General features: G+C 40.8%; 8 protein-coding genes across 13 annotated transcripts; 3 read left to right on the top strand and 5 right to left on the bottom strand.

Moving 5' to 3' along the window:
* Window positions 1–9,456: 9,456 nt before the first annotated feature.
* arrdc2 (arrestin domain containing 2) lies at window positions 9,457–19,242 on the bottom strand. 3 transcript variants are annotated; one of them, XM_085433044.1, is made up of 8 exons: window positions 19,169–19,242; window positions 18,093–18,347; window positions 12,387–12,604; window positions 12,186–12,288; window positions 11,848–12,104; window positions 11,596–11,758; window positions 11,100–11,260; window positions 9,457–10,829 (listed from the first exon to the last, which is right to left on the bottom strand). In XM_085433044.1, exons 2-8 carry the CDS (start codon window positions 18,343–18,345, stop codon window positions 10,776–10,778), a joined length of 1,209 nt encoding a protein of 402 aa, XP_085289170.1. In that variant the 5' UTR covers window positions 18,346–18,347; window positions 19,169–19,242; the 3' UTR covers window positions 9,457–10,775. The 3 variants fall into 3 exon arrangements, with proteins under 3 accessions (XP_085289170.1, XP_085289169.1, XP_085289168.1); XM_085433043.1 differs by lacking the exons at window positions 18,093–18,347; window positions 19,169–19,242 and adding an exon at window positions 13,962–14,398; XM_085433042.1 differs by lacking the exons at window positions 18,093–18,347; window positions 19,169–19,242 and adding an exon at window positions 13,953–14,398.
* A 1,852-nt stretch (window positions 19,243–21,094) lies between these two features.
* On the bottom strand, window positions 21,095–24,603 carry LOC146692830 (uncharacterized). The gene is given in 9 exon segments (XM_085433512.1): window positions 21,095–21,445; window positions 21,645–21,745; window positions 22,683–22,741; window positions 23,025–23,092; window positions 23,095–23,118; window positions 23,726–23,834; window positions 24,033–24,052; window positions 24,191–24,451; window positions 24,487–24,603. Coding segments are annotated over 9 exon segments (873 nt in total). The 3' UTR covers window positions 21,095–21,331.
* A 1,151-nt stretch (window positions 24,604–25,754) lies between these two features.
* Window positions 25,755–27,743, top strand: uba52 (ubiquitin A-52 residue ribosomal protein fusion product 1). Its single transcript, XM_085433046.1, has 5 exons — window positions 25,755–25,837; window positions 26,266–26,377; window positions 26,767–26,853; window positions 27,161–27,263; window positions 27,586–27,743. Exons 2-5 carry the CDS (start codon window positions 26,275–26,277, stop codon window positions 27,677–27,679), a joined length of 387 nt encoding a protein of 128 aa, XP_085289172.1. The 5' UTR covers window positions 25,755–25,837; window positions 26,266–26,274; the 3' UTR covers window positions 27,680–27,743.
* Window positions 27,744–28,275: 532 nt separating this feature from the next.
* On the bottom strand, window positions 28,276–82,002 carry homer3b (homer scaffold protein 3b). Its single transcript, XM_085433047.1, has 11 exons — window positions 81,589–82,002; window positions 77,658–77,703; window positions 53,741–53,897; window positions 51,411–51,542; window positions 50,845–50,952; window positions 44,791–44,799; window positions 41,978–42,114; window positions 39,327–39,483; window positions 35,115–35,225; window positions 34,121–34,201; window positions 28,276–32,783 (listed from the first exon to the last, which is right to left on the bottom strand). Exons 2-11 carry the CDS (start codon window positions 77,678–77,680, stop codon window positions 32,598–32,600), a joined length of 1,101 nt encoding a protein of 366 aa, XP_085289173.1. The 5' UTR covers window positions 77,681–77,703; window positions 81,589–82,002; the 3' UTR covers window positions 28,276–32,597.
* Window positions 82,003–84,228: 2,226 nt separating this feature from the next.
* ddx49 (DEAD (Asp-Glu-Ala-Asp) box polypeptide 49) lies at window positions 84,229–90,918 on the top strand. Its single transcript, XM_085433053.1, has 13 exons — window positions 84,229–84,471; window positions 84,655–84,778; window positions 85,728–85,813; window positions 86,186–86,307; window positions 86,543–86,730; window positions 87,185–87,325; window positions 87,583–87,658; window positions 87,958–88,034; window positions 88,220–88,317; window positions 88,406–88,480; window positions 88,865–88,953; window positions 89,138–89,209; window positions 90,670–90,918. Exons 1-13 carry the CDS (start codon window positions 84,357–84,359, stop codon window positions 90,838–90,840), a joined length of 1,434 nt encoding a protein of 477 aa, XP_085289179.1. The 5' UTR covers window positions 84,229–84,356; the 3' UTR covers window positions 90,841–90,918.
* A 6-nt stretch (window positions 90,919–90,924) lies between these two features.
* On the bottom strand, window positions 90,925–105,028 carry LOC146692834 (regulator of nonsense transcripts 1). 4 transcript variants are annotated; one of them, XM_085433050.1, is made up of 24 exons: window positions 104,637–105,028; window positions 104,119–104,261; window positions 103,370–103,459; window positions 102,824–102,991; window positions 101,209–101,389; window positions 100,960–101,121; window positions 100,419–100,512; window positions 100,146–100,244; window positions 99,866–99,974; window positions 99,483–99,642; window positions 99,107–99,225; window positions 98,840–99,004; window positions 98,610–98,724; window positions 98,032–98,175; window positions 97,562–97,775; window positions 97,320–97,437; window positions 96,958–97,114; window positions 96,531–96,673; window positions 96,136–96,310; window positions 95,338–95,416; window positions 95,092–95,256; window positions 94,493–94,713; window positions 93,751–93,873; window positions 90,925–93,450 (listed from the first exon to the last, which is right to left on the bottom strand). In XM_085433050.1, exons 1-23 carry the CDS (start codon window positions 104,805–104,807, stop codon window positions 93,754–93,756), a joined length of 3,312 nt encoding a protein of 1,103 aa, XP_085289176.1. In that variant the 5' UTR covers window positions 104,808–105,028; the 3' UTR covers window positions 90,925–93,450; window positions 93,751–93,753. The 4 variants fall into 4 exon arrangements, with proteins under 4 accessions (XP_085289176.1, XP_085289178.1, XP_085289175.1 ...); XM_085433052.1 differs by lacking the exon at window positions 100,419–100,512 and adding an exon at window positions 100,545–100,629; XM_085433049.1 differs by having other exon boundaries at window positions 100,419–100,629.
* A 1,768-nt stretch (window positions 105,029–106,796) lies between these two features.
* LOC146692835 (pyroglutamyl-peptidase 1-like) lies at window positions 106,797–115,383 on the bottom strand. The gene is made up of 5 exons (XM_085433054.1): window positions 115,224–115,383; window positions 113,457–113,509; window positions 112,383–112,499; window positions 111,553–111,785; window positions 106,797–110,693 (listed from the first exon to the last, which is right to left on the bottom strand). The coding sequence occupies exons 1-5, from the start codon at window positions 115,255–115,257 to the stop codon at window positions 110,498–110,500; spliced, it is 633 nt and encodes a 210-aa protein (XP_085289180.1). The 5' UTR covers window positions 115,258–115,383; the 3' UTR covers window positions 106,797–110,497.
* Window positions 115,384–116,673: 1,290 nt separating this feature from the next.
* Window positions 116,674–120,382, top strand: lsm4 (LSM4 homolog, U6 small nuclear RNA and mRNA degradation associated). Its single transcript, XM_085433055.1, has 5 exons — window positions 116,674–116,802; window positions 117,328–117,369; window positions 117,730–117,828; window positions 118,306–118,486; window positions 119,485–120,382. The coding sequence occupies exons 1-5, from the start codon at window positions 116,800–116,802 to the stop codon at window positions 119,592–119,594; spliced, it is 435 nt and encodes a 144-aa protein (XP_085289181.1). The 5' UTR covers window positions 116,674–116,799; the 3' UTR covers window positions 119,595–120,382.
* Window positions 120,383–121,896: the final 1,514 nt, after the last annotated feature.

The raw sequence follows: 121,896 nt of genomic DNA on the forward strand, positions 1-121,896 counted from the left end.
TTTATCACAGCTATACTCTCACCCATCAGGATGTTACCCTGATACTTAAATGCCTTTGCTCATATATTATTTTTAACATTCCTTTTTATAGCTTGCTTATATAATTGGGAATGAGTAAACAGAAGTGACTCTGCATCAATAATCTCACTGACCTAATGACCTAAAGCAAATAATGTGGCCAATAAACAATGAAGCAGTTCTGTTTCTACACACTCACTCAAAATTGTTTCTAATGTTTTGCTTTTCTCCCCATCAGCTCTTGTTGACCACAGAAAGGTCAGCTTAACATCGACCCCTAAAGTGTCAACCAACCACAGCCTGCCTCCTTCCCCTGCAGGGAGTTACACCTCCTCTCAGCAGATCAAATCTCTCCAAACAAGGAATCTCTCCTGGCGCTCCAACAATAAGTCCGAGACAGGGCAAACCAAATTACTCCCACAATAACATTTACTTCTCAGGCATTTGAAACCTTTATCCAGCTATTGGCTCCGTGCAGCAGTACACGTTCTACTGCAAAGCATCACAACAGGAAACGAGAAGTAATGAGGTCAAGAGTTAGAAAGATAGTGACCTGGTAAAACTAATGACAAAAGACAAAGCATTGTGGTAATTAGTGAACGGACAGCAGAGGAGAAAAACAAAAGAAAACATAATCAACAAAACTAATCTTTTAAACCTCCCTTAAAAGTTACTTGTAAACTGTGGAACTCATTTTTACTGCCTCAAAAACAGTTGAATTATTTACTAATCATATTTTAGAAAAGTATTTTCATTAAATGTATTTGAAATTTGAAAGAGCCAATCATGCCATGAAGTATTGACAATCAAGGCAATCCATCCATTCTCTTCTGCTTTTCCTTTTCATGAGGGGGGGCTTGAGCCTATCCCAGCTGCCGTAGGCACTCAGGAAGGATACACCGGGACAGTCTGTTGCAGGGCTAACACATAAAGGCAGACAACCACTCACACCCATAATGAGCTGCCAGTTACCCTAATAACCCCACTAAGTGCATGTCTTTGAAATTTGGGAGTACCCAGAAACCCACATGCAAACTCCACACAGAAAGACCCTGGGCCAACATTGGAATTGAACTCAGGACCTATTTGCTGTGAGGCAGCAGTGCTAACCTCCATGCTGCCGAAGCAAAGTGAACGCATTGAGTGATACTATATGAGGCTGATTTAAACAGCTGCAGCTGTTGGACGTTAAAATATTTTAATTACTTTGAGTAGCAATACAATTTTTACATACTGCTCATTGTCTAAATTTATCACTGATTGATAGAGATAATAAAGAGAAAACAGAGGAAAACCCCAACAGTGACTCCCTATGAGCAAGTGGTTTGGCGAAGGTGAGAAGGAAAATCTCCCTTTTAACAGGAAGAAACCTCCAGCAGAACCAGGCCATCTGCCTGGGGGTAAGTAGTTGAAGACAGGACAAAGACATGCTTTGGATGAAAGTTAAAAAGACTTCTTATTCCTAATCTTGTGGCAGCTGAACTTAATCCTTGTTTTAGAGAAGAGGGATGATTACCTGCCATATTTACCTTAGCTTGAAAGTATTCAAATGATTGATGCCAAGATACTTCTGATCTCTTCTTGGAGAATAGTCCTGACCCTACAGAGCTGTCCAAACAACAGCCTCAGGGCCACCTTCATCAAATAAACCACTTGCATTTTATTTGCATGTTATCTGCTGTCCTGACTACGGGGGCTGGGGAAACCGGTTTTATATCCACATTAACTTGAATGCACATAAAGTTATGTCCTACATTGCTTCCACCAGTGCACACGAGAGGTTGTTTTATGGCTTCGCTTAAGTGTCGACAGCTGTTTAGTTTTCAGTTTTTGTTTTTGCATGCATGGCTTTCATATTTTCTGTTTGCAGCATCCTGTTTTACTGCATGGATAGCTTTCACGCCTTTCCTCAACCTTCCTTTTGGTGTCGTCATCGATCTATACATCTGGAAATGCGTCCTATATGTGATCAGCTCAACAGAAACTTTAAGTACTTACTATATTCATACTAGAAGAAATAATATGCACCCAGGAAGTGTGTATTGTGGTTCCATCTCTGAATAGAAACTTGAACTGTGAAGAAGTACATCACTTTTGTTTTTAGGACCTTAAATCCACTTGAACCCTTTAACAAATGTTCTTGTTTTTGTGCCGTGTTCAACAGCAGACACGGGCTAAAGTCACATGGGGTCTGATTTCAGTTCATAATCTTTTATTCACATGACCGAGCTGACAGTTATGTTAAAAACAACCTCTTCCCTCTGGTGTAAACTAGTTTAAATGCTTTGTTCAGTGTCTCAGCTGCACGGTATCAGAAGATTTGATTTACTTTGATAGAATTAAACTATTCAGTTGTGTTTATGTATAATCCTTCATATCAAATTGTCCAGGAAGAAAAACCCTCAACTGGATTCAGCCTTAAATATTTCAAATAAATGCTGTGTACGTTTGAACCCTGTAACAGCAGAGAAGTGACTGCAGTTGAAAACCTGTGTTTACCACAAGTCTCCTCCTCCTTCTATACATTTCAAAAACATCCAGGATATCTGACACTAAGCTCCGCCACACCTCCTTTTTCTTGGTGTTTTGCACTTGTGGGACATAATGTTCTTTTGGCCCTGAAAAGCAAGACGATTGGGCAACACTTTAAAGTCAAACTCACAAGTAACCAGCTCACAGTGACCGTTGTTTTCCTACTCTGCAGCTCTGAAGAGCTACATCATGTGCTAATCTTTTGCTCATTCCTGAGCTCTGCTTTCATGTTCGTTACATTATAGGGACCTGGCAGACAACCAACTCTACCAGCCAAACAACCGAGCCACGTGCACTGTAGTACAGGACGGGACAGGATGGGGGGAAACATGCATACGTCTGTGTGTATAACATGCAGGGAATGGATTCAGGAACAGCCTGAGCCGATTGCTTTGAAGTGGTCCAAAATATGACACACACACACACAAAAATGAGCTTTGATTTTATCACCTATTTACCTAAAATTCTAAATTTCAATTCATGTTCGATGAAAATGTAAATACAGTGGACTAAAAAGGCACCATCACAAAGCCTAAAACAGAGCAGCTGTTACAACACGCTTCCTCACAATAATAATAATAATGATGTACTATTATTTATTTAGGACCCTTGTTGCATTTTATTCATTTATCATGCATTATCTTTTTTTAATATAAAGATATATTTACACATTACTGTGTGAATGTGTAAATATAATCCTGGGGTGAAATGAGTCTCAGTCTTTTGAGAACAGAAAGCTAAATAAAAACATATTTATGTGGTTCCAGTGATAAGTGGAGAAACTAATGTAGTGCTGCCACAGGTGCTGATCGTCATCCTCAGATCATCACCTTTTCCTCTACATTTGATAAGAATCCAGCTGTGGCTTGTGGTGATGGCACTTGCAGGTACTGCAGATTGATTTAATTATTTGTTAAAATTCATCACGTCAGGCATTTTGGACTCTGTGTGCAGCCTCCATTGTCCAGGCAGAGATTCCCCAACAAAGAGCATCACAGAGTACCAAAACAAAGGGAGATAGATCATAAGCACTACAAAGCAACAAATAGATTTCATGGAACTCTGGGTTACAGCTGGAGGCGGGGTGAGCAGAAACAAAGCTGTCCTTATTGCTCAATGTCTGGGGATGTTGTTTGTTCCTACTCTGTATTTTTCCCCTTCTAGAATATTTTGGGGAGCCGCTTGGCATGCAGCCTCTGCTGTCTGCTCTCTGACCCCTCTGAAGTTACATTGATTTCCGTGAAGTCAGGGGAGCTGCAAGGTGATCTTCTCCTCTGCTCACGGTCAACAAAGTGCTGATCTGAACCAGCCCTGACGTCCTGATGTCAAATCGCCTGGATCCAAATCATCCACATCATGGCATTCATTGCACGCAGTTCAGTTAGCACAGGACAGAACTGGTATGGTAGTCAAGAATGGTAAATGGACTGGCACTTAAAGCACACAAACACCTTTTTCTTTGCTCTTTCCATGTAAGTGCTTTCTATGTAACCTTTACACACATTCATACTTTGATTAATGCACTGGAGAGCAACTTGGGGTCAGTATCTTGCACAAGGAAAAGCCAACAAAAAGTTTAAAACCCTGGAGCTTCTGTGCGTGAGGCAGCATAGAAACCCAACCATATCAAGTATAATTTTAATGAGGTTTCATTGTTGTAAAAAGGCATCTGTCTAGCAAGCGGGATGATAGTTTAACTAATGAACTCGGTTGAACTTGGTTGGACTTTGATTTTGTTCTGTATCATTGTATCAGTTGGACAGACATAAATTCAGATGGCAAAATGATCACCCAGACTTTGTGCTGTAGTCACTGTTTACAGATACATTTGACTATCCCTCTTGAACTTGCTATAGTGCATAATTACACTCCTGTGAAGCACGAGATTACTGTTAATAATCTCAGTGGCACCTAAAAAGCTGTAGCCTAATTTTCTAGCCAGAGTTGGCCTATTGTACTATTGTAGATCACAGATTTGGTCTTTTCAGTGTTATAGCTGATAGAAACCAAGGCAACATGATGTCTTCCTATTTAATCTTTCCTCCTGAAAAAAAACAAACCTCTGTGATACTTCAGCCAACATTATCGCAAGACTTTTTCCAGACTTTAGCTGGTTCGTTTCCTCTTTGGTGTTATGTCGGCAGAGCTGTAGACTCTTTTGGTGTTGTTGTTTTTAGTAAGGAGATTTTTGCTCTTAGCCTTGCGAGAGCAAACTCAAATCTTTCTAAATAGCAAAACGCTAAAGACAAAACACACTTTATTACTTTGCCCTGAACAAACCTCAACACTCAAACACCCAGCAACTTCCCTGTAGTCAGCAAAAAGCCAAGCCTGAGGATGTCCTCTAAAACAACCTGATGATGTGTCCTCCCCCTTGAAATGCCCGGGCGTTGGAGGAAAAACAGCTCTAGCTTGTTTTGGTTTGTCTGCCACCGTTTCATCTGGAGTTGCTGTGATCTCTTTGGAATGTGAAGTGGGCCAATGCTGATTTTAAACGTAGCAGAAACAAACCAGGATGACTGACTTCCTCCCAGCAACCTTGAAGAAGAACCTCGTTCTCAGCTCAAACGTTTTCCAACAGGATACTTTTTGTTTTCCTTGTTTATCTGCAGAAGAGACATGTGACAGTGAGTCTAAATGTGTCCAGATAAGGCTCACTGATGTCAGCACGAGATCTCAGACAGGTTGGATACAAGAAGGCCCGAAAGAGGAAGTTTGTTATGGAGAGTCCTTGGTCTGTTGACTGTTTGCCAACCAGTGTCTCAAAATGACTCAAAATTATAAACTTAAAAAGAAGTATATAAAAGAAAAGCACAGATAAAAACTGCACAGCTCAGCTAAGTAATTATGTTTTTTCTTCAATTTCTTTAGTTAGGTATTTATTGCTAAATGTCGCAGTTGTTCCATCTGGCACATGCCCTGGGAGCTGCCATATTTTCAGGATTATTATCTGAACGAGGCCTTGTCTTTGTAGCTGTGAATTTAAGAAGTATTTAAAGCCTAGAATCAGTCAGTGAGTGAGTTCGCTGTTTGACACATCCACTATGGATGAATGGTAACATGTTAAATGTTAGCTGGACTGAAAAGAATGAGCAAAAACTCTTAAAATGTGATGACAGCTGTGTTTAGAAGGTCAGGAGCTCAATGTGTAACGGTTTACCCCCAAAACACTTGCTTCACTTTAATAATCCCCAATGTGTTGAAGGGAAGTTCATCAGCAGCAGAAATTTGAGACGACTTGTCCTAAAAAGAGGAACCGTTTGACATCTTTGACATCATTGTGTCAGTTTAACTTCATTCACGCAAAAATCCCATTTTCTTTGTGACTCATTGTTACCATTCATTGTGTCATATCAGCACATCTGGCTTTTAAACAAAGATGTTTTTTTTCTATTATTGATAGATTTTTAACTCAGTCCGAAACTGAATATGTAGTTATTAAGTGTAAACCTTATCAGCTAAAACGTCCTCTACAATTAAAATAAATATAGTTTGCATCCTGCATGCTTATTGGCCAGCGTAGGTGAGGTGAGTTAATATGTGCTTATGGATTGGTGAGTTTGCTGAGGCAGGGAGTGTTTCTGATGAGTCAACTGCTCGTGTGTGTCTGGAAGTACGATCTGCAAAGGCATTCAGCAGCCGCTCAACAGTGTCTGGACAACAACTGTGACAGTTCACAGCGACTTAGACACAGAAAATATATACTCATGTAGTAACTAGATGACATAATGACATTTTGGAAATAAAAGCACATTTTAACTGATAAATTGACACATTTATAATTTACATACTTGTATATTAAACATGTTGTTCACTGGATAATACTTTAAAAGAATGTGAAATGGCTGTTTTTTACATACTGAGTAAATCCCTTTGGTCCTTGTTGTGATGTAAATCTTAATGCTATGGCATACAGCAGTGTTTTAGTGCTTCTATATATCACACACAACGAAAAGACTACTCGGTTTACTCCGTTTTTAAGTGGAGGAACTTGTTGTCCCTGCACACAGTCCTGTTCTTGTGGCTAAATTATATTCCAGAAACTTTTGACCAGAAAATATGTTTTCCAGGGAAGAGGCACCTCGGCGTTCCCAAAGTGGCACTGCTGTTTTTACACTCGTGTGATGTTATGCGTGTAAAACAACAAGCTTACATGACATCCTGACAGACGTTTTGGCTCCGTGGAGTTAATTGAAAGTCCAGCACAAACTAAAGCAATCGTTTTCCTCAGGCAAGTCACATAAACACACTCGTGGGTTTGTTTGTTTACCACTTGCAGCATGTGTTCCAGAACATTACTGCCTAGAAATCCAAAATGTAATTAGTGATCAGGAATGTGATGCTGACAACCTGTCCCGACTATGGACAACATCTTTGTTTCCATATGGAGCGTTGTCATTATATTAACCTGTTTAGGGCTTAACAAAGACGTCAGAGGGAACGATCACTTAGTGGTCAAAGGCCTATTTTGTTATTCAGCTTTTTTCCTCCAACTTTGAAAGTGGGAGGAATAAAGGGTATGCACAGATCTCTTGGAATGCTTTGCTGACCAAATTATCCTTCAGAAATTCCTGGATTTACTTGTTAATGACGCACTCAAAGCACGACAGCGGGCACGTGGTTAGGGTTAACGTTTACATCATCTTTCTGCATCTGTCATTCTCTTTGTCCTTTAGAAGAAATAGCCAAGTTTTTTCTTAATGTTTGCCATTGGTTGTTTTCTGCATCCCTAAGAAGATTTACAATTTTAAGTAAAATTCTCTCCAGAGTTTTGCAGGTAGACTCTTTAATTCAGTCAGCTCAGCAATGTACAAAAAGATCTGCAGGGCATGTTTTGGGGGTTTTTCGGCCTTTTGAGTCCCATTAAACTGGGGCCACACAACAGCCAGGGGCATGACTTCTAACCTGCATGGAGGCATGCAGGTTAACATATGTGACTCCACAGTGAGTGCTTCCTTCCAAACATTTTTGAAGACATGACAGGTAACTCAGAACACATTCAAAGTCACGGAATAAGTAAAATTGTACTTGCACATAATACAAATAACATAATATCTGAACTATGATCGGCACACTCTGAACCAGATGAGCTGGTTTGATACAGCAGGTGCTGAAAATACTTTTAGTGACTCATCGAGACAAATGAGAACATTGACTCACCTGAAACGATTTCAGGAAAACAGCGGACGGCACTTCTGTTTTCTGTGTGGAAGAGTTTGTTTAAAAAAACACGCGGGATCACCAAGAGGTCACTGCAGAACATCAGGAAGACATCTGCATGTCACATGCTTCAAATCATTTCAACCTCAAATACAAAAGGTCATTCTAACTTTTAATTTAAACTGTGTTTCTCTTCTGTTCTGCTTTACATTCTCCATGGATTCATATTTTAAAAGCCATTTCTGAATAAGTCCATCGAAATTAAGGTGAAAACATGGCTGAACTTATCTGTTTACAAGAATGAGATTTAAGTTTCCTCATGCTGGAAAAGGTTAAACAGTTAAATTCACAACATTTCGGAAACACCCTGTTTATATTCAGTCGTGTGTATTACAAGACTTCTGCTAGTAACTTCTTTCATTTACAGCTAGAAGATGTATGCGGCCAGTGCATCTTCTTTTCATCTTTCTTCTTTTTTTCCCAGCACAAAGTAAACTTGGTCTCTGGATTAACTCTAGGCCTTCAAACATGTGTGGTGACGTATTGGGAGAGCTGAAATACATGTTATGCTTACAGCCTCAACTCTTATTTAAGTGAGTGAAATATAATTAAAGACAGGTGTCCAAGCAAAACATATCTGTGTACACAAGCTCGCTCAAACAGAACAAGCATTGTCTGTGCACACAACTATATTAATATTGCTGCTGTCACGAATCCTGCCTGTCTGGACTTTGAGCATGTGGTGCAAACATGAGAGGGGTATTTTTGTTTAAACTACTGCTTTATCTTCTGCTTTTTCATTAGGATTAGTGCTGAACGTAATCTTTGCATCCACTTGTAAGGTTGGTCTGATGTTTTGGTAAACTCGCGATTAGAAAATGGTTTTACTTTAATTCTACTCATTTGAAAAGTGTGAAGCTTTTCAGCCGCACTACTATCCTGCATCCACACCCATCTGACGTCCCTCTGTCCTTAATTGCTGTTTGCAGAAGAAACCCTTGAGAATTTCCTCTGATTTGGCTTTTAGCCATGATTATAGCTATGCTCGTTCGCTCCAATGTGTTACATGTTTATGTGGTGGAAAAAACAAACCAAAAAAAATAAAGCAAGAACTAATTATTTGTAAACAAATTACAAAGTGAAATCCGCAGTGTGGTGTGATTCCATTTTTATTTTGTGGAGCTCCAAAGGCACCGAGAAAAGTTCGATTGCATAAGTGCGCAATAGAATAAATGTCACTGGCTGAACTTCAGTCTGTAATTATCAATTTGAATCACTGAGCCTAGCTTGTTTCTCCACTGAACCCTGCCCTTGGCAGTAATATAGCTTTGACTCATGGTGTTGGAGATGCTTTTCCAATTCACTGGCACGCAACATTGCTAAACAGAGACTCTCTATTATTTTCTTTAAAAGAAGAAGAAAGAAGAAAAAAAGCGGGCGTCCTAGCACACGTACCAGTCAAGGCAGTCGTAGCGCCTAAGCTGTGGAATAATTTACCCCTACACATCAGACAGGCTCACACTGTCAATCCTTTTTAAATCTTATCTTAAAACGCATTTTTATTTATTGGCTTTTAATACAGCATGAGAGTTATTTGTTAGTTCATATTTGGTGTTTGCTTTTAATACTCTAAGTTGTTTTATTATGTATGTTGTATTCTTGTACAGCACTTTGGTCAACGCTCCTGTTGTAATTAAATGTGCTATATAAATAATTAAACTATTAAGGAAACACTGAAGACAAACATCTGTTCAAAAATTGTTTATTAGAAAAAACAATTACAAAAATTTGGGCAATACTGTGAATCAACAATTGCACTTGTATAAAAAAATAATACATTCGTCGACTTCAGCCATTGTCACACAGCTGAACCTGAAGACTTCTGAAACTCCTTTTTTTTTGGAAGTTGAGGAGAAACATAATCCTTGAGAAGGTTTTTTTTTTTTGGAATGTTCTTTGTCCCTATGTTTCAGTGGTATCTCCACCTAAAGGCTTGACCCACAGCACCGAGGCATCTGGCTCCCACCGAAAGATTCAGTCCACACAGCTCGGAGGTCTCCACTCCTCCTGTCCTTTTGTTTAGCAGCTGGGAGAGCTAATCTACGAGCCTTGTGCAGTTTTATAAGCAAACTGGAACCCCCTATTTTATTACCACTGCATTATAACACCATAGCCATCTAACACTTCAGTGCCTTGAGCCTTGTGTTAACACAACAAGGCTCTTGGAATACATCTACATACATGCTGACTGCTTCTTTTTTGTTCTAAGTTCTTGCAGGATACATTCAGCTCTATCCAGCTCTGTCCGAGAGAACAGCTCCCTGAAACTCTCATGCAAACTTCAACTGCAGATAATTAAGGCACACATATTTTTTTCCCTTTTACATATTGTTACCTGCATGCATAAAATACGTCTACATCTTCTTTTCTGACTTTTCTGCTCCACCGTCACACCTACAGATACAGTATGCGTTCGAGTAACAGAAATCACCGTAGGCACACAATGCATAGTGATGTGTGTTTTAAAAATCTCAGGCATAGGGAAAGTTGGAAACTGAGGGAAATAATTGCACTTCTCTCTTTACGCCACTCAAAGATGACAGTCGGCCATCTTATCAAGAGCGCCTTTTTCAGACATCTGAATGCCAGGTTCAGTTCCAACTTTCCGCCTGGTGAATATCAAGTGATCTCAACCCTTCCCAAAATGTCCCAAATTCCTTGAAAACACAAAAAAATATATAGATATCTTCACGTTAGGGAATCGTTGATTGGGAGGTATTTGTAGCTCACCACGCAGGGAACCAAAAGTCACTTGGGAAGAACAGGAACCAAAGCAGAGAAGTTGCTTTCCTTTCAGCCAGAACAGGAAAGCATCCACTTTACTGGACTGGAAACAAAGTGGCACCTCCTCCACTAACATCCAGTTCCTGTGAGCTCCGTCTCCTGGCGCTCCAGTCAATCTGTTAGCAAGTGCTATTAATCAGAGAGACATAATCCGGGAGAAGACAAATCTCTTGATTTGTTTCGTTAATGAGGCTGCTTGAAGCTCAGGCAGGGCTCTTGGTTCAACATGTCATGCAGCGAGGTCTCATGTTGATGGGCTGAGGGTTGGGGTCAATCTGCAGGAAAGAAAAGAAAATCAAAATGCATCAGATGAAGGTTGGGCAAGCAGATAATCCAGTGTTTGAATAAAACACTCTTCAATTATGCTCAACCTACACTCTGCTTACACCCACAGATTTGTTTCCATTTAGCTATTGTTACACAACACAGCTGAGATCTCAAGGTTTTGGTAAGCAGGGAATAAAAGGCCTTTATATGTAAGCTTTTATATGTGCCACTCAATCGCAGTAAACAACAGGAGTCGCTTCCAGCCAATGGTGACTCACCTCGCTGTACATTGGCGGAGGTCTGAAGCGAAACTCTTGGACAAAAGCCATTAGGGGTCGCTCCAGGATCCCGCTCAGGTCTTCAGCCTGTTGCGAGGCCACGGCGTTGTGGCGCTGCTCGGCCTCCTCCTCGGTTACCACAGAGCTGTAATCCGGAGGAGCTGCAGGGAAAAAAACACAGGCAGGATGAGTCCACTCGCGTGACACGACGGAACAGCACAGGTCCAAACATCGAGCTGCTGACTCATGACTTCATTTTGAAAGCCCACGTAACATTAAGCGCCTTTGGCAGTAACAAACACTGATCTGATCCAACATGAGTTTCTGTGGAACCAAAACCTTTGTTTGTACATCTGACTCATGCAGTATTTTGGCTTTCTTGTCAAAGAAAAAAGTGGCATGCTCTAAAAATAATACTGGCAAAAAGAAAGAAAAACTTGTTTGCCATATGGGGAGTTTTTCCTTTTCTTCCCATAAAGCAGTACGGGACACTTACGCTCTGGCTGCTCGGGGATGGCCATGCGCAGCCACTCCAGGTTGACGCTGTACTGGCTGCTGACGCTGGATGTTCGGCTGCCGAAGGGATGGAGGGGTATGGTGCCTATGACCAGAGGCAGCTCGAGACACAGCTTGGATGTTCCGGGTACATCAACACAAACCTGACGGGAGGAAAGAGAGTTTATAATGCTACCTGGACTGAGTGAGGACTCAGAACTGCAGCAGCGCCAATGTTAGGCCGGCAGCTTACCTTCAGCATGTACTCCACTTTGATGATGCGGCACTGCAGGATGGACGGACCTACAGGTGGGATTTTGATGGCGCGGCCGTGCCAGGTTTCCCGACGTTTGGCACCGACGATGTCACCACAAAGCGTGGCCACGACGGAGCGCTTCTGCTTCATGGTGCCGCGGGCGATGAACGTCTGCGTCTGAATGATAAAAGCTTTGGGGACAACAGATCTGGAGGTAGAGTTGTCGAACTCGGCAAAGACCGGTATCACCTCGCCTGTGGAGAGAGAAAAAGCACGCTTAGAAAGATGAGACACTACAAAAGTTTGAGCACATGGGAAAAGCAGAATGTGCGTACCTGGTGTGTAGCCTTTGCGGTCAATCTTTGCAGTTACCGACACCTGCCCAAAGCTGCGGTACCACGCCCGCGCCATTTTATCCTTCGTACCCGCCTGTGGTGCCTGGAGATTATAAAAACCAGTGAGCAAATTCCATAAAACCCTCAAAATGCATAAATAAATAGATCCCAGCGATTAAAGGTGAAGTCTGAGGCACTTACCAGTAAGGCTGGTGTGTTAATGTCGATGGGCTCGATGACTGTAAATTCCTTCTTGATTTTCCTGACTGTGGCCCACGGCCTGTGTAGCTTAACTTTGACCCAGTAACGGATGCTGCCATGTTTTCCCTCGAAGGAGGTGACCAGAGTTTCTTCTGGCAGCTGGAAGCTGAATGGAAACTCGTGTTTGCCAGCAGGTAGGACTGTCACTTCACCGTTATCTGAAAGAAAGAGGGGGAAAAAATTCTAAGTCAGTCACCTGTTCTTTCATTTTTTTGTTAATTTCCCAAAACAATTTCTATAACAGAGGCGCAGAGACTCGCTCTGTGGTAGGAGGAAATTTTACAGCGCAGACGATCATGTAGCGCAGACTTTGTTTTATTTGATGATTTAATGGTATGTATAATGTATACTTCATATAACCTGCATCAGCTTTGCTTGACTGTGGAAATAAATCTCAACTTGACAGTAGAATGCGCTCTGATTACCTGAAAGCTTATTTATTTGGCAGCAAATACCCACTTTTAAAATTATGCATCACAACAGACACAAAAGTATTCTACATGAATAACGCTTGTTTCATAGGAACAGTCCCGTAAGCCTGTGTTTCTCTGCAATCACATGGTTGCTTTGCTTGCTCAGAGGGGCGGTTCCTTCTCTATTGTGCTGACTGAGAACATGTTTTCCTCGAGCGATATCACACAGCTCGTCTCAACTCTCCTGGGTTCTCTTCACTCTTGCAGCACAAATCCGGGGACTGGTGTTTTGGTTTTGGTGAACCTTTGTTAGATGAATACTCCGATTTCATTTAAACAACACCAACAACATGTCAACTTCACGGGTCAAGTAGGCTGCAACAAGAAAGCCTTTCTCGTGCTCATCAGCAAAATCCCCCAAAGCAGATTCAGCTGATATGTGCTGCATGATGTGTTTTCTCATTGCTGGCTGCAGGTTTTCACACAACATGCAGCCGAGCATAGAGGCTAAACTCGGCAGGAAAACAACAGAAAAATCGACAAAGCCCTTGGCTGCCCATTTCCTGCCTGTACTTTAAACCAAAAACAGCTCTGTGTCCAAATGAATGAAGCCAGAAACCTGAGGCAAAGTCAGCATGCAGAAAAGAAGGAAAAACAAGTCTGGATTTGCTTTCAATTTGGAAAAGCCAGTCTTACTTCTTTTATTTTTCCCCACAGACGTTTTGGGGGTGAGGAAGCAGCTGCTGCTCTATGTTCTTTATGTACATGCTCACGTATTCTTCTTCAAGGAAGTAAAAGAAATGAACCTGAATGGTTTTCTTTTTCATTGCCAGCGTTTACACGAGTTGCTGTTCTAGTTTACAAGTTTATAAATCATTCGTAACCAATGCAAAGTCTCCGATCTAAGGTTAACTACAGAAGTGGGGGCAGTTAGACTTTAACTCATCCCAGTCACCATCTACGCAAACATCCTGAAACACACTATTTTAAGTCTGCAGACAATCTGTCCCCACACAGATAAGCTGTTTTCACAGTTGTCTAGACCGCTCGATCACAGAGAGGACACTTTGGCTGCTTGAGTTGACAGACTTACTGGACTGACCTGCCTGCAGCAGCACCTCTCTGCGGTTCAGGTACTCCACTTCGTCGCCGTAGTTCTGGGTGTACGCGGTGCTGGAGCCCGCCGATCGGGACTCGGTCCAGTGCACTTTTGCAAAACCCTCAGCGTGAAGCTTCAGGGAGTCTACCCGACTCTCCCCGGACAGCTCCAGCACCACCCGCCCGGACACAACATCCCCACTGCTGTACACAGGAGGACAGTCCACCTCCGGAGAGTCGAAGACTATGTCAAACTTTTTCAGCTTGTCGAAAATCATTTTTTGCAGGTTTTGCGACTCCTCTCTGTTCTCAAACGAAAAGAAGTGAGAGATTCCTTTATTGATCCTTCGCAGTGTGTTTAAAGGGTGCTGAGAGTGGCTCTCCAGGTTGCTGCCGCCTACTCTCGTGTGCTCGAAAGCTCGATATGATGTTCACTTTCGGACGGCAGCCTTTTTGCAGGCTGAGAAAGTGGGCGGAGTCTACGGATCGTTATGTAAGGCCTCAGGAGAGGGTTGAAGGCTGGGCGATGCTGCCTTCAGGAACTCCTCCTCGGCGCTGACCCTTCAGACTGCTGCTGTTGTTGTAAATAAGACATAGTCGAGACAGCTTCTTTACTCCGTCAACGTAAACAAGAAAACCTATCAGGTTTCAAAAAAGTGGACAGAACTTGAACTTCCCAGGATTCAAACAGCACATCTGGTAAACAGCAGGCTAAACCCACTTCAAATGCAAAAGAGAAACAAGTGGTGCGTCCGTGTTTTAGGGGGTTGTTGTTGGTCTAATTTGACCTCTTTTCTTTTTCTGCGTGTTTACAAGTTGACCTCCTGCTCCAGGAGGACGCAACAGGTATGAAACCACAGGGATACGTGCTCACAGCAGGGCCTACGAAATGATGTCAGAATTAACATGAGACTGTAATCATGATGAAAATGAAACTGAAAACAACAGCCGCTCATCTGGCCTGCTTATCAAATAAAAAGTCCCGGCATTACTTTCCATTTTGTCGGGCTGTTAAGGTGCAGCAATTCTCCCACACACAGGCACACACACACACACACACACACACACACACACACACACACACACAAACGTCCACATTTCCAAACTAAGCCTGAAGGAAGCATAACAAACACGCAGGCTGGGTGTGGAGGCGGTAGAGGGGAAAACGGGGCCTGGGGATGATTGATGGTTACAGGTTCTTAGAAGAAAACAGGCTTACTGGGTATGCCTCGGTCTGGGAGAGACCCTGGGAGGCTCAGGGTAGTTTCAGTCGGTACCGAAGCTGTTTACTCCACTTCTCCCCTGTCTCTTTTAACATACTATTGCAATTCAGTACAAACACAAGCAGCAGTTATTAAAGAAAATAAAGAAAAGTCATAGATGAAACGCAAAGAAAAGCTCTGCGACAGTTTAATTATGTCATCAATAGAGACTTCTTTAAATTTAACATTCGGCTCCAAAAATGTCCGAACAGAGTGATCTGTGCGCAGAAGTGGGGGTTTTAATCCGCCACTTTTGCAGGTTCTCTTCATTCAGGTCTGCTCTGTGAAAAACAAACTTGTTTACGTCTTTGTTCCCGGGACGAAGAGTCAGCTCTCTACTGCCACTTACCGATCAGCTCAAGCCCAAATTTAACTTGTAGCAAACAAGTTGCATGCAAGGAGTTCCGATTTGGAGTAAAAAGCAAAGCCAGCACGCCATCTGCTGGTAAGCAGGAGCAAAGCCGGCTGTAAAGTGCTCCATGCTTTAATGCAGAAGGCCATGTGGCTTTCTGCACATGCCTGATAGATCACCCCCACTGTGCAGATGACTCTGTATGATTACTCTCGGAGGGGGACCAAAGGGGCTCCTCTGTGTGTGGAGCTGCTCACTAAACAAATATACGAACTAAATTACGACACAGCAAATATCAGTTCTATAAAGTTCTGCGTTAATTCACAGACAACTGGAGAATAATGAGCCTTAAAGAACACTGCAAAAAGAATGGGGAACAGCAGCAGCTGACAGCACGGTAAAGAGGGCGGCGCCAAGGAGAGCCGTGGCTTGGTTTCCTTGTTGCCATAGTGACGTAGGCTGCATTTTTTAAAAACAGCCCCCCTCCACCCCACTCGTTCCCCCCTCTTCCTTCCTTTCTTTCTCCTGTCTTCTACCTCCTCCTCTTTTTTTTCTGCTTAGACCACATACAACATCCCACAGCTTTAATTAAATGTATATTTACTCCTGTTCTAAACTCACCAGGTATAAATAAATAAATAAATGTATAAAATCTAAAAAAGGAAATAGGATTTTGTTCTTGGGAAGATGTAGGACACATATCAGAAGGTTAAGGCTGTGCAAAAATAATTAGCGCTGCTATTTCCTGGAGAGGTCCTGCAAATGTCATTTACAGGACAAACCTCCCAGTGTCTGTGCCAGTGTAACATTATTCTGTACAAACCACACCAGTGCAAAATATACACGTACAACTCGTGCAATAAAGTTTTAAAAAACAAAATAAAACTGCATTTGTGTGACAACATTTATGAGACTTTTTTTTTTCTTTTCTGTGGCTATTAGCAAAGCTAAAGCTGTACCACCAGGTCCATCTTTCATACACAGGTTCTATGGCTCTACACCTTATTCACACTAAACAGTTTTTTTAGGCTTCACTGCTACAATGATCATTAGGACCAAAAATTGTCAAATCCTCACAAAACTATGTGATTTCACATAGTTTTGTGAGGATTTGACAGTTAAATTGCTTTAAATAGCACACTTCATTTCATGTAATAAGTATGGTGGGATTTAGAAGTTCAACATGATGAAATAACCACAGATAACTCTCCTGTTTGGCTAATTGTAAATAAATCAACAATAAAATAAAAAGTGTTCTTCCAAAATTGATGAATGAGATGAGGAAAACTACAATGAGTTCAATTGGAAACTTGTTCTTTTAGTGACATATATGACTGAGGTGCCTCCATAGTGTAGTGGTAAAAACAAATCTCTTGCGTTGTGTAAGGAAAGGCATCAGGTCTAAAGTAGACAGTGATATATATGATTTAGGATTAAATGTAGGCTGTAGAATTAATATGAATGTAAAAAGCATGCTAAGTGCACCTTTAACCACAGAGCAGAAGGCGCAACTGTTGCAGCAGATAATGATGCACTGTCTGGAATTGCAATTTCAATTCAACTGCACTGCAGCCGCTGGAATCTAAAACTACTGGCATCTACTTATCTGCCCAAAATATGGAGTCAAACACAGCATCCTATGAAACATTAACCACTGTGTTTATTTACACTGCTACGATGGCCTGTGCTCTCTGTTTCTCGATGCTGTCCATGCTCAGAGAATTCAACACGTTACAGTACCACGTCCAGTACAACGTCATACCCAGTGAACCAACTGCATATGTTTGGACTTTACACTAATGGGTTTGTGTTTAATGTCAAAGATTATGCTATCTGGCAGATATATCTGGTCGCTCACGCAGGTTTCCGCGCAACACATTTGGCCCAGGTGGCTCCAGTTTGCAAACTGCATCGACTACAAGACGCAGTGTTGACCAGCTGGCACACAAACAACAGATCAGCAGTTTAACACCACATTATTCGGCGCAGAGAGAACACTTTTCATCCACCAGGTGCAACATACACTGAAATACAGTTGTTACGTTTATATTTAGCAACAGAGCCGCAAACTGCAGAAACTTTATTGACAATAAGACTACACAGCTACATTATGGGACAGAAGAAGTAGAAAAAGAGTATGAGAATGGCATCAGGTTCAACACAAATAATACAAGTGTCTTTAAAAGTGCTGTCCTGCCCTTTCCAGCAGTCGCAGTTAATAGTTTGTGTGTTCACCACTACTGTCACTGCATCGAGTGCATCAAAAATTAACTCATTTGCTCACTCAGTTGTTTGTTTTGTTAAATATAAAGAAGAATGGCAAAAAATCTACTTCTCACTTGCAACTTTTGCATTATGTGTGAGCCTAATAGTGTGTTTGTGTCTCAACAGAACCTTGAAAAAAAAGACTGTGGAAATTCACCTGGGGATATTTTACAGTCAGAGTGAACATTAACTACTGTACAAACAGAATACTAATTACTCCATGTCAGTAATATTATCTGCAATCTTTAATACTAACCTCTGATCAGATGCTGTCTCTTCCTAAAATAGGTGACTTTAGAGGTGTAGTCATTATAGACGGAGTTCATGCCACGGTTTTCCAGCCAGTGTGCTGTGGCTACTCCTCGTCCCAGCACCTTCATGGAGTGTACTCTGGTGGCCCTGCGCAGCTCCAGGACCACCTGGCCAGACACCACCTCCCCTCCAATGAACGCCGCATCAGCCGGACCATCCAGCTCTAGGGTGAAGGACTTTATGGAGCTCAGTGCCATTTCTACATGCGAGGACAGAAGAACAGCACATAATGTGCACACACTGTTCACCAAGGTTGAATAGGTTGCCACAGTAATGATGCAAAAGTGTGCAAAACTGTTTTTTGGGTGCTGTAAAAAATATAGGTCTACTGCAAATAGAAACAGTCAGGCAGAGTATATATACTGTAGCGTGTCAGCTGGAGACATGAATGCTTCTAAAGCTTCTGTAAACACTAGGGAACCATGACACAATGAAATTATGCATGATGTCCTACCTGCCATGTTTAAAGGCTGAATTTAAACGTGTACAATGCATTAAATAAAACTCGAATCGAACATACAGTACTGCAGTTTTTCTTTCAGAGTTATTTGTAGGGTGGGGTTTGGGTGGTCTTAATTAGGGTGTCGGCCAAGATAGCAACTATTATGCGGGCTGTTTCGGTTTACAAACATACTTCATAATAATAAAACGCTCCAGTGTTTCTGCTCTTTAAACACAAATCAGGCCTAATGGTTACTTGGATGGTTTTAGTTACCTGTTTGGCCACGATGCATTTAAATTCAGTCAGCAATATTACAAAAACATTTCCCTATATACACCAAAGCCACATCTGCTTTGTCGTGCTATAATACTGTAGTAACAACCAACACATGTTTTCTGTTTATCGTAATGCATTTGGATCAAGACAAGTTCAGCCTAATATTATTTCCATTATGCGGCTGCTACGTTTCAAATTTATAAGCGTCCAGAAGAGCAGGTTAGAGTTAAGAACAGGAACTACGTCTTATTAAAACAGCTGCGACCGCTGAAGTGACGTTTAAAAGGCTCCTACTAACTCACCGACGGAAGATAAGAGACGTAGAGGTCCTCGCGAGGGTCGACGTGCTCAACTGCGCGTTCGCTCTGACTCAGTGAATGTTAAATCGGAGCCCGGGCTTTATGAACGGGGGCAGGTTTCAACGCCCAGATACAAGACAGCTCCGTGCTGTACTCCAATGAAGAAGAGTACATGCTCGCACATGCCCGCCCACTTTGCCGCTGAGGAGGAGGAGGAGGAGGAGGAAGCACCGCGTGGAGTGTGCTCGCTGTACATCAGTTAACAAGGTGATTTTTCCCCGCTGTATTTACACAGTTTGTAGCATACTTCACCCGTGTTTATGTCTGTATATAAACAAGGTTTAGGTTAAGGATAGAGAAGGGTTGACTGCAGGCTTTTATTTTGAAGGCCGTGTGTATTTTTCATTTGAACTATCAACGCTTAGTTCTCTTAGTAGTTTTTCTATTTGCATTATAAATACCAAAAAGTGTGTATTAAACTTGAAATGTAAAAGCCTCTCTGTGACAGTTGTGAGGCAGACGTGCCTGGACGCATGTCAGGCGTTTAAAAAGGAGGAGAACAAGGGCAATGAAAAGTGTTTTCTTGTTTGCATCTCAGTCATGTGCCCCAGCTGAAAGATCTGCTCACATGTTGGTCTAAACTTGATTAAGTTGTGATATGATCATATTACTCACTCGGTTTTTTTGTGTTTGTAGAGTTTCGTCAATTAATGATAAAAATGTGATTATTAATAAATCAAATCAAATGTAAAAAACAAAAACATCCTTTTCAGCATTTTCTGTCTAATGTTGTATCAGCGCAATATGCTGTATATTCATTATTTTCATGTATTGGGCTTACATGTCTACAGCAGTTCAGATAAATCAGTGAAATCATAGTTGTCCTTTATAAGCACTCGTTAATATTAAACTTCTATGTCTTGAAAGCTTAATTATTAATCATTTCCATTTACTTTAAGTGCTGATATTTTCTAATCTGGTCATTCTGGAGTTTAATCTGATATTGCTCTGTCTCCCTGGCTGGCCTGCTAACTTTCCAGCCCGTAACTGGACTGTTGCCTTTAAATGGTAAATGGCCTGTATTTGTATAGCGCTTTTCTAGTCCCTAAGGACCCCAAAGCGCTTTACACAACCTGTCATCCACCCATTCACACACAGGTGATGGCAAGCTACAATGTAGCCACAGCCACCCTGGGGCGCACTGACAGAGGCGAGGCTGCCGGACACTGGCACCACCGGGCCCTCTGACCACCACCAGTAGGCAACGGGTGAAGTGTCTTGCCCAAGGACACAACGACCAAGACTGTCCAAGCCGGGGCTCGAACCGGCAACCTTCCGATTACAAGGCGAACTCCCAACTCTTGAGCCACGATCGCCCCATTTAAGGTTGATGAACTCTATAGCGTCAGTTTGTTTACCCCTACTTGCTTCCATTGCAGGCTTCTTATTATTACTATTATTACTATTTTATCATCAGGGCCTGCTTCTCTGTGTCAAGGCTGTGTATTGCTACAACATGGATTGTTTTTATGGAGTTTTGTGGTCAGTCATGCTTGAAGGAGGGGATGAGAATATTTCTCCAAAACACACGGTAACCTTCTTCTTGGCAGTCAGCGTTGACAGTGTAAACAGGGTGGAAGCAGGACAGTCGGGTTCGAGGCCGCTTTAACTCTGCAAGATATTGCAGATGAGGCTAAAGGTTTATGTTTAAGCCATCTAACTGCTAAAGCCGCACTTGTACACTGACTCAACATTTCACACAGTGCTAGCCTGGGTAAACATTTATTTATTATGATCAGGCCAGCAAGTTCATGGGAATTCTTCTGCAGTTCTCTGAAAAACAAAAAACAAAAAAACACCTGAACTTAACAGATTTGTAATTTTTAAAGAACTCGAGGATCATGGCAAAAGATTAACACGAGGATACAGTTGAACAACAGTACATGTTTGTTTTTTTGTAGAAGCTTGCAGAAAACGTAGTACCTGTGTTTGACCTTTTTAATCATTCACACTGCTACATGAAAACAGTTACGTGAAATTTTAAAACATGGATTTATTCATTTTTAGAAGCCTTTAAAGAAAAAACAATAACAATATCAGTAATAATCACATATTCTCTTTAACACTCTTTGTTAACAAAAAATGCTATTCTCAGTCACATGACGCCTAATGAGAGACGTGACTGCAGCCTGTGTGATGCAGGTTCAAGGGTTTGATTGCGTAGTCCTCACTGCTGGTGGTTCTGAAATGCTGCTGGACCAGTGGAAACCTGATGTTGCTCTATTTAAACAACAAAGATCAATAAACAGAATAATCAATATTATTTAATGATTCACAGGATAAGACAAAAATGGAAGGAAATAGAATGTATATAATTAGTGCAGTAGTCTTGCCACTAATATTATTTTTACTAATTTGGGAGCAGATATCACAATCCTGGCTCCTTCACACAATAAAGGGGAGAAATTAATTTTTGCACCGTGTTGATTGACCGATGCAGAGTTTTCCTGTTCGTCTTTAAAAGAAGGTAGTCGTACTTGGTGGTGCTGAGGCCCAACCCTTGTTCTGTCAGACACAATGAAAATGTTTAATATATTCACATATCTCTTTGAGCAAGAAAGAAAAAGAAAAGAAAAAGAAAAAATAGTAGTAGCATCAGATATAACACAGGAGGATCATTACATCAAGCTTAACATAGCAAAATACATCATCATCAAATGCAAGTCCAGGCTCTATGAGTCAAGTTAACCTGAAGTGAAAAACAACCATTCTTTATCTGTTAGTGAATGTTTAAAATACAAAACTAAGCAGGAGGTGTGCTATCTTACATCAGAGAAGGAGATTTTGTTGGTGGGGACTGACATCCTCTCATCCATCCCTTGTGTAGAGAACTAACATTTTGTGCTTTTGAATCCTAACAACTGGAGCTTCTGGGAAATAAACAAAACAGATGAATCCAGGCAGATAAATGAAGACAGAATAATATAATAGCCTTGCATTTTTATCCTAATATCGTATCATAATACTTTTGATTTTAAAAGAAACTTTTAGTCGCACAGTCAACCTACAGATCATTCAGGTGAAAACCTGCATCAAACTGTAATCCATGACCTCACTCTAATTTTATTTTTTTTAGACTTTTTACTAAGACAGAAAGATTGGAAACATAATATACAAAAAAAACTCAAAAAGATAATCTGGTTTTAAACTTGTAGTCAAATATTAACATTTAAACACTGAGTATAGCAGATGAATGCAGACCATCATCAAGTAAAAGTGTTCCTGCTGAGTCATGTCTCCTCAAATTAGACAAAGAGTTCGTGTAACAATGAGCATAGCCTTTGGATGCCAGCCTCTTTCTTGGTATCCAAGGGCCATGAACTTTTGCTTAGCTTGATTTAATAATTCCGGTGTTGTGAATTATTAGTTACCAAGAATGAATACTAGGGAAAAAAAGCCTGTGTGGGCATGGAAGAATATTCTAACCCAGGTTGTGGTAACAAAAGTCCTCCCTAGCTGTGGAGGACCAGGAGTCGGTTGAAGCAGTGTTGTGCTTGCTCTTTCACCACAGGCTGCCTGTATCAAAAACATAGATAATTCATTTATTATTTGTGTAGTGGGGAGTCCAGAAACTAGTAATAATTTTCGTATTTTGCATCATTTTAAAATTACCTTTGAATCAACTGGATGTAAATGTTACTGTACATCTTAAATCTCAAGCAGGACTACTGCATCAAAAAAGAGCTATAAAGAGAGGCACCAGGCACTATGGCATTAATTGCTTCTACTATTTGACATCTTTGTGTATACAGCCGATCATGTGGAAGGGGTTTTCCAGTGAAGCAGAAAGGTTGCAGACCTGCAGACACCGGGCTGACTGAATGATGTAGCGTGGGTCGTCTGTCTTTCCACAATCTTGACACGATCAAACCCAAAGGCACTGAAGAGGTGTGCTGGAGGGAAACAAAACAACAGCCACCGTTATGATTTGTGTGCTGATAACACCCATGTCCTGGAAAACTTCATGAAAAGGTCAATACTCTTTTCACTTCTGCACATCTACTTTAAGTTGACACTCAAGGTCAGACTATGCACACAGCTGACAATAGACCTGAGAAAATGGGTTCCCTGGAGCAGATGAGGATTTACAGGGAAGACACTAAATTCAGTTATTAATCATGACCTGCAGTTATGGCATTGGGTGCAAATGTATGAGAAACCTGTGGGTAATACATTTATTGCATGTAGTTGAAAAGCTGTAGTCAGTGTTAGGTTATTTTACCTTTATATTATTTTATTGTTAATTTATTGCTAATTTTATTGTTAATTAATTACGACTTTTATGTGACCTAAATCAGGTATAAGGTTGAAAAGTTCAGTTGTGAGAATTTTGAGAATTTCAATTTTTTCATGGAAATTTCTATCAGAGTAAATATTTGTCCTACTAGAACAGTTTATATCAAGCAGTTCAGATTATCATCCCTGCCACGTCGTTATCAGAATATAAAGCTATCATTGCGATGTCTCATGACGTAAGAGATGCTGCACCCACTTTATTACCCGTTTCACTGATTGAGCAGCCCTGCTCCAAGTTCCCTGAAAGGTGTTGTTGTACTCGGAGACAAAGCTGTGATCACACACGTCCCCTTTATTTGTGGGACTCTGTCTTCTACAGAGAAATTAATGATTTTGTTAAACATTACATTCTCCTGGATTCATAGATGAGTGCTCACAATCACAAGAGGTCCCATACGTGTTATTTGTTACAAGGTGATGACATTGAAAGGACGGCATTTTGAAAAGGTTTACCTTCTTCTTGAGTGTAAACACCCAGATCTGATTAATATTCATGTCAGTCAAATGTCACTTTAGCAAGGAGTCCATTATCTAATGTGGATTTTTCAATTTTACCAGAAAATCCAAAACAATTAATCTGATTATATTTTAATTGTGTATATTTTACTAAGCTAGATGTTTAACTGTAGCTTTAACAAAAGGAGAGCCAGAGTGTGGAATGAAGCTCACTCGGATGGTGCTTTCCAGAAGCTTTTCCACATGCTGGATCCTAATGGTGGCGAATGTTGGTCGGATGGGTCTCTGAGGGAGTTGTAAGGAATGAGCCTGGAAATTCTGGGCATGCGTGGTGAGGTATTCAGCTATCGGAGAGTCTGTTTCCATCTTGAAGTTAGTTTTATGCATGGCACGTGGGATCAGGAGAATCTGTGGCAATGAGTGATGCTGGTAGGACACCGCTGTCTCTGTGAAGTACTCAGTGTACCCCAAGTCCTTGGCATGCCCCTGGGCTGGGACAGGGTGATGACATGGCTCTACCTTAAATTAAAATGCTGGAAGTCCTCTTGGAAACAGGTTGAGTATGCATCTGGAACGTTTCTGTACAAAAATGGGATGTTGGTCGATGGGAGCAGCTCTTTCCCCATTCGACGGGCTGAAATCAGTGTTTTCTCCAACAAGACAGTCATACTTAATACCACAACTGTCCTACTTGAGTTACTGTAAATTGCTTGTTTAGCATAAATATGATTCTGAAGCAGGTAAAGAAAATGCTGCAATGCTTCACCAGAGAAACGTCTGTGCTGTGGAACATGGTAATGTTGATACTGCTGCTTGCTGCTCCTGCAGAGAGAAAAATAAATACTGTGGTGTCCTGTTACCTGTCGAAGACAGTGAGTGGAGTGGACACAAAATTATTCAGCAGGAAGATGTATTTCCATAATAAGGATATGTAAAATGTCTGTGTTATTTTAGGTATGAGAATTTTCCAAAACAGAAAAATGCCTTGCTGAGGACACAGTAGACTCCTCTTTGCCTTTTCAAGGTGGCGTTAATTCTATAAAGTCTTGTCTATTGGTACCATAATACATAATCATAGATAATAAAAATGCATTTGGCACTTAACTCATTTTAAAAATATGGGCATAAGCTTAACGGTCTATGTTTTGAAATGATTAAAATATAAAACAAAATAATCCGTCTTTGTCACAAAATAAGCTAAAAAGTTTATTTTTCACAGCTGTAGATTACCTAAAATGTCCTTTTGCAATACAGCATGATCATTTCAACATTACAGTGGAACATAGGCTTTAGGGAGCATTTTAAATAACGAGAGCTCAATTAAAATACAGAATATATTTAAAAAGCTTTGATAAGACACAAAATTCAAGTTAGATATGGAAATGCATACATTTGAAAAAGCAGCCTCTTTTTGTTTCATTCATACGGGTTGTCGGTGATCGCAGTCACTTCCAGTTCTTCAACAGCAGGTGTCCGTCAAAGTTCATTTTTGACCACTCTGAATCTTCACAGGCTCATATAATTCACAATGAGAGTCGGCACTCTGTCAATCGTTATATTCGCTTATTTTATGCCGGTATTATTTAATTAACTGATTTGTATGAAGTGTCAGAGCGAATTACACTGCTCGCTCCAGTTGTCTGTTTATAAGCCTCCGTGGTGTACAGATCTGATTATTACAGCTAAATGAAAGGGGAAATATCTAAGATGTTTTCATAATGAAAAAATAAAGTTTTAAAAATGTAAACACTTTGACTTCAAATCACATTTTATTCTCAAAGAGACAGCAAATTAGGAAGTGACGTATTTCAGCGTCAGCCTCTTCCGCTCTCTTTTCGTTGAGGCTCAGCTAGCGGCCGGGTGGGTAGAACGTTTTGTTCAGCAATATTTAACGTTTTTAAGATTATAATAAATGTTTGAAGTTGAGTAAAACAATATCGCTTTCATCCTTTAATGACAGCATGTATGTTTGATGTAGTCTTACATTAGTTTCAACGAATAAAATTGACATAATTGTGATTAAATTCCGCGCTGACGATAAGCATGTGGCAAGGCCTGCAACGAGCCTCTTCTGCTAGCGCTTGCTAATGTAATGCTAACTTACCAAAAGCGCCGACAGTCGGCAAAATGATGAAAAGACTTTATTTATTAGGATAAAAGTTCCGAAATCTTTTATGATCTAGCTTTTTTATTCATCTCGCAGGCGATTCGGTTTTTACTGTGATCAGTCAGCGAGCTAAGTAGCTACACGGCTAAAAGTAAAGCTAACGTCATTTTTCTGTGAACAGCCTGCAAACATGCAGATCTTCGTGAAGACGTTGACGGGGAAGACCATCACCCTTGAGGTGGAGCCCAGTGACACTATTGAAAATGTCAAGGCAAAGATCCAGGACAAGGAAGGTGAGCTAACTCGTCTAAAGTGACGTTTGTGACTTCTTGAAAAATATTTGGCTGCTCAAGATGTAATTGGTCTACACCTTAAAAAGGGACAATTCGAGTGTGCCAGACTCTACATTTTAATACATGAAACTGCGAATTGGTAGATATTTAGTGTCCAGAACTCTAGTGGCTGTGGTTTTGAATTAGAAACGTGGGTTCTTTGCCTTTAAGACTGTTATGGTTTAGGGTACAAGTTGAAATAGGTTTGCACTCAAAATCACACATTAGACCACAAAGGTGACATAGATGGACTTGTTTGGAGCAACCTGTGAAGTGATTTAGCTTTAGATTCTGTTGTAGTTAATGTTCATGTTAAAGTGCAGATTGGTTGACTAGTGTTGTGTTTACAGGAATTCCCCCTGATCAGCAGCGTCTGATCTTTGCTGGCAAACAGCTGGAGGATGGCCGCACACTGTCCGACTACAACATCCAAAAAGGTAACGGCTGTGTTGTTTCTGAAATTGGCAGTAGCACACAGTAGACAAGCTGCCTATTATATAAGCGTTATGAGAAAGTACTCATTAAATTTGTTTTATATCACAAATGCACTTTGCTGCAGTTGCCAGTAGTTTGTATATAACACCATTTTGGATATGTAGCTATGGTATGGTGTCATTATTTCTGTGTTAAATGATTTTTGATTGACTTTTAAATAACCAAGGTGTGCATCAGTTTTCCTGGTAGAGTAGGCTTTCTGTTTAAATATAAATTTGACATTAACATGATGTATTTACTGTTCACCAGAGTCTACTCTCCATCTGGTTCTGCGTCTGCGTGGTGGCATCATTGAGCCCTCACTCAGGCAACTGGCCCAGAAATACAACTGCGACAAGATGATCTGCCGCAAGTAAGTCCAGTCCTAAGTATGAAAATTTGATTATCCTCAGGCCTGCTCTTATTTCTGTTGATATACATTTTAAATATATAATTCAGTGTTGGTAGAGGACCTTATAAACTACATTTGGAGGTCTTTGTATATATTTGAATTGAGAAATAATCAGGTAGATAGAATTACTTTGGTTTGGTTGCACAGTGCTTTAGTGTCACCTGAAATGGCAGTTGGGAACAGCTGACCTTAGTTTTTGGCTGAAGTGGGTTTTCTCAGGATCTTTTTCATTTCTAAACCCTGAATGTTTTTAAATTGGTACGCTGACCTTTTTGTTTTGCAGGTGCTATGCCCGTCTGCACCCCCGTGCTGTCAACTGCCGCAAGAAGAAGTGCGGACACACCAACAACCTTCGTCCCAAGAAGAAGCTGAAGTAAACATTTACAACTAAATTGGCACTTTGTGCTATTTTGTGTTAAAATAAATGTAGAAAAAAAACTGCTGCTTGTCTGATTTGTGTTATTTAATGAACATGTAAAGGTGTGTGTTTGTTAAATTCACTTGAAAAGTGACCATAAGGCTGTGCTGGCTAAATTAACAGCCAGGAAAAAGTAACCAGATTAACTGCAGTAAGGTGAAGCTGGTGTAATTGACTATTGGGATTTAACAAGAGCTTCCAATTAAGTCCTGGGATACTCATGAAACCTGCTTCTTGGATCTGGTTTAGGATTAAACTTAAGATCTGTTCCAAAACTAGATGATGATAATTTTGTGTAGTTTACAACAAAAGGTGTCAATTGACATCAATGTTGGGCAACAAAATACGCAGCTGGTGTAGTGATTTAGAAGTTAGTGTGCAGGTTTTATCTGGCTGATGATTAAATACAAGCTTTCTCACTGATTACTGTTCTAACCCAAGCAACATGAAGGGAATAGTGAACTTGAACTATTTCATAAATAAAAAAAGTGGAAATGTGAGGATTAACACCAGGTTTTTGGGGGGTTTTCATCACACAAGAACCACAGCAGTGACTTTGCATGACAGTTTTAATGTTTAAAACATTTATATACAAATCCCATACAAGCACCTGCTCTCCTCAGATTCAGTTTTCGTACCTTGTACTTCACAACACTTCAATGAGACTAACCTGAACTAAACTATTCTGAGGTATTTAGTCATACTGAAAGGTTAAATGTGTCAGAAAGCAATGAATGATGGGTAAAAGCTGACATGAGATGAAGATCAGTGTCACTCATAAATTGGCTGTTTGTCGATTCCAGTTGTGGCTTCTGTTGGACATCTTTGGTACTGCGATCTCTCAGAGCGGGCAACAGACGGTTTTTTAAAAAGTCCTTATTCCACCGTATTTTCTGAGGGATCCACACTCAAGTTCAAAAATATATCCTTCAAACATCTGGTGATCTGCATTTCACAAAATGTATCGTGAGACTTTACAATAAGGGGTATCAAAGTGTATTATTAACTCTTCAGGACAGGCATATTTGAACAGAACCATAAAGTGCAGTAGTAAAACGTGGTTTATCATTGCAGCCACAGATGATGATGATAATAAAACACCAAATCTCTAAAAGGAGACAGAAGTGCAATTTAACTCAACAGGTCCTGAAATATGAGTTGGATTACTCCTTTCATGTTATGTAGCTACACAATAATACTGCACATTAGTCTGTTTTAAGACCACTGATTATATTTTGTATCATAATCACGTGTTGTGAAATGCTTAATTATCCTTATTCTAAAAGGAAAAAGTATTTAATCTCGCAGCACACAAGAACTACGCCTGTGTTAACACAGTATTATTGTGCAGCACTCAAACAGGAATAAGGCCGTTTGAAGTGTTTCTGATGTCATTCATGTGGAGCTTATTGAGAGGAGCTGCTAGCCTGTTTTCTTCATGCTTACTAAAGGCTGGTAGCAAATTCGCATAATCTGGTGGAGCGATGACAAAAAATGCGTGTATCAACTATTAACAGGCAATTAAGCTAGAATTTTTTTTATTGCTAATTTGTTAATTGTTGCATGTAGCAGCTGATGTTAGAAACCCCCAGACCTTTTGTAACTTGTCAAAGTGATGAAATATCAATCTTTATACCAAGTGTTAATGTGATAATAGCAGTATAATGCAGAAATGTGTCATTATTAACATATTTAGTACATTCAGAATTAGAACTGCTGCAGCAATTCTTTTGATTATCTGCACTAAAACTTAAGAGAATCCTAAATCAGTATATCATACACACTGGCAGCTGAACATGCTATAACACTAACAAGGAAAGTAAGAGGGGGTAATAACGGGATGCTATTACCTTATATTGTAGTTTATTACATTAACACATTTCACAATTTGACATGTTACGATTCTGGCAGTCACTGCATCACCAGCTGCAAAGACCTGCACCTTATTTGTACCTAGACTATTACTGTCATACGAAGGAATCAATAACTCATTACAGGGCAAGAAGCAAAGATCGATAGATATTGTGCATCAGAAATTCTCATACAGCACTGACAGACAAGTCAATTAAGTACCAATTTACTAAAACTTATGCAGTTGTGCTTTTAACTGGAGCGGTCCGAGGTTACACGCACACATCCTCGCATGTTTCACCATTTATGTGAGGACACTCGTGCTTAGCAAAGCCTTAAGGGACATTTCACCTCAAAATAAGATACATCAATAGTTTTATTTATCCATCTAAATCTATTTGACCTCAGCTGTAGACATATCTACTTTCTCATCTTACTATAATACACAGATTTTATTATCATATGCAAAATTTGTTTCCTCCAGCTCCTCCTACACGACCAGTACTTGAGCAACTAAAGTTGGCACACAGGTACATCCTAGGAAGGTTCTTATCCATATCACATGACAGCCACCTAGTAATGGGTTAAAACAACCTGTTTTTGTTTGTTTTTAGCATTTAACACCTTATAAAAGCATCAAATCTTATTATTTCATAACAATAGCATCTGATTTATATCCAAAAAGTTTCAGTTGTTTATGATATAGTATAGATTGCCTGGCAATCAACTAGCGACAGGCTTTTAAACTGACCTGATTTTAGACTTTACACACCTGTAACACAGCAAACAATCCTACAGCACAGGCATGTGCTAGTTAATATAACGGAACTAAAAGGCAGTTTTACCTTGTGAGCAGATTGATGTAAGATTTATATTCTTTCTACTTAACCAAGCCTATCAGCTGTATCACTGGATCTACCTATAATGAGAAGTTTCTACTCATAACAGTGTGACAGCATGTAAACGTTAACAGCAGCCTCCTCAGCTCTGTTGTAAACTTGACTAGCTGCAATCTTCGTTTGGTTGGTGAGTGCAGTTGGGCAGAAAGAAACTAACTCCTACACAAACCTGCTCACACCAAAGTACCAGGGTCAAACGTTCTGCTATTTCTTTGATTTCAAATGCATTGTTTGTGTTTGTGGTCATTATGTTCAAGAGAATGCATAGATGCTTCTAATCGTCACCCTCACCAGAGCAAAAACATGTACATTTTGGGGGTAACTGTCCCTTTAAAGTACCCTTTAAAGTTGTTGGGGTCGTTCCAAATGTCCTCACATCAATGGTTTTGAACCAGTATTAGTAAACACACACACACAGCTTCACATTTCTTGGCAGGTATGGGGCTTCTGCAGAGCTCATGCAGGGCTCTTGTAGTGATCTACTCTGCAGCTCCACCGAGCCTCTCTCTAGGGTTATTACTATTATGGTAACTGATAGTGTTAAGCAACAAGGAAAAAGTACATTAAGCAGAATTGTTATATAACTTTGTGAACACGGACAAATGTAAACAAAATAAAACTTGGCACACACGTTGTGAAGTGCAATCTCAGTGTCCGGGTGGGAAAACGGCACGTGTACAGACCAGAGCTGCTGATATTGCTCTCCATAACAAACTCAGTTCCTGCAGCTTGAATTTTGCAACATTTGTGGCCGTTTTCTCCATCCTAACAGCGAGTAACTCATCGATGAACATAAATAATAGAGTAAGTGGTGAGAAAGAGCAGTCCTTATAAAACATGAACAAAAACAGTTGAACGCTGGCGATGGAGGAGACAGAATGGGAGCAGGTTGTTGCATCTCTGAGTTTGTAGATGTTCGGGCTGGTGTCAGACCAGTCTAGGCTGATGATGGTGAACTGGAGCAGAGTTTATTCAGGGCCTTTGCTTCCAGAAGCTCTTACACAGCTCACACTTTTACCGGGTGCATCTCCACAGTATCAGCAGAGGATCGTCACTTTTTAAAAGCAGACATGACAAATACGTACATTTAAGAACTGAAAAAAGCGAAAACGCTTCTGCCAAAACTGCACTGAAATAAGCATTTATGGAAAGCCACTTTGTTTCTATGACCCAAATATGGAGGTTTATGAAAAGTTGTTTATGTTTAATGTAGCTATAAAATATAAAAGCAGATTATATTTGATTTCACAGCTCTCCCAAGGTTGATGAAACCCTTGCTCTTACAGCGCTGCAGTTTCATGGTTCGAGGGTTTCAGACTTCCTACTTTCCCTGTCAGGTAAAAATCTTCCTTCAATATCGGCCTTTGCAAAATTCTACGGTAATCAACTCAGGGTGTTATGTACCATTAGGATGAAATGCTTCACCTCTCTTCTTTACTACTGAAAATCACAAGGTCAGACTTTGACAAAATCCACTTTCGGACATGCACTTCTTTCCATTTACCGCACGGCATTTGAATGCATCGGTTTACATCCAAATGAACACTGCAGTAACTTTTCTATGTTGCGACTGCAATCCTACTAGGGTGGACCGAGTAACATTTACAGATCACTTTAGCATAGCAGAGGGGAAAAGAGGACAGGGCTCGCCAAGACGCGAGGTAATCTGAGGAATGCAATGTGGAGGGCGATGCAGGAGGCTCAGTACAAGATCTCTTTTTACTCAGTAATGTTTCAGCATTGGCAGAGTGTGTTTAAGTCACTAAAACTCTCCAATGCTCCATGTATTGCAAAGATTGCATCACTTTGTGGGTGCGTCTGAGGGAAGCTATAATGTAAATCTGACTCATGTCTGAATGAGGAGATAAAAAAGTCTGAAAAGTGCTCATTTTTATGGCACCAGCAACAGGACTTTTATATGAATGGTGTGAATGGCAAACAGCACAGGTGGTTTGCTCTGCACATAGCACCTTTAAGAGGTTTCCAATGCTGGACTGATGGTGAAAAACAAAGAAAGTTCAACTATAGTGTGTTTGCCTCCATGTTGCTCTGATCCCGTCTCTGCTGTTAGATCAGTTAAACTGGAGGGAACGAGACTGTGGAGATGCACCCCAGCTCCTGCTGTGGCTACTTGCTGACCAGTTTTGCCAGACTCTCTCTCAGGTTGTTCAGGTCACCGATTTTGATGTCCAGAACGTCAATGATCCGTCGTACCTCGACCTCCGCGTGCGCCTGCTCCTCCCGGTTGGAGGCCAGGGTTTTTTCTGAGCTTTGAACGCGATCCTCCAGCTCCACATTTCGTCTCTCCAGATCCTGCAGAAGCACGGTTATTAATTCAGGTTTTCATTTTTCTCTTTTCATTTAACCCAGTAATTGCTACCAAAAGTGCATCTTTGCCCACATTCTTATCCACAAAATGCCATAAATGTTAGTTTCTCCAGAATATGTTGACAAGATCGACAAGTTATGTTTTGGGAAAAACCAGATCACAATTAACCGAGTAGAAAAAGTACAGGCCTTTATGCCTTTATATTGTGTTTCTATACATTTAAACTTCAGAAAATATGCTGTAAAACAGATGTATTCCAGGGAGATACTGCGGCTGCCGACTGCTATAAAATTAGCTAAAAAACTCCTCTCGGAGCAATTCAGTTTAAACTGTTTATAATCCAAATTCAAATCTGCAGTTTCCTGTTTTATGGGGTAATTCTGTATGCGAAAAAGCAGAGATGAGTACTTTATGGAATAAATCCAAGGACAGCAAAGGTCAAATATGAATACAGATAATTCACAACTGACACCCCCGGTAAGAATGATAGAGGACCTAATAAAAGCTATGCAATATGCATCAAGTCTCATCTCAAGCATTAAGAAGGAAATTCAATCCAATTTGTTTTCTCCTTGAAGCCCTCAGTTCACCTTTGTAGATTCTTTGCCACACTTACTCTTGTCTGAACTGTACGGTCTCTTTTATAGCGCTCCCTGATTATTCATATGCCCTGGTTTGGGTAACAGCAAAAAGGACATTTATATGTAACAGATCATGAAAACTGCCAACTAAAAATAAACCCTTTTTAGGACTAGAGTGCTTTAGGTCAGTGTCATGCACTAACCTCTAAAGGTTATGCATAAGTATTTTAACAGTTTGTTAAAGAAAAAAAATCCCTTTTATGTCTGGTTGTTGTGGAAAATCACAACCGGTCAGCTAGCGGCGCCAATAATTTTCCATTTTGAAGACTTTGACACACATCAGTCAGCCTGGTGAGCATTTTCATTGCTTATCAGGTTGACGGATGTCACACTTGCAATCTAATATAGGGATCCATTATATTAACTATACACTAATCTGCTGATGACTTTCTAGAACGAGCGGTTATTTATTAGCCAACATGCCATCAGAAAACTGACAAATATAAAAGCATATTCTACCAACCTAAAAAGTGACATCATCAAATGTAATCTTTTGTACAGCAAAGAGTAAACAAGTCCTAAAATGTTCATTTTACTACAGCGTGAGGAAGAAAATCAGCAACTTCAGAACTGATAGTCGTTGAGCTATAAAAATGTGTGACATTTTCCACAAATGTGTTATTTGTGCAGCACGACAAAGTTGTCCAATTTGATGAGTCAGTCACAAAACTGCAGCTTACCTTGAGTCTCTGCATGGCCTCCTCCCTCTCCCTTTCTAGCTCGCCAACATCTGTTTTCTTGCTCTGTAGATTGTGAATTTCCTGAAAACACAGTAACTCCAAATAATTACAACACCATCTTTCCGATTCATGTACCTCAATGTCCCGAGGACAAGCAGCGTTCCTCATTAATTTTATAAAGGGGGTCAGTGATAAGATTTGGGACGCCTTCATCTTCTTGGGAAGGAGGGAGGGAAACATGCCACTGTGACCTTGCATGAATCCGGCTGCCAAAAGTGGACTGTGTTTAAACGACGGGACAGATGTGGTTATGTTAATGAAGCTGGCAGAGAGCAGCGGGCTGCTTTCAAAGGAGCATTTTGCTTTTATTTATCCTGAGGAAACGTTTCTTGGCTCAGCGTGTCCTGCGTGCATTAGCGGACATTGACTTTACCCACAGAAACATGCACCGTTTGACAAGATGATGTGTGTTTTAGAAAAGTTACAGATGCCATCAGAAATCTGTCATTCAGTACGGAGGAGGCGGTTCGGAACATCTACATCTCGGTCGTGTTCCGTAAGACTGTGACATTTTATCAAAGCACTCTTCAGCGTGATCAAAGCGACAGACACGACAGAGCCTCAAAGCTGAATCCAGATCTTAGCAGACAACAAATGAAAAAAGCCAGTGAACACATTCTTCTGTCGTTGTCTGCACGAACTGTGCAGCATTTTATCAAGTAGTTACCTTTTACACAAGTACAAGAAAATATTTCATTTAACGCGTTCAAGATGATTTAGAGAACAGATATTCAAAATGACACTTACTCTTTCAGAGTTTTTATGGCGTAATTGAATATCAGAAGAAGATTCAGGCTCACACATCCAAAAGACTGCTGGCAGTACATAATGTATGCTCTTGTAAATTAAGCTAGTGGTATACACCGAGCTTCCCTTTAAGGTGGCAAATAGATTTGGACAGTGTGCATTGCTGAGAGGAAATTTGGTGTCTTGCCTGGTCTTTGGCTCGCAGCAGGGCTTCCAACTCCTCCAGTGACCGGCTCAGCTCCTCTTTACCAGGCTGTCCAGCAGAAGGACGCCCCAGCTGGGCTTCAAGCTCGGCCACCTGGAACACACACAAACACACAATGAATAACATTAAAAACAACATTATAAGATAAGAAAAGCAAGACTACCATCTAAATCCACCTTCTAAAGGCTTCCATCCAAGGTGAGTTTTGAGAGATATCACAAATCTTAAAAAGACGGGGGCCTTTTAAATGTTGGAAGAGAAATCCAGAAATAGGAAGCGGCGACTGTCACTCCATGTTTAGCTTCACTAATCGAAAGAGAAGCATGGACGGGAACATGGGATCACAGATTCAGGCTTTTAATGTAACTCAGGCAGAACTAGTGCGATGCGAAATATTATACTGTAAACAGTAATCGAGCATGTATCAAACTGTGCAAAAAGAAGTCTCATTTGTAACCAGCATAGTTTTGAATCTGACTGATGAAAATCGACAGCAAACCAGAAGTATGGAAGCCAGGCAATTTCAATCTCATTTCCTGAGACGGTCTGATTTAGTTTTAGCTAAATCTAATTTAGTCTTGAAGCTAATCAGTCCAGTTTTCATGTTATTATGTTTTCACATAATCTTTCTCGTACACAGATATGACAAACAAGAATCAGCCTTACAAAAAGACCAAAGAATCCAAAGTATAATCCTAACGTGTGATATAATTTTCACAATGCACAGAATTAATGGAAACCAACATGACCACGGTCTATGCACAAACACTTTACTGTCCATCTATGTGCAGACGAACAGCAAGTGAAGTGATTTTCACAGCTAATAAAAGTCCATTTAGTGAAGAATTATCATGCACCACACTGCTGTGCAATTTACAAATGAATCAAGGACATTTTCTTTATTCATTGCCTCTCTCCTGACTCTGCTCCCCACCACACACACACACACACGCACACACACACGCACACACACACACACACACACACACACACACACGCACACGCACACGCACACACACACACTTAAAATGCTTCTGTGGAAAAAAGCTTTGCTGCCAATGGGCACAGCACTGAAGCCTCTCGCCTTGGAGACTTTTTTTTTAGCTGTTCGAGGGGGTTTGACCTTTTGAAAGATATTTTCCCAATCTGACCCACTTCCATGTGTTTAGCATATTAATGAAAAAGTCAAAGACCGTCAAGATTTGACAGACGGTTTGACGAAACAAGGACAAACTGTGCAGCATTTGAAGTCTGAACACGATGAGATTCAGCCGTCTTTTAGGCCTTTGTAGTTTAACAGACAGACCGAGGCACAAACAGTGACAGGGCTAGAGGTCACGATAACATATTTAATTTTGCTCCCCATTTGATTAAAGGAATAGCATTTGATAACGAGACACTTGAGCAATAACGAAAGGTTACCGTTTTACTCGAGATCACGTGACCATTTTAATCACTTTGCATTGTATTAAATTAAACGAGTGCGTGCCAATGGGGACTAAAACATGTGACTAGACTGCAGCTTCTATTTGATAATTCCTTAAAATGAAATGCATCACACAAAATTCTTCCAGTGAAACAATCAGCTCAGTAATTTTATTTAACATTTTGTGCAACCATGCAAGAAAATCTCTGGTTCCAGTTGTTTAAATGTGATTATTTACTCTTTACTGTTCTATGACAATAAATGTATCTGGGGTTTGACTGTTGATGGGAAATAAGAAGTGGGAAGATGTCCCCCACGTAGTTGAGATTTTTGATAAATTATGGCTTCAGTGTGAAAGTTCCTAAATAATACCAGTTTGTGCTTTAGAGTCCCATTTACGATGCATAATAGAGCAGAGCTCAAACAAATCTGAGAAAAAGAAATAGCCGTGGGATTCAAGCAAGCCCTTGATCTTCTACTTTTGGTTTATTTTAATGCCGGTGCTGCAGAAATGGACGACTTTTCATTTTCTCTCCTTTAAGCGTGTCCTCTGCATTTTAACAGGTAATTTCAAAGTGGCATTTTAAAGATGCCAAGGTACGCTACTCCAGCCAAGCCGAGCTTAACAAAAACCAATGCAGGCTGGGGATGGGGGATGGGGGCTTTGGTTTAACCTGGTCTGTGAGTGACAGCCATTGTCCCCAGAGGCAGTAGCTCCATCTCTCTGAACTCCACACAAATAGTGTAGCATGAGAAAAAGCCTGTAAGAACTGTGGTATCTGTAATATTCCCACTAAAGTTGAACTGTTTTAAATAACCGAGACGCATCTGCTTACAACAGCAATAGAGCGCTGACATAAACTTGTCAGTGTAGTTAATTTGATTAATTGTTAAATATTTATATGGTATGTGCCAATGAAACTCAAACTAGATTGGCAGAAGAACAAAATACACTAAAATGGAAAAATATACTATAAAAAAGAACCATTCAAATATCCTTAAATGCATACAAATTGCTGTCAGCCTCTCTGTGGTGGACAAACACAAACATGGCTGAAGCTGCTCAGAGTGGGACGAGGGAGGAGAAAGCCAGCCATCCTCTCTCCTTCTACTCCTGCAGTGATTTATCTTCTTCCACTAACTGGGGCACAGAGGGGGGAGGAGGTGGGCAGTATAGGGTGTCCTACCCTCACCCCCCTCCAGGAAAAAAAAGGAAAAAAACAAACAAAACCCTGCCACCCTGTTACCAAACCCTGGAGGCCTGCTCTACTTCCAGCCACCTGGTTGACTTTGCTACAGTGTGTGTGTGTGTGTGTGTGTGTGTGTGTGTGTGTGTGTGTGTGTGTGTGTGTGTGTGTGTGTGTTTTTTGGGGGGAGGTGTGTAACTTTCACCTGCACTCAGAAATAGATGAATTGAAGATAATAAAAAAAACGCAATCTGAAAAGAGGCAGTACTGTAAAGGTTATAGAGCAGACTGGGTTGCAGCAGCAGCATTTAATTCTGTTGCAATAAAGTTGTGTCGTTAAGCTCGACCAAGGGCAGAATTTCCTCTCCCTAAATTAAATATGAAATGTCTGCATTCTGGCCCTGCGACTATCACGGGAGCCCGTCAACAGAAAATATCCCAGGGAGGGGGGGCTGGATGAAAAATGCATCTGCAGTTTGGAGCAGGCCTTGTAGGGATTTTAATGTGATACTGACACATTTGTATAAATGAGTAAAACAAAGTTTTATAGAAGAAACTCAATAGATGCATTTTTGCTAGTTTAGGTTAACATCATACCCATAAATATAATTTCTAAACAGTTATCAACAACAACAACAATGCACAATGGGCTGCATATTCAGTTTACAAGTCCCCCATAGTGCTTACTGTAAATCACACAGTGTAGCATACAGCGCAGGAGCATAAAACAGGACACTTACTGTGTTTAAGTTTTTTGGACATTGGCTTTTCAGTCCAGCCTAAAAAAACAAGTCCGCTGTGGTCTTATTGGAAGGTGAAGAAGCTGTTCTTAAGGAAGGAAAATTGGGAGAAATGCTAAGATGTGCCAAAATACACAAGAAATGAACTGAAAAAAATCAGTGGCAACAGGAGTGACGAATCCAAATGTGAGAGCTTTGGTTCAAATCATCATTAATATGTACAGAAGAGGTCAGGGGAGAGCTACAAAGAGCCCAAACACACTGCTAGTGTAGTTATAAAGCCTCCCCAGAGCCGGGATCTCAACAGTATTGACGCTGTGTTGAATATGCGTGGGATCATGTTGACAGGAAACAGAGCAAGAGGCAGCCAACATCCAAAGAAGAGCTTTGAATGTCCTTCGAGAAGCCTGGAGAATTAGTCCTGAAGACTACAGAAATGATAAGACTTCCTTAAGAAGTGCAAACTCATTAACGTTGTGATTTACTCATTTACTATATTTCCATGTATGTTTGGACATATTTCCATGAACTGCTGCATTTACTTCCCATTTTCCTAGAGAAATATAAACAAACGAGGAGTGGCTTAAGACTTTGATATGGCACTGTACTTTCTTTTAGATCAGTAAGTCTCATTGGTCGTCTCATTATCGTGTTTCATAAAGTGACTTCAAATAAAATTCTGTATTAACAAGTCAATCAGGCCCCTATCGTTTTTCCCAAGACTGTGAAAGCATCTTTAGTGTCATCTTCAAAGTATAATGTGAATTTCTTCAAACACTGACTGAAAAAGACTCAACTTAAGCCTACTGTAATTACTCCTCTGTGCACTACATAAGGTCACCTGGTCTCGGAGGCGATCGGTCTCTTCCTGGTATTCAGCCAGCTGCTTCTTCCACTGTTCCACGCTGCTGTTAGCTTCCTGCAGTGCTGCCACCAGCTTGGCATTGCTGTCTTGAAGAGTGAAGAGTTCAGCTTCCAAGTTGATCTCACACATAGACCTGAGGACAAGTTCGCCACACACAGACTTCGTTAATTCTCCTGAAGAACTGGTACTCTGATTCTCTTTGTTCACCTGAACCAAATCAATCGAATGAACCAATCACAACTGTTAAATGATGCTACTTTAAACAGATAATGTTTGACACTGTTGGAACGAAACCTTGGAAAGGAGAAAGCAGAAGATACAGAGGTAATAGAGTGAAACATTTCTATTATCCTGCAGTAGCTGTGTGAGGAAGTCTATTGACATTTAATGAATTTAAGGAGACAGACGAGTTCTGCAAATTATGAACGTTATGATGACTTTATATCTTTTTTGGATAAGTGCTACTACAGTGAGCTTTTTTTTATTATGCCTTTAAAAAGCTTCAGCAAATATTTTTTAGGAATTAAAGTGGACCAAGAAATGCAAAAATAATTATTATGGCATGCTAATTTTTCTTGGGTTTTTTAGAATCATTTTGTTCCAAATCTGCAACAGAGCAGAGCAACACTCACCTTCATCAGTGGGAAATTGTACCACAGGGTACTAAAAAACCCAAAACAACAGCGGTAATTTGTTCTGCTTTATTAAGTTGTGGGAAAGATTCAGTGTGCCGGTAAAGGTCATAATTCAGTGGGGATATTTAATAAAGCAGAGAGCTTCCTCTTTAGGAAGCAGAGTCTCCACCATAACGACTAAAACTGGCAACCATAATACCCCTCACCATAGCAACGGGAGAGAAGGGCCTGCATTGGCCTAAAACAATCATAAAATAAAACTGTTGGAATAATGGGCTGTAAAGCAGCTGAGAAGTGCTTCACTGGTCCCAGATGGAAGGTTGAGGGATCAATAATGACCGCTGTGATGATGATGATGATTACGAGCTGCAAAATTTAGCACCTTTCAGGCTTGGGTGGTTTTAAGTCATGGACACACATACAGATTAAAAAGAGCACAAACGTTATGGTTAGGCCTCAGGTGATGGTGTTTAATCTGCCTGCTACAGAAGAGGCACAGATATGCACACATACCACACTGCAGACCAGGGGAGAGTCCACCTGTAAAGAGCTCAGACCGACTCACTGCTGCTTTTCTAGGTAATTAGCTACAATGTTTGAGCTTATGTGTAAGGAGGGTTCATTTTCAGTCCTTGGCCATTCGCTCTTTTCAAAAAATAAATACATAAATAAAAACTGTATTTCTTGATTTTTAGTTCCTAGAATAAATCAAAACGAAATATTCCAGATGTGTGGTACCCACACGCAGAACTATATATATATATATCATCACTTGCTACTGTGCTAGCACTCAGTCTCATGTTTCATTTTAAAATTATGTGTTCTTATTGTAAACACTTTGAGGCATCTGTGATTTTGGATTACATAAATAAAAAATAAATAAAAATCACATATTTGCTTGACCTGCTTGACCCATTTAACTTCTGATTGGCTAAACACACCTGATTCCAGCCACTCAGGAGTAAAGCGAGGAAAGCTGGCCATAGCGGTGCTCGTTTCCCATGATGCAGCTCGATGCCACAGTGCAGAAATCACCTGAACGTTAAGTGAAATATGAACTAAAAAGGCACAATTCATTCCGGTTTCCACTGCATGTTCACTAATGATGTTAATCTGAAAAGAGAGCATACAGATGCAGAGTGAGCGCCACTTCTGCCTCCAGGATGACTAACGGTTTTCCTCATCTGTGGAATACATCCACGATACCATCACTACGCGCCAAAGAAGTCATGCGTTCAGTTTCTTTGAATGCAAAAAGCAGAGAAGTGTGACGCCTTAACAATGGCGTGCACTCTATAAAGGCTTTGCAATTTAATGGCTCGTAAGTCCGCCTCAGACAGGATACAGGGGACTTTTTACTCAGTGCTTTGAGTTCTTACATATGCTCGTGCAGCCAAGCTGGGGGTTAGACACTGCATTGTACGAGTGGGTACGTGAAACAAAAGATGGAGGATCCAAGTGATGAGCTTAATCAAAAGATAATCCAGTACTTCAATACGATCAAAATCTGGCAACATGCATATGAATACATTTAGGAGGAGAAACCTGATGTCACTGGTGAATAACAGGGAGTTTTCTTATAGTTAAAGCATTACTTTATCCATTCTTAGTACAGTATGTAAAAGGAGGGAGTGACAGATTTGTTTAAGATACTTTTGGATTTCCAGTGAAGAAAACAGTTGTACTGTGACTAAGCGATACAGAAAAGTTTTCTTGAGGTAGCAAGCTAAAGAGAATGCTTTCTAAAAGTTTCAGTACTCCCACATGCACATCTGACAGGGATAGCCCATGGCTGTTTGAAACCTATAAAATAATCTAGAACAGTTTATTGCTTTATTTTTATATAAAAACATAGCAATATGATATATTTTTGCTATGTCAGAAAAGACTGAAACATTTTCATTTTATGGCTTTCTTTCTGTCTGTATATGCATCTGTTGAGGGAGTTTTAAGCATTTCGGTGACTCGAGCAGAAACACAATCTGTCATTACCCTTCAGACAACATCTTCTTGACCCTTTCTTTCTCTGCTGTCAGCTCCACTTCAGCACTCTTGCTGCGAAACAGCTTTTCCTCCCCGGGCCCGTTGACTGACAGCAGCGGCGGTGAATGGCGGTCCTCCGACAGCTCCTAAAACAGACAGCGCACGGACCAACGGGGATAACAATACAAACAGGATCTGAACACTGAAGAGATGACATGATGTCAAACCATCAGTTTCGTGTAGTACAAGAAAAAAGGCTAGATAAACCAGGACCTTTCATGGAAGCGTTATTGGAAAAAGGGGATTCTTCCTTGTTTGCGATTACGCCGTAAATCCTCAGGAGCTGCGCTGCAGTTTTCATATCAGACAACAAGAGTGCTCAAGCAGAAAGTGCACGATTAAGTGGCAAGAGCACTTCAACAGGGTACATTTCCAGTATTCTGCATTGTTATATTGAGTGTGTGGTAGAAATGACAGTGAATGCTTTGATAGACCAGCATGGCCAAATGCAGGCCAATAATTCTACATTTCTGTTGCTCTTTCTTCAAAGCATAGGTTTAAACTGGTGGCCCCTCCGTTAACATCCCTATACCCAAACCTGTCATCGGGACACAACAGACCAAACACAGTAGCAACAACACAGGACAGAGCTCAACATACCGGTGCTTGATATGTCCCATCTGGGCTTCTGTAAACAGGCGCTACACAAAGCGAGCAGCCATGTGTGGAGCCCAGCTGCTTTTATACAGCATCACAGATCTGATTGGACTCTGATTCAACAAGAAGTGACTAAGATACAGCTGCTCCTTCCAAGGGCTCATCTTTCCGTGTGTGTACAGAAAAAGTATGTGCATCGTGTCACCGTGTGTGCATTGGTTGAGAAATGACACATACCGCACATCTGGTAAGAGGCGAACTGGTAGCACAGGTTACATACTGGAGGGATTCAACGTTCATTTTGGAAGCTGGTTTAGGGTTTAGGGAAAATTAACTGTTAATTTCAGACTAGCTTGTGTCATAATAAAAGTAAATAACAGACATAAAAATCAACTTCAAACACCAACAGCTGTTCAACAGCTGTCTTCCACATCACATGATCCTCCTCAGCAGATGTCATGGAATATTTCATGTTCAGACTTTTATTCTGTCAAATATATAAGATTTATCACCTTAAATATGAAAGCCAAGCCTAATTTTTAGTCACTGCCTTTTTTGAATAAATATTCACTGGATGAACCAAAAATAATCATCCACACAGTCTCTTTGTCTTTGAATCGAGTGTTTTCAGCCCCATTGCCAAAGGCGTATAAAATCAAGCAAAAAACAAACATTTATGAAAGAACAGGTCATTTTAAAGAGTTTCCTAAATGCTAGAAGTTCCTCAATCAACCTTAAGTGTTATTATTGAAGAATGGACTGTAAACCCAGTAACTGACCTCCAAACCTCCTTTGATGTTAGCAAGGGACTAAATTTAAGATGGAATTATTAATAGGAGGCTACAGAAATATACCAAGACATCAATGTAAACTATTTGTTTTTTTCTGAAAACTAAATAACAGATGAATTATTGAAATAACAAGAGCCTTCATAAAATTAACCCACCGCTTCTTTACACATTATCTGAGCACAAATATTTGAGATATTTGTTAAGCTGAACACCATACCCATATTTTAGCCCAAGTATTTAGCTTAATCAAACTGAGCAACATAAAAAGAGACCTAAAATCTGACATTATACTTGGCTCGTCTAACCAATCTGCTTTGATATTTACATTCCCTGCTGCCCAGAAAACGGTTCATGCTTCCTGTCACACATTTTTGGGAACCACTCTGGTTAATCTGAGGCTGTGGGCTAAAAGGCAGCTCCACTTGCTTTTTAAAAGCATGCAGATGAATTAGCTCAGGCACATTTCTATACCACCCGTCGCCCTCTTTCTTTCTTCTTCTTCTGCATGGAAACCCAAACCTGAATTCGTCAACGGCCCAGTCTCTCACTGGAGTATCGCAACCCTGCACTTACTGTAGAAAGAGCTTGTATTATTAATTTGAGTGAGCCTGACTCTGTTCCCCTGAGGACAACGGTTTATTATCTACAGCTCAGCAGCTCCGAGTCTATGCTTATGGATGGATATGGAAATAAAACACACAGCTGACTCAATGTGGATGAGCTCTGTGTCCAAAGGAAGGAATGAGAGAGGAGGAAAATCAAAGCTAAAACAACTCCAGTCCGGACCCCCAAAGCCAACGAATCGACTATGTGTATTGCTGAATAATTCATAGCACAGATCATGTTTAAGTCATAAATGGGATTGCACATTTACAGCAGGTTCCCCCTTTTTTTAAATTTGGTGTGTTGTTTGCTAACAGACTGAGTGGAAACAAAACAGAGACGCTAAGAACACGGACTAATTAGCCAGAGTTCAAACAACTTCCAGTTTTTAAAGGATGTATTTGTGCATTTGTTTTCAGGAGATGTTGGGGAGAAAAAAGAAATCAATGAAATGTTTCCCCTGATGATGGGGGAGGTGTGATGAATTCAGTTTTCTGTAATACTTAAATTAAAAGAAAAAATACAGAGTCGATTACACTCTTTGTTGTTGTTGTTGTTGTAGCCATACTTAAAGATCGTTTTCCCTTTCGCGGCAAACGCTCGGTTTGTTCTGAAACTTTAATTTGCTCTCAAGTCGACTTTGATCAGACTCCAGATAAATTATTGAGCGCGAGTGTCCGTGCAACACCAAGTCTACGAGCAGCAGTTCCATCGACAAAACAGTCATCTTTGCTGTGTTTGTTGTAGGTTGGTGCTTGTGTTTTCACGCACCTGTGAAAGCTGAGATGGATGAGCGTGCGTCCCACGATGCATCAGCAAAAGAGAAAGAAGAGGAGAGAGAAAAAATGTTATTATATGATAAAAAAAAACCCTCTTAAAGTGAAGGCAAAGGCAGTTATCAGAGGCATGGCGAGGGATCTTTTTTTTTGCTTGTGGATTTCCTCTGCGTGTCACAGTGAAACAATTTCTTCGACATTTACAAGTGACTTTGGTCTCCTTTTAACAAAAACAGCCTTCACAGTAGTAGAAACTGGTGCTACCCAGCAAGAGAACTTGTAAGTGCAGCTCGCAGATGCGGAGGGAAAGTTGAAGGTTACAGGCAAGCGGCCGAGGGACGAGACAAGAATTAATCTGCACATCACAGTAAATGATGCTTTCAAGGGCTTTCAAATCTGGCTTAAGCACAGTTATTTTAACTAAGCATATACTGTTTTCCAGACATTGCATGCCACTTGTTTGTGTGGAGTTACACAAGGTTATTGGCAGAAGCACTGACTCCAGCTGAAGGACGAACACACGGACAAACTGTACCAACAGATTAAGAGGCGCTCAGAAGTCCCGCCCACACAGACTGACGGACAGTCCATGGAAACAACAGCAAGGCGAGCTTAGCAACAAAGAAACATTAAGAGTAAATATAAAAGAAGAATAAACGCAGCACATATTTTTCCACTGTCATCATAAAAGAGAACATTCAGTTTGTGATGCCCAGCTCAGCAGGCACTCATACAATATAATGCACGTGCGTGTTGTTTTTTAAACACATAAACAGCAACTTATAAACTTTTCAGGGTCCTGAGAGAATCCCGGCTTGATAATCGGTGGAATCCCAGAAACTGTAAATATTAAATTGCTTTCCTGAGAGCTTTCCTCATGACGGCGCCGCACCACTGTTTGTCTTAAGTACATCTACACTGTTTACTTATTTATCCCAGCCTCAGTCCATTTGCTTCCTTAGCTCTATAATGCCTCTCTTTCTCTCTCAGTTGTACTCCCCACTTGACTTATTCATGTCTCTATGCATCTGAAGGTACCTGCACGGGTTTCCCTTGAAGCACCTGTCCTTACCCACTGAACGACACACAGTAATGCATTCACTTTTCAGCTGCTTTTAATGTCAAGACAGGGGTTTAAAATATTGATAGCTGGCATTTCTGACTCGACATGCATAGAGTGAAGGAGACGAAGAGGAAAAGAAACAAATGTTTGCAGGCCATCAGAGGATGGTAACAGCTTCTGTAGCCTGCTGTGATCACGCTGAGAGAAACACGAATACATATGGACTGTTTCTGACATACATTTACTGTGCAGTCGTGTTTCAACTCATTTCAAACTGGATATTATTGTAATAAGAAAAGAAAATCCTTCTAGAAGCTAATTAATGCCAATAAAATACAGGAGTTTATCTGGGTTGGGGTTTTATTCTCACTGAGTATTAAAACCCTTAAATACAATGAAATATTCTTCCTAATTATTTCTCAGTTCCTTAAAACTATTATCCCAGTTACAGCTCTGTCTGTTTATCATTGTTCATTTATTTTATCTCGCCGGCTTCGCCGTCTCCTCTTCCATCTCATCTTTAAGCTCTGCAAATAAGCCAGAAAGCTGGAGCTCCGCTGCATGCAGATCCCCTGCTGCTATCCACACACACACGTAGAATATGTGCTCGGTAGAGCCTGAGGCTGCAAAGATACAGCTCTGCAATACCACAGGGCTTTTACTGACCAACTGTAGGTGATACAAGACCTATTGATGCACTGGCAGGAAAACAAAACAAGACAAAATAACGCAGCTTCTCTGCAGAACTGCACGCGGGGAAGTTAGGAAGACGTTTGTCGGTTTATTGTGCCTTTGCTCAAGTATTTTTGTATTTTTAATTTAAGAGCAATAAGTTTCTCAACAAACGCTTGCATAACGCTTTAAACTCCGCTCTGCACAACCGAGCGAGTTGCTGTCAGGCAGAATGTGCCCATGTGTTTGTAGAGAACTTTAAACAGTACTCACACATTGGCAACTGTTTACAAAAGCTTAACAGCCTTAATGGAGCTCTTGACTGGCATTACTGCCACACTGGAGCTGCCATCAATACTTGGCAGCGGCTCAAACCTGCCTCGTCCTCGTGTGCTCGCAGCCTATAACAACGTTGATTGGGTATTATTTCCACATTATACCGCCGCAGACAGTCAGCAGTATGGTGTTTTACAATGCGCTGCGGTGAGCCAGAAGAGAGACGACGTGATAATAGCCACAGCGCCTCTGCGTTTACGGCCTGTCACAAAATCAATGACTGCTGTCTTATTGAGAAATCAGTCCAGCTTGTTCGCCTGCCTCTGACCTTGCAGTTCTAACCGGGTGACATTTCTCTGTGTGTGTCTGTGGTTGGCTTATTGAGACATATTCATGTGCTGAGAGAAGTCTTTTTCTTTTTCAAAATCAACCAGCCAACAAAACAGGTCTCTTGTTGCCATGGCGACTGCAAGTAACACATCTGCTCGTTATTATGTTACTAACCCTGACCTCTGACCTCCCAGTGATGCAGGCCTTTCACATTACACCAACTGACTGAGAGCTTAAAATCATATCTCTATGCCCAGTGTCCTTACTGCAAATGAAAATGTGTTTTATTTACTTCTTTTCTGGATTTTTCGAATTTGGGAACACTTTGGGAACGCATTTCAAAATTAATCAGGAAATCATATGTATAAAGATATGTTCATGGTTTTAAAGATCAAACTTTAAGCTTTCAAAATAGCTAATAGGGACACCGTAGCAACAGTAATTGTAAATTTTTGGTGTTTTCTGTGATACGTTAAGTTAGTTTGAAATAGCCATGCTTTAGCTGGATTGAGAGAAACTGTGGTGGCGTTCACAGATGCAGACAACACTTGGGAACAAGGTCCAAATTTTGCAAAGCATCATATGTGTCTGAACTTATCAATTCCTCTGCTAACGCCTGCATGTGCTGACAGTGCACACCGACTGCAAAGCAACAACGTCAAACATGTGTTAGAACTAGTGTTGCCATAAAAAAGGAGATGACAACAGAAGTAGTTATAAGCTCTGTAACATGATCATTTCAAATGGCGAAAGTCCAGCAACATGCCGAAACATCTTTCTACATAACATAGGATTCACTCCCAGGACTGTTGTATTTCATGCTCTATGTTTGTGCACCACAAGTGTTACTGCTACTGTTTCCCAGCTGAGCAGATCATCTGTACAGATGCTGAACACGGGTTTATTAGACTTAAATTAATGACAAAAAATATATTACCTCAATTTTTAGACGTTGACTGAGAGACTGATGACACATGTAGCACTAGGAAGTATTCTGTTTGGGATTTTAGATAATATAGCAAGTGTGCTGACACTGGAGTTGTTCATCGAGATGTCCCTTAATGAAGGAAATGTGGAAATTACTTTAATCAAAGTCAAATTTATTTTAATTGCACTCACCTACTGAATATTCCCTCTGATAAATACCCATAGTCTCATCAATTACAAACAGACTATGGGTATTTGCTGCGATTTATTTTGCAGCAAATCAGGACCAAGCATAAATATACTATGAACATATTTAGGCAATGTATTTCCTCAGATGTGAATGTACACTCACTGGCCACTTTATTAGGTATGGCTCAACTGCTTATTAGCCTAACTATCTAATCAGCCAATTACATGTTGCAAAGGCAGGTAGATATGGTCAAGACAACCTGTTGAAGTTCAAACAGAGAATCAGAGGATGAATGATTTTGGTGACTTTGAAGATTGCGTGGCTGTTGGTGCTACACAGCCTGGTCTGAATATTTCAGAAACTGTTGATCTACTGGGAATTTTCCCACTCAGCCATCTGTGGGGTTTACAGAGGATAGTCTGAAAAGGGAAAACAACCAGTGAGAAGCAGATCTCTGGGTGAAAATGCCTTTCTGTTGCTGTCAGAGGTCAGAGGAGAATGGTCCAAATTTGGCCTAAAAAGCACCTAACCGTGAATCCATCCCGTCTTGTATCAATGTTTCAGGAGGCTGGTGGTGGGAATATTTTCCTGGCACACTTTGGACTCCTAGGTTCCAACTCAGCATCGTTTAAATGCCACAGTCTTGACCAAAATCTCTGAGGAATGTTTCCACCGCCTTGCCGAATCTATCCAAGAAAGAATGAAGGCAAAAATGGTAAATGGCCTGTATTTGTATAGCGCTTTACTCAGTCCCTATGGACCCCAAAGCACTTTACACTACATTCAGTCATCCACCCATTCACACACACATTCACGGGGCTCGAACCGGCAACCTTCCGATTACAAGACAAACTGCCAACTCTTGAGCCACGATTGCCCAACACAACAGTAGCGAGGTGTACCTGATAAAGTGGACGGGGAAGTGGCGTAAGACTGTGGCACTCCAAACATTTCTATCAAAAACTGTGACTATAACCTCCTAAAGAGCAGATTGGGTCTGCAGCAGAACTTATCACCGTAATCTTGGCAGATTTGTGACAGTGGAGATTTTAACCTCAGCAAACATCACAAACCCGTTCACCTGGTTTCAGAACAGACCCTTCACATCAGCTTGTGTGCAGGTCTATTAGGTACCAGCACACAAATTTAACAAAGGTTTACCATTAACTGTCACATACTTTGATAAAATCCAGCTCTTTCCAGGAATTAATGCTCTGCTTTGCTGTATCCAGGAGTGTTTTCTCTCAGCCTCGACACACTATCAGCTCTTATCTGAGAGTCTCAGTGGTGAGGTTGTGGTTGGCAGCGTGACTCTGCAATCTCCCGTAGCTGCCGAGTGGCTCTTTGTTAAGACTTACGCTCAGTGCACACCCACAAAAGCATAAACAAGCACTTTACTCCGTTTTGAATCTGCATTGCTACAACATCCAAAGCCGCTCTCAACTCTAACACTTGGCAGAAATAAGCAATGTACAAAGGCTGGCAGAGCAACTCTGAGACTTCCAAATGTTTGCAAGAGATACTGTTTCCTCCATTTGAAAAAGAAAACAGCAACTAATAAATCACAACTTCTATAAATACCACTCTGTGCCTTAGGCTTTAGCACACAATGCCACAATGCAGCAGCTTTTGTGAGATGACGGACATAAAATTTCCACCACTGACAAACTTTCACTTCTCCACCTGAACCCCTGACTTATCGAGTTCACCAAGAAACTGCCTACTGTGGCAGGACAAAAGCTGCCCATTGTCCTGTCAGCAGCAGCCAGATTCTCTTCAATTATAGATGATTGAGCTCCCACCTCCATCCACCCTTCTTTATCCTCCGTACTTCGGATCTGTCATTCTTCTTCCTTTCTTTGAGTCCCAGCCATTACTGCCCCTCTGAACACCTTCAGCGCTCGCATTTCTTTTTGCCTCCATTTTTCATGCATGAAATCTTTTAATGGAGTTAGCCGGCGAGAGAATAATGGAGCAGCCAGATGGGGATCATATAATCCCTCGTGATTCTGTATATGTTTAAACTAGAAACAAAGGCATAGAGTTTGTCGGGATATTAGCGTTCTGCTGTCATATTGGGGCAAAGGCCACGGAGACCATCAAGTCTGTTTAAAAGACACACAGTAAGTCTACTACTTGAACCTGCTGTCCATGGTTTAATGTTCTCTCAGAGATTCTTATAGATGTGTGTTTAATGGTTTAAAATTGCTACCAACAGCTCTTAAATATGATGAAGAAAACAAATTATATCACATTTTCCTCATTTTATTGTAATGATTTATTAGTTGAAGTAAAACCACGCACACTATTGTTACATAGTGAGATCTCCACACCAGCAAGTAGAAAACCTTTTAAGCAGCGATTTGTGTTTTGTTTGGCAAGACTGCGTGCATCCCTCCCTCGTCGTATAGCTGAACGCTGATATGTCTTTGATGGTAATTCTCAGATCTGTTATGATTTTTAGCTGCTTTCACTTTGATTCTTGTGAGATACGGAGTTTTGATTTTCTCCCTCTAGGATGCTCCAATCAACCAGAGTAAGAGGATAACCTGTCTTTTTTAGAGATTTAAGCAAGTGCAGCATCGCTTTACCTGTGGAGCTGCGATGTTGAGTGCAGGGTTGGCCAGCTCAAACCTCTCCTGGGATTTCTCTCTGGCTAGACGGGCTGCCTCCTTCACCTCCTTAAACTGCTCAGCAAACTGCAGATTGAGGAAGAGAAAAGACAGAAATTACACTCGGTTTGAAAACGTCACAAAGTTTCCTCCTGGAGAATATCTAGAGTGTCCGATCAATTTATGTTCTGGCACTAAAGTTTCTCTGATCTCGCAATAAATTATCTACAGTGCTAAATCTAGTAAATTAAACTCCCTTTAATTCATTTCAGGTAAACAGAGAAATCTTGAAGATGAATGAACGTCACCAAAGGAAACACTGCGGTAAAATGAAAATGCACACGTGTGTTGTGGATGCATTTTAAATATAATCTGAAAGATGTTCAAAACCAAAGAGAAAACGCTGCCCTTGATCATCACAGGAGTGACCTCTACTGCTTCACAGTCCTCTTTCTTAAATCTCCTCTTTGTTTGCGACATCTAATAAATTAGCGACGCTCTGAAGTGTGTGTGTGTGTGTGTGTGTGTGTGTGTGTTGTGCTCACCTGCTGCAGCTGCTGCTCTGTGGAGAAGCCTAGACCGTAAACTGTGTTGGCCCGGCTGTCTGCCCACTGGCCAAACTTTTGGGAGGTTTTGGTGAAAGTCATGTTGGGGGTGACGGTGCTGTTGATGATGGCCTGGCGCCACAGAGAGTAAAAACAATAAATCACATGAATAAAGCGCAGAAAGATCCCTGAAGGAAAAGTGGGCTATTTTTTGTGATAAATGAAGCAATGCTGCCAGAAATGTAGGACATAAATAAGAAAGAGGCACAAAAAAAGATGTTAAATATGTTGTATTTGATATGTAGACTGGAGCACATGCAGACTACATCTATAAAGCATACAGAGGACTTACAGATAAACATAAATCTGAGATATGAAGTATTTGGGTTTTTCTAATAAACCAATCAAGGTCAGGGGGGATGATCTTCACCATCATAATTAACTAGTGAGATGTTTGGCACTCGTCAAGTTATTTCAAAAGTCTGTTTTCCAAGATCCCTTTCGGGGATAAATGATGATATACAAATCAAACAGAAGAAGGACATTAATAATTACTGCCAACAAAAAACGATTTTTCATTTGTACAAACTGAGCGAAAAGAGAGCATCTATTCACTGTAGCTCATCACAGCAAACTGGGCAGTGTGTGAGCAACAATCACAGCATCACCAAACGAATCATGTGACTATAATCCCTGACATTAAAAATAAATTTGCGTCACATACAGTTGCAATCAGAGACAAAAACAACCTATAACCAGGCCACGGAAAGCGAGCTACGTGAAAAAGCTCGTTCTGTTGTGTCTCTTCTGTAATATTCTCGAGTGAGCAGTCTGATGAGGTGAATTTGTTGCCAAATGATTTCTTTATTCTCTTCTCCAAAAGCCTCCAGTCTCAGGGTGGCAAATTGGCACAACTGGCTGAAAAACAACAAAGTGCAGCGTTTTCTCTGAATTTCTTTCACTAACAAGATATCCTGTTAGGGACTCCCAGGTGCTTCAGCGCTGCTGTGGAGGCTGCGTTACCAATGTGGGTGCGTTAGAGATTTTCTGCTGACGATGGGTGTGTTTGAGTAATGCAATCCCACCCAAAACAGCCACAAAGCAAACAGATCTTCTTCCAGTGCTTCAAAGAATCTCATTTGCTAAATAAAATGCAGGAGAGGAGAATATAATACTCCACAAACAGTGTCTCTACATCAGTGCTATACTAGTACCAGATGAGGAAACTGCAATTAAGATAAAAGTAAAGTAAAATTATATTTATACAGCACCTTTGAAGAGAAGTATCACAAAGTGCTTCACAACAAAAGTGGTGAGTTTTAGCTGCTTTTTATAAGAGCTGGTCTGAGGGCCACTGTTGCAAAATGTGTAGGAAAACATACAGTATGTGAGGGGAGGTGTGATAGAGACAACCCTAAAAATGCTAATTCACACAGTCCCACACGTCAGGCTTCCTGTATTTAATAGAAATGTTTTCAATAAATGCAGAAACAAATGTTCATAAAATTCATGGATGCTAAAAGAATTGAGAAAGTTTGTTTAGAAAGTGGTTTGCTTTCATCGTAAAAACCTGAGGACGATTCATTGTCTAATGTGCCTCAACTCCAGAGTTTGTGGTAACACGTGAATGACTCAAAAGTGACCCGATGAGGAATTATAAAAGCAAGCAGCAATTTCAGAGGATTAAAAATAAAATATGGCAAAAAACTGCAGTTCCTCTAATGGCCAAAAATACATCAACTGCATAGATTCCTGTAAAATATCCAAATTACATTGGCGTGTATGTAAAAATAGTCTATATAAGGACTTTCTCCTTTCTAACTACTGGCGGTCCTCTTTCACCAGTTGTGCCTTATTAAACTATTAGTTGCCAAGCTATGCTTTAACTCTGTGTTTGTGGTATTGTTGCCTTTTGAAGTTTTTTTAATGCATAAAATACAGCACATTTAAAAAGTCTGTGTTGAAATTTTATTTTTTAGTCTTATTAGATTTAGCAAAGCAGGTACCGGAGCATCCGTAGAGTCTATGGATGCAGCTAAAGGCTAGCAGCTGAAAAGTCCGCAAAGCACTGCATGATATGACAGCAGCTACCTCCATTGTTTACATACAGTCTATAATAAAACCCATTCATGCATCTGTGTTTGACACCACTCGGCCCGTACAGGATTCTTACAGCCCCCGTGCAGCTTTGCCTTATGCAGTAGAGCTGTGGTCAAATCTGTCCTGGCATTCCTAAAACTATTCCAGATCTGTGTTTCAGTGATGTGAACAGGCACAGATCTGAATACATGTGTACTCTCTGACTGGATTTAAGAGTCTTGGGCTCCTACCTTAGTTCCACCCACACTGATGATCCGGTACACATTCCGGGTGGCATCATAAAAGAAGGACACAGTGACGGCATGTTTGCTGGCCGGCAGCCAGTTGCGTTTGGTGGCCGGGTCGATCTGGAAGACATGAGCTCTGGCACTGAAGATGGGCTGCTCTCTTTAAAGGAAAAGACAGGAAAAAATTAACTTATGACTGTTTGGTGTCACGTTCATTAAAAAGCACAGTGGCACGTACACTTACGATTAAAGGGACTCCGTAAACAACTTGAGCATGTTCAAACGACATTTCTACATATCACATTAAAACATTTTTATTTATTTTTTTACAAAAATGACAAGTTTAATAAGGTCATGATTATATTTGATGTCTGAATTCTGAAGAAAACAATCTATGAAGCTGTCAACACATCTGTTCATAACTGGAGAATTTAAGAATTATTTATTGTCCAAATCTGCCTGCAATCTCTAGCTTCTTCATGTTTGAAGTGTTATCTGTAAGCCACATGCTTTGTTGCTTAAGGCCAGCAGGAGTTTATATTTACCAACATGTTGACAGAAATAAATTTGCAGTTATCTACATTTTCTTAAAATATATTTATACAGTAAGAGAAATGGCATGAGAGGAAGAAGAATACAAAATGTTATTTATTTTATGAGCAATACAGCATTTAGCATATGGACCATCAAATTAAATGAAAAATGTTTCGGCACTTATGCATATTTGCTCGAGTGCGCCTAATTTGTTTATGTATAGTGCAATCAATCATTTTGTAACAACACGTCACTTCTACCGGGAGGTAAATGTATCACCTTCAGCCTGAACTCTTTACTTGTCACTCAGCTCTATCACAGACAGAGAGGCTTGCCTGAGGTCAGCCGTTACATGCCTGATTTCTCAGGAGACTTAAATCTGTCTGCATGTGACGCTCTCGGCTGAGCCAGTTTTCACAGAGGAGAAACTCTTTAGGGGCTCTGAATATAAAGAGGAGTGATCTTTGGAGCATCACAGAGCAATGTTGGACCATCACTTTAAGTGGAACACAGGGTCTGTGTGTAGTAAGATACATATTTATATTTTTCACTCAAACTAGCTGTGGCTGTATTTGCACAGTTTCTGAGATATCCACATGGATATCTGACCTGACAGTTTTGACACTTCAGTCTTCCTGTCACTAATTTCATTCGCAGTTAAACTTGCTCTACATTTTATTTATTTATTTTTTTGGTTTGTTTTCTTTTGTTTTTACTTTTTAGGATAATAACACAGGAAGAAAACAATATAAACAAAGCACAGAAACCTTGTGAAATACTCACTCGAAGCATTTTATTTACATCATAGGTATCAACAGCAGGAGTCAGCAGTAACACCCATAACCCTCAAAACTCTCTTAAATGAACTGAAGTGAACGGATCAGGATCTCACTCAAGTAATATCAAATGTTTCTATCAAATTACCAGGATGCAACCTTATAGAATATAATTCTACCTTTTTCACTCAATTTTAATGAGCAGCTGGCTTGAAATTCTAACAGAGGCGGTGCTTTTGAGTCTTCCTGAAACTTGGGTGAAGCTAATTTTGGTTGGAGCAGGTTCTTTTTAGCTGGCAGTCGCTGTATAGATTAATGTTGGATGGAATAATTACAGACAAAATAAGGCAATTCTGTTAATAAGTGTTTGTTTTTTGCTTTTTCTGGAAAGACAACTGTAGTCTGAGTTCTTTTCTGATCTTTTTGAGCCATAGAGAAAATTGCAAATTGTACAACAGTTTTTAGCTCACTAATCTAAGACTATTCCACCTGTATCCACCAAAAACAGTGACTCAGTATCATTATTCTTTGATGTAAAACTGTCAGGATGCAAATCATCAACTAAAATACTCCAATCTCTAAATGTGCTTGTGTTTCTCACAGACCTTCAGGTCATTCATGCCTTCCTGGTGTAATGAGGCTATTGATGCAAATGAAGCTGAAGATTTGCTATGTACTAGCGGTCCAATTAGCGTCCCGGCCTCTTTGAAGGCAATGACATAGACTCGCTGTGGGCTGGACAATAAGCGACTACACAGGATCTTTGGAGAATTCACGCAACACTACACAGCTAATAGAGTTTGCACAAAGTCAGTGTAGCCAATGAGCCATTCTCATGGAAAGTCAATTATATAGCAACAATAATGAGGATAATGTGCAACGTGAGTAGGCTTTGGTCCTTCTCCAAGCAGGAGAAACACGCATGTATATAGGTCAGCAATGACTATATGAAGAATTGTTCCTGCAGGATTTGCTTGGCATTACTCAACATTTGCATACAAACAATAGTTCTTAGTGTTTCAGCACAAATGCTGAAGTACAAGAGACAATAGACAATAGCAGCACCAGCAAGCGAGCAGATTTCTGTCCTTCAGGTCCAGGATGGCTGCAGCAACAGATATAAGGACTATCACTGACTTCTGATAGAAATGATAGTACCCAAAAGTGGATTCAATCAAAAAACAAGTAAGGAAATATCACATTAGTCCATGTACACACTGGATTTACTGGTTTCATTCCTATTCTAATAATATTCTGACAAGTCGCTTATACTTTTTTCACTGAGGCTAAAGAAACACTAACATTTTTTATCCATAAATGTTCCATCATAATGTCCCCAAAGACAGAAAAATGTGAGGCACTGATTTTACACAAGCATTCAGAGAGCAGGAACTCCTTTAATAAAAACCTTTAGACCTCAGAGTTCAGTGCGAACTGCTTTGCTCACATTTTTGTGAGGGCCAAAAAAAAAGAAGTGATTTGACTTTGCAGATTTGACATTGATTATTTTCTTTTTCCAACCATTCTGTTTTTTGTTTGGTGACTTGCTTGTTGTATAACCCAAATTCGGCAAAGCTTTAATTACTAGACAGATGGCCTCACATTCGTTTCTAGAGAAATGTGAGGCCAATTAAAGAGGCGTTGATGGTTGACTCGGTGACTGCACGGTGCCCAGGTCCTCTGGCTGCAAGTCTAAATCATCACCCCTCCACTACCATGTTTGGCAGCTGGTTTGGCTTTTCTGGTATCCTGTTTGTGGCACCGATTACTTAAAATCATGAAATAAAAAGCTGTGCAGTAATAGTTTTCCACTCTGCTACTATATTTGTTACTTAGTAAGTCACTTCAGAGCACTGATAACATTAGACATGGCTACACAAAGAGGAACATTCAGTCTCAACCCTTAATACTGCAACATTTAAGCTGCACTAGTAACAGTTAGTCACACTTCTACAGTTTTTTGTTTTATCAGTTTTTAATATCGTTTCTCCCTGGCAGTCCGTCACATTTGATCCGATTTCTGACGTTGAAGCTACAAAAAATAAATAAATAACCAAACAGCTTTTTTTGCAGCCATCTCTAAAACATGGTGGACGCTCCATCATAGTTTGAGGCTTTTCAGTCAGTGGCATTGAGGATCTAGTCAAATTGATGGGATGGTGAATTTAGAAAAGTACCTTTAGATTTTGAACCACCGTGAAATTTAATTTGTTATGCACCTAATTCCACACAGCTTTATTTTTCAATGATCCCAAACACACTGCCACTGTAGTAAAAGAAGAAAAACACACAGTGGAACACTATCAGTCAGAGACGGGCCTCCCCAGAGCTCAGACCTCAACATCTGAAGTAGTGCGGAATCATTTTGACAGAGAAGGTAACAAAAGTCTAAAAGTCAGTCAACATCCAAAGAAGAGCTTCGAAGGTCCTTCAAGAAGCCCGGAGAGCGATTCCTGGAGACTACTTTAAGATACGACATGAAAGTTTGCCCAACACAGTTCTGACTCTGTTGAAGAATGAAGATGGTCACAAGAAATATTGGCTTTCAAGCTCATTAGAATTAAATTACTTGTTTTAGACAACAATCGCTTTACACTCCGTTGTTTTACTTGGTTTTCACTGTCATTCACAATAAGTTGATAAGTTGAGACAAACATTTACAAATGTATTATTATCTGTGTCGTTACCACAGACCATTGCCCATTTCTGTAGGGAGAAATTCAGCGCTGTTCCTTCTTGTACACATCGTGATTTTTAATACAGTATCATTCATTCATGCCCTTTCCCCCTTCTTGCTGGAGTCAGTGCTTGCCCAAACAAATTACAAAGCTCATGTAATGCTTTTATTTTGACATTTAACAGGTCATGAAAACAGTTAGTAATTCATTTTACACCAAGCATTTTCCTACTGAAAATGGATAGGTGTGAAATCTATTTTCAATCAAGCAAGACTTTTGTTTTGTGTATACTGCACTGCCCTACTTCAGCATGAAAACTGTGAAAACTACGTAGGTTTGACGAGAATTAGCAGAGAAACCGATCAAACGATGAATTGATTCTAGCACACTGAAGTTCCAGCTCTTCTTTCATATGCGATCCACTCCTAATTACGATTCTCCATGTGATACTTGAAGGCAGCAGAAGTTTGGACAAATCTTTAAACTTTAATGCAATGCAGAGAATAATATCACGCATGCTTAAACTCCATATCTGATGGTCTTGGAGGTGGAGATTTCAAAATAATTGCTTTCATTCCATTGTTACTTCATCACTGTCAGTTTAAATTTATCTGGGATGTGATTTTCCTCCTAACGGAGGTAATGAACCGTTATCGGAGATGTCTGAGCAGTAATTTGAAACTGAGCACAAATGGCTGCAAAGTGAAAACAGCCACGTAGGTCAGCTGAGGTGTATTAAAGCCGTCTTTTTCGCTGATGGCTTCACTCTATAGAGCATTGGCACTGTATCTATTACCCGTCACCCAGATGTAGCTATCAGGTGCCTCTGTTTATGGCCTCTGCTGCACACAGTAGCCAAGTAATATTTTTCTGTCGCTGCGAGGAATGATTTCATTGGTGAGAAAAAGTTTGAAGGAGACAGACTGCAGAGATCTGTTTTTCTTCTTTTTGGCTCAGTGAAACGTTCGATAAGATCTCTCATTCTGTATGTGCACCCTTATCCTTGAAATTCATATGAATGTTTCTTGGGAATTAATTTATTATGAAGGTGGAGTGTAGCGGCTGGCCTCAGGGCTGAGTGCCCCCTTCTCCATGTGGTGTCAGAGCTGGAAGTTCATGTTGTGGATTAAAAGAAACTTTAAATTTCATTCAAGAGCTCAGACACAGCTGCTTTACTCTTCCATCCTCTGACAATGGCGGGAAATAAAGATTTAAGGCAAACTTCAAGTGACTTTATTGTGGCAAGGTGTAATTCCTACGCTACTATTTTTGGCTGTGCATCAAAATCACCATCCAATTCAGAAGCTGCAGACTTGTGCAGTGCATGGATACAGAGATCTGCAGAAGGAAAGATAAAATGTCCCAGAAAGGCATGAACAGTGATTGTGCCATTCAGGTTTGAATGGCACTCGAGAATTCAGCCTTGTAGCTCTGCTGGCTGACGTCCCAGCAGTGCTTTCTCTCCCGTATCTGCCAGGTTTTGCCTGTCTGTGTTTTTCCTGACTCTCCACTCTGACCCTGAATACATAAAAAAAACAAACAAGAAATGCAGTAGCTGCTTTTATAACAGAGTATATCAGAGTATCCCCAACAAAACAGTCCTTCAAAGACTCCCGGATACTCTTTACTGCCATTAAGACATTATTTTATAATTATTTATTGTAATAGATTATTCCCATTATAGCTGAAAGAACTACTTAAATCAGTTCTACGACAAATATTTCAGTAGTAATTTTTTTTGTTACTGAGTATTGATAATAAGTTATAAAGGGATTTGTACGTTTCTGTTCTTATATGTGTTGCATGAAAATTGCGTTGCACTAGCTCTGCTTGTGTACTGACAATAAACTGAAGTGAACTAAATTAAGAGTCTTAAAAATAGCTGTAATTATCACCAGTGCTGTGTAAGTTCAAGCTTTGCAACAGCTGCCCCAAAGTTCAGTTCATTTGGGAGTTGAGGAAGAACATCATTATTCTGAAAACCCCAATTAACTCAAGTCAGAGAGAGAAATTAAATAAAATACAAGGTGTGGCCGAATCAATAATCTGCATCATTCTTAAACAGAATTCTAGGCTGGAGTGAAAGACCACAGAAGATACCGTATTTCCACACTATAAGGGGAACTTAAAATCCTTTAATTTTCTCAAAAATCGACAGTGCACCTTATGTATGAATTCTGGTTGTGCTTACGGACCTCAAACGGATTTTATGTGGTACACGGCGCTCAAAAATCTGTCAAAAAATGTTTTAGTACGACTTTGATAAGCTACGCTTGATGGATTGTCTAAGCATTATGGCTACCGTAGTCAGGAGCCTCTGGGGCCAAAACTCGGTCTGCTTCAGGCCCCAAAGTCAAACAAACGCTGCAGCATCACTGAGAGTTACAACTGTCTAAGTTCTTCCATCTTTAATAAAATGATCAGCTTTGCTGCTTTACCAGGTGTAACAAGTAAGTTTAACATCCAGGTGCGCCTCATGGTTCGAAAAATACGGTAACTAAAGTGGCAGAATTTCCCTGGTTAAGAAAAACAAATTCATAAGAGCACTATTAAGGAGGTAGGTGCATCATTGTCAAGGTCTACAGTCCGAGCAGGCGGCAGAGGAGCCTTCATGAATGGAAATACAAAACGTTTACAACAACATGCATAGGCATTCATTGTCAAACACGGTGGAGGTAGCATTATGGCATGGGCATGTAGGGCTGCCAGTGGGAAAAGTCCTTAGTGTTTATTGAGGGCTGCTGACAGAAGTAGCAGGATTAATTCTGGAGTGTACATGGCCGTACTCTCTGCTCACATTGAGTCAGCTGCTGTCAACTGCTCATCACAGTGCAAATGGATAATGGGATATTCTTCAATGTGCACATCAGTCACCTGAATGCACCCCAAAAGAGCAGCTTTTTAGTTATTAAAATACAAAACTCAAAGCAGAGAGACCCACAACTGAAGGCAGCTGCGGTGAAAGCTCCAGCAAAGCAACTCAGGGGAGGAAACAGTATTTGATGATGTCCATGAGTGCTAGCCTGCAAAAGGATTTTAATCTGAGTATTAAAATTAATCCTTATATTTAAAATGATATTAGTTTGTCCAATCATGCAGGACTGTTTTGTTTTGTTTCTAAAACCACTTCAATTGCAGTTGAAAGTCTGCACTTTAATCACATCTGGATTGTTTGATTTGAAATCCAGTGTGGTGGTGTAGAAGCAAAACTACAAAAAAAAGAAAGAAAAAAAATCTTTATAGACCTAAATGTCTCTTCATGAACTTTTTGCAGCTCATTGTCAGACCTTTTGTTAATGATATCTAATAACTTCATAAAAATGTCACATTTTTGCCAATATGGCATTTTTATTCATTTTTAAAGACGTGTTGGGTATGGTTAGCATCAAAAGGTGAAATTATTTATATCACAAGACTAAATGGATAAATATTTTTAGTTCATTTGGTTAGTTTTGTTTGATTACACTAACTAAACAAACCAAAGTACTGTCCACTTCACTCTTTACGTGAACATTACAGCTTTCATCGGCCACTAACAGCTCTGCACAGCTAAGTAGGATAGATAACCCAAACACATTGCCTAGCATATCATTAAATAATGCAAGTTACCAAAGCTATTTCTCAGAAGCTATTGCTCATCCATTATTTACACACACATGCCAAATAAAATCTTAGTAGTACAGTAGGATCTGCAGATTCTTTGTTTTTTTCCCCCTTCATGAATGATATATATTCAGTTCACCAGTGGGTACATGCCTCATAGACTAAAACCCACTAGTTTATGTCCACATCGTGTGGTAATGACAGTGTGCACACATTACATTAAGCAGACGTGCATTATAGTGGATTTAGTTAAACTGTAAAATTCTCAGTGGAATAAGATGGTGTGCAAAACAACTACGTGCGATTTGTGGATAACATTTGTGTTTAGTGTTTTGTGAAAAGTTTTACGTGTGCATCGTAAAATGCATTCACAGAGTGTAAAATACAGCAGAAGGCTGAATGCTAAAGACTATTTTCAGAGCAGAGTCAGTAATGTAGGATTTCTTTTCTTGCTGTTGACTTACGATTTTATTTTATAGTCTTATTTTTTTTTTTGTATTATTTTGTCCGTATCCTTCTATCCACTTCTAATAGTCACAAACAAAAATCGTACAAAGGGTTTGTTTTTTGATTTGTATTTGCATTTTAGTGCCATATGAAAATTTCACTGTACAATAAAAACATGATCTGACATGAAAATCTGCACTCATCACAAAGTGCTTCAGATTCAGCAGATTTGAATAGCTTCTGATGACTGCTTTAGAATCTTTTATTGAAGTATACATTTATTTAGACAGTATTTAGACATTGGATCAGCATGCTTCTCGAATTAAAGCAACAGAGGGAACAATAATTATATACATGAATTTATTTGTGCTTAAATATATTTTTAAGCATCTATATTTCACAGCCCAACTCTAATTCACACAAAGAACAAAACTATATTATATTGTATGAAATATGATGAACAGTGTGCCATCCATCCATCATTCATCCACTCACACTCATTCACGCCTATGGCCAGTGTTGAATTGCCAGTTAATCTGTTAAACTGTGGGAAGCTCATTTTTTGATGTATGTAACACACATAAATTTGAGGTCTTACATACTTAATTTTCTTATTTATTTACTTTTTGGCATTCTATTGCCGGCATAAATAGAGATGCATACAGGAAATGAAGGTTATTTCATAAGCATCCCTCTGAACCAAACGTACTGGCCCCCCAGTACCATTTTTGGTGATATCAAATTTAATAGCAGGAAATTAAGTGGGCATATATTCTTTTCTTTCTCTCTTTTTGCCATATTTCAAATAACCTTTATTTGACAACAGCATGATAATACAGCAAACACCATTTTTTTGGTTTGTCACACCAATATTTTTAGTGGCCCCCATATGGCCACCCCATGAATAAATTCTGGAGGCACCCCTGGAACCAAACCTTGAAATGCAGCCCCACATTTGAACCAGAATCTGATCTAGGTCAAGGCAACGCTACTGCAGACCTTCATACATTACCCCAAACACAATTTTTCATCCAAGGACATTGCCACTTCAAAAATGACTTGCCCCATGACCATTTGTTCCTCTGCTAAACTGGGGTGAAGCCTCAAGCCCTAGGAGAGCTTTTTATGTTTTCAGTTTCCTTTGTTTGTCAGCACGATTACTCGGCTGAATTTTAGAAAATGCAGTGAAGTAGAGCTTAAGCACAGAGAGTGCCCATTATATTCCACCGTGGAGCCAGAAATGTCTTTAAAATTGCAGTCCTTTTCTTCTTGCCTTCATGGGTCTTAAAATATTGCACAATTCCTGATTGTTCCTCAGCACTAAAGGAGTGCATGAGGACTCTTGTGTTTACTCTGGCAGGCAGCAGCAGAACATTTAATACGCTTTGCCTGCGGTTGAGACATTTTAGCCAGAGAAGCTGCAAGGCAACTGCTCTTATTTCAAGGGCATGGCAATTTTACAGCTCGATAGCCTTGTGTAAATGTTTTACATAGTGATGTCATTGATGAAGTCATTGAAGAATAGTGGTCAACTTAAAATAAAGGTTTCATGTGTTTCAGAATCTGTTTTCCCTGCAGGAGAATCAATACATCTTGCTGTGGACTTTGGAGTTTGTAAGGACATGAAAAACCCTCGAAAGTATAATTTGGGCTTAAGATGCTTTACAGACATAAAGACTGACTAAACAGTGGTTTTGATATTTAACAAAAGGTGTAATGCACCTGGAAGACTGACAATAAATATAACATAAGCATCAGCAAGAAAAGAGGATGTTAAAATAGGCCCAATCAGCATGTGTTTACTTGACTTTCACAAAAGTTGTCCACGTCTAATGATTCATGTAAACTGTGCAGAGTACAAGTCGGTACAGCACATGCAGACATGCAGACATGTGTTTTGTGAGGGTGTGAGGCTCTTTACTACACTACATTAGTTCAGACGAGGCTTCCCTGACTGCCAAGCTGCCGTGCGGTGTTTTTGCTCATTCACCTCAGGAGGAATTTAATCCTGTTTTAATCTGCTCATATCATCAAACTTCAACGTGACGCATTCTGTCTGAGCTGATTAGCTTGACAGGCTTTTCACGGAGCGGAGTCAAGGCGGGCCAAATGAACGACTCGACATTAATTTGTGTGTGATCTGCTGTGACGGCTGTGAGCTGACAAGCAGTCACTCATCATTTCTCATTAAGATGAAAATATGATAGAAGGGAAATCCCAACAGAAGCTGCTTTGCTTTGATGTTAATTCTTATTTATTTTGGCTTATTGGTTTATTGCATTTAACATCCCGAGTATCCATTATGGAGCCAGATAATTCGTTTTTATTGAGTCTAATTAAGTACTTTCATGGTGCTGTTAATTTTCTTGATCCATATCTGATGTTTTGAGCAGGATTTTATCTTTTGACGGTGAGAATATAAATATTATTGTCTGCCATAAACATTAGATTAGAGTCGCCCAACTGAAAGCTGTTGGCAGATTGTTTCATATAATAAAGATGAGGAGATGGTTGCTCCTTGAGATACGTAAAATGTAAATGACAAGATAATGCAGAGATGAGATTAACATAATGCCAAATGTTGAAACTGAGATATTTATATATGCTTCTGTAAAAACAAACAAACTTCTTCTGTAGTTTTCCATATCTCAGCTGTTTCTTGACAGCCGCCCTTCCACTGAGCCCACTTCTGATGATGGATCAACTGAATGATTAGGTCTTTGCTACACTTCCTATTTCTTATGAATATTTCAGCTACTTTTCCACTGAAGTTTTGTTTTTTAGGCCTTCTACTTGTCCAGTTTCCTCAATTTTTAAAAAAAAGCAGCCAATGTTTAAAGAAAAGACCTCAAGAAAGCCGACTGCTACTCAAGAGCACTTCAAAAAATTACCAGCAGGTCATGGAAGCAAAATGTAAAGAAATGATGGGTAGCTTAAGATTCTTGTATTGCACTGTAGGTAAGGAAGCTTTGTTAACAAGTAGTGTCAGTTCAAAATGTAAAATATTTAACTATGAAATATTCCACTATATTGGATATAAATAAATGTGATCTAGCCGTGATGTGACATTTTAAACTGCACTGTTAATGTCAAAGATTGTTCTTTAGTATGGATTTTTCCCATCAGCAAGTCTAAATAGTTCAGCAAAGTTTGCATAAAGTCAACCAGAGGTCCTTCGTGCACTTGGTAAACTTAGTGTATATCATGCTAGAAACATTGAAATACTTTCATCCTGATATCTTCTCTGTGCATAAACTTATAACTGTGGACTTTAGCTTAGACTTTTTAAAAAGAATTTCTTATTCAGTCTTGATCTGCCACACACACACACACACACACACACACACACACACACACACACACACACACACACACACACACACACACACACACACAGTGGCTTTGCTGTGTGAGCTTCACCCCAAGTCATCACTTTCTAATCCTCTCTCGCTGCTTTCTCCATCTCTCTTCTTAACCTCAGTACCCATTCTGTACCCTGATCTGTTAAACAGGAGCTGCACCCTCCTGTTTGGCCCTGCAGTCAAACATGACCAGTTGCCCATTGAGAAAATACTCCTCTAACTGGCAATAATGAAGCCTTTAAGCTGTAGGGGCTGTAAATAGCCTGAGGGAAGTGGAAAGCTGATGAAGTCACTGCCAGAAATCGTATTGGTTGTGCTTAAAAGCCAGTGTTCAAATCTGAAAAGGAAAAGAGGAGAAAGCTTGCAGGAGGTCCAGTAGAGGCGGAGAAGAACAGGAGGTTAAGAAAGGGTCAAAAAAGGAGCATTTACACATTGTGTAGAACAAACACTCCTTGCTGTAAACAGCTGAAAAACGAACTACATTAACACAGAAGCATGGACCGTCATGCAAACAGTTTACAAGCGAGAGTCTGTGATGGCAGCGACTGTGAGATCTGTAGAAGCCCTGTTAATGCCGAACGTTTCTCAAAGAAGAAAAATTATGTTTTAGTAACATTTACCCCAGCCAAGGTGGCAAAGTTTTAAGAAAGGAGAATATAATTTATGACTATGGGAAGCTTTTAAAGACATATTCACTCCTAAGAGGAAGAGAAAGTTTGTTATGAATACTAACGACCGCTGTGAGTAGCCGTTTCCCTCTTGTGCTAACTCAGCAAGAAAAAAAAAAGACAGAAGTACAGTTTCATTCATTGCACCACACAGAGTGCTGTATCAATCATTCATGGAAAATTATTACTTACATCCAAATTATGTAAGTAATAATCCAAATTATTATGTAAATGATATTTTTTCTCTGTTTTTCCTAAATAGTCGATTCAAATGACAGTCAGCATAATTTTCGAGTCATCAACCAATAGAGCATAATTCAAATGTTACTGAACAAAACTCCCAATGAAAACAGTATGTTTTTCAAAAATAAAAAACTTAAAAAGTACTGTTCCAATTTATTACGCACACAGAGTTTCAAAAGATTTTATAGGTTGTAGAGAATTGAAAATGGTCATTTGTTGAATTTGCAGCATTAGTACAGGGTGGGCCATTTATATGGATAAACCGTAATAACATGGGAATGGTTGGTGATATTAAAGTCCTGTTTGTGGCACATTAGTATACGTGAGGGGGCAAACTCCTCAAGATGGGTGGTGACCATGGTGGCCATTTAGAAGTCGGCCATCTTGGATACAACTTTTGTTTTTCCAAATAGGAAGAGGGCCATGTGACACATCAAACTTATTGGTAATGTCACAAGAAAAACAATGGTCTGCTTGGTTTCAATGTAACTTTATTCTTTCATGAGTTATTTACAAGTTTCTCTTTGTTCACAGCCATTGACATGTCGAAGAAGTTAACACGTGAGGAGCGGATTGAAATCGTGTTGATATCTGGTGAACGCAGTAACCGGGTCATTGCAGCAGATTTCAATGCAAAACACCCAACGAGACCACCCATCTCCCATGCTACAGTTAGCAAACTGCTTGCCAAGTTTCGTGAAACTGGTTCAGTGTTGGATTTGCCAAAATGTGGACGCAAGAAAACTGTTACTAATGAAGAAACATCAGTGGCTGTCCTAGCTTCATTCAGCAAGAGCCCACAGCGTAGCACTCGCCGCATGTCACTGGAGAGTGGACTTAGTCGAACATCCCTTCGGCGGATATTAGCTACTCACAAATGGCACCCTAACAAACTCCAGCTACTACAGCATCTCAACGAGGATAACCCAGATCGGCGCACAGAATTTGCAGAACGGGCAAAACAAAAATTGGAACAGGACCCTCAGTTCACGCAGAAGATTGTGTTCAGTGATGAGGAAAACTTTTATGTGAATGGTGAAGTTAACAAACAAAACCACCGCTATTGGTCTGACACTAACCCACATTGGATGGATCACTCCAAGACTGTTGGAACAACAAAAGTGATGGTTTGGTGTGGTATATGGGGTACAACGATAGTGGGTCCATTCTTCATCAATGGAAACCTCAAGGCCACTGGATATTTGAAATTGCTACATGATGATGTGTTTCCCTCTCTATGCACTGAAGCTGGCACGTTCCCTGAGTTTTTCCAGCAAGATGGTGCACCACCACATTATGGGTGCCAGGTCCGAGCATTCCTAGATGAACAGTTTCCTGGAAAGTGGATTGGTCGTCGTGGACCAGTTGAATGGCCCCCAAGGCCTCCCGATCTGACCCCCTTAGACTTTTATCTTTGGGGTCATCTGAAGGCAATTGTCTATGGTGTGAAGATACGAGATGTGCAGCACCTGAAACTACGGATACTGGATGCCTGTGCTGGCATTTCTCCTGCGGTGTTGCTATCAGTGTGTGAACAGTGGGAGAAGAGGGTTGCATTGACAATTCAACACAATGGGCAGCACATTGAACACATTTTATACGTGGTCAGAAACTTGTAAATAACTCATGAAAGAATAAAGTTACGTTGAAACCAAGCACACCATTGTTTTTCTTGTGACATTACCAATAAGTCTGATGTGTCACATGGCCCTCTTCCTATTGAAAAAACAAAAGTTGTATCCAAGATGACCAACTTCCAAATGGCCACCATGGTCACCACCCATCTTGAGGAGTTTGCCCCCTCACATATACTAATGTGCCACAAACAGGACTTTAATATCACCAACCATTCCCATTTTATTACGGTGTATCCATATAAATGGCCCACCCTGTAGATCAATTTCACTGAAATCAAAAGCTATTTCAATCAAAAACATCTTAACAGTTCAAGTTACATATTAACATAGGAGCCCTTATTTGATAGCAGTTTTACAATTCTTGCATCCATGGAACTTGTAAGCTTTTGGAAAGTTTCTACTTGAATGTCTTTGCAGGATGTCAGAATAGCCTCCCAGAGCTGTTGTTTGGATGTGAACTGCCTCCCACCCTCATAGTTTTTTGCTTGAGGATGCTCCAAAGGTTCCCAATAGGATTTAAGTCAGGGAAGAATGGGGACCACACCATGAGTTCCTCTTCTTTTATGCCGATAGCAGCCAATGATGTAGAGGTGTTCCTTGTAGCATGAGATGATGCATTGTCTTGCATGAAGATGGTTGTGTTGCAGAAGGCACAGTTCTCTTTCTACCATGGAAGAAAGTGGTTGGTCAGAAACTACACATACTTTGCAGAGGTCATTTTCACACCTTCAGGGACCCTAAAGGGGCCGACCAGCTTTCTCCCCATGATTCCGGCTCAAAACATGACTCCACCACCTCCTTGCTGACGACGCAGCCTTGTTGGGACATGGTGGCCGTCCACCAACTATCCACCACTGCATCCATCTGGACCATCCAGGGTTGCACTGCACTCATCATTGACCAAGACTGTTTGAAAATTAGCCTTCATGTCGTTCTGGGCCCACTGCAGCCGTTTCTTCTTGTGAGCATTGGTTAGGGGTGGCCGTATAGAAGGTTTATGCACAACTGCAAGTCTCTGGAGGATCCTACACCTTGTTGTTCGCAGGGCTCCAGAGGCACCAGCAGCTTCAAATATTTGTTTGCTGCTTTGTTTGCTGATGTATTTGTCTGGCAGAAACCTTCATCATTGTGCCTTTATCTGCACAAACCCATGTGTGCTCTGAGTCAGCCACAAATTAACATTATGGTTATCACGCTTAAATTTTCGTGAAATATTTAAGGTTTTCATTACGTGTCCAAGGCATTAAACTATTTCACGCTTTTCAGCAGGAGAGATACTTTTTCCTTCCTATATTGCTTGAAAATGGTGGTCTGCTTAATAATGTGGAACATCCTTCTTTAGTAGTTTTTCCCTTTAATCGGGCTCGCCTGGCAAATATTGATCATAGGTGTCTGAGATTGATTTCAGTGATACAAAGAGTCCTGAGACACAATTCCATCCATGGGTTTAATTGAAAAACAACTTATTTAATCTTTATGAAATTTAAACACAATTTGCATAATAATTTGGAATGCGGTTGTTAATGGAAAATTGTATTTAGTAGTCAGTATAATCTTTTAGTGATATAAGTTTGCATATGGTAGAATACTGCATGTAGTTATTTGTATTAGGAAATATTCAACCATGTATACTTAGAGGCATATAATTAATTGTGTGTGATCTCTAGCAGGCTGCAGGCTTGGCGTGCACCTCAGGAATGCACCCCCACGTCCTGGGAGAACGAGAGAGCTTGTACCTGGTTTTATTGTTTTATGGTAGGATTAACGTAGTTACGTCTGTTTTAGTCTAAGTGCTTTAACTGCTTGACTTCCTCACCAATGTTATCTAGGGTGAGGGAGGTCTACCCTCTTCCTGACCAAGGATGTGCCTTTTATGACCCTTTGATCAGCAGGACACACACGCGCGCACACACACACGCGCGCGCGCACACACACACACTGAAGTATAAATAAAGACCAGGGCAGTTTCTAAGCGCGAGTCTCAGTCTGGAGGCTGCCCTTGCTAGCAAGAAGTTCTGTGTGTTTCTCTTCTCTGAGTCTTTGCTGAAGAAGTGTTTTAGAACATTTTCCCTAACAGCGGTGTACACTCATTGGCCACTTCAATGGGTACACATTCATGGTGTTGAACCTCATTTTGCTTTGAAGATTGCCTGCATTTTTTGTAATATAGATTATATTCCTCAAAGGTTTTACCCCATGTTGACATGACAGCATCACAGAGTCGAAGGTTTGTTGGCTGCACATTCATGATATGAATCTATCCACGCAATCCCAAAGGCACTCTATTGGATTGAGATCTGGAAGCAGCCATCAGAAGATGGATACAGCGTGGTCAGAAAACGATGAACATGGTCAGCAATGATACTCTGGTAGGCTGTGATGGCTAAATGATGCCACACCAAAACATCACCAGCCTGAACCACTGAAGCAAGGCAGGATGGATCCATAATTTCATGTTATTTACACCAAACTCTGACTCTATTATCTGCCACAGTAGAAAACTCAAACTAAACTCAAGTTTTTCTAGTCTTATGTTATCCAGTCTTTTTTTAAGTGTTTTTGATGAGCCCATGTGCACTGTAGCCTCAGTTTCCTGTCCTTAGCTGACGTGGTCTTCTGCTGCTGCAGAGGTTTGATACATTTTGTTACAGTGGTTACAGTTACATTCCTAACACTCCTTTGATATTTCTACCCTTTTTCAGACCATCCTCTAAAATCTGGTGTGGGAAAATCCCAGCACATCTGAAATACTCAGACATGCCTGTCTGGAAAAAACAAATATGTCACATTCAAAGTCACTTAAATCATCATCCTTTTGTTTGGTTTGAACTTCAGCAGGTCTATGTGCATTTATGCACCGAGTTGCTACCATGTGACTGGCTGGATAGACAGTTGAATTAATGAGCCATTCAACATGTGTACCTATATATACCTACATTTATAAAAAAACAAAAAAAAAAAAAAACAAAAAAAAAACAAAAAAAAAACAAAAACATGTGTACCTAACAGTGTCCTGTGAGAGTAGTTTTCCTATAATCAGAATATAAATGAACCCAGTTTTATAGTCAAGTCTACTTTACCTATCCGGTTGTTAAGTGATGACGTGACGAATCCTACTTCCGGGCCTAAAGTAGTCTGTGTTTAATATGGCTTTTGTGTTGTTAACATGTTTAATGTTTTGTATTTTCTTCTATTTAATCTCAAAAAGCTCCTAAAACAGTCAGTGATCACTGTTGACCTCCCTCGGCTTTTATTACCGCTAATTATTTATTTAAGCTCAGTTTTTAAAACCTTAGGATGTAACTACAGCCCAGCCCATGCAGCAGTATATGAATGACTAACCTCGTATTGTGGATGGATTATCTCAGTTGTTCTCCTGGCTGAAGTTTGGTCCTTTTACAGCATCCTGCCATGCGATTACATTTGTTCCTGACCACCGAGAACACTCACGTTAACTTTTATCGAGTGGAAAAAATTTAGCTTGTTTATATTATGCTAACATAGCTGTGTCGCTAGCGGTCATGTAGCACATCATTATATACCAGCTAGCCAAACTTCAGTAACCCTACAAACGTCACTGCTGTTTAGTTTTCTGTCTTCATTTATGTTGGAAGTGATAACAGAGATGTACGTTTTAATTTGTTTCCAGAGCCCCGCAGTCAGGACATGCTATATTGTATTTAGATAGAAGCTAGCGAGCTAACGCCCTGCTAACTTCTAACTCCGTTAAATGTCATAAATTCCGTTTTCATGGATGCCTGGATGTTAAACTCAATTGTTACACCTGGTAGGCAAGGCAAGGCAAGTTTATTTGTATAGCACAATTCAACAACAAGGTGATTCAAAGTGCTTTACAGAGACATTAGAAACAAAAACAAATAAGAGCAGAACGCTGGTAGAGCAGAACGCTGATCATTTTATTAAAGATGAAAGACTTTAGACAGTTTTTCAACTCTCAGTAATGCCATAGTGCTCGTTTGATATATGGACCTGCAGCGGAGTTTAGGCCCAGACACGGCTAGTGACGTCAGACTGAACAACCGGATTCTAAAAAAACCCTGTGTTTGTCAGAGTTCGTCTACAGATCAGTCAGCTAGATGACAGCTTCACCTTCTCCAGTCTGATGTATTAGAGCACCATGTGCCCAACATCAAGTCAGTTTCATTTATAAAGCCCAGTATTGAAAAAAAAAAAAATCCCAAATGTGCTCAAGTGGCTTTACAGATTTTAGAGCATGGACCTTCGATTTGTGGAAATGTACCCTGATTCATGTGGGAGAGAAAATATTTCAAAAGAAAAAACTGTGTGTGAATTTTAAAAAAATGCTGTCAGCTTTGCTACAGCAGGAGATGTGATTGCAAAGACTGCAGATGGTCTAAGGCCATGTCCACATGAATACATTTTCATTTTAAAATAGAATCTTGATGCAAACGACCTCTTTCCAGAAGAGTGTTTCACATTCATACCATTCATGTCCGTCTGCCTGAAAATGCACCATTCAAGTAGACCGAGTGTACCTCCTGTGCATTTAGGCAGGATTGTCATGAAAGAATGCAGAATTTCCCTGCACAATTATCACAACACAAGGTCACTGACACCTGCATTTGATTTTAAATTCAATACTGCTAGCCAAGCCAGAGATGTCTTTTTTTCCTTCCACAAAAAAGTTATGGGGTAGAAGCATGGTGCATAAAGGAAGGATAAGTAGTGACTGATCAGACACGATCCAGAAGTATCTTAAAGTTTCAGTTTCAGGCTGTGCAGAAAATGAAAATGGGTCAGCAGTGTTTCCAAATGCTTCTGCTTTAGGGGTCCTAAAACAGCAGAGAGGTGGGGGATGCTAGTGGCTGCTGATGAGTGAGGTTTTGACCCACAAACATGGATTTGTCCTAATTTCTGCATCCATCTGAAAAGGGTTAAATTCACTCTAAACGAGCACATCAACTGAGCATCACTGTTCACCATCTGTGAATTAAGACAACAAACAACAGGCAGCCTGCTGTGGCTTTGCACCCTCTGGGAGCGTCGGGATTACCAAAACAGGAAAATGTTTTTGCTTCTCTTTGTTCTTCTGACAGTACTTCTACTTTAAAGGGTCTGCTTCCTCCGACCTCTGAGAGCCAGTAGCCCCGCGTCCACCTTTCCTGAGCCAGCGAAAGTGCCTGGCATGTCGGGCAACATGACACGCTACAACTACATACCAAAATAGCACAGCTAAGTGAAACACCAGCTCATATTGTAGCTGCAAAACAAGTCCCCATATCTGTCCAAATTTCCAACTCTGGCACAAAGTAAGGAAAGCTTTGGAGGTTTATGGTTGTCACTTTAGATTTTCTTTGATTAGAAGAAGTTGAACAACTCATCAAGCAGCTCCACGGTTCACTGATTTCACTTTAACTGGAAAAACGCCCTAACGTGAACTCCAGCTCTGCTAAACAGCAGCACTGCACTTATGTGAAGGTCAGCTCCTCTTGCAGGAGGCTGACTGTTGTCACGATTTGTGTAGGTGACACAAAGCCAGAGTGTTTTCTGTATTCAGGGCATGAAAGACAGGTAGAAACACAAAGAAAGAGCTGATTTTTTGCCCCCATCGTTTCACTTTTATGTACTTTGAAGACAGCAAAATGAGGTAAGATGAATAGAAGTGAGTCAAGATGACTGGTTATTAATTCAATTATGCATGTCTCAAGAACAGCAATTAAGAGGTTATTCTCCCCACAGAGCAGCTGGTTTTGTCCTTGACCAGAGCGAGGACACAGATAATCCACTTTACTATCATTATACTGAGGGTAAACTGAACATGTTCAAAGTGTAGACACCCTGTACGATGCACATGGAGGCTGCTCTGTGACGTTACAAAACATTTCAACAGTAAATGAGCTTATATTGGTCTGAAATATCTTAATCCTTTCCTATGACTCCACAGTAATTAATCATCATTAATCATAATCATACTCTGCCACATGCTGTGCTGTATAACCATGAATTCAGACAACAACAAACTCCAATCCTCTAATGCGCATTTATGTAAAAGCTTCAATTTTTAGATGAGAAACTGATAGCCAGGAGCTTAGCTTCTCATAACGACAGGAAGCAAGACAACAGCTAGTTTCAGTTGCCTACAGGAAACAGCTTTGATGCACTTATTTCCACAGACTGTATATATACGATGGATGTAGCATGGAGGGTGTCTCGAAAGTGAAGCAAATTCAGAAATACCTTAAATCTGCATTCTCACTAAGCTTTCTCATTGGCTAATTTCAAGTCTTCACAGGTTCATTTCCTCTGGTCCACACAGAGAAAACTAAGAAAACTGTGGTCAAACCACAAATGTGTCACATTCAGTCCACTTATTGGCCAGATATGGAAATAGAAATAGCTCTGGTAGCTGATGGAAGTCATCTTAAAGAAACTGCTTTGTAGTTCTCTTGGACCCAGACCAAAACCATCTCTTCCAAAGGGGTCTTGGTGTGAATGTTTTGGTGTGCACCGAATTGTGATTAGGATCTTCACAACTGCTTTTCCAAAATTAAAACAGGCAATAAAACGTTGGTGTGTTTTAGCTGGGCTCAGGCTGAGGCTCCCTTATGATTGACAAATCACTATTGTATGACCATGAAGTTACCTCGGTTTCTCAATCCTTTACTCATTCAGTGTTTGAACAAAAAAAAAACAAAAAAAAAACTCCTTCTTATGCGGAATTTTGAGAAATTAACTGGCCACTCCTTCTCCAAAGAGTCTACTGTTTAGTTTTTCCAGCCAGTGGCTGTTTTCTTGGAAGCCTGTTTTTCACTTGGCACATCTAGCATCACAAATGTCATTGCAGTGAATAAAAGGATGCACATTCCTAATCCAGCTAGTTAGCTAGCATTGACCTAGTGGGGCAAAAAAGTATTTAGTCAGCCACCGATTGTGCAAGTTCCCCCACTTAAAATGATGACAGAGGTCAGTAATTTGCACCAGAGGTACACTTCAACTGTGAGAGACAGAATGTGAAAAAAAAAAAAAATCCATGAATCCACATGGTAAGATTTGTAAAGAATTTATTCGTAAATCAGGGTGGAAAATAAGTATTTGGTCAATAACAAAAATACAACTCAATACTTTGTAACATAACCTTTGTTGGCAATAACAGAGGTCAAACGTTTACTATAGGTCTTTACCAGGTTTGCACACACAGTAGCTGGTATTTTGGCCCATTCCTCCATGCAGATCTTCTCGAGAGCAGTGATGTTTTGGGGCTGTCGCCGAGCAACACGGACTTTCAACTCCCGCCACAGATTTTCTATGGGGTTGAGGTCTGGAGACTGGCTAGGCCACTCCAGGACTTTCAAATGCTTCTTACGGAGCCACTCCTTTGTTGCCCGGGCGGTGTGTTTTGGATCATTGTCATGTTGGAAGACCCAGCCTCGTTTCATCTTCAAAGTTCTCACTGATGGAAGGAGGTTTTGGCTCAAAATCTCACGATACATGGCCCCATTCATTCTGTCCTTAACACGGATCAGTCGTCCTGTCCCCTTGGCAGAAAAACAGCCCCATAGCATGATGTTTCCACCCCCATGCTTCACAGTAGGTATGGTGTTCTTGGGATGCAACTCAGTATTCTTCTTCCTCCAAACACGACGAGTTGAGTTTATACCAAAAAGTTCTACTTTGGTTTCATCTGACCACATGACATTCTCCCAATCCTCTGCTGTATCATCCATGTGCTCTCTGGCAAACTTCAGACGGGCCTGGACATGCACTGGCTTCAGCAGCGGAACACGTCTGGCACTGCGGGATTTGATTCCCTGCCGTTGTAGTGTGTTACTGATGGTGACCTTTGTTACTTTGGTCCCAGCTCTCTGCAGGTCATTCACCAGGTCCCCCCGTGTGGTTCTGGGATCTTTGCTCACCGTTCTCATGATCATTTTGACCCCACGGGATGAGATCTTGCGTGGAGCCCCAGATCGAGGGAGATTATCAGTGGTCTTGTATGTCTTCCATTTTCTGATGATTGCTCCCACAGTTGATTTTTTCACACCAAGCTGCTTGCCTATTGTAGATTCACTCTTCCCAGTCTGGTGCAGGTCTACAATACTTTTCCTGGTGTCCTTCGAAAGCTCTTTGGTCTTGGCCATGGCGGAGTTTGGAGTCTGACTGTTTGAGGCTGTGGACAGGTGTCTTTTATACAGATGATGAGTTCAAACAGGTGCCATTCATACAGGTAACGAGTGGGGGACAGAAAAGCTTCTTACAGAAGACGTTACAGGTCTGTGAGAGCCAGAGATTTTCCTTGTTTGAGGTGACCAAATACTTATTTTCCACCCTAATTTACCAATAAATTCTTTACAAATCCTACCATGTGGATTCATGGATGTTTTTTTCACATTCTGTCTCTCACAGTTGAAGTGTACCTCTGGTGCAAATTACTGACCTCTGTCATCATTTTAAGTGGGGGAACTTGCACAATCGGTGGCTGACTAAATACTTTTTTGCCCCACTGTAGCTAGCTGATCAGCTCCATCCTCATCAAACTATATATTCATGTACGCTGGCTATATCCATCTTACATTAATTATAGCAGTTATCGCCACCTTAAACAACAAATGTAGATGGCTCCACATTTCTGTATAAAAGGATAAAGAAGCATGATACATGTATTGAAATTGTCTTCATGAGCTAGCTAAATCCAGACCTGCTGCATCTAACTGCTTTTTCAATTTCACAAAACACTAAAACAATAAAATCCCACAAGCTAAAAAAAAAAAAATCAGAGTTTGCTTTACTCAACTAACAGTTAAAAAGAAAAAAATGATGAAGCTGACACCAGCACCTCATTATTTTTATGATTTAAACATACAACTGATTGTCAAGGCCTAGAAGAGAAGAGAGGACTCAACTTTTGTTTCTTTTAAGAGTCCATTATTTGTCAGTGAAGCTTTCATGTGCCTGAGGCCTTTTATACTGACTGTGTTCACTGAGTGGGCAGAGTTGTGTTCAGCCAACCAACAACAGGTTTCTGTGAATGAGGAATGCTGAAAAATATTTCAGTAAAAACAAATTTCCCACACGAGGGACTAATAAAGGTTATCTTATCTTATCTTAAATGTGAAACTCCATGTTTTAAGCTACAAGCGCTAAATTGCTCAAAGAAAGTGTTTCACACAACCCCCCCCCTCCCACCCAAAAAACAGAGCAAAAAAACAATGAGTTTAACTTGAGTCAAGAATATCCACAGTATATTTTTACACCACAACATTTTTTTAACATTTGTAGTTATTTTAAACACCGAGGCTTAACATGCAAAACATGCCAAGAGCTCGTACAACACGATGCACTTGCAAGACAATCCAGCAGCGCATGGAACAGCTGAGCCGCGACAAAGTGTGTGACAGGACGACAGCGTGATAAAAGGGACACCAGGTGATGACAGCGAGGGCAGCACAACATGCTGACAACATTTGCACATCACGACAAGCATGAAACCTCCACTCTGCGAATCACATCTTACAGCTTGTTACAGTTTCCACAGATACCGAGCAGAGGATTAACACGATGGGGAGGATGAGATGAGGGTGGATTTTGTTCAAAGGCAAATAAATATTTAATGAAGCAGGGATGGGAGAATTGATCCCCAATGTATTAATACCTGATGTCTTATTTTGGAGAATCAAAAAAAAAAAACCTAACTGTAAAAATTCACAATTTCATGATGTAATGGTGACATTTCCATTAATAGCTGCCCTACTTTAAATTTTACAAGCATCCCTATATTCATACTGAGCTACTTTTTACACTTTTTTTTTAAACCAAATAATATTAATAGATACCAAACTTATACGCTTTGAATACCCCAGGCGTTTGTAATTAAGCAGCTTCTGCTGAGTGAAAGGTACACACAGTGACCTAAAGCTCAGCATTAATTGGTAGGAGGTATCACCCATCCCTGTCAGACAGAGCAACAACACAGAGACAGCGGTGTGTTTGTACCTCTCTCGGTGTAGCGGGTACATTTTACAGCTGGCAGACCACTCCTCTGCAGCAGAACAAGAAGGAGATAGTTCAAGTTATAAGGTGAAGCATAAAACCTGCTGATCTTACCAGCCACTGCTTCACGGGGTCCACATCAAGAGGTTGGGACATTGTGTAAAATGTCAGTGAAAGCAGAATACCGTGATCCGCAGATCTCATAAACCCATGTTTTATTCACAACAGACATTTTACTATTTCAGGAAAAATATTAGCTCATTTTGAATTTGATGGCAGCGACACGTCAATAAGTTGGGACAGGGCCATGTTTACCACTGTGTAGCATGCCCTCTTCTTTTAACAACAGTCTGTAAATGTCTAGGAACTGAGGAGGAATGTTGTCCCATTCTTGTCTGATACAGGACTTCTCAAAGTGTCTTCTTTCTTGTATTTTTGGTTTCAAGATGCTCTAATTGTTCTCAGTTGGTGAAATTTGGTCTCTACTGCAGGCAGCTCAGACTTCTACTATAAAGCAATGCTGTAATAGATGCAGTGTGTCGTTTAGTATTGTCTTAATGAAATATGCAAGGCCTTCCTTGAGAAAGACATGTGGATGGGAGCATTATATTGCATGTACACTTTTCAGCATTATTTGATGCCTTTCCAGATGCACATGCTGCCAATTCCGTAGGCACTGATGTAGTGATGAGTGTTGATAACAAGCCGGATAGTCCTTCTCCTCTTAAATCCAGAACAGTGTCCATGTTTTCCCAGAAGAATTTAAAATTTTGATTTGTCTGACCACAGAACATTTTCCCAGTTTTCCTCTATCCATTTTTAGTGAGCTTTGCCCAGAGAAAATGGCAGCATTTCTGGATTATGTTGACATATGCCTCTTCTTTGCATCATAGACCTTTAACTTGCATTTGTGCATGCAGACAGTGATTTCTGGAAGTGTTGCTGAACCCATGCAGCGATTTCCATGAAAGAATCATATCTGTTTTTAATGCAATGCTGTATGAGGGACAGAAGATCATAGGCGCCCTGTATTGATTTTCAGCCTAGTCCCTTGTGCACAGCGATTTCTCCAGACACTGAATATTTTTGAATTATATTATGTACTGTAAATGAGGAGACATTTAAAAGTCTTCATATTTTTTCATTAAATGCAGACCTGTTGCCAAATGTCATTATGGCAAAATGTTGTTTCCTTTCAGTAACACTTACTTTTTCAGCATTTTGTTGCCCCGATCCAACGTTTATGAGATGTTTTGCTGCCAATAAATTCAAAATGAGCTAACATTTTCCATGGAAGAGTAAAAGTGTTACAATTATTTGGAACTGGGGAGGTTGTTGTACTTATCAACAGTACCAAGAGAACATGATCATATCCTGCACAAAACACTTCAAGGATCATAAATAAGATAACCTTTATTAGTCCCACACGTGGGAAATTTGTTTGTGGTAAAAACAAAGAATTTCATTTAGGTTAGACCTGCTTAAAAACACATAAGAAAAAGACTTACACTTAAGACCACAGCTCCATTTAAAAATAGTACTTATACATAGTTCTTGTGTCATTAACACACAATAAACCCATTCATTAGGCTCCTCCAAATGCTGCCCGAAAATGCAGATTTTCTGAACCATTTTTAATGTATTGCTGTTGCCGAGCATTGATGTTGAATTAATAGAAACTGGTCATAAACTTCACCCTGTCTAAATCTGCAGCCTGTTACCTCAAGCTAGAAGGTGTTCATTATATCAAGACTGCATCTCCATCCATTTCCAGGCTACCCATGTCAGAGGATAAGAACAAGAACTCCAAGACAAGCAGCACGGCTTGAAAGCACCTGTGTGAAAATTCATTTGGTTTATGGACCTGAAGCGACTCTTAATCAAGACTCTGCTCCATCTGTCAAGTGTGCAGAAGAGCTGCAGGCTGTCTCTGGATATTATGAGTTTTGCAGACTCCTGTTTGAGAGTACACGGTGGCCCAGTGACTAAATCTAGCTTTTTTTCTCCTTTTTTGCCATTTGGCCCAGGTGACTGAATCCTGCTGCCTCTCTGCTGCTCAGAGGGATGAAGCAGAGTTGATGCCTGGCTTAAGCTCTGACAGTGAAAATGCATCAAACACAGGCCATCGGAGCAGATGTTTGCTTGTTTGTTACTGTCAGAGGACCATTTCCCCGCTGGCATCAACAGAGTGGATACAGTCTACTTTAAGCTTTTAGCGTTGACACTGTGGCACAATGCCACGCTGACTGGGGTTGGGTATTTAGTTCCTAATCTGACTTTTATTGACAGTAACACATTCCAGTGCACCCTCTCCATCTCACACATGGAAAACACGACAGCAAAAGAAACATTTGTGGTTTCAAAGCCCTGAAACCACAAATATTTCCATGACTTTGAAACCTCGAACCTTCAAACCTAAGAATTGAATGCGTGGGTGCTTTACAGCAGTTTGCAATCACTTTGTAAAAGTACTCCAATCACTGCACTAACACAAGTGAAATATTACAATTCATACTGGAATTTCAGGTATGTATAGCTACTTGTTGTTGGCCAGTTTACTTTATTTATTTTTTTAATGGTAATTGTAAACAAAAAAAGAAAAGGTGCCGCTCAGGTGCGTCCTCGGACTATGCCCCGCCACATAAATGTTAACCTGACCAACTCAATTTTGGCCCTGGATCCAACCAAATAAATAAAAGAAAATATTAAGCTCAATGAAAAACTGTTCAAATCTGAGTTTCCTGGATGACAGTTGTCTTACAGTGCAGATTTCTAGTCTTTTCCATTATCACATATTTTCCATCCATCTTCTTCTGACTATCTGGATCCGGGGTCACAGGGCAGCACTTTTAGCAGATATGCCCAAAAGTCCCTCTCCTCTCTCCAGACACCTCTTCAAGCTCGACCCTGAGGCATTTCCAAGCCAAATATTTTGCTGGCAAGAAAATAAATGTTCTTGAAATGTATTTTAGATCACATTTTAGCTGTATAGGAGCACACGTTTTAGGAAACGGGGTCTAATCTGAGCAGTAAACGGGTAAATATCGGCACTGTTGCATTACTGTGCACTGAGAACGATTACATTAAGTAGTTTAGACTGCAAATAAATAGAATGTAAAACCACAATAATGCAATAATGCAGTGAAATCGGATCCTCCTGCGGGTGCCAGCTTATCGTGGCGCATCAGTGAAATCACATTAAAGATAAAAGATGATGCTCTCGTGCTTTGCATTCATTTAAGGAGCATCTTAAAGCGCCATATAAGTCTCCCAGAGGTTGGAAGCTAACAGCTTGGACTCTGGTAGTGGGAAGAGGGTTCAGGTGTATCTGAAGCCTAGCTGGAGACCTGCACGTATAATTGAACACACGCAAACACACTGACAGAGTTAATGAGATTGAGCGCAGCATGACACCAACAGCATCCCAATAAAAGCCACCCAGGATCCCCTGCAACAGAATCAGCCTGCAGACTCGCTCTTCAGTGAGGAGGAACAGAATAGAGGAAGTCTCAGCAGTTGGAGCATTTAAATGACCTCCGTGTGCGTCATCATAAAAAATTACCATTACTTTTAAACAAACCGCCAGCGTGACAGCCAGACGGTTACATGTAATGCGATTATCTTCGTTGGCACAGCGGTCAAAAAAATGAGAGTTTTGATCAAAATAAGTTGGGATCTACGTTTCAAATTAAAGACTCCTTTCTCGCTCAGCAGCTACCGGGATGTAAACAAAGAAAACAGCAGACTGTCACGTGTGAACTAACGGTAGAATTGCTCCAAAAGCTTGTACAAGATGCCGTCCAACGGAATCAAAAACCCACGTCGTCAGAAACGAAACTACTTCGTCACAAAGTTCACATTCAGCTTTTCTTTTTTTCTTTTTTTAAATCAACACTTGAAGAGAAAATATTTCAGACACAAAACCACAACTTACCCCATGCTCCGAGGATTTAGATGTTATTTTGGAGGTTAAATCCACTCCTAATTTCCCTCTCGCCAAAAAGATTTTTCCTTTCCTAAAACCCTGGACGTAAGTTACATTTCTGAAAAAAAAAAAAAAAGACAAATCACTTCCGACTCCAGATTCCTCCAGTTTCCCCTCCAACAGTACTCCTCTCCGCTCAAGTCAGTTGCACTCCAGCCCGCCTGCCCTTCTTTGTCCGCGGGGTTTCCACAGCCAAGAACACCGCGAAACTGTCGTATCCGTGCGTAATTACGCACCGCGAACGTTTGGCTCTGCTTTGCGGCTCGGACAGACGGACGAATGTCGATGAAAAGTCGGGCAGCACAGTGCTCTTGGCTCAAACCTCCTCCAGGACTTGTGTGCTGCGCTCCCCTCCTACCACTGTGCCAGATCACACTGGGATTCCATTCAACTATTTCTGTGGGACCGCGGGGTCTCCACAGTGCCATCTAACGGGCTCCGTGGAAATGACTCCTCATTATTCCGACTGTTCATTTATATGCCAGAATAAGAACTATGTCAAAATGACATAGTTATAGCCTTAAATCCCCCGCCCCGATAGCTATTTACGACAAAAGCTTAAGCAAACAATCAGTCATGATGCGCACTGCTGCACTTGATGTGTTAATCTCATGTCAAACCAGATTATGGTGAGTATGGAGATGTTTATAAAGAGCTATATGGTAATCCCAATTATTTCAAATCAGTATAGAAATGTACAAATATATGCCAGATTAGATTAGAGCTTTTTTGTTTTGTTTTTTAAACTCAGATGCAGGCATTAAGCCTCTGAAAACTGAGAGCAATTGCTGTAGTTTTTATAGCCATATTGGATCTCCTGAGACTAAGTCTATTCACGCCCTCCTTTGTTGTATTTTTCCATTTCATAATTTGCCAAATGCTTTCAGTGCATCGCCGATCTGGGATATAGACAGGTCGGTTAAGTGCTACACAGTCGGTTTCTTTTTGGAAAAGCAAAACTTGTTTGCACCATTTTGCTTTCTTGTTAAAGTTCTATATTTCCCCCTAAAAGTGCTGGAAATATTTCTGTGTGCTTAGAAAGAGTCTCCACTGATTTATCTGCATGAATATAGGCTGAACATGGGAGACTGGAGCCTCAAGTGTGGTGGAAGAGCAATGGGAGCGCTAATCATGTTGCTCAGTGGGCTGTTACAGCGATGCAGCTGACTGCGCCTCTGTGCTGCAGGGAGGCAGCAGGGAACATCGGATCCTCGCCTTTGCATTCAAGCAATTTTCCTTTTAATTTAGAGAGACACTTTTCACTCGGTCCAAGGCAGTTTGCAGCACAGCTGGACGGTCTGGACAGGATGGAGCTAAACCTTCAGGCCTTTGCCTTTAACACACAGGGCATTAATCACCTCTGGCAGCCCGGTGTACAGACACAGATGGGTTTTTCTTGGTGAAGCTTCTTCTGCCTCTCTAGTCAAGCAGTAACTGAATTAACTCACACTGTCCTTCGCAAGCCCACAGTGGCAGGTGAAGAAAATACTCGCATGATCATCTGCAAGACATTAACAAATAAATCTATGCAGAGAATCAAATCTTGCAGTTCTGCGCAGCGCAGAAGCACAGAGAGCCAGGAAAAGGTCAAGGTTTAAGTTCAAGGTTTATGCCCAAGCAGATCAGGATACGTGGCTGACTGCAAAGCCTCTAAAACCCACACGGACCACCTTCTGATAATAAAAAACATTTTCTGACTGATGTGAAATTTAACAAGTTCTGACCAGAGAAAGTGTATTTTTATGATGCCTGTGAAAGATTCCCTTCATCTTGCTGGCCATTAATCACACGTGACAATACACCACGAAGCGATCAGTCTGACACAATCTGCCACATAGAGAAAATAACAGGTTTTTATCGATCTGAAACTTTGTCTCACTTCATCATTGTGACGTGAATGGCGAGAACTTTACGACAGGTGATCTCTCAGAACCCTGAAGGCTTGTGTTTCACAATAAAAACAAAATCTTAGAAATCCGGGTAAATATATATATTACTGTAAAGATTGGGGATTTACAGATAGGCACATTTTATTCAATATTTCCTTTAAATGTGCGCTGCAAAGACAAAGTAGAGACAGCCCAGCTCTACAATGAAAATACTGAGGCTCTGGCAGGTTCAGAGGTCAATACAAATCTGTAGTGCTGGACACAAAGAACTCGAAACCTGGCAAAGCGTCAAGCTCCACTACGTGTGCATATTTCTTTGTGAATATGCAACGTTTAATTAAACTGAGTCTTACAAAGGGGGGCCAAGGTCTCATATATAGTTTCATTACATTACATCATTATTTAGGCACATAAGAACGCTCTGCATGTTCCTGCTTTAATTTTAATGCGTTAAAAACGCTGAATGATGCGCATGTCACAGAGAAACAGCTCATATATGAAGGGTCAGCTTTAGCATCGTTCCAGAATAGATGAGATTGGATTTCTGTGGGGACAGAAATAAATTAACCGATCTATCAACTTTTTTTTTTTTTTTGCTCCACTCTCTGCTTTCAGTGTCGTTCGCTACACCGACCAGGAGATGGCAGCAACGCGCACTTTCCTCCAGTGAAGAAGACGCATTCTTGTTACGTAATCAGAAAGCGCCCGCGGACCTGATACACGAGGATGTGTTAGTGTTTACTGAAATAAGAGTATTTTAGCGATTCTTTTATCAAAACGCGTCCACAGCTGATCTCACCGAGCTTCAGAGGACGAGGTAAATCAGAAATGGGCGACTTTTCCTCCCTCGGTCTGTCAGACTGGCTGGTTAAACAGTGTAAACAGCTGGGAATCAACAAACCCACTCCAGTCCAGGAAAACTGCATGCCAGCTATCCTCCAAGGTAAGACGGGGCGGGGATACTGTCACATATATGCTTGTAATACCTGCCGGAGGATCTCTGAGTAACTGTTAAGCTGGTGTTGAGGATGTCTGGAAGACTTTCTCTGTTATTTACACAGCGGAGGTGGACTTCCTCGGCAGCTCTACATTTGCTCCATCACTATTGAGGTGTTTCTTTCCACAGGTCGGGATTGTATGGGCTGTGCCAAGACCGGCAGTGGGAAAACAGCAGCGTTCGTGTTGCCAGTGCTGCAGAAACTCTCAGAGGACCCGTACGGCATCTTCTGCCTGGTGCTCACTCCTACCAGGTCAGTGCAGGGGACAGATGTGAGCATCCAGAGTCTCAGTAATGCCTCATCAGACAAGCTGTAATAATGTTTTTTACCATGTTTGTATTTTATTTTAGTTCGTTTTCAAGTTCACAAAGTCATTTTAATTAGTTTACATTTTTCCAAAAGTCTAGCTAAATTTAGGTAACTAACTTCTTTCATATCTAGTTTTATTATACATTATAATAACCTCGATGTACATTCAAGATTCATGGTGATAATTGAGAATCACTGGGTTGGTGCATAAATACTATTTTGTGCTGTGTTATCTTCATTTTCACAGATTTAACTAAAGAAATGGGAAAAAATGTGTTTTTAATTACAGGCAGCTGGTAACAAAGTGCTTAAAGATTCGGTTTAAAATTGCTTCGTTGATCAGCCTGTTGTGTGTAGTGTTGGGCTCGTAGTTTTAAAAAAGCAGTACACGTTGCTCTTTGCTTCTCTTAAAAGTAATGCAGTACTTTGCTTAGTTGCACGTCAGAGAAAGTAATTTGGTAAACTGCTTTTTTTCTCACAGGCAAGTTACTCTGTAGTAATTATAACTGCAATATGATTACTGAATTTATTAGAGTTACTAAGTTACTGAAAAATCTAATGTTATTGCATTAACACGTTACTTTGGAGCGTGTTATTCTAATACTGGTTCATCCTTTGAGCTAAGTGTCTCCTTTATCCTTGAATGAGTCATAGGTCAGTGTTGGCTTAACAAACCAAAAACATTCATCTGAAAATGATCAGTTACAAGGACTAGAGTGAAAATGAGTGAAAAGCAGGCCAATGAGTAACTCTGAAAGACCTTCAGAAAGCCCAAAGAACTATTGTTTAAGACCACTTAAAAAAAAAAAAGAAATACGAGAAAGTCTGATCCTTGGAAACAAAATATAAAGAAATGAGGGGTCGTTCAAGATTTTTACACACATTTTTACAGGGAGCTGGCCTATCAGATTGCAGAGCAGTTCCGAGTCCTGGGGAAACCTTTGGGTCTGAAAGAATGCATCATCGTCGGTGGAATGGGTAACTACTTTCTTATTTCTGGGTTGAGGTTTTTGTTTTTTTGTTTTTTGCAACAACAAAAAAAAGAAAAGAATAAACATCAGAGATTCTTTCTCCCTGAAATCTCTCATCAGTATTTTTGAAGCAAATAATTGAGCAGCTGACCTTTAATCAGAGTGTAAAAATGTGCCAGATTTACCTGTTTCTGTTGTGCTTTGAGTGAATTTATTCCACCTGTGCAGAATTCACAGTTCACCGTTAAAGGTGGGAGTCCTGCTCAAAATGTGATGATGCTCAGCTGCAGGAACCAAACAGTGTTGCCATTTTCCATGAACTTGGTTTGCTTTTGTCTGATACTCGTGCTCTGTGCTGACTCTGCTGTGTTGTGGGCAGACATGGTGACCCAGGCCCTGGAGCTGTCCAACCAACCACATGTAGTCGTAGCAACGCCAGGCCGACTAGCCGATCACATCCGCAGCTCCAACACCTTCAGCATGAAGAGGATCCAGTTCTTGGTGAGTTCACCGAAACTCCAGATCCAATGATAAGATTATTGTTATTACATAAACTTCTGTTTATATGAAGTACTTATGTCACGTACAAGTTGTAATCTTTCACCAGTGTGCACACTGTTTAGTATTTTTCCACCTTGTGGAGCCACAGTTAGATGTTCAGTAACTGTGATGTAATTGGATATAATATCTCCTGGTTTTAGTGACTGTTTGTGTGTCTCCTTTTTGTCTGTGGCAGATTTTGGATGAAGCAGACCGGCTGCTGGAGCAGGGCTGTACCGACTTCACCAAAGACCTGGAGGTGATCCTGGAGATCCTGCCGGCCAAGCGTCAGACGATGCTGTTCAGCGCCACATTGACCGACACCCTGCAGGAGCTGAAGAGCATCGCCATGAACGAACCGTTCTTCTGGGAGAGCAAATCGGAGTGAGTGACCTGCATCTGTCTCGCGATTTGCAGGTTATTCATGGTCCAGTGAGAAATCGAATAAAACTGTTAGCAGGGTTCAGATTGGGAAACGGCGTGTGCAGATTTTCACCGGATACGTTCACAGAAAACTAAAAGAAACGATGTAAAATGTGAAAGTGTGTACAGAATAAAACAGCAGCTCAGCAGCTGAGCTTTATGTTCTCTGTTCAGCTTTACATGTTTTCTCCTCCTGGTGAGGTTAAATCTGTTTTCTGATCTCGGTGGGCAGAAAAAGGTAATAGAATCTAACTGTGCATGAGCGCTGTGTCACAGAGGCTCCACAGTGTTCAGTTGTTTCATCACCTGATGTTTCTGAAGCCCCGTCACCTTCAGCGATGCTGTCTGTTATATTTTTGAAATATCAAATCTAATCAGTGGTCAGTGATTTATCTTTTGTTATTGATGTTGTCAGAACACGAACGGTAGAGGAGCTGGACCAGAGATACATCCTCACTCCAGAGAAGGTGAAGGACGCCTACCTGGTTCATCTGATCCAGACATTCACCGATGAGCATGATGATTGGTCCATCATCATTTTTACCAACACGTGCAAGTAAGAAGCCACGAGGGGTTCAGCATCCTGTGTGCACATTTACAGATTAAAGCAAGGCGGTGCTGTTTTATGAAGCACAGTCTGGACTGTGATCATTAATTTTCCACATGTTATAACATATATTTGATTTAGAAGAGGAAAAAAACGATCATATGAATGATGTAAAACTTCTGCGTGCAGGTCTTTGAGTGTTCTCGCCTTTTTGTAGCTGTGGTTATGCTCACGTCGCACTGAATACATTTTCTTGACCAATTCAGGAGCTGTCAGATCCTCACCATGATGCTGCGGGAGTTTAACTTTCCAACCATCTCTCTGCACTCCATGATGAAACAGGTGAGGCTTGTGTGAACAGCAGCAAGGGCACAAACTGACATCAGCAGGGGGCCTGCTGAGACATTTTAAGGGCAGCTTCTTTGCAATGACAGCTGAGTGAGGTGCAGTCAATTAACTTTGCACCTACAAAGCATTTGACTTTGCTTTCTGTGTTGGAGATTTCACAATTCCTCAGAGGTCCTCTACAAATATCTGGGAATTATATTTGTGTCATTAAAGGGACAAAGAGTCTGTTGAAAAGCTTTTTATAGCAGATAAATGAACCCGCAGAATAACAGACTGTGCTTTTTGTTCTTCAGAAACAACGATTTGCAAACCTCGCCAAGTTCAAAGCCAGCGTCTACAAAATCCTGATAGCGACTGATGTAGCTGCCAGGTGAGAATGCACGCAGAGCATTGGAAAGAAATGAAAAGGCCACATTTTTATGACTCTAATCAACAAATCTGACACAAACATTATGTAGTGTGAGCCTGTTTAAGGCTTCTGTCACTCCTCAATGGAGACACCACAAAGCATTTCAATGCAGAAACATGTGTTTTCCTGTTACTTCCCACCCACAGGGGTTTGGATATCCCAACTGTCCAGGTCGTCATTAATCACAACACCCCCGGCCTTCCCAAGATCTACATCCACAGAGTCGGGCGAACAGCCAGAGCAGGTTTTGTTTCTGGTTCTTTTTTTCTTCTGAAATCGTCTTCCTCGCGACATAAACACCACTCATACACTGTGATGTTTTCCTCCTGCAGGGAGGAACGGAGTGTCCATCACGCTGGTCACGCAGTACGACATCCACCTGATTCACTCCATCGAAGAACAGATTCGTAAGTCGCATCTAGGGCTCAGTTTAAAGACCTGTGAATAAAGCTGGTAGGAAAGCTGCACCTCAGGATAGATTGTAGTCCATCGGTAACATTAATAAGTAAAACATGTAAAACTTTTGACTTTTAGAGATTGTATTTTATCTTAAACTTGGATGTTTGCACAATTTCTGATTGCAAAAGAGATTAGATAATGATTTTTGCTTTTTGAGATCTACAGCTCATCACCATCTTGTAAATATCACAAAGAGTGTGTGTGTGTGTGTGTGTGTGTGTGTGTGTGTGTGTGTGTGTGTGTGTGTGTGTGTGTGTGTGTGTGTGTGTGTGTGTGTGTGTGTGTGTGTGTGTTTGTGTGTGTTTAAACACTGGCCTCTCGTCTTCTTACAGAAACCAAGCTGAAGGAATATCCTGTGGAGGAGAAGGAAGTCCTGAAGATCCTCACCCAGGTCAACGTGACCCGGCGGGAGTGTGAGATAGTACGGATGTTTTATCACTTATGCTCACCTCTTGCTTTTCACTGTGCTGAATCCAGTTAAAGTGGAACATCGCTGTTGTTTCACACGATGACTGACAGTCTGAAAATTGTCCCGTTAGTCAGGGATGCCTGTTTTGAACCTGCCTCACCAGTTAAGTGTTTTCACTGTAAACTCCATGTTGCAGAAACTCGAGTCAACAGACTTTGATGAGAAAAAAGAGATCAACAAGAGGAAACAGCTGATCCTGGAGGGGAAGGTGAGTGCAGCCTCTTAGTGAACTATTTAAACATTATTCTGTTTTTGATTAGAAGCATCATTATTATATTTTTAAGTCGAGTTGAACGTCTGAACAACAGTGAGGCGTTATTTTCCAGATCTCGGGGTGACTGCTACTTAGGCAGAAGTGACAAAATAATTTTAATAGTTTGATATAAATATAAATAGTAAAACTAGACTAGAGTCTATGAAAGGTCTGTAAAAAAATAAACAGCTTCTTATAAACTCTGAAATTTTTATGAGTCATGCTTGATGCCTTTTACTTCACATTTAAGGTTGATTGAAGATCATAAACATTCAGAACAGCAGCGTTACACATCAACTCGCCAAAACTATGAATACGAGACAAATTAAATGTTATCCAGTATTTGACCGTCTCCTGATGACATCACCTACTCCTGAAGGGTGAACGGCAAAGCAAGATTAATGACTCGGTGAGCTCTTTTTACCGGGCTAAATCGCCATGGTAACTTATGCTGAATACATCACCTGTGCACGATGTTTTAGCCAAGTTTTAGTTTAAAATGAGCTGGATTTTTTTTTTAATTATTATTTTTCATTTATTTACAGGATACTGTGTGATATAGATTATGAAGGAATAATATATGCAACTAAAATTAGAGCTAGCTATAAAGTTCCACCAGTGCAAACTGTGTGTAAGTCTTTTATAGTGCTGTAATTGCAGCTGCTGGAGCAAAATTGACGATGGCATTTGTCACAGCACACAATATTTTGCTGCGAGGCTGTCGGAAAGTAACCTGTGACTAAATACATCCAGTTTAAAGTTTCGGAGCTCTGATGTTCACCTGACATAAAGAAGTGAAGCGCAGGATTCAAGTAAATTAAATCAAGTTGAAATGTTTTTATTTGACGAGTCTGCCTTGCAGCAGTGTTGCATTTAACTGTTACATTTTTTTTTTGTTCTTTCATCACCGTTGTGATGACAACGTAATGTAACAGTAATGAGAGCCCACACAGAGCATGAAGCAGAGAACATTTAATAACCACTCTGTCATCTCTGATTGGGGTTCTGTATCTTGTCAAGCCAGCGACTACAACACAGCTGTGGTCGCTGAGGGTCAAAGGTTATGCTGCTCACACTCACAGGCAGTAGCTTTTTGTGGCCATGTCTACTTTTAGTATGGATTCTCTACAAGAGAAAATCCATCATAAGTGTCCAGCGCCCTTCTGCAGCGGAGAACTGATGGAATAACCAGTACGTGTTATTACGACCATGTGCATAACTAGCCTGTGTGAAACAAGCCTTTAGTAGCAGTGTGATGTTTTGGCTGCACAGGTGTAATGAATATGGACACACATGATAGCAGCAGGCACCTCTCTATTCACCGTGTTTTAAATAGAGTGCCTAAAATACCTGGTACCTGCCCTACGGTGAGTTTGGCATTCTGGTATTCAAGAAGTCATTTCCTGCCATTTCAGGATCCAGAGCTGGAGGCCAAAAGGAAAGCTGAGCTGGAGAAGATCAGGAGCCAGAAGAAGAAGTTCAAACAGAAAATCCAGGAGAGCATTCAGAAACAGAAACAGCTAAAAAAGAAACTGATGAAGAGAAGACAGACGAAAAAGAAAGAGGCGGCGCAGGCAACTGCATGAAAACCGCCTCATGTATATACTGCACACTGTATAATAACCTGTAATATTTGTACCTGCAAATAAAATTCAAGCCACAGAAACAACTGAAGTTGACAGCGTTTATTGATTCAGTTTAACAAGAGAATCAGCATCTTGTGATGAAACGTCACTGCAAATAAGACTGTTTCAAATATGTATTTACATCACATTGAGACTTTATTTCATGAATTAAATCTCGGCCTAATGACGTGGTGAATGAACGCTATGTGTGGAACAGAATCACATCTTCAATGATTGCTGCACATGTTGGAATTGACTGGAGCTCAGAAGATGGGAGGAAAAAAATATTACGGCAACATTTTTTTAAAGCTCTAACACATTAGGATTCACCGGAACAAGTTGATATGCTAAAATGTCAACTATTTCTAACTCAAACATAACAATGTAAAGCGCAACATGATTGTCACGTGTGTGCAGAAATAAGAAGCAGGTGAGAAACAACGGTGCAGTACATTCTTGCTGTGTTCAGAAAGTGTCATTCCTGGAAGAAGTTACAAAACTACAATCCTTCGGACAGTTTGAAGAGAAGATACAAAAAAAAGAAAGGAAACGGCGTCCCGCTCATTCCTGTACTCAGCAAGTTGCTACGAAAAAAATAGATATATCCCATATTTCAGTAAAACTACACAACGAAACGATGCACACGGCAGCAAAATGTCTGACGAAAGCAAAGTGGATCAACTCAGGAGGAACTGCTCAGCACAAATCAAACAGCCACAGAAGGGGAAAATAAAATCTAACAACCTCCATTTTTACCTCACAGAGAAGGAAGGTGGCTTTTGTATCCCCTGCCCCTCAATCAGCCCAGCTGCTAGACTCACTCGCATTTTATTCAAACAATAAAAATATATAAATAAAACAAGTCCTTTTCTGTGGGTTTCTTAAGCCCTCTGGTGTCAGAAAGTTTGTTGGAAATGCTGGTCGTTTGACTGGAACTACATTCATGCTTGTGCTGCGGCTGTTTATCTGAGGGTGAGCGGTTATAGGCACTGATTCTGGTCTCATTCGCTGTTTATTTCATCTCTCTGCCACCGCCCGATCAGTACTGGGTGGCATTTTCTGCTGTGAGTGACTGGGGGTTAATAACAGAACAATTTGAATCCACAGGAACCAAAAGTCTTTCGGGTCAAGTTCATTTCTGAATTTCAAACACTTCTTTTCAACCTGATTAGCTTTCGTTGTATTTGGGTGGTCAACGTGACCTTTAATATGGCTTCATTAAGGTGGAAAACACAGTGGCATCTGGTATGAAAAAGTCCACTCTTTCCCCTAAAACTTTGACTTTAACATGTTTCCTTCTCTGCCTCAGCCACCTTCCTTTTCTTCTACTTTCTTGCGGTTGATTGATCGCCACGACTGCCTGTTAGCCTCATCTAAATGTCCCCGTTTAGTTTCTCTTACCTTAAGCAGGGATTCACGTGATGAGTGTGGACAGTCCACAATCCCCTGAGGAAATCACTCAGAGCAAAAGCATTCAAGCATTTGCCAATGTAAGCGTACACAGGGTGTTTTAAAAAGACAGCGGGACGTCAAAGACGCCGTCGTCTGAAAGATTAAAATAAGAGGGGGAAAAAAAAAAAAGCCTTTGCTGAAACCTCAAATGACGCCGAGCTGAATATTCAATGCTGGTCACGTTTGATAGTTTCAATGACATTTTTGCAATTTTGTGCTCTGTGGTAAGAAAGGTAAACTGTCCCATGATGATCGCGACATCGTCGGGATTCGCGTCTCATGTCTTGAAAACGAAGGAGAAAAAAAAAAGTCTGAAATCCCCATGCCCCTCCACCACTGACGGGTGGTCGAAACCACCCCACTGCAGACCTTGTGAACGAGCCAGTGGTTCTCAAGGCAAATGAAAGGCCTTTCAATATCAGACTCAGACACAGAAACAGAGTTTGTCGTTCCCCTCTGAGAGGGTCCGTCGACTGCCGCTTTCTTTAGAGGCTGCTGAGGTTTGGAGGGTCCAGTAGAAGACAGTAGGTAGCACGCTTCTCCCATGTCAAACCTAATTTTAAAAACAGTCCAGGGCACTGCACAGGTTGATAGTCAACCAGCTTTTAAGCATGGGGAAGCAGAACGGCAACCAGGTCGTGAAACCAGGTTTCTTCAAATTCTGCTGAAAATCTACGATCTTCACCTGAAGACGAGCGTATAAACTTTTCTCAGACGCTGTGGATGGGAAGGTGTTGGGAAGATTATTTTATTTGGAGCTCAACCTCATTTGGATTCCCATGAGAGACCGTTTGGACCTCTCGTGTTTCCCTCAGCAGCCCGACCACAAGCCGCCATCTTTTCGACCTCTCTCCTTCACGGGCATTGGTTCCTGCCTCTCACTTGTTCACTCGGCCTCTTATGCCATCTCCCTGCCTGTCTGTTCGTGCTCTCTTCTTCTACCCTCTTTGTTTCTCTCGCTGGTCATTGGTTTGGTTTCGCTATCCCGTCGCTTTCACTTGGTGGTGCTTCGGTTGTAGCAGAGGAAAACAGGTATCCATTTTATGTTTTTATTATTTCCCAGATTAAAAAGCTGATGAACTAAGCTCAGCTCAAGCCTAGCTCCCTTCTTTGGGTAACCTGCAAGACAACACGGATGAGAAAAGTTGAGCTGGTTAGAGCTTTTGCATAACATGTTTTATATGCCTGATGTGATTTTAGCTCATCCACAAGTCAATTATTATATAACATTTCCAGTGGATGATTCCTGAGGTTTCAGGCACTTTCACAAAGTTTTATGTGAAACTGGACTTAAAATATATTGTAAGTTAGCCAAGATCAGTGAGACACCTGAAGCTTGTGGCAATCAGTCATGAGATCAGCTTTCCTCTGAATACTTTGACACTACACTGCAGCTAAAGACATAGTTCATGTACTTACACTTCAGTACTGCGACAGTCCAGTCACGCCGCCATGCTGGTACGCACGTTCACCCTGGTAGGTCGAGTCCTGGGACAAAGCCACGTCGATTTGGGACTTGAACTCGTCACCCAGGTAGCTGTCCTGGAGGACATAACGGTACACAAATCAGTTGTTTTTCCATCCAAGATTGTTCAAGCTTGTCCACCGACGCCTTCAGAGTTTAACCGATAAGTGTTGAGAGTCATCCAGACGTTTTCAAGGGACACTCAGACGTACCTGCCCCTGAGCAAGCAGTTTTATCTCCCCTGAAAACAGCCCTGAATGAACTGCTGCAGAACTTTTGCAAAGTGAGAACACACAATGGCGAATCAAAAAGCGCCTGGTAGTTCCTGAGGTGGAAAACACTGCAAAGTGTTTAGACAGGAAACTTTTTCTTTAACCTTTTCTAATTCAATCTTAGTAATGCTTTTATTTATTTATTTATTTATTTAAATTGAATGAATCTGGATTAGAATACAGTTTCTCTGGTCTAGATAGGAGACTGGTATTTATAATGATTTTAAAAGATATGTAGCAACTCATTCCAGGTTAATTTCAAAACAAAAATTTCTCAGAGGATTAATGCATGATCACAACCCAAGAGATTATTAATGAAACAGCAACACTGATGATATTTATGGCAGCAGTTAAACTTGGTTGTCATTAAATTAGCGTTACTCTCTGCTGCATCTCCTTTCTTTAAGCAACAGTGACGCGTTACCTGGGAGAGCTCCGGCTGGGAGAGGCCAGGCTGGCTCATCTGTGAGGGCTGGCTCATGGAGATGTAGCCTTGTGTCAGTGGCCCCTGGGAGAAGGATTGGGAGGCTCCATCCTGGCTGGCCTGACTGTTGGGTCCATTACCCTGACAGGCACCCTGGTGTGCTGAACCACGGACCCTCTGCCGCCCACCACGCCCAGGCTTACCTTTCATTGCTCCACGCCCTTTAAGGAGGGGGAGGAAGGAAAAAATAAATAAATAAAATCACAACCTGTCAAGTCATTATGCTGGGTAGGTATAAGGCATGAGAAGTGACAGTTATCAAATATCATTGAAGGACTTTGAATTATGCCCTCAGTGAGCAGCAATTTTTTGGAATCACTGAACATTAAAAAACAAACAAAAAAAACAACACACATCCAGAATAACCCGTCTGCGTGCCGTTATTAAGGTAGTCTGAGGTGGGACTAGTCCGAGCAATGCTGGAGGAGGTCTATCAACTTTCCCTCTCCCCCTTTTTTTTTTTTCTCCTTCTTAGGTTTAGATTTGCAGTTTCAATGAAAAACAAACTTTCCTCACTTCTCCTTTTGCTGTTATCGTACCTGCAGCAGGGCCATTGGGCTGACCTAGATAGCTAGGTGGAGCCATTGGTGGCATCACCAAGTTGAAGGGTATAGGAATATTCATAGCAGCCATGGGACCTGGGCCTGCACCAATCATCCCAATCTGGTCATGTGTTTGGAAGTACATATTAGATGGACGTCCACCTGAAAGAGATCATCAGTATCGATAAGACATGACATGCATGATTTAAAAAAAAAAAAAAAAAAAAAAAGCTGACATATTACCATTGCTCCGGTCGTATGCAGAACCAGGGATGAGAGCCTCACGGGCATCGTACATTGCAGTGCTCATAAAACGTCCTCCCTGGAAAACACCGGTGATGTTTAGAACAGATTGGACTGATTTGCACTAACCAGCTTAAAAAACAACAACAACAACAACAACAAAACCACTGCTGCCTTCAGTTTACTTCCTGTGACAGCTGACTGGATGCATGCAGCCTTTACATTCATGGCACAAGTTTTGGGAGACCCCCTCGTGTCAAAGCAGGTGTGAATGTTGACACCTTTAATCAGACTCTCCTCAACTTGCTAAGCACAACACTCCTCATCAGAAGAGGAACAAGACACATTTAAAAACAAATAGACAGCAAAGACACAAAAACACCTTGTGACCAAAAGGTTGAGCCCCTTTTCCATTAGTACCTACTCTGATCGATTCGCCACCTGATACCAGGTACTAAAATGTGAGGATGTCAAACTGTGCATGCCACCGATTAGCAGGTCAATGGCGTCACTCAATGAGTCACGAGCATCTTGTTCACAAAAACACATCTTGTTGGATACTAATTTACGTCACAGGACGCTTGGCCGCGTTGCTGTGACGACGACCATGCACATTAGGTTGTAATGGAATCAAGTCAATCCAAGCAGGTAGTAATGGAAAGGTATCACGATCCTAAACTACTTTTTAACTCAACTTCCACTGTTACTCAGGTGCCAATTCCCAGTATTAGTTTGGATTCATACATCATTTAAAAAATTAAAAAAAAAAAAAAAAAATGTATGACGCGTCCTACTCACAGGGTTGATGGTGTTGACCAGTTTGCGGGGCTTGCTGAACTGCATGAGGCTCTCCCTCAGGTTGTTTAGGGGCCCCTCCACGAGGACCTTTTGCTCCTTGTAGTTGTTCAGCAGGTTGTTCCACAGTGGCTGCTTGGAGAGCGCCTTGGGGTTGCCCACAATGATGACACCATACCTTCAGACATAAGACAACTGATGAGGGGTAGGTTGCAGCTTACACAAATCACACAGTGTGAAATGTTGTGTGCGCAGAACAGAGTCAATCTAGTGTGTGTTCATATAGCCTGGTCGTTAAAATGAAGCTAAATTTGACACATGAGTCATTCAAATCAGAAACGCACGATCGATTGAGCCGTGCTTCATCTGTCCACTGTGATTATTTTAACAGTTCTTACTTGGCCCTGGTCAGCGCCACGTTGAGACGGCGAGGGTCGTTCAGGAAGCCAATTCCCTGGTGCTCGTTGGCTCGAACACAAGACAGGATGATGAAGTCCTTCTCTCTGCCCTGAAAGGCGTCCACGCTGGCAATTTCCACTTGCTATAATGAATCACGATAAAAGGTGAAATTGCATTGTAAAAACAGAGGACCAAATCTGAGTGGTCGTGTGCTAAACTTTAAACAATAACTTCATGTTGGTCTACTCTCAACTCTGGCTCTCCAGTTGTTCACTTTCTTTTTTGTCCATCTCCTCTGTGGAGGAGACGGGACGTCCTACTCCTAACTGCTCCATGTTGATGTTGTCCTGGTATATCTCCTAATGTGTGTAACTATAAAGTGTTTGCTGGAAAAGGGTATTTTTGCATTTGTGTTATAAGTGATACCTGATAGAGTTTGGTGTGCAGGGAGCCGCTGAACTGCATGTATTGGACCAGGTAGGAGCGCTGACCCTCGTACGGGGTGATGATGCCGATCTGATCGGGTTTGGCTCCCGCCTTCAGCAGCCTGGTGGTGATTTTCTCCACGTTGGCAGCTTCAGTCCTGAAAAAACAGTCAATCGTATCAATATTGGGACAATCATTTAAAGTTAACTATGGCAAACTGATGCAAAAAAAAAAAAAAAAAAAAAAAAAGCAATCACGTCCACAGTTGCTTTAAACCAGGGGCCAAAACAAATTACGTCAGCAAATTTAAGTAGGATTGAAGTGAAATGCCACCAAGTAACAAACAAAATGTGAGAACTTACCTGTTAAGGTACGAGGTTCCAGAGCTGGCAATCTCCTCCTGACCTTGAGTAACGTAAAAGAACATGGGCTTGTCTGGTTGTGGCCACTGGAAATCAAAGCCCTTCTTGATGCGGTCAGCTGAGGAGAACAGGACGGTCTAATTATTGTTAAGTTATAAGTTGGTGGATCTTCTACTAATCAGTGTGGAAATCAATTTGCTCCTTCATCAAACCAGATAGTGAACTGCCGGATCGTAACAAACCTGCAGTGACGCCATTCTGCAGGGATCCCTCGTAGAAAATGTTAGAGGGGAAGGCACTGAGAGCCGGGTGCATACGGTACTGGACCTGCAGGCGGATCGGCCGGATCCCCAGGACCACTAGGCGCTCAAACAGGGACTGCGACAGACCTGCTTTAGCCGCCTTCTTACACATCACCACAGGACCCAACTGGCAGTGGTCACCCACCAGAATAAGCTGTGTGGAGGAAGAAGAGCCACATAAGTGTGACGCTTTGGTTAGTTTAACAACACAAGACAAGATATTAATGTTCAGACTGTTGAAAGTTTTAATACTTGACAGTAGCTGCTACTACAGTTTAAATGACAAAGCTTTACATTTTTAGTTGACATGTGCCAAAGTATTTCTTCATTTACTGTTAATGCAAAAAAACGACAGAAACCAAAGCAAACAGCAGCAGCTGGGAACTGATGCAGCTGTTTGGGTTTTGTACCTGCTTTGCTCCCAACACCACGGGCACCATACACTCGGGCTCAGTGGCTTGGGTGCTCTCATCGATCAGGATCGAACGGAACTGCATCTTGGCCAGACGAGGGTCTCCAGCTCCGACACAAGTGCAGCAGATTACGTCAGCATTCTGGACAACAAAGAGGAAATTATGATCATTATCTGCATCTCAGGTTGAAGAAGCTATTGAATCATCTTAATGGACTGGTACAGACAGCCAGTTGAAATGGGATATTTTCTTCTCCTGTACTGTCATGTGCTGACTGGCTGAGGCCAGTGGAGTTGCAGGATTTAGCTACACAGTAGTGTAGCAGCAACTGTCTATAATAGGGAGAGGCAACTAAGGATGTGGACAACTAATGTGGTGGATGTTTAAATGCTGCTGCCCTCAGTGATCAGCACCACAACTTGTAGTTAAAAATTAAATGTATAAATTAGGCCACTGCTTCTGCAGAATAATTCTCAGAGGCAAACAACATTTGACTGAAATCACTTGTTGCACCAAGAATGCCTGAAATCGCCGACTTCCAGCCGCATTTAAAGTGAAAACCAACACCTCCTCACCATGAGCAGCTCCCTCTCAGCAGTGCGCTTCAGAGCCCTGTAGCGTTTCTCATCAGCAGACGACAGCTCGCCAGTCTCATCTTTTAGCTGCTGTAGTTTCTGAAGCTCCGGCATACTGTGGAGACAAAGACACATCAGATTATTTACACCAGTACATTACAACACCAAATCTGTGATATAACATGGTCACACCTGGAAAATGAAGGACTATTTCCCCTCATGCTACTGACCTGTCCATGTTGCTGATCTGGTTGTGTAAAGCAAGGAAAGACACAGGGGACTCGATGGCCTCCCTGCTCTTGGCACACAGCCTGACAACCTTCAGTCCAGTCTTATCGATCTTCTCAGTCAGCTGGTCCACAGCAATGTTACTGGGAGCACACACCAAAACTGGTCTACAGGACACATGCACCACAGAGAGAAAGGGAACAAGAATTACACGACTGGAATAATAACACGCTTCAAGTATAAAAGGGTTAACTCAATTTTTGCCTCACCCGTTGCCCTGTCGGGACAAGTGGTACACAATCGTGGCAGAGGTGACGGTCTTCCCAGTGCCAGGAGGCCCCTGGATCAGACTAAGAGGTCTCTGAAGCACCGTCTTCACAGCATACACCTGAACATGCAAGAAACAAAATAAATCAACTGGATACTTAAAACAAACGCAGTTTGCCAAAAACACAAAACACTTTTTGCCGATCATAACAGAAATCTTTTCTTATTCTTTGAGTTTTCTAAATTAATTTACAAAGATGAATGTCTTTGTTGCACTAATGTACAGTAAATAAATCAACTAAAATTACACTATGTCCTACACTGAGATTATGGCCATCTAAAAGTTTTCTCGTATGAGTTACGATGTCCAAGTCTGACCTGTGAGTGATTGAGGTCAGGAAGGCCTGGGGCAGTGAAGCGCTTTGGCAGCTGGCACTTAATGGTGACATCCTCAACTTCATGCCCCAGGAGTTTGTGGTAAATGTAGCCAGACACTGAGGTCTCATCCACCGCAAACGTCTTCAGGGCGCTTTGCATCCTGCAGCAGGACATAAACAACTAAGTCAGCCGTTACTGCCAAAAATAGCTTACCAAATGCATTTAAATTAAGCTGAAATCTTTACAACTGGTAGTCAAATCAAAAAAAAGAAAAGATAAGACACAATGAATCTACTGAAAACATGAGGTGGAAATGAAAGGAAAGGAAGAAAAGACCTTTTGGTACGCCATGTCGCTAAATGCTCTGGCATAAAACAGCTTACCTATCAAAGGAAGTCGACTTCCACACAAAGTCCACCTGGAAGTTGTGGGGGATTTCCACAGGTGCTCCAACACTGCTCCGCAACTCAATGGCAATTTCATCTCCATAGTCTTTAAACACGGGCTATTAAGGAAATCCAGCATTATCTGTAACATACTTCTAGTGGGTGAGTGTGGGCTTTGCTGTCTGTACTTCTCGGTTAGGACAGTCACTGCTGCCGTAAAGGGCCACGCTGGAAGGCAACATTAAGAAACAGATCATATCAGCTGTGCAAAGGATACTGTCTGGGACCTTGATGACATGACCGATGCCCTTCCACAGCGGGGCCAGGTCTCCCTTGTACCGCAGACAAATCTCATCACCTTGCATCAGCCGCATATCTGGGGTCAAGTGAAAGGACACAAGTTAGAAACTTGCATACAGAAGTATTTAAGGACAGGGCTAAGTTTATGAAAACACATGATACAATACCGTGCCCTCATCTAACCCCACAACACAAAACAGAGGTAAGAGGAGAAAAAAACAAAACAAAAAAACAAAAACAAAACACGCACACATGCCACCAAAAGATGCAGGGATGGGGGAGGTTGCGTGCAAGGCCTGAGGGGGGGGGAGTAGGATGGGAGCTACATCTGTACCACAGAACCACTGGGAGGAAGGAAAGTTTAGAGAATTACCACCTGAATCCGTCTTAGGAAGAGTGAAATAGGCAATCCGCTTTTTGTTCAGCCCCAGATCCCACCTAACTGTTATATTATCTTGAGTCTGAAAAAGGAGGAAAAAATGATCAAAACATCAGGAATAATAATACAGATATCACAGCTATGACAATATTGCAGAAAATAAAGTAAAAACACCTGATCAGAAAAGTGCCTTATGCCACAAAAACACATTTCAGATCGCATCTGTAGTCAGGAAAATCTATCATCACATCCTGCTTCAGCATGAAAATAAAATAATCCTCACCATACCATTAAAATCATTAAATGATTAAAGGCTTTTTAAAGATTAAAAACTTTAGCCATGTACATTTCTGGAAGTAAAACACCAGTAACCACATTCCAGGCACCTCTGTGTGGAACCATGTTCAGGTACCTGTGACTCCTTAAGCTTCTTGTCGTAGTCAGCTTCCAATTTGACCAAAGGGCCAAATATATTTTGGTATTGATAAGCATCCTCGTAACGCAGCAGTACATGCTGGGGCTCCTCATCTACTCCAGGTTTCTCCAGGTCTTCCAAGGTGGCAGTGGGATTGTCCTGTAGGAAAACCACAAAAAACAATAAAAACAAAGTCAACACTCTTACAAGCCCTGAAAGAGCAAAAGGCATACAAGTGGATCGTACCTTCCAGAGTTCCTCCAACTTGTTGATTTGCTGGGCCGTGATCTGACGGGCTCTAAGCTGCTCCTGTTCTGATGGGATCTTCACCAGCCAGGACAGAAAGCATCGGTCCTGGATCAGCGGCTGCCACTGCGAGCTGTCCCAGTTGATGTCCTTCAGGCTGCTTTGGCTGGCACAGGGCTGCCTGAATGGAGGCACAAAATTCAGGCCAAGTATTGGAGGTTTCAAACTAATCGAACTACTGTTAAATCACAGTACTTCTTACTGCAAGTCCATGAGGCCATACAGAGGGTTATGTTTACTGTCAGAGCCGCAAGCTCTATTTCAAGCTTAATGCACATTAGTAGGGCGGTCCAGAGACAACAGCTGCAGACTCTATAGCTGACTGCCTGTTCACTACTTTGATTGATAGTGCATATTATGTGCTATAGTCAGAACACTGGCTCTGTCTTCGCTGAACACATTGGTGTTTGTGTGACAGAAAAATCCACGCTGGGGACTTTATTTCCCACTTCCAGCACAAACAGAAAGTAACAGTCCAGAAGTGTTGTAGCTCTATTCATCTGCCATAGTACATAATGTATGTACACACACAGCTCTGTGTCTGTGCTGAACTCTGTTGATCAGAGGGCAAAAGCAGAGAGTTTCTCACACTTCCACCATGAAGAGAAAGTATCACGAGAGCAGCAAGTTCCATTAACCTCCTTCACAAACAGCAATGAACAATTAATCCTAATAATAATAATGGATTGGATTTATATAGTGCTTTTCAAGGCACCCAAAGCGCTTTACAGTACCACTATTCATTCACTCTCACATTCATACACTGGTGGAGGCAAGCTACGGTTGTAGCCACAGCTGCCCTGGGGCAGACTGACAGAAGCGAAGCTGCCATATCGCGCCATCGGCCCCTCTGGCCAACACCAGTAGGCAAGTAGGGTAAAGTGTCTTGCCCAGGGACACAACGACCAGGACAGAGAGCCCTGGGATCGAACCGGCGACCTTCCGGTTACAGATGCGATTCCCAACCCCCTGAGCCACGGTCGCTAAGTCAGTCTAAGCAGACCACTGAAGGTAAAAAATATAAAACCATAACATTTATGCAAAGCCTGCCCAGTTCTTTTTATTAACTTGAAAAAAAACAAAACCATAAAAAACCTAGAACATCTTCTTGACTGTTCTGAGTCTCTTTTGAGCTGCTTTAATATGTCTGAAAACAAATATGAGCCTATGTGGGGGGGCTGCAATACACAGGTCAATTAAAAATTTCTAAATACGTGTTTCATATAAATTTCTGACAAGATTATTTACCCTAAATTATTCCATTTTGCAAAAGAAGAGCTCTCTTTAGCAAAAATACATTAAAATAAAAAGGTTCATCAATTTTGTTCATGAACCTTCATCTGTTGGCCATTTTTTCCTGTCTATCTCATTATTCAGGCATCTCAAGGCCTCTTTACCAGTGTCCTAAAGTCTAAAGTAAGGGGGAGAAACCTAAATAACTGAGAAGAAAAGAACTTTATCATAAACTTCCAGAGTCAAATGTAAATATTCAGATCAAGCTTCACAGAGGTAGAATATTGTCCTGCTTCAATCAGGACAGTCCCCAGCAACATACCTGCAGAGTAGCACCACCACAGAATCAGCCTTTGCTGGGATGAAGCCCAGGAGAAAGACGTTGCGACAGCCGCAGTTGTAACATTCCAGCACGGTTTCGCCCAGCGGCCCATCTTTATGCAGAGTCACTTCTTTGCATTTCGCTCTCACCAAATGGTTCACAATATGGCTGCGAGGCAGACAATGGAAGTCAAACCAAACAGAAAATTAAAAAACTGACACTGAGCCCGAGAGCAAAAGTGGGAAACGGCCCACTTCACAGTTATGAACAAAGGCTGTGAATAGGATACGATTCCTATTACACTGCTTGGTAGCATCTACAGTAAATAAACCTGAACACGCCCTCTGTTCAACCAATGCAAATACAAGAGTTGCCATCTACTTCTCACAGATCTCTCATTACACACATGCCACATGACCTGTCTGTCAAAATATGGCTGGTGTTGGCAGAAGTGTGTGAAAATTTCATTGTTATCGTTTCAGGTTATTAGTAGTTTCACTTTCCGATTCCTACATGCAATTAAATAAAGACAAGCTGACGACGCACCTGCCGGATGTATTGCCACGCCCATTACAGAACCACTTCTTGCTGGTATTGCAGTACACCACACACGCTGGATCGTGGATACCACAGTAGCTGTAAGGAACAACCACAGCAGTGTTCAGAGCAAACACAACAAGAGCAAAAGACCAACTGTACACACATGATATCGGATGTCAAAGGAGTCAGCATATTATACGGACCCTGTCAAATGCTACATGCTCACATGCCTCAAACACAAATATGAAATGTCATGGGAATATGTTGCCGCCATACATGCAGGACTCTTGAAGCTAATTCATATTCAATAGGTGTCAAAAACATGTACAGTATTTCATAAGTTTCAACAAGAATGCACACAAACACTCCCAGAAAGCCAATTTAAGAGAGTTAAATACATTTAAATTGCATATTTAACTGCCAATTCTTATTAAAAGCTTTTACCTAAATTGCACTGTCAATTTAATGTTTAGTATTCTTACAGGATTATGAAAGTAAACAGGAATGAGATTCAAGCAGTAATGTGAAAAGTATTAAAGCTGGTTGACATTTCATCAGGGCCACGTGAATCGTATCGTAGCACTAAAATTATAAACCTCTGATAGTGCACTACAATTCAACCATTGTGAGTAGCTAAAAATTGTACAGCATACTAGTGATGTAGATGACGATCACTAACTAATGTACTGCAATCAGTTCATCGGTAACGCACAGTCTGCTGACATCCTGCCACGGTGCGATTTTTTCCAGCGTACCTGCACGCGTGCAAGGGCAGGTCTTTGGTGTAGTACGTGTCCTCTTCATCCTCCTCAAAGTTCAGCTCGGCCAACAGTTGGCTGGCTTTGGCCACGGAATCATCCACTCCACCGTTGTGAAGACCCTCATCGGGACCATTTACCTGCAGCACAACACCTGCTTTACTGAACAAACTCACCGCTAACGATTAGCAGCCAGGCACACAGCGCTGAGAGAGCCACTAAATTATAAGTTGACAGGTTGTCAGCGCTCATGAATTTTCTCTATGATTTTTACAGTTACGCTCACGAGTTTAGTTTACCTAACACAGTTCAAAATAAAGATAAAAATACAATTACTGTTACTTCAGAAGTTTAGTTAGGGGGCTTGCTAACGCTGCAACCCAGCTAACACTGAGCTAAGTAATGCTATCCAATTTAGCGGGCTAACAGGTAGCGCTGGGTCAGCTAGCTAACTACAGCTAGCGTCAGTAAAGCGCGCTTTCTCGTGCCTTCCTGTGAAATTGAAAACCTCAGACCTGGCTGTCCAGCTGGCTCTGTGTCTGCCCTTGAGTTTGCGTCTGACTGGGAAGGGTGAAGTCGGTGAAGTCATACTCCGAGCCCTGGGTGTCCGCTCCGAGCAACTCCGCTTCCTCGGTGTCCAGGAAGGTGAGGGTCTGGGAGCTCGGCCCGTACGCCTCCACGCTCATCTCGACTCTCTCAACTTTCGCTTTACTGACGGGTTTCCGGGATTAGTATAAAGACAGTTAAAATCCAAAGCGTTTTCGTTGATCGACAATTGGTTTAGAGCCCGACGTTATCAGTCTCAGTTTGAACCTAAATAAAAAAAATGGAACCGATCGGAACCTCGAAAGCTGCAGCAGGTCCAACAGCCGCGGTGACGGACTTCCCCAACGTGTGACGTTCACCGGAGGCTGGAGCTCAGCTCACAGACAGGTCTCTACAGGGAAGAGCTCTCACTCTGATCCCATATCCGGGTCTCAAAGCAACGTCACGAAACGCTGTGAGGAAATCCATTAAAAATAGCAATACTAATACATATAATACTCCTAGCTCTTTTGACAGTTTTTTCAGTAGGTTTTGTTTTAATTTTTTTTATACAAATTGCATGATTCCCAATTTGTGTCCAAATCTGGTTAAAAAAAAAAATTAATCTAATCGTGTTTTTAGTATGTTTTGTATGGATAGCAACGAGTAAAAACTCGGTCCCACGAGTTTATCATTGAGTTTTAGGTAATTACGTTAACAGCAAAATTGTTTAAAATAGTATCAACCAAGGCAGGGTCTGCTTAAGTAACTTAAATGTGAGCATTTAGATGGCTCCTATGCCAAAATGTATTTTAAAGAATTCAATCAAATGAGAGGTCTACAAGAGCACTAAGATATGAAGGTATGTACCAAAGAGGAATGAACGTTAATAGGAGTGAGCCATGCCTGTGAATGAGAGAGGCAGGTGGAAAGGTCAAGATGCAATGAGGAGGTGGGTGAGTTGAAATACTTGGGGTCAACCATGCAAAGCAATGGACAGAGAGGTGAGAAAGAGTTAACATAGGATAAAGATGAATGTCAGGTGATTTTTCCACAGGTAATAGGTCTTGAATAATCAGGTCCTAACTTGTCTTAAAGATCTCACAGTACCATACCGCATAAATAGAGAATTTGTGGTTCTACTAGAGTTTCTAAAAGTGGAATGGGAAGAAGAGCCTTCATCTTTCAGGCCCCTCCACTATAGAATCAACTCCCTGTTTGGATTCAGGAGACAGACACTCTCTCTACTTTGAATATTAAGCTTAAAACTGATTTTTTAAAAGGGTTATAATTAGGGCTGTATCAGGCAACCCTGAAATTTCCCTTAGTTATGCCGCAAAAGGCCTAGACTGCAGGGAGCTTCCCATCATACATTGTTTCTTCTTCAATCACCTCATTTTCACTTTTTGTGTTTATGCACCACTTTGCATTCAATCATAAGTTATTATTAATCTCTGGCTCTCTTCCACATTAGGTTTTTTGTCCCTTCTTCCTCTTCTTACCCCCAACTGGTCACAGGAGATGGCCACCTCTCCCTGAGCGTTTCTACCTGTTAAAGGGAGTTTTTCCTTTCTACTGTTGCCAAGTGTTTGCCCAGAGGGCGTTGTATGATTGTTGGGGATTTATTCCAGGGTCTTTATCTTCCAATATAATATTCCAATGCTTTTTTGAATTGGTGCTATATAAATAAAACAAAATCAAATGGAATTGGTGACAGGAGGATAGCAGCAAGAATGAAACGGGAGGGGAAAAAAAGACAGGAGGCAGAAGTGGAGGTGACAAAGTTAAAGTTAGTGACCAAGAGAAGGAGGCACAGCTTAGGCTGAATAGTTTGGAGACAAAGTTAGAGAAAAAGGCTGGGTATATTAGGATAGACCACAGAGAAGGATCATGGATGTAGTGATGGGCATGTGTGACTGAAGAGGATGCTAGAGATCTGATCTGATTAAGATATAGGCAACCTAACTTCTTCATAATATTGTGAGTTGTGACCCGTGTTTTGTGATGGTGAGTCACAATCATGTAGATGTCATTAACAATAGAGTGGAGCCTCGTGGTAATAACTGTGACAGGCCTTTCATGGTCATTGTACCAACATGTCAATTACAAGGTTTCAATAGGAGTGAGTACTGAATGGAAAAGCACAAACATCACTTGTACTTCTTTTATTTCAAAGCCTTTCCTTTACAAAGCCAGGATTACTTACTGTAACAGTGCTTTGTTAATGAAGCTGAAGAGCATACCTTTCAGAGGATACTCCCAAAACACAGGTAGAGCACACACTGATATTAAAAAAAAAGAAAAAAAAAGAAAGTACTTTTTGAGGTAGCCACAAGGACAGCATCAGTACTACATCTCTGACCTGACCCACTGAGAATTAGTAAGGCCTTTTCATAAAACACATACCCAACAGCAAGGCACAGGAGGGAGTTTGGGGTCAGAGGTCACCTCATGTAAATTTGAGGCTTTAACTTTTGTGAGAAGAAATTCTGTTCTTACACAACTCTTTTTTTTTTTTTTTAAACTTCTCTGCACACACAAAGTCACAAGGTAAAATATCAGCACCTAAAACAACATCAGAGATTTCTGAAACACCACAACCAAGAAATGAGCTGTGATAAAAAAGTTTAGGTCTGAGATGGAATTCAGTTATGTTCAGCTCCGTGCTTCACTTTGTGATGTACAGAACAGCATTAAAACAAAATACAAAGCTAAAAACGGCAATTTACTCAAATTTAATGGCACCAACTTGCTTAATTATTACTGAAGCACTACACAGTGTCAGGTATTATGACATAGATACAGTGGTGTGAAAAAGTGTTTGTCCCCTTCCTGATTTCCAAGTGTTTTACATATTTGTTATACTTGTCACCTATTAAACCAAGATAACCTGAGTAAATGCAAAATGCAGTTTTTACATGATGATTTCACTGATTAAGAGAGAGAAATTATCCAAAAGTAGTTGCCCTATGTGTTAATCATGAATTTACTGCGATTAACCACATTTTTTGGAAAGCTGAGTTCAGTTTCACTAAATAGACTCCGGCCTGACTACTGGCAGACCTGTTGAATCAAAAAAATCCTTAACTATAATCTGTCTGACAAAGTGAAGCAGGTTAAAATATCTCAAAAAGCAACACATCATGCCACAATCTAAAGAAACACCTGAGCAATAAAGTCTGGGAAGGAATGCAAAGCCATGTCTAAGGCTGTGGGCCTCCAGTGAACCACAGTGAAAGTCATTATGTCATATGGAGTAGACTTGGAACAGTGGTGACGTTTCCCAGGAGTGACTGGCCCACCAAAATGACTCCAAGTGAACAGCAAGGACTCATCCAGGAGGTCACAATAGAATCCAGAATAAAATTAAAGAATCACAGACTTGTCTAGTTAAGGCCACAGCTCATGATTCAACAATAAGAACCAGACTGGGCAAAAATGGCATCCATGGGAGAGTTCCAGGAGAAAACTACTGCTGACCAAAAACAAGAGAAAGACTCATCTCACATCTGCCAAAAACATCTTAATCATCCCCAAGAGAGCTAGGAAAATGTTCTGTGCAGCATTTCAGAAAAGGAACATCATACCAACAGTAAAATATGGTGGTGGGCTGTTTTGGTGCCTCTGGGTCTGGAAGACTCGCTGTGCTAAATGAAACCAGGAATTCTGCCGTCTGCCAAAACATCCTGAAGGAGAATGTCCGGCCATCTGCTTGTGACCTTAAGCTGAAGCGCACTTGGGTTCTGAAGCAGGACAATGATCCAAAACACACCAGCAAGTCCAACTCTGAATGGCTTTGGAGTGGCCTAGGCAAAGTTAAAAAAGCAGTTTCTGCTCTAAAACCCTCCAGTGTGGTTGAATTACAACAATTCTATAAAGATGAGTGGGACAAAACTCCTCCACAGCACTGTAAAAGTCTCATTGCCAGTTATTGCAAACGCTTGATTGCAGTTGTTTCTAGTAATGGTGGCCCAAACAGTTACTAGGTTTGGGTGGCAATCACTTTTCCCACACAGGGCCATGTAGGTTCCCCTAAATAATAAACACTTTCATTTAGAAACTGCATCTTGCATTTACTTGGGTCATCTATGCCTAATATTTAAATTTGTCTGATGATCTGAAACATTTAAGTGTGACAAACATACAAAAAAAAAAAGGAAGCGAGCAAATACGTTTTCACACCACTGCAGATCTATCGTTGGGGCATGAACACTGTATTTAGCAGTATATAAATGATTACAGGCCAAAATTACTTGAACTGAAGCTGTGTTAGGTGTAGGCAGTCAGATTCTCAGGAGCCAGGGAGTGATCGAGATGACAAAACACAACACAATCCAATTTTTTTTTTAAAAAAAGAAAAAAAGAGCATTTACTCTGGGAGTGTTACTGCCATCGCCATGCATTCCTGCTCTACGTCATAATCACCGTGAGGAAAAGGGTTGACAATGGAGGTCTAGAAAGCTACACAAGTTAAAGTGACAGAAAATAAAAACAAAACAGAAGCTTTCACATTGCTTGAGAAATGCTGTCCAAATTCCAGATCAAGTAAAACTGAAATACACAAGAAAAGAAAGAAACCAAGTGCTACAGAAAAGACAGGAGGCCCAATTCTGACTGAAAGCCAAGTCCAACTTCATCAAATCAGATTCTCAGATAAAATAAGCAGCTACACCTGATTTAATGACAGGAACGACAGAAAGTTAATCAAGGAAACAGTTAGAGCTGCACAACCACAAAAGAATGATTTCCAAAAGGTTTAAGATAAAATATGCAATGTCAAAGCCAGCAGGCATCCTCAGACACAAATCACAGCAAGTGTCACTATTTCACCATCCAGTGAGTCTGGGAGAGTCATGCCCAAAGTGCGCTTTAACAACAAGGCTACATGATATGAACTACTTCACTCTATATAACTCATCTGTTACAGTTTAATACAGACTTTCTACAGTTAAAATCCAGTTGTGCAGCCTTGATGTATGACATAATTATCCCACTGAATCAATGAATGAGATCTGTGAAGTAACATTGCACATCCCGGGGCCAGATCTCAGTGGGGGTGGGGGGTGGAAAGAAGGGGGTGTTTCTGTCAGAACTGGGTCGACAAACTGGGGAAATGTGAGCTGGAACCAACCCGTTCCCTGATTTAAATAACCTTTGTCAAAGAAGGCAAATTTACAACTTCTTATAAAGAAAAAGGACTCAAGAAAACAATTCAATATAAATGAGAAAAGCACAGATAAGCTTTAGAATACAGAGAGGAGAATATGTGAAGGAAAATAAAATGAGCAGTTTACTGCTGGATGTTTCATATTAATCCATAATGCAGACTTTTATGTGTGCTACGTGAAACCTATTGTGACCAAGTAAGAAAAAAAAATCAGAGAAAGAACCATTATGATTACAGTTTCCCCCAAATGTGTCTTCTATAATAATTTTAATAACCCTACCCCTATAAGGTGCATTATTAGGAGTCACATTTGGGGTTACAGGTTATAATATCTGCCACATTAGAGACCACTTGCTGCGTCCGCATGTGAACACCACAAGCAGCATTTTGCTCCTGTGTTTATCTGGTTTTTCCTCACATTTTGCTCCAATGTCAGAATGCTTCCAGTTCTTTTAAAGCTTACGTTACAATGAGACTGTAACAGAATCAGGCCTAGCAAAGCAAGAAGCAAAGAAGCAAGACAAACTTTGAAAGCAGATTATACTGTGAAGTGTCATTATTACCAATTAAAGATACAGTTTAAAAAAAGGGGGGGGGGGGGGGGGAGGTTTGGCTACTTGTGATTAAGTGCAATTTCTCTTGTGTGGTAAGAGCTGGAGAGGCTAGTTGGTATATGGAGGTCACTTAGTGGAAGTGTTGTTGGCAGTGAATCTTCCCCTCAGCTTGGTCCATAAGCTCCAGCATCTCCTGGATGACGGCCTGCAGTGCACGACCCAGGTCTTCTTTACTGTAAGGCTTTCCAAGAGGAGGCACATGAATAAAGGCAGAGCGGCCGTGGCTCAGGTACAGAGAGGTGTAGTAGGTAAAATCACAGAGATACCTGTCAAAGAAGGGAGCACGGTATTTAATAAATGAAGAGACTGACTCCATAACACAAACAAACAATAAAACAGCATTTCCATGACGCAAACTCGCCTCTCAGCTGAGCCACTCAACCGTGCACATACCTTCAAAGGGCCCTGATCACTACCTGTCACACTGAAGCATTGTTATGTCACTGCTAGACCTTGACAGCAGTAAACATATTTTGCCTTTTCCCAAAGGCCAAACTGCATAACGTGACTACTGTTTATATCATTACTATAGCCTGACAGCTGTCAGTATATCAGAAACACTGCTGTTTGTGGCCTAGCAGAACAATTTCAGGCTGCCTCTGAAATCTAAAGCTTAAAGCTTCAGTCAAAACTTCTAGATTCAACTAAGACAGACTTTACTTCAAGTAAAGCATCAGTTTAGCAGCTTAAGTGCATTTATCACTGCAACTAGCAACTAGCTAATTTGTCAGCCTAGTGTAGAAACTTTCAAAAAGCCTAAATTCAAACCATGAGAAAATATAAAAATAAACTCCAGAAAGCTCAGATTCAAGTCAAAGTTCTCTGTCTGTTCATCACTGGGAACTTTGTTTTCGATCTCTCATTATAGTAAAAATAGTGATTACAGTTTCTTTCAAACATTTGCCTCAAAAAACAAAAAAAAATATTAGTCAGGCTCCAAAAATTGAACTTCAGCAGAAAACGCTGATAAGGTCTCAGTATTTACAATCATAGCAACATATCTGTGCCGAGTTCTGAGCTAGCCATCTCTATTTAAAAGTACCGCCATGTGAGCAGTACATGCAACAGTTGGACGGATAAAGATACACAACTTGGTAAAAGAGAAAAAACACATTAAATAATGACCTCCCGGCATCTCTGGAGACAGACACGGCTACTCCCAGCCCTGATGCATTCACTCTTTTGCAGACCGATTCCATGTCAATGATCGAGTTGATGCAGTCTGGGCCTCCAACAACGCAGCACTGTGAATCGGGGCAGAAGCTGCTGTTGTCCAGGCCCTTGTAACCATGATTTCTTCCACACTTCTCCAGCGTGACAGTTGTGGCCATACCCGAAACTCCAACATGAACTACCAACTGTCCAACAAAGAAAACAATAAAAACACAAAGTCAGAATGACTAGACTATTGTAGGCTTCCCTTACACCTGAGGCATCCATGCTCTCGAAACAGGGCCTAGGATTATTTTACTGAAACAAAAAAAAGCAAGGAAACTCAAGATAAAAGCTCAAGCAGAATTTTACAATGTAGCCCCTTCATAGCGAGCTTTTAACAAAGGCACTTTCAAGCCCATAATTCATTGTATTGTTCATCGGGGCTTCTAACTCTTAAAGCAGCGGTCCCCGACCCCCGGACCAGTTGTTTGGTACCGGGCCGCAAGAGTTGAGGCTCGGGTGTGAAATTCATGATTTTAGTTTTTAGCACTTTTTTTTTTTTTTTTTTAATAGTTTTTATGGTTAAGTCTGTGTCCCTGGGTCTTTTCCCGTGTGTTACGAATACATCTTTTTTGGTACTGGTACTGGTTTTATTTTGTTGTATTTATCTGCAACACCTTAAAGGCCGGTCCGTGAAAATACTGTTGGACATAAACCGGTCCGTGGCGCAAAAAAAGGTTGGGGGACGGCAGTCTTAAAGCGCAATAATGCTGTCAGGTTAAATTAGGCTCTCCTCTTACCAGTGGATGATACTGCTTCCATAATGAAGGAACCAAACTCTGGACTTGTTGGTACTCAACAGGAACCTCGTGTACATGCAGATTCACATCACTGCCCAGCCCGAGCTTCTTCAGTTCCTGTCAGAGTAAAATTAAAACCTGAAGTTTAGAAATCATTCCACATGTTGAAACATCAGTTTCAGCTTCTTCAGTTAAATTTAGATAATTTACAAAACTTGCAGTAGATAAGCCATGAAATGCATTCGTCATGCGGCGCTACGCGCTGTGGCGACCCCTTGTGAATAAAAGAGCAGCTGAAAGTAGTTTTACAGGATACTGTAGGCTGCCTCCTTTGCCTATGCTCTTATCATTTTTACTTCATGCTCACTGACATCACTGACTTCATGCTCTCTTAATGCTTTGCCATTCCCAAATGGTATAATTTTACAGTCAACTTGGCAAACAGAATGAACAAATACTTCAACCCCAAACTCAGGCTTCTTCAAAAGCAAAATCAAGAAATAAAATATGCCAAACACCGACTTCACATATAAAAACAAACAAATCTGTATCAAATTCAAAGCCAGTAACCCAACAGCTCCCCCAGTCTCCCTGCAGGACAAATAGCCCTGGACACTGACCTCCCAGCTGTATTGAAAGGAGGCTTATTTGACCACGTCTGTAACCCTGCCACAATGTGCCCTTTTGTTTGCCTTTAATATCCTTATCAAGTCCGTCTAGACACCCTGACAACCACCATCATCCCCCCCCACAAAACCTCTGACTAACACTGCTACATAGTACGAAGCCGGCTGTCAGCATCGCAGAACTGCCGCACAAACATCTTCCAAGTGTCGGCAAAAACCACATGACAACCTTCAAGACTTTTGAAAAGCATTTTTGGAGCTAGTATAAATAAATAAATAAATAAATAAAAATAACACCGTCACACACTTTAACTGTATGGCACATTAACTTGTATCAAATAGACTTTTCCAAAAGTCATTTAAGTGTAAATACCAATTCTGCAAATTATTACCTCTTTATTAGATGCTAAAAAAATGAAACAAACAAACAAAGAAAGCCAATAAATACCTGTACTGCTACCCAGCTAGCGTTGACAGTGTGCTCTCCAAATGGCCCGAAACCTGCAAAAGATGTCAGCTGCTGAATTAATGTGGATTATGTTTGTGGTGTCTGCAAAAACAGACTTTTTTATAAGATTTATTTATTTGTTTAAATGCTTCTACTGATATGACCTTAAAGGTAGTTTCTAATGGAAAAAGGGGGCCGTTAAAGATTTGGGTTGACTGAAATGCTGATTTGCAATATAAAGGTATACATTTCGTCTTTTATGTCAAATGCAACATCCTTTTCAGTAGCATGACTGAGATGTAATTACCTGTTGTTTGAAATTATAAACTGTTGTTTTGAAGAATACACCTCATTATTAATAAAATAAAGACCCGCTGATGCACAACTGCAAATGAAAAACGGTAAAATCTCAGCAGCCCATGGAAATTCACTCGGGGCTGTTTATATAAGGCTCTACCACGGATTCCCCCGCCCCACTGTCTATCCTAGGGTCACTGGGTCCCTGGGGGTTGGGTGGAGAGGGGATCAGTCAGTCTGACAGGCTGATGAAAAGGAGCAGAGTGAGGGGCCGGCAGCTGCCAGCCAGCCTGCTATTGTGAAGGTGCTGTTCCCAGGCAATCTACACTTCTCCTATCAGCTGGGGAGACACGTTTCTGCACCCCTTTGTGTCTATAAACAGCAAATTAATGTGTCTGTTCTGCCAAACGTCACCATTTAACACTGCTGTTTGCACTAACGAAAATATGTTCATATAGCTGGACTTGAAATTGCATCGGAGTGTGATTTAGATAAACAAATATGTGCATACACAGTACTTGTTATATTAACAAGTATTATAAATTGGTGATTATTACATAGGGATGTAACTTTGAATCGCAAGTGATGCAAAATAAGTTTTCTGAAATACAACACAGAGACTGGTTGATGAACAGCAGCTCTAAGTCTACACTAGATTACCATAATGCAAAATAATGAGACTAAACAGGATGAACTAGCATAAAGAAACTCATTCAATAACTTATCAATAGTGGAACCTAGTCACCATCTGGGAATAGGATATGTATTTTTAGCCACAGATCTATAAAGGCATCACACACAACAACTGGACAGAGGAAGATACGAATAATTCAAAGCAATAAAGAATAAAAAACAATAATTTAGGCTAAACGGTTCATTATTAAAATCTCTCTGTATTGTGTTTTCACCTTTATCTTTTGTTCATCTATCTATATTTTGTCGATTACTGACATACCTCCTATGATATCAGTTTTTTTAAACTGAAATAATTTCAATAATGTCCCAAGTCACAACTAACAACATCTAATATTTATGAAAATATATGCATTATTACCTTTGCTGCCATATGGTATTGTGCTCAGTATTAGTGACTAATACTTCAGATGAACACGAGCTATTTGAAAGCATTTAGAAACAAATATGATACCGTAGCCATAGAGCAAAACAAATGTGTAGACAACACAAAAGGCGCTTGTTTTTGGAGGAGTAATTTGTTTACTGTCTGCGGCCTTTCAGCTGAAGTCATCTAAAACAATGGTGAGACCACCGAACCGGCCTGTAGCGTCAATAATGCATCCCCCCCAAAACTCTAAAGGGTCAAAACTCCCACAAAACAACTCGTTCCTTTCTGTACAGTTGCAACAGAGTGGAGCAGGAACGACCTGACGCCATTAATGGAGCAGCTTTAGTCTCCTCAACTTTTCCTCAACAGACAAAAGAGACAACGACAGCGGATAAAAGAGCCCAAACCTGTAACGACCACAGCCCGTTTACTGTTATCCATCTCCCGTCCCGTTCACGAGGAACCGTTGCCTCTTTTTCTCGGTCTTTACTTTGAACAGGGTTAGAACGAGAGTCTACCCCGCAGAGCTGACGGCTCCTTCTCCCACACACAGACCAAACCGGAGGTACTCCCTCCTTCCGCAGGCAGCCTAAGACGTGACGTGATTACGTCAGCAAACCCCCCGAAAAGCTACAAAAATGTATACAAAGGCAGTATACATTTTTGAAAGATTTTTTTAAATTGCTCATTTATTTATTTGTTTAATTGAAAAATATAAATCCATTCATTGCCTGCGCTGAAGATGTAACTTCAAAAATGAATATTATTTTCATTTTCTATTAAACTATTTACATTACTGTGCAAAGGTCTTGAGCTACCCGTTTTTCTTTATATTTTGCAAGTAAAATGGGAAATAGGTGCAGATATATATCGAAGCATGTGCAAACATACATGAAAATACAGAATATAAAGCAAAAAACAGAGTCTATACAATTCTAACCAGCATGAAAGTCAATATTTACCTTTATTCTTTTATTCTTCAACACAACTTGAACTCTATTAAGCTTTCTCGTGACCTTTTTTAATATGGCTGTTTTATACTTAAATGATATAGGTCAGTGTAAGTGGTATAAGAAAGAAAGAAAAAAACAAAAAGCATTTCTCTGAAAATGGTCAACTATTAGGATGGACTGTAAATGAGTTAAAAAGCAATGAATTTCTAAGGAAAAACTTTGAAAGACCTTCAGAAAGCCTGGAGAGCTGTTGCTAATAACTGCTTTAAAATAAGAAGAAAGTGGTTATGGTTGTATTCTACATTATAATGATGAACAATGTGTTGAACTCAGTGTGTTTTTGGCTGTTGACCTGCTTTTGGATTTCATGTAAATCCTGTGTCTCATATCTGAAAACTTTTCAGTTATTTGGATCATTCGCCTCCATTTCCCAGTGTATTTGTTGACTTTAACGATCAGTAGTTTCAAACAATTGGTAAGGGACTAAAAATGTAAGAAGAAAGAAGAATAAAATTCTTTAAATAACTAATCTAACTGTTTGCTCACCACCAGAACGCCATACAGTCTCCGGTTATCAGTTTTAAAATCTGGGAGAAAACATGGTTCAGATAAAGGGGATTCTCTGCTAAATTAAACACCCACTAGTAAACTATCTTTATAAATAAAACAAAATAAGTATACCTTAAGTATATCTTGGGAATAGGAGAGATGCAGCTAAAATAAAATAAAAAATGCAATTTTAATATTTGATCTGATTATTTTGATGATATTTTTTACTTTACTTATTCTTATTCCTATCCCTTTAAAGTGGCAAACACGAAAAGAGATGCACATTTTAATCTTCGCACCTTTCATTTGTGCTCATTTGATATTGGAAATGCGTGTTTCTGACAGTAGGGGGCAGCATCATATAATACAGCCATGAATGCGCCTCGCCACACCGGAAGACAAAGAGTAAAAGTAGGTGGGAAAATCGTGTTAGCAAGTAAGACACTAAAAGAAAAAAAGAAACAATCAAGAAACCATCAAAATGGTGAGTTGTTAAAACTTTTATTCTCTTCAGTGGCGCTGAGTGCTAGATTTTCAGCTAGCATTTTCAGTGCTAGCAGCATCGCCTTGCCTCTCTATACTCGGTCCGTTAGCTATGGGAAGTTAGCTTAGCAGCTAAATTAAGCATCGTTTACGTAAACTAGTCGTTTTTAATAAGCATATATATCCAGACTTAACACACAGCTTTGGAAAGCTTTTAGGTCGTGCTCCACTTGCTGAGGCGGGGATTTATTATCTCGTTTAGCTCCATACTCTTGCAGCTGTAAGGTTACTGACAGTTCAGTGGAGTCGGTGAGTAAACGACGTAGACATAAAGGCACTCTTAAAAAACCTGAACATAAAATCACCTTCATGTCTTTACGCCAAACACCGCGGCTATGGAGACGTTTTCTCTGGAATAAAACACTCCTGGCTGTTTTATGCACTCTCGCTTCAGTGCTCACTTCGGTAAATGCTGTTGATTACACATCTTTTGCCATGTTTGACCTGCTTCTCTGTTGTTTTGCAGCTTCCCCTGTCTCTGCTGAAGACTGCCCAGAACCACCCTATGGTGAGACTAACCTGGACCGTGTATACAATTTTATATAACAGGCTGTAAAATAATAATAGTCATGAGGAGAGAAAGTGACATCTCAAGATTTCTTACATGTAGAAAGCAGTGAATTGTAAATGTGTGAGCAGAAAATGATTCAGGTTTCTTTTGAAATTTATACTGTATATAATTGTGGATTCAGCTCTGACTGTCTCATTTTATTTTGCTAAACTATCGCCCGTCCTAATTTCTTTTTAGAACTTTAATTGGCACAAGTTCAGTTTAGTTTTTGTAGTGAGTATTGAAACTTTTAATACAGCTGTGAATTCTGAAAACATTGTAAGACAAGCTTTCCCCCCTCGTCTTTTCTCTCTGTAGTTGGTGGAGCTGAAGAATGGAGAGACGTACAACGGTCACCTGGTCAGTTGTGATAACTGGATGAACATCAACCTGAGAGAAGTCATCTGCACATCCAGGGTAACACTGACCTTGCTCTTACATTAAACTCTAGATTAATGACTGATGGTTAAAAAAGACAGTTTTCAGTGATTACTTGAAGCTTTCATTGTTGTGTGCAGAGTTATCATTTTATATTAAGGCTGAGTAAGTTATTTACACTTTTTGGTGGATACACCTGCTGGCTGTCTGCGCTCTGGTGTTTGTGCACAGCCCTGCTTTTCTCTAACTGTTCCAAAAACACTGATTTGGACTGAGCCACACATTAGTCTAGATAAATAGGTACAGGGAATTTTGAATGGAATGAGAGTGAACTTTTGGATTTTTTTCCCCCCCTTTTGCTGTAAATACACTACTAAAGTATTGTTTCAGTACAGATATTTCTATATATGTAGCTGTTCGGTCTTATGAGAGAGTGCTTTTTTTTTTTTCTTTTTAATCTTGAGTTAATTGTTAAGCCAATTTGATGAACCGAAAGCCCCACTCCACCTCTCACAGGATGGAGATAAGTTCTGGAGAATGCCTGAGTGCTACATCCGAGGAAGCACCATCAAATATCTACGAATCCCAGATGAAATCATCGATATGGTGAAGGAGGAGGTGGTGTCGAAGGGGCGTGGACGTGGAGGCGCCCAGCAGAACAAACAGCAGGGCAAAGGAAGAGGAGCAGGTGGCCGAGGTGAGAGGAAGCAGCTTTTGTTGTTCGTGCTGGATGTCTTAATAAACATGGGAGAGTACTGAGTATCGTTTCCACATTTCTGTCAGTTCTTTCCAGAGTGTTCATAAGTTAACAAATTTACACCTGATAAGTGTAAAAATAAATTATCTAAGTTCAACTTTAATTTCACTGAGGTTAAAAAATTATCGAATCCCTAACCAATCTAGGAACCCATGACTATTATCGTAATCATAGCTGAAATTTCTGACAGCTTCTACCACATACAATTATGCAGGATTTGACCAACAGGAGCCTCATAACTTTTTCTTATAAGTGTTTCATTTAAAGTCTTTTCATATCTACTACCTTCTTTTTTTTGTTCACATGAGAGGATTTTGGCTGCTTCACATCAAAACCTGATGATTTGTAAAAGATATCAAACAGATCTTTCCAGTTGGGCAGCACGGTGGTGTGGTAGTTAAAAATGTGGCCTCTCAGAATAAAGGTCCTGGGTTTGATTGCATTGTGGTTTCTGTAGGCCCCCAAATCTGCTCGCAAAGTTGGACATCCACAAATATTTTGGGGATTTGAAGGATCTATGTTAACTTAAGATACACTCTTGAAAGTCCGTACTGCTAGAGCAGTAGTACCAGATATTTCCCTATTTCCCTAGACCTAGCTAAGGTACTTTTCTTAGAAAATGAAGTTTTGATTCCCAAGTGCATCTTTCACCCCCGATTTTCTTTTTCCTCTGACAAACCTGTGATAGTCAGGTGTGAGGCATTTCCAGTTATTAAACATATATTGGTCTTTACTTGGTGTTGGTGGCAGGTTCTTTATAACTTTAAATTTTTTCTGTTTTCAATGTCACATACCAATTCTCCTTAACTGCATTATTAATTCTATTTATTTTTTTTCTATCAATTTTAAATATTAAGATTTGGTCATGTTTACAGGGGAATGGGGATCCTTTCTGTTACCTGCTCTAACACAGACTTTCTCTTGTATCTTCTCTGTAGGTCTGTTTGGCAGCCGTGGCCGAGGGATGACTGGCCCCGGTCGGGGTCAGCAGCAGCAGCAGTCGGATAAGAAACCAGGAAAACCACAGGGAATGAAGAACCAGCACTGAAGGACGACGCTGCACCTCTGACAACATCCTGTTAATCAGTGATTCTTCCTTCGGCACATGAAGAAAAAAAGTCTCTGTGGTGTGTTTTTTCTGCTGTGATCTTTGTTAGGACTGATTGTCACAGAAATCTCACTGTGAGACGTTAAGAGAAGCCGTGCTTTTGCACTGAATTTTGTTTTTTAACATCTGGAAGTTGATATTAACATTTTTTTATGAAAATGCCAGTGTATCGGCCAGAGCTGGCAGACTCCTCCTTTAGCATCAGTTTGTATATCGTTATAACAAGAACATTTTGTATCATAAACCACATTATCTAAATTCCACTTTGCATCTGTTGGTACACTGGGAAAATGTTTTTACTTTTAGTTTTTGACGGTTGTCTCCTCAGGTGTAGTTTTCATGGTGTAGTGGCCCATCTTCTGTTGCAAGAATACTTTGTTTTCCTCGTTGTTTGTGAAGTTTTGTGGTTTGAGACCTTTCTTCTTTTTTTGTCTGCTTGCTCCGCTGTGGGGTCAGTCACAGCAGGTGAACAGCAGACTGATAACCAGGAGACACAAATTCAGTCCCTGTAAATTAACACTTCTGTTAAAACGTTTGTAAGACAACCAGTTAGGATATACAGACAAAAAGATTCTCATATTCTTAAGTCTGAAATGGATAGAGTCCAACATGTGACGTGTTGGTTGGGTTTCATTTTATTTTTGTAACAAAAGACGATATTGTAATTTATTTGCAGGAGAACATGAGAATAAAACAGCTTTTGTTAAAGGAGTTGTAATTATTAAGTACTCATGTCTGAGTCTCAGTTTGCTGTTCAGGGTCTTGTTCAATATTGTGGTGAATTAAGTGGTGCTGATATCAAGCTTTTCTAGTCTGAACAGTCAAAGTGCATTAATTCATACACTGATTTATTCTGTGCCTTTTGGGGCTTTTAAAGTAATGGACACACACACACATTCTGAGCCATAGGTACCACCACCTAGATATATACAGGTGAAACTCTAAAAATTAGAATATCATGCAAAAGTTCATTTAAGTAATTCAACTCAAAAGGTGAAACTAATATATGATATAGACTCAGTACATGCAAAGCAATATATTTCAAGCCTTAATTTGTTATAATTTTGATGATTGTGGCTTATAGTTTATGAAAACCCCAAATTCAGAAGCTCAGAAAATTATAATATTGTAAGAAGGTTTAATGTTGTAGGCTCAAAGTGTCACACTAATCAGTTAATGAATCCAAAACGCCTGCAAAGGCTTCCCGAGCCTTTAATTGTCCATTAGGCTGGTTCAGTTCAGTAGGAATCTCAATCGTGGGGAAAACTGCTGACCTGACAGTTGTGCAGAAAACCATCATTGGCAGCCTCCATAAGGAGGGAAGGTAACAAAAGGTCATTTCAGAAGAAGGTGGATGTTCCCAAAGTGCTGTATCAAAGCCCATTAATAGAAAGTTATGTGGAAGAGAAAGGTGCAAAAGAAAAAGGTGCACAAGCATCAGGGATGACCGCAGCCTGAAGAAGATTGTCAGGGAAAGGCCATTCAAAAGTGTGAAGGACCTTCAGAAGGAGTGGACTGAGGCTGGAGTTAGTGCATCAAGACCTGCCACACAGACACAGATCCTGGACATGGGCTTTGTATTCCTCTTGTCAAGCTGCTCCTAAAGAACAAACAACAGAATCGCCTCACCTGGGCTAAAAGAAAAAAAAGAACTAGTTTGTTGCTCAGTGGTCCAAAGTCCTCTTCTGATGAGAGCAAATTTTGCATCTCATTTGGAAACCAAGGTCCCAGAGTCTGGAGGAAGAATGGGGAGGCACACAATTCAAGATGCTTGAAGTCCAGTGTGAAGTTTCCACAGTCTGTGTTGATTTGGGGAGCTGTGTCGTCTACCGGTGTTGATCTACTGTGCTTTGTTAAGTCCAGAGCCAACGCAGCCGTCTAACAGGACATTTCTTCATGCTTCCTTCCACAGACCAGCTTTATGGAGATGCTGACTTCATTTTCCAGCAGGACTTGGCACCTGCCCACACTGCAAAAGATACCAAAACCTAGTTCAATGACCATGGGGCAACTGTGCTTGATTGGCCAGCAAACTCGCCTGACCTGAACCCCATAGACAATTTATGGGGCATTGCCAAGAGAAAGATGAGAGACATGAGACTGAACAATACATAAGAGCTGAAGGCTGCTATTGAAGCATCCTGGTCTCCCATAACACCTCAGCAGTGCCACAGGCTGATAGCATGCATGCCATGCTGCATCGAGGCAGTAATTCATGCAAAAGGGGCCCAAACCAAGTACT

This window comes from Copadichromis virginalis, linkage group LG15 (assembly GCF_057382275.1).
Source record: "Copadichromis virginalis isolate Kocher_CV1m ecotype Utaka linkage group LG15, C_Virginalis_male_GT1.1, whole genome shotgun sequence".
Lineage (NCBI taxonomy): Eukaryota > Metazoa > Chordata > Actinopteri > Cichliformes > Cichlidae > Copadichromis > Copadichromis virginalis.

Coding starts and splice junctions, on each gene's coding strand:
- lsm4 (XM_085433055.1), top strand. Junction 117,370..117,729: donor CTGCCCAGAACCACCCTATG/GTGAGACTAACC, acceptor TTCTCTCTGTAG/TTGGTGGAGCTGAAGAATGG. Junction 117,829..118,305: donor AAGTCATCTGCACATCCAGG/GTAACACTGACC, acceptor CACCTCTCACAG/GATGGAGATAAGTTCTGGAG.
- LOC146692834 (XM_085433049.1), bottom strand. CDS start 104,807: ATGAGCGTGGAGGCGTACGGGCCGAGCTCCCAGACCCTCACCTTCCTG. Junction 98,176..98,609: donor CTGAGAGGGAGCTGCTCATG/GTGAGGAGGTGT, acceptor TTTGTTGTCCAG/AATGCTGACGTAATCTGCTG. Junction 95,257..95,337: donor TGCATACGACCGGAGCAATG/GTAATATGTCAG, acceptor GATCTCTTTCAG/GTGGACGTCCATCTAATATG.
- uba52 (XM_085433046.1), top strand. CDS start 26,275: ATGCAGATCTTCGTGAAGACGTTGACGGGGAAGACCATCACCCTTGAG. Junction 26,378..26,766: donor AAAGATCCAGGACAAGGAAG/GTGAGCTAACTC, acceptor TTGTGTTTACAG/GAATTCCCCCTGATCAGCAG. Junction 26,854..27,160: donor CGACTACAACATCCAAAAAG/GTAACGGCTGTG, acceptor ACTGTTCACCAG/AGTCTACTCTCCATCTGGTT.
- homer3b (XM_085433047.1), bottom strand. CDS start 77,680: ATGTACCCGCTACACCGAGAGAG. Junction 39,484..41,977: donor AAGAAGATGTTGTCTGAAGG/GTAATGACAGAT, acceptor ACTTGTCCTCAG/GTCTATGTGTGAGATCAACT. Junction 32,784..34,120: donor AGGCCATGCAGAGACTCAAG/GTAAGCTGCAGT, acceptor GTGCTTCTGCAG/GATCTGGAGAGACGAAATGT.
- ddx49 (XM_085433053.1), top strand. CDS start 84,357: ATGGGCGACTTTTCCTCCCTCGGTCTGTCAGACTGGCTGGTTAAACAG. Junction 88,035..88,219: donor GCGACTGATGTAGCTGCCAG/GTGAGAATGCAC, acceptor TCCCACCCACAG/GGGTTTGGATATCCCAACTG. Junction 88,481..88,864: donor CTCCATCGAAGAACAGATTC/GTAAGTCGCATC, acceptor GTCTTCTTACAG/AAACCAAGCTGAAGGAATAT.
- arrdc2 (XM_085433042.1), bottom strand. CDS start 14,235: ATGATTTTCGACAAGCTGAAAAAGTTTGACATAGTCTTCGACTCTCCG. Junction 12,605..13,952: donor GCTGCAGGCAGGTCAGTCCA/GTAAGTCTGTCA, acceptor TCTTTCTTTCAG/ATAACGGTGAAGTGACAGTC. Junction 11,759..11,847: donor AAGTGGAGTACATGCTGAAG/GTAAGCTGCCGG, acceptor TCCTCCCGTCAG/GTTTGTGTTGATGTACCCGG.
- LOC146692835 (XM_085433054.1), bottom strand. CDS start 115,257: ATGGATAACAGTAAACGGGCTGTGGTCGTTACAG. Junction 113,510..115,223: donor ACGGGCTGTGGTCGTTACAG/GTTTGGGCTCTT, acceptor CATCTTTTGCAG/GTTTCGGGCCATTTGGAGAG. Junction 110,694..111,552: donor GTCTCCAGAGATGCCGGGAG/GTCATTATTTAA, acceptor CTTCTTTGACAG/GTATCTCTGTGATTTTACCT.